The following is a 137,101-nucleotide window of genomic DNA, read 5'->3' as shown; positions in this document are numbered from 1 at the left end:
TTTTAATGAGGGTGTGGTGACCAAAGTCACTGAGGTTGGACTGAGCATCTTTGTGGATTTGATCTGGAGAGGTTGCCTGGAGCTACTCTCTTCTTCCCCCTCAAGAGATGGTGCCTCTGACTCATGTCTTGGTTGCAGGAGCTGTCTCAGATGCAGACGATCAGCCGGGACCTGTCCGTGGTGGTGTCCATGGACAACAACCGGCACCTGGACCTGGACAGCATCATCGAGGAGGTCCGGCGCCAGTACGAGCAGATTGCCCAGAGCAGCCGGGCTGAGGCTGAGGCCTGGTACCAGAGCCGGGTGAGTTGGGAAGGGCTCAAGGCTCCTGGGACAGTCCCCGCTCTTTGAACCACCTGAGCTTTTGGTCAGCTTTGTTCCTCATGGGTGTCCTTGTCCCCACTTTTCCAGTATGAAGAGCTCCAGAACACTGCTGGAAAACATGGGGACAGCCTCCGCAACACCAAGATGGAGATCCAGGAGCTGACCAGGAATGTCCAGAGGCTGCGGGCTGAGATTGAGAATGTGAAGAAGCAGGTAGGGGACCATCAGCTCCTCCTTGGGTAACAGCTTTGTGCTGGGTCAGGATGGGGCTGAGTGGTGAGAGGGAAAGCAATAATGAAAATTCAAACCCTTTGGAGAAGATAGATTATGTCTGTCTGTTTTCCCCCTTGTTTGTGCCATGAAGATGCTCCAGTAGACGGTGGGCAAAAGGGATCTCACACACTGGTTTTCTCTTCCTCAGAACCAGCAGCTTCAGGCAGCCATTGCTGAGGCTGAGGAGAGGGGCGAGATGGCCATCAAGGATGCCAGGAGGAAGCTGGAAGAGCTGGAATGTGCCCTGAACAAGGACAAGGAGGAGCTGGCTCGCCTGCTGAAGGAGTACCAGGAGCTGTTGAACACCAAAATTGCACTGGATGTTGAGATTGCCATGTACAGGAAGCTCCTGGAGGGAGAGGAGAACAGGTACCTAATTGGGTAAAACCTTTGAACCCACACTAAAGATTGATTTTGTGCCATTCACACTCTAATTCCCAAGTATATATTAATTATGTTAGGCTTAAACATACTTGAGTGGGTTTTCCATCTTAAAAGAATGTTGCTTGTTTCTCTAAAGAATAATTGGAAAATTCTGAAAAAAATTTGAATAGTTTGCTCATTTTTTTAAAGAATAATTGAGAAACATAAACTTGTACAAGAAAAGGAAATTCTCAGCTGAAGAGCTGTGCACTTCCCAGTGGAATAACTGGTCCCATTTTCCCTCACAGGCTGTGCAACGACAGCATGTCCAACGTCAATGTCTGTAAGTATCTGCCCTGGGGTCCTTCAGAAGTGGTAGAACTTGTTCTTTTGGGCAACAGGTGAGTAACCTGTGCTTCTCTTCCAGCTGTGGTAGGCAAGACAACTGTCTCTGGAGGCAGAGGAGGCATGGGAGGAGGATTCGGAGGCAGCGGCATGGGAGGAGGATTCGGAGGCAGCGGCATGGGAGGAGGATTCGGAGGCGGCAGCTGCGGAATGGGAGGAGGATTCGGAGGCGGCAGCGGCATGGGAGGAGGAATGGGAGGAGGCGGCATCTGCGGAGGAGGCAGCAGCTTTGGAGGAGGCAGCATGGGCGGCAGCTGTGGGATGGGGGGAGGAATGTACTCCGGTGGCTTCTCCTCTGGAAGCGGAAGGATGTGCGGCTCTGGCGGGGGATCCTCCTCCGTGCGGAGATGCGTCACCACCACCTCGGTCAAATCTTCGGGAGTGAGATTCTGAGCCCCGAAGGTTGACAAGGAAAGAAGCACCTCCTCTCTCCCCCTGGCAGCAGCCCAGCCTCCTGAAGCCCAGCTCTGGTGTCGTGCAATGGGATGAACTGTGTCCCTCCCACCCAGCTTCTCCCAGACCCTGGTCCCACCCGGCAGTTTGGTGGTGATGCCGTGGGTGTGCTGGCACCAGGAGCTGCCCGGCAGGAGGGGCTGCTCTGCCTTCCTTGCTGTGTTGTACATTTCTTTTGGCAAACGTGTATAAAACTCCTCTTTCCTCCTTTCTCCTCCTGTTCTGCATCCCCAGCTCCCTTCCTCTGTGTGTGTGTCCTGCCCTCCTTCCCTGGGATGTTGCCATTCCCAATAAATTGCAGAGAACATTCATGATGTTGTTGTGTCTATGCTTTGGGAGCCACTCTGGGCAGGGCGCTTCATGCTTTGGGAAGCAGCTCGTTGTGAAGCTGGGAGGGTCATTCTTTGCTCAATATGTCGTACCTGTGCTTTGATGGAGGTGAACAGGTGGGGTGGACCAGGGCAGCCATCACAGCTCAAGTGACGACTGACTCTCACCTGAGGGCACAAGTCCAGATGCTGGGTGCTGGATGCTCAGTTCACACAACACTCAGTAACTGAGGCAGCAGAAGACCAAACTGAGGAATACAAGAGCCTGCTCAATTCTTAGGCATCTCCTGACACAGTGAATCATACAGTTCATCCCTGGAATCCTGTAGAGTTACTTCCACAGCAAATTTCTGCAATTGATGGGTCTGGAAAGCTCGAGCACAAAGAGTTCCAGTATCTTCCCAGTCATTGAGCTAATACAAGCTGCCCTGCCCCAGTTTTTTGGGCTCAGCTTTAGGCACACAGAGGCACTCAGTGCCTCAGTGCCCGCGTCACATCTCTCCAGATGTGGCAACATTCCGATTCCTGAAGCTCTAGGAAAGGGACTTTCTCAATCCCTCTTGGATTTTGGAAGCTCTGCAAAGGGTTTGCCAAAACCTGTGTCCTGGGATTTGATCAGGAACATTCCCAGTGCCCTGTTTCCAGACCAGTAGAGACCCACAGGGGCTGATGGATAATGAGAATCAGCAGCAGCAGGTGGGAGCCAACACTGGATAAGAGTCATCTGAGTTTTCTGCCTCTGAGTGGTCTTCGAGTTGTGATGAGGGAGTGGCAGGGTAGGAGCCCCTTGGGTGGGGGAGCTGGTGAACATGGAGCACAATGAATCAGGATGTTGGTCAAGCACCTGCCTCTGGTGCACACCTGGGCTGTGGGATGGCCAGGTGGGATGCCCAGCTTGGCACCCAGAGAGCAGGGGGAGCACCGGAGAGCCACGTAGCATCCCTGACCAGCCATGGGAACACGAAGGGCTGGGAAGGTGTGATTCATCCCCATCCATGAGCTCAGGTACCATCCTATCCCTGAGAAGCCAATTAATTCCCCAGCGGCCCATCCTTGCTCCAAGAGCAGCACAGATCTGGAGGAGCTCAGGGCGGGGGTGTTGCTATAGAGCACAACACGGCGCAAGCACCAAGACTCAGATCAGGAGGCTGTATAGGGCTATTTATTAAAGCAAGAGGTTGCCTTTATAGTTTTACAGGATATTTATATTTGCTTAACAAACACATACATTGTCCATTGGCCATGAAAAAGAAACAAAACCTTCAATAGGTGAAAAGGAGCCATGTGCGCCAACTAAAGTCCATATCTTTTGATTTTCTCTCTTTCTTCATGTTGTCATGGTGATATCCTTGGTACCTTCCTCGAGAGAGATACAAGGCTTTCCTTATCTTCGGGAAGGCTTTGCTGGCTCACAAGAACAGCACAAAAATGTCTTTCCTACATGGGGGCTTGGGAGGGGAGTCCAGAGTGTTTGATCTGTGGTTTCTCCACCACCTGGAGAGATCAAAGAGACAGAAAATGCTGTCAGTGGTGGTTCAGGAGTCCCACAACAGCCTCTGGGAGTTGCTGATGTTGCCAGAGTGGGATAGGAAGCTGCAGACTGAGGAAGAGGTCCAGGAAAGGCAGTGAGCTTGTGGAAAAGGGGGTTCTCCCCACGTTGAAGGGTGCTGGAGCTGGAATTGTGGCTGGGTTTGGCCCAAATAAAGATGCTGAGTAGGCAATGCCTGTGCAAAACTGGTGTTGTGCCAGGAGCACTTTGAGGTTTGGCTTGAGGCAAGAGTCACCTGTTTTGGTGTTTAATCACCTGTTTCGGTGTATAATTTTAAGGGCCTGTTTCTTCTAAACTTTACAACAAACTTTACATGGCGTTGTAGCGCTGCTGTGAAGAGTCATTGCGACACCTCCTCCGTGCTCCTGGCCGGGTTAGATGCGAAGCCGGAGCGTGGCTTTGGTCTCCATCCGTGTTTTCTGCCGAGTTTACATTTTCCCTGGTGTTGATGATTCTGCTGTGCACAGCTCCTTGCGCAAGAGATCTGAGGGCATGGCTGGAGCCCAGCTGCCTGTCGAGTTTTACCTGGAGGAGAGTACAGTGACTCCAGGTTTGGAATAATCTGCACATCTTGTCTGAAGACGTCAGAGTGACTCAGTCTGGGCGTCTTATCTGCAGGAGCTGTGTGGTCAGCACCCAGGCATCTGGCTGACTTTGCAGATCTTCCTCCTTGCTGTGGAACCTCCTCGTAGGATATTCCAGTGAAGTGCTGGTGCCTTCATACCATGGGTTTGGCAGCTGGGAGGGAGGCCAGGAGAAGGGACAACCTGCTTTCTCCACCTAAACCCGCACCACTCTGCAGCTGTCCCCGGCTGCTCATCATGAGCAAGTGAGCTGGGCTGCAGGATGGTCTGGAGAGCTTAAATGTCCATCTGGGAGATGACCATGGAGAAACCAGCCCATCTTGATTGCAGCTGCTCTTGGAAAGGAGGGTGTCCCCTCCGTGCTGTGGGGACGCTGTCCATTCTCCAGCTGCAGGAACACACACCTGGGCAACCTTTGGCCAACCATGACTTGTGTCCCTCAAGGGTGGGATAGCCCTTTGTCAACTGTTTAGTTCATTAATGGTGGGATAATCCTTGGCGACCTGTTGTGTCCTTCAGTTGCTGAATAACTGCTGGCAACTGTTGAGTCCCTAAGAGTGGGATAATCTTGGCCAACATTTGAATGCACGTCAAGGGTAATGTCCTCTCCTTCCTCCCATTCCACACAGCCTGTGGTTCCAGAAGCATCATCCCAGTGACAATCAATAAAATTCATGTTTCTGATTCCTCCTGTGGCTTTTGGAAGTGTTTTCCTGGGCTGGTTCTCCAAAGTGTTTGCTATGTCCATGGCCACCAGCTGATTTCTAGGGATGCTTTCAAACCACATTTACCTGCCCAAATCTCTCCGGTATGATGATGAAAACTCAACACAGGCAGCTGAGAAGCTTAAAACCAGGATATTTTTTGAGTGCTGAAGTGCTTCAAGATATGTACTTCCCTTGACTTTTATTCATGATTTTAAGGAAATAGGAATGAAGGAAATGTTAGTGTTTTTTACCAATAAAATCAATAAATGTAACAAAAATATTTATTTGATTAGTGAGGCTCAGAAGGTACATTACAAGATGTCCTTCACGTGAGTGTCTGAACCCATTGCTGGGGAGCTGGTGCATGAAATGAAACATTATTGTCGGTCATCATTACAACATCTACTGCCTGGAGCGTCCTTTCCATCCTCTGTGGCTTGACAACCCCTGTGGCCATTGGAAAAGCACAAGCAAAGAGTTGGACATCCTTGTTCTCTTGCTCTGGTGCTCAGAATCCCAGGACCTGATTGTCTCAGACTTTGTGGGACACATTTTGGAGGGAAAAATTCCACCTGATGCTCTTAGGAAGGAACTAAGCAGTTCCTTTCTGGTTAAAACAGAAATGCTGACCTGTTAAATGCTAATGATACAGCATTTTTCCACTTGTAAAGCCATTGGGAATTTTCTGCTTAACAAGGCGATGAGGTGTGTGCTTGGGGGAATTGTGAAAGACTCATTCTATCTGGGTTTCACCAAAATCCTTGCCTGGTGTGGAGTGTCAGGCAAAAAAATCTCGAGTCAAACAACCTTAGGAGCAGGCAGGGAAGTGGGAGGAGGGAAGAACATGACAACATCACTGTAAAATATATTTTTCCTGATGACATAAAGATATGGGAGTCCACTTACTCACAGAGACCTACCTTGGTGCTCCTGCTTTTCCCTCTGCATGGTGAAGCGGATTTCTGGGTGGAGTCACCAATTTGGCAAAAAATCTGTTAACCGCACCAAGCTGATGAAGACAGTAAATTTGTTTCCTCTTCACGCCCAAGTTGTCCCAGCCCACCTCCAGGAGCAGATAAAAGGGAATGCCTGGAGCTGTGGAGCCAGAGAAGACTCTGAGCACTTCTCTCTGCCCAGCTCAGCTCTGTGGATCTCCTCACCTTCTCCAGTTTGGGCTCTTTTGAGGAGAAGCAGTCATGTCTCGTCAGTCTGTCTGCAGAAGCTTCGGAGTTGGGAGCAAAAGGGGATTCAGCTCCTGCTCTGCTGTCGGTGGTGGCTTTGGAGGCGGCGGCCGGAGCAGGATCAGCTACAGCTCATTCTCCACATCCAGGGGGATTGGAGGTGGCGGACACTGTGCAGGATTCAGCAGCCGGAGCCTCCACAACCTGGGTGGCAGCACAAGGATTTCCATGGGCAGCTCATACGGCAGTGGCTACGGTTGTAGAATTGGTGGCTTTGGTGGAGGATTTCCAGGAGGATTCGGTGGCATTGGAGGAGGTGTCATTGGTGGAGGAATGGGTGGCTTTTGTGGCCCCATCAGAGGTGGCCCCGGGTTCCCTGGAGGCATCCAGCCGGTGCAGGTGGACCCAACCCTCCTGCGGCCAGTCCATGTTGACATTGACCCTCAGATCCAGCAAGTGAAGTGCCAGGAGAAGGAGCAGATCAAGACTCTGAACAACCAGTTTGCCTCCTTCATCGACAAGGTGAGAGGTTGGAGCTGGATTTGCTTGGGAATGGGAAAACTGCAGAAATTCCTTGTGCTCTGGAGAAGGAAATATCGTCCTTCTCAGCTCAGTGTTGGGCTGTAATTGTTTCCATTCCATTCCACCTGGTTTCCTCCTGAGGAAGTGTCAAAATTTAGCATCCACAGAGAAACTGAACAACTTTCTCCAGGTTTGGTGGATGTGCACTGGTTTTCACTTCAGTGTGGACAGGCCAAAGGGATGGGGATATGCTCAGTGATCAAAGTGCTTATTTAAGTCTGTTCTTTCTCTGGGATAATTTTTTTCTCAAGGAACTTAAAATCTAGGAATGAAATTTAAAAAAATTCCCAATCATTTCTTCTTTCAGTTTAAGTGCAGATGAGCTCCCTTTAATAATCTGAACTGGGAGAATTTTGGTTATAAGCGTGCTCTATGTCTTTTAAATATATGATGTGTATGTGGAATAATTTCTGAGGCTGATAAGAGGAATGTTCTTGAATATGGAGACCAATGGGATTTCATTCACTGGTAGGTCAAAAAGGATCTGATGCTCCTGAAAATTAATGTCAAAAAATCCTGACTGATATTGGAAATAATTTGTAAGACTGGAATGGAAACATTTCAATAGCTACCCCCAGGAAAAAAATAAAAAAAATAAAAAAACAGAGCAGAGATACAGGAGGAGGAAAGAGCAATTTAACAATAATGGGGAAAAAAAAGGAGAAAAAAGGGAGGAATTTTCCCCTCGGAAGCAGTGGGAAGGGTTTTGGGGATTGATTCCCATGGCCTTCCAAAGCTCCCCGGAGCTTTGAGCAGTGGGATGTCTCTCGGGTGAATGTCTCACACACGCTTTGTTGGCTGTAGGTCCGATTCCTGGAGCAGCAGAACAAGGTGCTCTCCACCAAGTGGGAGCTGCTCCAGCAGCAAGGGCCGTCGGGGCCCAGGAAGAACCTGGATGTCATCTTTGAGAACTACATCCAGAACCTGCGGAGGAGGCTGGAGTCTCTGCTGGGGCAGCGGGGCCAGCTGGAATCGGAGCTGCAGAACATGAGGCAGTACGTGGAGGAGTTCAAAACCAAGTGAGTGCGGGGACAGACAGGGAGGGACGAGGGGGAGAGCGGGGCTGATGCGGAGACCCCGCGGGTGGAGTGACCACTGCAGGTGAGCACCCCCAGGGGTCTCACAGGGGGTCTCGGAGTCTCACCTCGTCCTGTCTCACCACAGGTATGAGGAGGAGATCAACCGTCGCACGGCTGCTGAGAACGAGTTTGTGGTGCTGAAGAAGGTGAGTCTGGAAGACACCAGCAGGGATAGGGTGAGGGGGGACAGGAGGTAAAGACATGGGAAGGACTCAGCTCCAAGATGGGCAGAAGCCAACAGGAAGAGCCAACAGTTCTTGTGCGATGAAAGGAAGCCATGGTCTAATTCTGAGATCTTTCCTTTAGGATGTGGACTGTGCCTACATGACCAAAGTTGAGCTGGAAGCCAAGGTGGGAGCTCTGACAGACGAAATCAACTTCCTGAGGTGCATCTACGAGGAGGTAGGAGCTCTCTCTTCTCCTGGGGCACTGCTGTTGCAATGAGGAGGCCAAACATTGAGGTTGGATGGGGTTTCTGGGTGGATTTATGCCTCTGGATGTTGGATGGTGCCTCTGACTCATGTCTTGGTTGCAGGAGCTGTCTCAGATGCAGACGATCAGCCGGGACCTGTCCGTGGTGGTGTCCATGGACAACAACCGGCACCTGGACCTGGACAGCATCATCGAGGAGGTCCGGCGCCAGTACGAGCAGATCGCTCAGAACAGCCGGGCTGAGGCTGAGGCCTGGTACCAGAGCCGGGTGAGTTGGGAAGGGCTCAAGGCTCCTGGGACAGTCCCCGCTGTTTGAACCACCTGAGCTTTTGGTTGGTTGTGTCCCTGATGGGTGTCTTTGTCCCCACTCCTCCAGTATGAAGAGCTCCAGAGCACAGCTGGCCGGCATGGGGACAGCCTCCGCAACACCAAGATTGAGATCCAGGAGCTGTCCAGGAATGTCCAGAGGCTGCGGACAGAGATTGAGAACGTGAAGAAGCAGGTAGGGGTTGGCCAGTGTCTCTCGGGTTCTGTTTTCCCTCTTGTTTGTGCCATGAGGATGCTCCAGTAGAGGGCGGGCAGAGGGAATTAGGAAATTTACTTTCTTCTCCCCAGAACCATCATCTGCAGTCAGCCATTGCTGAGGCTGAAGAGAGGGGGGAGATGGCCACCAAGGATGCCAGGAGGAAGCTGGAAGAGCTGGAATGTGCTCTGAGCAAGGACAAGGAGGAGCTGGCTCGCCTGCTGAAGGAGTACCAGGAGCTGCTGAACATCAAGATCGCACTGGATGTTGAGATTGCCATGTACAGGAAGCTGCTGGAGGGAGAGGAGAACAGGTGAGACCACCTACCATTGTCTAGGCCAGGGTTCTGTCTCTCCTTGGGTCAGATTCATCTTTAACCATCCCTCACAACACTGTTAACATTAAAATTTGATTACTTTCCTTTTTTCCTCCAAATTTTGAAGCCAAAACAGAAACATGGTTCCCATGAGTGTACTTTTCACGGGTCTTGATTGATCTTATATGAAACATGATATAAATGGAATATCTGGGGAATACTTTTGCTTCTGACTGTATACAGATTTACAACTGATGTTCCTCTCCCTACACAGGCTCTGCTTAGAGAACCCCTCCAATGTGAATGTCTGTAAGTATTCGCACATTGCTTTCTCTGCTGAATTACCTTCATCCTTGGTTTTGTAAAGATTCCCAGGATGTTGCCTGGTGTTCAGCGAGCCTCTCCCTCTCTTTCAGCTGTGGTGGGCAGAAGCACCGTGTGCGGAGGCAGATCTGCCAGCTTTGGAGCCAGCAATGGCCTGAGTGCAGGAGGCGTGTGCACGGTTGGTGGCCCGAACATCATTGGCGGCAGCTGCGGGATGGGAGCAGGGATCCTCGGCGGAGGCTTCTCCTCCGGCAGCGGGAGGATGTGCAGCACTGCAGGTGGCAGCTTCATGGCCGGGGGAGGCTCCTCCTCTGTGCGGAGATGCGTCACCACCACAACGGTCAAATCCTCCGGGGTCAAATACTGAGCCCTCATGTCCGTCCTCCCAGGGAAAGCAGCACCTTCCTCTTCCTCCCGCCAGCAGCACAGCCTCTTCCATCCCCATCGGTATTCAGGAGGAAAGAAACTGTTTCTGGGGGAAATCTCCCCAAAGTGAGATTGAAATCAAGACACATCCCTCTGGCCCAGCCTGGCTCTCACTGAGCCCCACTGGGGTGAAACATCTCCCTTGTGGGTCCCCAGCCCTGCAGAGCTCCCTGGCGCTGCTGCACCAGCTGAGGAGTAGCAGTGGAAAACTGCTCTTTCCTGTCACTTTTTAAGGCCTGTGTTTCCCTTGCATCCCTCATGGGTCCCCTCATCATGCTCCAGCTGTGTCAGGAGCCCACATAAACAGAAGGAAGGAGACGATGCCCCATAGTCAGATTTAGGAGTGAGAAACAGGTGTCTGGAGTTGTCCACCTCCCCCAGGTGGAGTAATTTGGCAGCTTTAATGTGTTTTACGGATCCTTTTCCCTCCTCTCCTTCCTGCCTGGAGTGTGTGGCCCTGTTGCCCCCCTCTGTCGTTTGAATCAGCTGCTTCCTACCAGTGCCCTGGCCCCAGGGTCATTCAGTACCAATAAATTGCAGAGATATGAAGATATTTTTGTGTTGTCTCATTACTTTATGCTCCCCAGCAGAGGAGAAACACAGGTTTGCCCTGGGCCAGGGTGATTGCAGGGCAAACACAAACTGAACTGAGAAAGAATTGAGAGCAGGCCTGAGAGAAGGACTTGGGTTGCTGGTGGGTGAGAGCTGGACCTGTCCCAGCCCAGAGACCCACGAGCCTGGGCTGAGACCCCAACGTGAGCAGCAGGGGAGGGGTTGTTCTGCTCTGCTCAGGTGAGACCCCACCTGCAGAGCTGCTCCAGCCCTGGGGAAGGATGTGGAGCTACTGGAGAGAGTCCAGAGGAGGCCACAGAGCTGCTCTGAGGGCTGGAGCTCCTCTGGGGCCAGGCTGGGAGATCTGGGGGTGCTCACCTGCAGAGAAGAGAAAGGAAACCTTTGAGACCCTTCCAAGGGGCTCCAGGAGAGCTGGAGAGGGACTTGGAAAGGCAGTGATGGGACAAGAGGTGATGGCTTCAAAATGGAAAAGAGGAGAGTCAAATGAGATGTTGGGAAGGAATTCCTCCCTGTGAGAGGGGTGAGGCACTGGAATGGGCTTCCATGAGATTGCCCCAACCCTGGAAGTGTCCAAGGCCAGGCTGGATGGGACTTGGAGAAATCTGGGACAGTGGAAAGTGTTCCTGCCCATAGCAGAGGGTGGAAGAGCATGAGCTTTAAGATCCTGTCCAACCCAAACCCTTCCATGATCCTATTTCGAGCTGATTTAGATGATCTTGTGGGAACATCAAGGTGTTTCCATGGGCATCACCCTGAGAACTAGGATCCATTATTCCCATTTAGGGCTTGGGGTGGCTGAAGGTGGGTGGGAGCTTGGAGCAACCTGGTCTAATGGAAGGTGTCCTTGCCCATTGTGGAATCCTCTGAATCCTCCCACTCAGGGAAATCCCCAGGGCCTTGCCTTGGAAGAATATACCACAGAGTTTTCTCCACTTAGGCCGAAAGAGAGGACTCAGCCCATGGTGCTCTGCAGCACTACTGCCAATCTACATCAGATTGCCTCCCCCATTGGCCAGTTGACACTGCCCACCCCAATTATTCATTCCTCATTGCCCCTACAGGTTGCTGCCCTTGGCCCTGCCCTTTGCCCACCCCTGTGCCCTCAGGTCACTGGTCACTGACCCCGTATTGGTCACTGACCCCACGCTATTTTGTCTCTGATCCCTTTGGTGTGGTGGATGTAATAAATCTTCTCTGGAATACATCATGCAAAGGCCTTTCCTGTCTTTCCTCTCCTGAGCTATCTGTGGGGTGTGTGTGTGTGCATGGACTGGAAATGGCTGTTCGTGTGGCTGTTCATGCTGCTGCTTTCTCAGAGCAGCTTCTGAAGGAGATGTCTCAAAGAAGGTTGCAGCATTTCCACCACCCTGCCACTCTGCACCAGCCCATGGCAGGGGTGGAACTGCATGGGCTTCCCACATTGTGTGATCATCTCACTGCAGCTCCTGCCGTGGAGGAGTCTCCAGTGGGGGGCTGGAGCCAGGGTGAGGAGGATCAATCCTCCCCAGGGCTGGCACAAGGATGAGCAGCACCCTCTACCTGTCTGGCTGGGCTCTTACACCAGCTCCTGTGAGCGCTGGGAAGGTCTGACAACTCTGAGTGGACGCAAATTACTCACAAAGAAGAAAAAAAAAACAAAAAACAACAGCATGAAAGAATAAGCCAGAGCGCAGAACCTGCCGTCAGAGCTCCAGGTTGCCCAGCCAGCTTAGTCATTAGCCCTCTCCAAATTACATCCCACTGCAACCAAATTAATTTGATTAATGCTTCACTGGATTCTTCTGTAGCTCTGGGAGGAGCAAGAGATGAATCAGCCCTGACTTCTCAGCAATGTGTGTGATGGGGGGTGGGACCAAATGGGATTTAAGGTCCTTTCCTACTTCAGCCGTTCCATGATTCTATGATTGATCTGGTGCAGAAAAAATATGGAAATGAAGACCAATGTTGTCAAGTCCTTATCATCTAAATGAGCAAAATAAGGATGAAATTATTGCTTTCATTTGAACCAGTGTTACTTTCCTGCTGTTTTTCTTATTTACCCCCAAATTTTCTTCCAGTTCACCCTCCTGACTTCTGAAGGATGTTTACACCAGGCTGCAATGTGTCTTATCCTGCTGTTTGAGTCAAAAATAACATTTCTGATTCTAAAATTCGCAAGTTGGGATGGGAAAGACGAAAAAGTCATAGCCCTCTTCTTTATCCCAGGGAAGAGTCTGAAATAATCTCCTTCCTCCTCATCCCGGGGAAGAGTCCAGGGACAGAAATGGACCCAGGTGGTTCAAAGCCCAGGAGTGTCCTGGGGACACCCTTGGGAAGGTGGCAGAGAGGACAGCGATCTCCAGCCTGTTGAAGCCCTGGAAGCCAAAGGTGCTGACGCCATCCTGCCAAAAACCACGGGGTTTTTCTGAGTTCTCTGAGTTTTTCCTGGAGAGGAGCCAAGAGGTGCCGGGGTTTATCATTCCCATCTGCTGCACTCATGAAAAAGGGAGTTGAAGGAAATTGCTCTGGTGCATCGTGCTGGGATGAAAGGGTTGGGATCCCCTTTCTTTGCCTGCTCGGTGGGGCACTGTGAGAGCTGCTGGATCTCATCCAGGGATGCCACGAAAGACACTGAGGGGCTGGAGCATGTCCAGAGACAGGAACAGAGCTGGGGAAGGGCTGGAGCACAAGGAGAAGGGTCTGGAGAGCTCCCGAGGAGCAGCTGAGGGAGCTGGGGAGGCTCAGCCTGGAGAAGATGAGGCTTTGAGGAGACCTTCTCCCTCTCCAGAACTCCCTGAAAAGAGGGAGCCAGGTTGGGGTTGGAGGGCTGGGAAAAGTTACTGCTCCTCTGTGGTCAGGGCTATGCAGGATCTTTTGCATCAGAACATGGGAAGAAACTGAATTGGTGACGTGTTTTATGAGCTCCTTAGGAAGTTAACCCAAGTGGGATTTTATTGGCTGTAATTAGGGCTGGAATGAGTTTTTAATTGTTACTAATCACGTTTATGGTGGGAGGGCCTCATAAGCCACCATGTTTTTTCCCCTGGGTGGGTCATTGTGCAAACATGTAGGAGACTCCCCCAGTTTGGGCTTGCTGGAGAGCAGGAAATATTTGCTTTTGTGAAAAGCACTGGTTTGTCACCTGGGAGAAGCCCACCCTCTGCATCCTCTAGACTGGGGTTTACCTGGCACACTTCCCCTGAGCAGCTGGAGTCCTTTGGGATCTTGAGGATGGGACATTCAGGGGAAGGAATTAAGGAGCAGAGAGGTTAAAGGAGGTTAAAATTGGGGATCAGCATCCCTTGGTCCCCTCTCTGCACTTCAAACAGCAACAGCCCCAGTTGTGTCACCTCCAACTCAACTGGCCTAAAAACCAGCTCAGATGCGCACTAGGAAACCCTCTGACCTCCTCAAGAGAGACCAAAATCAGCAGCTTATGGAAACAGTGACAGCTACAGAGAATCTGGGCTTGGGAGGAAGTTTAAAACTCCTGTGGGCAAATATATTGACAAAGGTACCTAGAGCTGTGCAACTTCGGAAGAAATTTAGCTAAGGGAAGCTCTTCCCTTTGCTTTCCACACTAGGCTCCTGATGTTTAGTCCTGAATACTCCATCACTTCCTTTCCTGCTCTTTGGACCCTGCCTTGGATTCCTTGTGAGTGAATCCACTGCCAGGCTCCAGGAGTGACTTGTGCTGGGATCCAGAGGAATCTGTGTCCCAGAACATCATCTATGGCTGTGCAGAAAAATTTGGGCCTTTCATCTAATTAATATTCACCTCAGCTTTGCTTGGACAGGTTGAGCTGACATCTGAGCACTTTTCCTGCTGGACTTGGCCCCTATTGGGTGCTGACCCTGCTCCTCTGAATGAAACAGCTGCTGCCACCCAGCCCCATGACCTGGATGAGCAGCCTGGGAATGCGGTGCCTCCCGCTCCCTCCCTGTTCCATCCAGGGCTGCCTCAGCTCCAGCTGGGACAGGTGGAGCCAGATTTGCACAACTTATGGCAACTGCATCATCCACACCTGCTGCTGACAGAGACCATTCCTCCCCTTCCTCCTCCCACCCATTGGGATGGTGGTGCTTCCTGAGCTTCATCTTCCTTCCACACTCCCTAGTTTTGTCCTTGGAGTGGGATGATATTCCACAAGGTCTACAGATGGGACTCCAAAACTCACATTATATGACCAATTCTCTTGGAGCATGGGTTGAATCAATTCTACCCCTCCTGTGGCCTGGGGACTCAGCTGGTCTGGTGGGGGTGGACACAGCCACAAAATGTCACAAAATGTCACTGGAAGGCTTGGAGCCTGTGCAAGGGAAAGTTCTCTGACACAGCTGAATCTGATGGTGGCCTCCAGGTGTGACCCCTGAACCTGTCAGTGACCTCCAGACCCCACTCACACACCTGAACCTGTCGTTGTCCTCCAGATCTTCTGACATCCCTGAATCTGTTACTGTCCTCCATTCTGCTCTGACAACTAAACCTCACAGTGACCTCCAGGTGCTGCTCTGACACCAGAACCTGTCCCTGTCCTCCAGGTTGATGACAAATTGACTTTCCCATAAGTTATGGGTCAGGCTGAGACAGGAATTTCAGGTTGGGCACAAACCCACCACCGTTCCAGGTCATGACCCCAGCTGACAAGGTGACAGGAGAAGAGGTGGGTTGTCCCCATTTTTGTGATGGGTGTCTCTGGGCTGGGGTCTCTGCTGAGTCTGATCCATTCAGGATTTGATTTGGGGCCAGAATCAGCTGAAATGGGAAGTGCTCTGTTTGTCAGCCTCCTGCTGGCCCTGGGGGGCCTTGGAGCTGCCTCCCTCCCTCCACCCCCACAAAACTTCTTACTGAATAAATTCTTCCATTTGCAGATGTTTGTGACCCCCTGGAGTAAAGGTTGGGCTGGCAGCCAAGGAGTTGAGCCCTTCACCTGGATTGCTTTCCATGGGGCATCCTCTGGGAAATCCATTCCAGGGCCTTACTGCCCTCACAGGGAGGAATTTCTTCCCAATATCCCACCTAACCCTGCTCTCTGGCAGTGGGAAGCCATTCCCCCTTGTTCTGGTACTCCAGGCCTTGTCCCCAGCCCCTCTCCAGCTCTCCTGGAGCCCCTTTAGCTCTCTCTTTTAGGTCTCCTTCCCCTTCTCCTCTCCAGGTGAGCACCCCCAGCTCTCCCAGCCTGGCTCCAGCCTTTGGAGCATCTCCATGGCCTCCTCTGGACTCACTCCAGCATCTCTGCATCCTCCCTATGTTGAGCAGCAGTCTCGGGCTCATTATGGAATTGTTAGGATTCTCCTGATCAAGGCCAGGAGTTGGACTGGATGATCTCTGTCTGTCCCTTCCAGAACTCTAGATATTCTGGGATTCTATACCTGTTGAAGCTCTTAAACTGGCCTTCCCCAGCCCACCCTCAGGCCTTTCCCTCCCCAGGCAGGAGATTTCCTCTGGAACCATCATGGTTTTGGTGCTTTATGTGCAGCTTTACCTTTTCTGCACCTGTCTCGTGTTCCTGTGGCCGCTCCTTCTGCTGCTGCAGAGGCAATCACAGCCATTTGGACCCATCAATAGAGGGATTTACTCAATTGATCACAAAGCCTGACCTTGATTGGGCTAATTATGAGCTTGGAGTCCAGCCCAGGTGGAGCTGGGTGTAGTCACCCTCCTGTCCTGCTGCTGATGGCAGAGCAGCACCGGGCCCACTTGGCTGGGAGGTCGGTAATCACCTTGTTTACCGGATTTGGAACATCTGCCAGAATTAACTCCAGCTGCTTCAACTTCCTGTGGGACAGGATGTGATTAAAATCATCCTCAACTCATCCTTCAGCTTCTGAAGCTGCTGAACACTCTCAGACTCTTCTTTACCTTGGGGACCAAGTGAAGAGGTTCCCGAGGTGTCAAATGCCTGGAGAGGCCATTCCTGAGACCTCTGATTGTTGGGTCACCTGGAGATCCTCATCAAAATCCTGCCCTAATAAAAATGAAAATAAATTTATATCATGACTGCCATGCCCATTGACTATTTTTCTGCTGAGAAACATGTGCACATGGAAAAAAAAATCTCATGTCTCCCTGTGTTTTTAACCTGGAGTTCAACCCAGTTTCCTCCTCCTCTTTCTTTTTCCTTATTTTAATATTTTTTTTCTCTGCAGGTTGTACTTTCCTCCTCCACCTCCTCCTTCTGAAACCCTTTGGAGATTTTATCTCTGCCTTGTTCCAGCACCTCCCGCCCAAGCCCGAGGGCATCAGCTGTGTGTGGAGGCACTCGACACGCTCAGCCTGCTGGAGATTCAGGGATCAGAGGCTGATACTTGGCATTTGCCAATTAAGCAAAAAAATTAATGAGCTTGTCCTTCGTCCACTTGCCACTATTGTTAATAATAACAGCAATAGAAAAATGACTTCAGTGTATTCACAAATCATATTAAATTTAATTAATAAACTTTCACGTTATTGTCAGGGAAAGAGGAGATTAACTGATATAATAAAAATGGTATCATAATTATGTTGTTATTTTCTGAATTGGTGATTTAATATCAAGGGTGTTATTGAGGACATTATTGTCTTACCTTCTTGTCAACCGCAAGTCACAAACCATTTATTAAAAGAGATTAAAAGAGCCATCAGACCCTTGTTAAGAGGATCGCAAATTAAAGTCAGGTTTTGGGTCGTTGGTCCCTAAATGAGCCTCACCAGTGACCCCCTCCCTCAGGGACAACACCAGGACAGTCCGAGCCTGGAGGTGATGACCTCCCTTCCCTCTCTTGGTGGAATCCACTCTGGAAGCTCCCTCTAGCCTTCTCAAAGTCAAAATTCCTGTTCAAAGTTCTCACCAGGGCCTTTCACCTTTTTTTTTCCTGCAAAAATTACCATGTTTTTGGCATTTCCCTTCCTGCCTTTGCTGAGCACAGGGAGAGGTTGTGGCCAGTCCCTGCACAGATGTTTCTGGCTCTGGGGAAGCTCTTCCTGCTCCTTGAGGGCTTTCCAGCCCTTCCCACACCGATCTCCTCTGCTTCCCTCGCTCTCATTGGGTCTCAGACTTGATTCCAACCTCTATCAGATTATTCTGTGCTGCCCCAGAATCCTGATCTCCACTCTTCATCTTCTCATGCCCTCCTTCCCCTCCAAATAAAATTCTTCTGTGGTAGCAGAGTCATTCCTCCTGCTCTGGAATTCTGTGATCCCCCAGCTGCTTCCTTCCATTCATGTTTGGGAGCAGCTTCTGATGGAGTAGCCCAGTGATGGGTCCTGTTCCTCCTTACCTGCCCTGTCTGGAGCACCCAGCACTGCTCCTTTCCCTCCCTGCACTCCCTGCCCCGGATCCCACAATTCCAACAGCGTTTCCATAAAACACTGCTGTTCAACAAAGGCAAAGGAAGATATCCCCCACCAAAGTCATTCCCAACCACCTGAGCTCTGCCTGTCTGCACAGGACAAATCCCTCCCATTTAGAGCCTTCCCAGACCCCCTCCAGTTAGTTTTCTCACCAGAAAACTTCACTATTTATCACAAAGTGTTGAGAATTCATAGAATTCTAAAAGTTCCCTGATAGTGTTTTTTTTTTTTTTTTCCAGTGGTTTAATAACAACTTCCAGTGTCACCCAGCTGTAGGTCTGTGTGAGGGAAACTCCATCTGGTCTCCCTGTCCCCTAAAGGAAGAATGTGGGATCCTCTTTGGACTATCTCTATCATTAGGACAATATATATATTTTTGCATCTGGGAAACCTCAGGCTTAGAATAGGATAAACTTTGGGACAGTATCAACCTTTCACTTCTTGTTCTGCAAAAAACACAAGGTTTTTTGACATTTCTCTCCTTTTTTTTCCTTCTCCAAGTCCTTCGCTGACCACAGGGAGAGTTTGTGGCTATTCCAGGGAGGGAGAGGGGGAGAAAAGGAAAGTCTGCAGGCTACAGGCATTTTTATGAGTGTGTCTGTGTCATCCCAGCCCCAGTTCCAAGTGACTGAGGGCCCTAATTATGCAGGAACTATGGCAGCTGGAGATCAAGATCTCTCTTGTGCTCATTTATCTCCTTCTTTGGGGCAGTTATTAAATTTAAATACTGTATTTCTTCATGTGCTACTGTATGGCTCTGGCATACTTCTTGAATAGTCAGAAGTGCATTGATATCCTTATTTGTTCACTCTGTTCTGCCAGTGGGGCTTGCAAAGATCCTTCATTTGTATTTAGCATCTGGTTTTCCAAGACACCCTCAGGATTTTAGTAATTTTAGGTTTTGTGTTTTCTGTAGTTCTTTTTTCCCCCCTTTTCTTTTAGTTCTTTCTATTTTCTGAAGAGTTTATGGCTGCCTCATCTAGAGGTGCTCAGCAACAGGTTGGATGGGGCTTGGAGCAATCTGGTCTGGTGGAAGGGAGACCCTGGAGTCCCTTCCAGTGCCTAAAGGGGCTCCAGGAGAGCTGGAGAGAGACTGGGGACAAGAGCCTGGAGAAAAAAGACAAGGGGGAATGGCTTCCCACTGCCAGAGGGCAGGGATAGATGCAATATTGGGAAGAAATTCCTCCCAGAGAGGGTGGTGAGGCCCTGGAGTGGATTTCCCAGAGGATGCTCCATTCCTGGAAGTGTCCAAGGCCAGGTTGGACAGGGCTTGGAGCTCCCTGGGATGATGGAAGGTGTCCCTGTCCATGGCAGAACTGGATGAGCTTTAAGGTCCCTCCCAACCCAGACCTTTCCATGACCTTATTTTGAGCTGATTTAGATGATCCTGTGGGAATGTTGAGGCGTTTCCTTGAGCATCAGCCTGAGAACTGGGATTTACTGGTCCATTTTAGGGTTTGAGTTGAAGGTGGACAGAAGTGGATGAGGGTGATGGAGTTTGGCAGGTTGTGCTCAAGAATCTCCAGTTTGGGTCTGTCTTTAAATTTCTGGATGTTTCCGACATGCCCATCTTGGTGCTCTTCTGGTTCCCTCATCGTCCACAAAAAGTCACACCCGTGTCACCATCTCAGAGGTTTTTCCAGGTGGGAGGAACTTCCCTACCTTCCCCACCTGCCCCAGATACTGCTTTGGATGGGCAGGACAACACAGGGGCCCTCAGCAGTCCCTGCTCCAACAGCTGCACAAGGTGCCCAGGCAGGCAATTTTAATGGATCAAGTTTTGGGATGCAATTTAAACTTATACTTAAAATCCCAAGACAAAGAGCCAGGTTGACCCTGTGGTTGTACCACCCTGGTCCCAGGAAAATCCATCTCCCTGGGATGGATGATGGATGAACCTGTGATCTCTTTGTCCCAGCTGTGTCAGAAAGAGGAGGGAATGACAGGAAGCTCCCCTTTCATCCACAGGATGCGTGGACACCTCTTGGGATGCATCCCTGTTTCTGGAGCCAGCTTGACAGGTCCAGGTGTGGTTGGGATGTGCTGCCAAGGCTGATCCGGTGTCAGCTGCGATCACAACAGCTGCCCACACTCTGGGTTACGGCACGTGGGGTGGGATGGCTGCTCTCTTTGCTCGGGCCCTGGGCTCCAGCTGCCACAGAAAGCTCAGAATTCACACCTGGTTCACCTCAGCTGCTGCACAGGGCAGGATTTTGGGATGGGCAGTCTCTCACAGGCGTTCCACTCTCTGGGGTCACAACGCTTCCTTCCATGATCCATGGGGATTACCTGGAGTGCTGCCAGTCAGCTCTGGAATGAGGCACTTACAGAGTGGGAAGAGGAGGGGTGGAGAGGGGAATCGCACTGGAGCCAGCACCAGCCCTTCTGAATCACAGCATCATTTAGGTTGGGATCATCAGGTCCAATGATTTCCTTGGCACTGCCAAGGCCACCACGGACTGTGTCCCCAAGTGCCACATCCGCACATTTCTTGGACACTTCCAGGGATGAGGACTCCACCCCTGTCCTGGGTAGCTGTGCTGGGGCTGGACAGCCTTTTCCAGGAAGGAATTGCCCCCAATTTCCAACCTAAACCTGGCACCATTTGAGGCCATTTCCTCTCATTCTGTCCCTCATAACCCGGGAGAAGAGTCAGACCCACCTGGCTCCAACCTTTCCAGTCTCCTTCAGGCATTCCCTCCCCTCTCCCCTGCTTTTAAAATACTGCTAATTGCACCATTTTTTAATGTTCATCGTTATTAATTCCTGCAGGAGACGGAATTCTCAACCCAAGTCAGATTTTTTATACAAGTTTATAACAAGGGGGAAATCAGCTGGAAATATGGTTGAATTTCTTCAGGAAATGTTGATAATGAGTAAAATTTAATTACAAAATTAGCACAGAAGGAAGATCTGAGATACCAGTTTGGTTTTTCCTGGTGTAAGGTGAGGTAGGGGATTTTGGTAGGGAAAAGTGGATTTCTCAGCTGTTTTCCTGGAAAACACTGTGTTTCTGGGTGAGAAAAGTCTCTGAGCATCCAAAGTTTTGTCCACCTTGAGATATTCCAGCTGTTTTAATAACCTCCAGCTACAACCCCCTAATTTAGGGAGTTTATGAGGCACTTTCCAAATGGAGCCAGGATTGCACAGCCCTGACCACAGAACCTCTATGTGTAGTGGATTCTCAGCCTGGTTTCATCCACTTCCTTTGGGAGGAAGAGAATCCTGCCAGGTGAAGTCCAGCTCCTCCTTAAGTCATGTAAGGGTCAGAGAGGAGGTTCTTCCCGTGGGGATGTGGTTCCAGAGGTAGTTTTGTAGGAACCACATCTTGTTGACTTTTCAAGAAATGAACCCAGGCTGGAGCCTCCAAGTGGTGCTGCCAGCAGTGGGGTTTGGCTCCCAAATGCTTTTCCATATGTCCATAGCCACTGAGTGCTGGAGAGGTGGAGTCTGGCACAGAGATGGGGAGAGGGATGGATCCTCCCGGTGAGAAGCAAAAGTTGCTCCTGGGATATTCTGAGAAAGACAGAAGGACAGGAATGGGAAACAAAGGGTGCAGCAGGTGCTCCTGGTGATGCAGTGAAGGGTCAGACGCCCCCAAGGACAATGAAGGTCTTGTGCCCCTCGAAATACCAAAAGAGGTGGGGAAATATGGGAGAGAATGAGCTGTGGGGATGAGCAGGGGTAACTGTAATTACGGATGGAGGTTAACGAGATAAGGAGATCTGTCAGCAAAGCTCATGAGTCAGGCAGGATTTGGGGAATTTCACAACTGCCCCACTGGTGCTGGTGTTTATCTGACCTTTCTGGGCAGCCATTAATTGCTGCCTGATGAACCAAACCTAATAACAACATTAGAGACCTGCTAATTACTACGGAATGGAGATGAGCTCCTCCAGAACGTATAAAGGAGAACTTCCATACTCCTCTGGAGTAGCTGAGGATCCTTCATTCTCATTTCTCCTCCTGTTTTACCACCTTCTACATCAGCTCTCCCACCTGGAAGTGCTGCCATGAGACGATATTTCTCTGGATATGGGGACAGGAGTTTCAGTTCTTCTTCTGCTCACTGTGGGACCTTGGGTGGTGGAGATGGGAGATTCGGAGGGTTTGGGCATGGGTATGGCAGCAGGAGCCTCCACAACCTTGGAGGGTTCAGGAATGTCTATACTCATGGAGGCTACGGAGGAGAAGGAGTAAGATATGGGAGATGCCTTGGGTTTGGTGGCTGGAGACAGCCTGAGAGGGGCTTTGGCGGAAGAGGATATTTTGTGGGAGGTTTTCAAAGTGGTGGAACAGGGCTTGGTGGCACCTACAGAGGAGGTTCAGGCAGGGAGGTACTCGGAGGAGGCCTTGGCATAGGGGTACAAGGGGCTGGGCAGGGACTGGGGCAGGCTGGAGTTCTCCGAGGCATTGAGGAGGTCCATGTGGACACCAACTTGCTGAGGCCAATACGGCTCCAGGTGGACCCCGAGTTCCAGCGAGTGTGCTCGGATGAGAGGGAGCAGATCAAAGCTCTCAACAACAAATTTGCTTCATTCATCGAGAAGGTGAGTCCTGGTCTCTGTGCTGTTATCTGGAAAGGGGGAAGTATAAAGTAGGAGTGAGTCATGGGGACACCTTCCTGTTCCATCTTCTTCCCCCAAAAAATCCCAGCACTGGCTGAATTCCCAATGCTGCTGTGAAGCTCACAATGGGTCCCTGCTCTGTGAATCACTTTTTGCCTTGGGCTAAAGATCTTGGAGTTGTCTTTTGTGGCAGGACAGTAAACTGCTGAGATGTCACCGGCACATAGACTCACTCCTCTTTTGAGGAAAGGCGTTTCTGGGAATATATATTCCTGTATTCCGGTGCCTGGAGGTTGTTGATGCCAGCAGAAAAAAAATGGGTGAGGGACTTGGACATCTTGATGAGTTATAATTTTTTTTCTCAAGCAAAGCCAAACCTTGCAAGAACAGGCAGTTTTAGTGCCTTTCTTGCAGGGGCTTGTACTTACCAGAAATTGCAAGTGAATTCAATTTCTCTGAATTATTAAACAAATCACTTCTTGGTTTGGAAGCCCTGCCCTCTACTAGGTGGTCCATCTTCAGCTTTTTCATTACTTTCCATCTCTCCAGTTTTGTCTTCTCTTCTGCATCTACTCAAACCCACCACAAAAGCTCTTCCATCCTGGTGGTATCTGGGAGGTGTCTCTCTTTCTGCTTCTCTCTTTTACATGTGGAGACTTCAGGTTTCCTATTTCACTGGACAGGACGTGTTGGTTACACTGAGGAGGTTTAAGATTCCATAGTCCTGAAAAATTAGCATGTCTGTGACTCTTCTTTCCCTCCTAAACTTTTGGGTGTCCAGGTTATCACCTGGTCAATATTATAGAAACTGTGGAGTGATTTGTGTTGAGATAGACCTTAAAGCTCATCCAATTCCTGCAATGAGCAGGAACACATTCTAGTAGACCCCTCTGTTCCATGCCCCATCCAACCTGGCCTTGGACACTTCCAGGAATGGAGCATCCTCTGGGAAATCCATTCCAGGGCCTCACCACCCTCTCTGGGAGGAATTTCTTCCCAACATTGCATCTATCCCTGCCCTCTGGCAGTGGGAAGCCGTTCCCCTTTGTCTTTTCTCCCCAGGCTCTTGTCCCCAGTCCCTCTCCAGCTCTCCTGGAGCCCCTTTAGGCACTGGAAGGGGCTCCAGGGTCTCTCTCCCTTCTCCTCTCGAGGTGAGCACCCCCAGCTCTCCCAGCCTGTCTCCATGGCAGAGATGCCCTCTGGAGACATGCAGCCCCTCTGGATCTGCTTCACCTCTCAGGTTCAGTGTCTGGAGCGGCAGAATCAAGCACTCTTGGCCAAGTGGGAACTTCTGCAGCAGCAAAGCTCTGGCCCTGAGGAGAGCAGGAACATCAACAGCTTCTTCCAGGCCTACATCTCCAACCTGCAGCGGCAGCTCGAGACGCTCCAGAGCCAGAAGGAGCAGCTGGATCCTGAGGCCTACAACATGCTCCAGCTTGTTGAGGATTATAAAAACAGGTGAATAGTCACGAATCTGGGAAAACAGGTGCTAGGATTTTCCTAGGTGATGCTCATTGTGCCCTTGGATGGCAAAGCTCAGCTTTGCGTCTGCAGGATTTTGGAGTTTCTTAGCCCTGCTCTTCTTCAGGTGCATTATGGGGCTTGACTTTGATGCTGGAAGAGTTTGCTAAGGGTTGAACTCCCAAAAATGAGAGGAAAACCAAAGTTTGTGATGATCTCTCCCATCCTTTTTCCTTCCCAGACTCTTCCTTTTCTTTCTCCCCTCTAGCAGTGAGTGACCCAAGATTCCACTCGTGGGGCTCTGGTGGGAAGGGACAGAGCTGAGCTTGGAGTCAAGTTGGGAAGAGTTGTCACCTTTTCTGGCTTAGATAATTTATGTCCACCCACAGCTCTGAAAAATGGAAAGTTTAGTTCAGAATTACTAAATTTAGAAGTGATCTGTACTGACCCCATTTTTTGGGCTGTTTTAGTGCCTCTTTTTGCAGAGGAGAAAATTTCTGGCACTTGACAGAAATTGCAATTAAAGTAAAATGAAAACTCAACACATTCAGTGTTTGGTTGATTCTGTTGTTTACTGGTTCACCTGACTTAACAATTAATATCAATAATTAAAGGTAATGGATAGATTAATTAAATACATTCATTAATAATAGATAATAGATAATAGATAATAGATAATAGATAATAGATAATAGATAATAGATAATAGATAATAATCTACTTCCTTCTGTCCCCCAGATTCGAGGATGAGATCAACAAACGCACATCCAAGGAGGAGGAGTTTGTGGAGCTTAAAAAGGTGAATTAACCTGAGATCCTGAGCAAATCAAAGCCATGGAAATAAAAGCATATTTGGATGGTTGCCAAGGTTCTCAAAAGCTGAAGTTTTTATTGAGCTTTGTCTAATTTTAACCAAAGTAAATGAAAACCAGAACAAGACTGAGGATGGATTATTTCCTCTGTAGAATGAATCAGTCCTTTGTAGGACAAATATCTAAAAAGTGCTGTTTTTTCCCTATTCACTCAATCCCAATCCAGGTGGAATATTGTCGTTAATTTAAATAATATCTGTAGATGGCTTAGAAAAATAAAACTATCTGTGAAGAGAAAATTTAGGCAACCTTTTACTAGAAGTATGAATAAAAATTGTGTTTTCCCATTTCTCATGTTCCCCAGGAACGGATTTATTGCTGCAGCTGTAGTACTCATTTCCCAGCCAATTTTTTAATCTTAAATGCTTTCCCTTTGTTCCTCTTGCTTTTCAAATGAAATCTGAGATCTCTAGGCCACTATTTGATCCTAGGAATGAAGGTTTTATGGAAATATCCCAAGAATTGTGCTTCAGTGGAGCATTTGGGTCAACAACATACAAATATATTACAATATTTTTGGGGTTTTTTACAGGAACTGGATAGTGCCTACATGGGAAAAATGGAGTTTGACATCCGAGCGGATATCCTGAGGCAGGAGCTGGAGTTCCTCCGGTGTTTATATGAAGCTGTGAGTGATTCAAATCTTACCCTCAGGTCTTGAAGGACACACCCTCTGGAGATTCCCAGAAATTTTGCTTGGGTGGGATTTTTTGGCTTGGAGAATTAATTGTCCTTGACCTTTTGTGTGTCCCAAAGGCTAGAAGACCTTGCAAATTACAAGTGGTGGGGGTACAGTGGTACCTGGGGGCTGCAGGTGGAGAAATTCCAGTGGGAAATTGGCCACAAGGTCTCATTTTTTCCCTCATAAAGACCTGGACTGACCACAAGGACTGGTAAAATCCCTAATCTGGTTTTCCCTGCAGGAGCTGTCCCAGCTGCAAACGGTTGCTGGGAACGTTGATGTTGTTCTGTCCATGGACAACCACAGGGACTTGAACATGGATGGGATCATCGAGGAGGTCAGGCGGGAATACGAGGGGATAGCCCACAGGAGCACGGCTGAAGTGGATGCCATGTACCGGGGCAGGGTGAGTGCACACCAGGGGAACAGGAACACAAATCTCCTCATTGGAAAAGAAGCCAAAAATGTCTTGTGTCCTCTCCCCATCAGTACCAGGACCTGCAGAACATGTGGGTGAGTCAACAAGAGCAGCTGAGGAACAGTCACCAGGAAATCCAGGAACTTGCCAGGCGCATCCAAAGACTCCAACCAGAGATTGAAATCGCAAGGAAAAGGGTAAAGCTGATACTTTCCAGCAGGACTAAATGGCTTAAGCCCCTTTTCCATGGGATCTCAGTGCAGTATGTAGCAGCCAGTTGTTTGGAGGCAAACTTAGGGATGGAGTCTTCTCTTCCAATTGAAGCAGATTTAGATTTTTGGGACCTATATGGGGTTTAATTGTGTTTATTTACCCAGTCCAATGTATTTTTGCTGTTCTGTCACTGAGAAAAGCCTTTTGATTTCCAAGGAATGCCAGGAGGGTGTGAAAATTGTGGGATTTGGGGGTTTTCCTGTGCTGGGATAGGAGTTGGACTTGATGATTCCTGTGGTTCCCTCCTGACAATGGATATTCCATGATTCTATTATAAAATCCTCCCCACAGATGGGACATGGTCATGTTCCCTTTGTTCCTTCTGCAGAATTCCAGCCTCCAGGACTCCATTAAAGATGCTGAGCACCGTGGGAGCTCGGCCGTCAGGGATGGCCAGGAAAAGCTAGAGGAGCTGGAAAATGCCCTCCAACAGGCCAAGGATGACCTTTCTCAGCTTGTCCGTGATTACCAGGAGCTCCTGAATGTGAAGCTGGGCCTGGACATTGAGATCGCCATGTATCGCTCACTCCTTGAGGAGGAGGAGAACAGGTGGGGGCAAAATCCAACCTGGGTGAAACACCCAGACAAAGGAGCATGTCCATGATGGATCTGTCACTGGGATCTCTGGGATGCACTGGGCCTGGGAGGAATTGCCTTTCTGCAGATCACTGATAAAGCCTAACCTGAATTTTAATTCTGATTTTATTGGCTGCCTTACCTCAATGTCGCTTTTCCTCCACAGGATCCAGGAAGGATCACCGGCCACGATATGTGAGTATCCAAAGGATTTTCTCGGGGCTTTTCATAGGAAACTGTTCCTACTTTGTGGTCTTGACACCATTGGAACAAACTATCCCGGTTCCCATCTTAATTCAGGAAAGGATTCAAAGGGGAGTTGGTGAACACACATTAATGTAACAAGTGGCTTTAGAATTATTGGCTAATTCCTAATAAATTTGGAGAAAATGTGAATCACTGCATTTAACCTGTAGGTCTGTTTGATGCAGGGCAGAAGGGAAGGAAATAAAAACTAGTACTAAAATTTGTGGGAAAATTGAGAAAGCTGAAGGAGAGAGAAACACAGTCTTGGCCTTTGTTAAGACTAGGCTGCACTGAGTGTTCATGGGTGAAATAAGACATAAATGATGTTTAAAAAAAAGCTAAAAATCCCAGAAAAATGAGAAAATATTCCATAGGTTGATGTCTACTAAGGGAGATTCTTGTTGGCCCCTTCAAAGACAAGTCCATGACCACCTGGGTAGGAAGGATGATGCTTAAATCAGCCCCGCTCAGAATTTTTTGGGGTAAAAAGAATAAATTGAATGTAATTTTCCATTTCTTGCAGGTGTCATTGACCACAATGCCAGAGCTTCTGGAGTCTTTGGAGGCATAAAAAGTGGGAAGGGGATAATGAGTTCTGGTGGTAGCAGTGGGAGCAGAACGAAAGGGCCAGTCACTGGAGGAGGAAAAGGTGGAAGCTCTGGAGGAGGTGGATCCAGCTTAGGTGGAGGTGGTTCCATCTCTGGTGGTGGAAAAGGCTCAGGATCTGGAGGAGGGAGAAGCTCAGGCAGTGGAGGCTCCATGTCCAAGGGAGGCTCCAGCTCCGGAGGGTGGGGATCCAGCTCTGGTGGTGGTGGGTCCATGTCCAAGGGTGGCAGCAGCTCCGGAGGGTGGGGATCCAGCTCTGGTGGTGGTGGTTCCATGTCAGGAGGAGGAAAAGGCTCAGGATCTGGAGGAGGAAGTTCTGGCAGTGGAGGCTCCATCTGTGGAGGTGGAGGAAGTTCTGGCAGTGGAGGCTCCATGTCCAAGGGAGGCAGCAGCTCTGGAGGGTGGGGGTCCAGCTCTGGTGGTGGTGGCTCCATGTCCAAGGGTGGCAGCAGCTCCGGAGGGTGGGGGTCCAGCTCTGGTGGGGGTGGTGGTTCCATGTCCGGAGGAGGAAAAGGCTCAGGATGTGGAGGAGGAAGCTCAGGCAGTGGAGGTTCCATGTCCAAGGGAGGCAGCAGCTCTGGAGGGTGGGGATCCAGCTCTGGTGGTGGTGGCTCCATGTCCAAGGGTGGCAGCAGCTCTGGAGGGTGGGGATCCAGCTCTGGTGGGGGTGGTTCCATGTCCGGAGGAGGAAAAGGCTCAGGATCTGGAGGAGGAGGAAGTTCTGGCAGTGGAGGCTCCATCTGTGGAGGTGGAGGAAGCTCAGGCAGTGGAGGTTCCATGTCCAAGGGAGGGAGCAGCTCCGGAGGGTGGGGATCCAGCTCTGGTGGTGGTGGGTCCATGTCTGGAGGTGGAAAAGGCTCAGGATCTGGAGGAGGAGGAAGCTCAGGCAGTGGAGGCTCCATCTGTGGTGGAGGAGGAAGTTCAGGTGGTGGAGGTTCCATGTCCAAGGGTGGCAGTAGCTCTGGAGGGTGGGGATCCAGCTCTGGTGGTGGTGGTTCCATGTCTGGAGGTGGAAAAGGCTCAGGATCTGGAGGAGGAGGAAGTTCTGGCAGTGGAGGCTCCATCTGTGGAGGTGGAGGAAGCTCAGGCAGTGGAGGTTCCCTGTCCAAGGGAGGCAGCAGCTCCGGAGGGTGGGGATCCAGCTCTGGTGGTGGTGGTTCCATGTCTGGAGGTGGAAAAGGCTCAGGATCTGGAGGAGGAAGTTCAGGCAGTGGAGGTTCCATGTCCAAGGGAGGCAGCAGCTCCGGAGGGTGGGGATCCAGCTCTGGTGGTGGTGGTTCCATGTCTGGAGGTGGAAAAGGCTCAGGATCTGGAGGAGGAAGTTCAGGCAGTGGAGGCTCCATCTGTGGAGGTGGAGGAAGCTCAGGCAGTGGAGGCTCCATCTGTGGTGGAGGAGGAAGTTCAGGTGGTGGAGGTTCCATGTCCAAGGGAGGCAGCAGCTCCGGAGGGTGGGGATCCAGCTCTGGTGGTGGTGGTTCCATGTCCGGAGGAGGAAAAGGCTCAGGATCTGGAGGAGGAGGAAGTTCTGGCAGTTGTGGTTCCATGTCCGGAGGTGGGCAGAGCTCCGGTGGTCAGGGATCTGGCTCCAGTAGCAGCAGATGCAGCTCCCAAAGTGGAGGCATGAGCTCTGGAGGTGGTAGCAGTTCTGGCAGGAGAGGTTCCATGTCTGGAGGTGGCCAGAGCTCTGGTGGTCACATATCTGGCTCTGGCAGTGGCAGATGCAGCCCCCAAAGTGGGGGGATGAGCTCTGGAGGAGGGAGCAGCTCTGGTAGGGGAGGCTCCATGTCTGGAGGTGGAGGGCAAGGAAGCTCTAGCAGTGGAGGTTCCATGTCTGGAGGTGGCCAGACTGCTGGAGGATGGGGGTCCAGCTCTGGGAGGTGCAGCCCCCAAAGTGGGGGGATGAGCTCAGGAGGTGGGAGCAGCTGTGGCAGGAGAGGCTCCATGTCTGGAGGTGGAGGACAAGGAAGCTCTAGCAGTGGAGGCTCCATGTCTGGAGGTGGCCAGAGCTCTGGTGGTCACGGATCTGGCTCCAGTAGCAGCAGATGCAGCTCCCAAAGTGGGGGGATGAGCTCAGGGGGTGGGAGCAGCTGTGGCAGGAGAGGCTCCATGTCTGGAGGTGGCCAGAGCTCTGGTGGTCACGGATCTGGCTCTGGCAGTGGCAGATGCAGCCCCCACAGTGGGGGGATGAGCTCTGGAGGTGGGAGCAGCTGTGGCAGGAGAGGCTCCATGTCTGGAGGTGGAGGACAAGGAAGCTCTAGCAGTGGAGGTTCCATGTCTGGAGGTGGCCAGAGCTCTGGTGGTCACAGATCTGGGTCTGGCAGTGGCAGCTGCAGTGCCCACAGTGGAGGGATGAGCTCCGGAAGCTGGAGTGGCTCTGGCAGGAGAGGCTCCATGTCTGGAGGTGGGGAAGGAGGAGGAAGCTCAGGCTATGGTGGATCCAGCTATGGCAGTGGTGGCTGCATTGGTGGAGGAGAAGGGGGCTCAGGGTATGGAGGGAGCTCAGGCAGGAGAGGCTCCATCTCTGGAGGTGGTCACAGCTCTGGTGGATATGGATCAGGCTCTGGAAGCTGCAGCCCCCACAGTGGGGGAATGAGCTCCGGAACATGGAGTGGCTCTGGTAGGAGAGGCTCCATGTCTGGAGGTGGAGGAAGCTCGGGAGGGTTGGGATCGGGCTCTGGCAGCAGTGGGAACAGTTCAGGAGGAGGAATCAGCTCTGGGTATGGAGGAAGCTCAGGCAGCGGCGGATCAAGCTCAGGGTGCATTGGTGGAGGAGAAGGGGGCTCTGGGTATGGAGGAAGCTCAGGCAGGAGAGGCTCCATGTCTGGAGGTGGTCACAGCTCTGGTGGGTACGGATCAGGCTCTGGCAGCTGCAGCCCCCACAGTGGGGGAATGAGCTCTGGAGGCTGGAGCAGTTCTGGCAGGAGAGGCTCCATGTCTGGAGAAGGAGGAAGTTCAGGTCATGGAGGATCCAGTTATGGCAGTGGTGGGTCCATCTGTGGGGGAGAAGGAGGCTCAGGGTATGGAGGAGGAAGCTCTGGCAGGAGAGGCTCCATCTCTGGTGGTGGGGAAGGAGGAGGAAGCTCAGGCTATGGTGGATCCAGTTATGGCACTGGTGGCTGCATTGGTGGAGGAGAAGGAGGCTCAGGGTATGGAGGAAGCTCAGGCAGGAGAGGCTCCATCTCCGGAGGTGGTCACAGCTCTGGTGGGTACGGATCAGGCTCTGGCAGTGGCAGCTGCAGCCCCCACAGTGGGGGAATGACCTCTGGAACATGGAGTGGTTCTGGCAGGAGAGGCTCCATGTCTGGAGAAGGAGGAAGCTCCGGTCATGGAGGATCCAGTTATGGAAGTGGTGGGTGCATTGGTGGAGGAGAAGGAGGTTCAGGGTATGGAGGGAGCTCAGGGTATGGAGGAGGAAGCTCTGGCAGGAGAGGCTCCATGTCTGGTGGTGGGGAAGGAGGAAGCTCAGGCTATGGTGGATCCAGCTATGGCAGTGGTGGCTGCATTGGTGGAGGAGAAGGAGGCTCAGGGTATGGAGGAGTAGGAAGCTCAGGCAGGAGAGGCTCCATCTCCGGAGGTGGTCACAGCTCTGGAGGGTTGGGATTGGGTTCTGGCAGCGGTGGGAGCAGTTCGGGAGGAGGAATCAGCTCTGGGTATGGAGGAAGCTCAGGAAGCGGCGGATCAAGCTCAGGGTGCATTGGTGGAGGAGAAGGGGGCTCTGGGTATGGAGGAAGCTCAGGCAGGAGAGGCTCCATGTCTGGAGGTGGTCACAGCTCTGGTGGATATGGATCAGGCTCTGGCAGCTGCAGCCCCCACAGTGGAGGAATGAGCTCTGGAGGCTGGAGCAGCTCTGGCAGGAGAGGCTCCATGTCAGGAGAAGGAGGGAGCTCCGGTCATGGAGGATCCAGTTATGGAAGTGGTGGGTGCATTGGTGGAGGAGAAGGAGGTTCAGGGTATGGAGGGAGCTCAGGATATGGAGGTGGCTCTGGTAGGAGAGGCTCCATGTCTGGAGGTGGTCACAGCTCTGGTGGATATGGATCAGGCTCTGGCAGGGGCAGCTGCAGCCCCCACAGTGGGGGAATGAGCTCTGGAGGTTGGAGCAGTTCTGGTAGGAGAGGCTCCATGTCTGGAGGTGGAGGAAGTTCAGGTCATGGAGGATCCAGCTATGGTAGTGGTGGGTCCATCTGTGGGGGAGAAGGAGGCTCAGGATATGGAGGAGGAAGCTCAGGCAGGAGAGGCTCCATCTCCGGAGGTGGTCACAGCTCTGGTGGGTACGGATCAGGCTCTGGCAGTGACAGCTGCAGTCCCCACAGTGGGGGAATGAGCTCTGGAACATGGAGTGGCTCTGGCAGGAGAGGCTCCATATCTGGAGAAGGAGTAAGCTCCGGTCATGGAGGATCCAGTTATGGAAGTGGTGGGTGCATTGGTGGAGGAGAAGGAGGTTCAGGGTATGGAGGGAGCTCAGGATATGGAGGTGGATCTGGCAGGAGAGGCTCCATGTCTGGAGGTGGTCACAGCTCTGGTGGATATGGATCAGGCTCTGGCAGCTGCAGCCCCCACAGTGGGGGAATGAGCTCTGGAGGCTGGAGCAGTTCTGGCAGGAGAGGCTCCATATCTGGAGAAGGAGGAAGCTCCAGTCATGGAGGATCCAGTTATGGCAGTGGTGGGTGCATTGGTGGAGGAGAAGGAGGCTCAGGGTATGGAGGGAGCTCAGGATATGGAGGTGGCTCTGGCAGGAGAGGCTCCGTGTCTGGTGGTGGGGAAGGAGGAAGCTCAGGCTATGGTGGATCCAGCTATGGCAGTGGTGGCTGCATTGGTGGAGGAGAAGGGGGCTCAGGGTATGGAGGAGTAGGAAGCTCAGGCAGGAGAGGCTCCATGTCTGGAGGTGGTCACAGCTCTGGAGGGTTGGGATCGGGCTCTGGCAGCGGTGGGAGCAGTTCAGGAGGAGGAATCAGCTCTGGGCATGGAGGGAGCTCAGGCAGGAGAGGCTCCATCTCCGGAGGTGGTCACAGCTCTGGTGGATATGGATCAGGCTCTGGCAGCTGCAGCCCCCACAGTGGGGGAATGAGCTCCGGAAGCTGGAGTGGCTCTGGTAGGAGAGGCTCCATGTCTGGAGGTGGAGGAAGTTCAGGTCATGGAGGATCCAGCTATGGTAGTGGTGGGTGCATTGGTGGAGGAGAAGGAGGCTCAGGGTATGGAGGAGGTGGCTCTGGCAGGAGAGGCTCCATCTCTGGTGGTGGGGAAGGAGGAGGAAGCTCAGGCTATGGTGGATCCAGTTATGGTACTGGTGGCTGCATTGGTGGAGGAGAAGGAGGCTCAGGGTACGGAGGAGGGTCAGGATATGGAGGAGTCTCTGGGTATGGTGGAGGTTCAGGGTATGGAGGAGGAAGCTCAGGCAGGAGAGGATCAATCTCTGGAGGAGAAGGAGGAAGCTCCTCTGGAGTTTGGGGATCGAGCTCTGCTGGCACTTGCAGCCCTGGCAGTGGGGGGGAAGGAGGTTGGGTTTGTTCCAGAGGGGACAGTTGTTATGGAGGAGGGACCTGTGAATACGGGACACCCAGCTGCAGAGATGAGACTGAGGAATCCCAGCCAGGAGGAGAGTGGTCTTCTACAAGCCCAGCTTACTGGTCTGGCTATGGAAGCAGCTCAGGTTCTGCTGGAGATGCTGCCCACAAGTAAAACTTGGATTCAAAATCTCACCAGTGGAACAGGATGAAGTTGTTCCCCCTCATTGTCGGGGGCAATGGGACTTTCCTGCTGTCACCACTGGTCTGGACACGCTGTGCATCATCCTGAGCTCTCCCTGCACAACCATCCCTGGACCTTCTAGGGATCCCACTCCTCTGCTGGATGCTGATACTGTGATGGTGTCCCTTCCTTGGGCTTTCTCAGAGCTTTTAATCTCAGGCTGTGTGGAACTTTTATCTTTGGCAACTAAAAGCTTGAAACCCTGTCTGATGTGTTTGTTTTGGTCTTGGGTAGGGCAGGACTCTGATGTCTCTGATGAGACATTTGATAGAACTTTCTATATAAATGAATTAATGGAAATCTGATCCAACCACAGAAAAAAGCTTCTGGAAAAAGTTAAAAAGTGGAAGAAAGTGGCTGGAAAAGAATTACAAATGCAGTTTGTCTACTGTAAAAATAGGGTTTAGGGCCAAGTCCTTTATGTCTGGCCTGGCCGGTCAGGCAGGACTCATGGCTACACCTCAGATCCATCATTCCCTCCAGGAGTCACTCATTAAATAACTTGGGGGCAGATCCTCTGTATAGCGTTTTTTTTTTTTTTTTGTCACTGCAGCTGCAGATGAAGAAAGGAGCAGAAAGTCTGGGAATAACAAAGTCTCATCTCACTTTTGGTTCCATTTCCCTCTGGAGTCCCGGGTTAAGGTGAGATGGGGTGTACCTGAGGAAACATTTCTTGGCCAGTATCTGATTTTGGGGCTGTCCTGTGCAGGGTCTTGAGTTGGACTTGATGATTGTTGTGTACCACTTGCAACTCTGGATATGTGATCTTATTCAGTGGTGGTTTTTATAACAGGAAGCAAGATATTCCCTAAATTTCTCGCAGAACCTCCTTAAAGTCCAATCAAAAGTTCTAACAAAGCACAGAGCAGCTGATTTTATGTCAGAAGTTTGTTCAAGAAGTTCAATTTAATAATGTCACCCTTGTTTAGCAACACTCCACTAAGACTACTGGAGCATACCAATCCCATTGGGAATACTTCAAGTCCTTTCCCCAACTGGAGGGAAGGAAGATTCTCTCTTTTGGAGAGAATTCCAACTGTGAAGAGTCCTGGGAGGGGCAGGAGGGTGACGGGGAGAGACCCAAGTTTCTGGGAAATACACTGTGGAGACCCTTTTGCAAAGGGCTGTAGAGCCACAAAAACAACCACAGCATGCAATGGAATTATGGAACTATTTTGATAGGAAGTGATCTTTAATGGTCATTTTCCTTCATTGGGGGTGCCAAGAGAGCTGGAGAGGGACTTGGAAAGAAGTGATGGTACAAGGGGTGGGTCAGAGGACAGAAGAGGAAAAGGTTAGGCAGGACATTGGGAAGAAGTTCTTCCCTGTGAGGGTGGTGACGCCCTGGAATGGATTTCCCCAAGAATCCCCCATCCTTGGAAGTGTCCAGAGCCAGGTTGGATGGGGCTTGGAGCAGTCTGGGATAGTGGAAGATATCCTTGCCCATGGCAGGGAGTGGAACAGGATGAGCTTTAAGGTCACTCCCATCTCAATTGTCTTGATTTACAAGACAGGTGTCTTCTAGGGAAGCCAGGAAAGCCTCCCTTGGAATGGAGAATGTAAACCCCCTTGTCATGGTTTGACCCTGGCACAATGCCAGTGCCCCCATGAGAATACCCTCTCCCTGGTGTCTGCTGTGAGATGTGACCAGGAATAAGCAAAGCAGGCTCCTGCTTAGAAATAAAGAAAACTTGATTAACTAAACTACAAGAAAAGAAGAAAAAAACCACAAGGAAAATGAAAACCTTACAAAGGCATTTTCCTCCTCCCCCCACCACCAAATTTCCCAATGCAATACATTCCCTCAAATCACCAACTCTCAGTCTGGCACCACCCTTTAGAATACTCAATCTTCAGTTCATGAAGAGGAGAGGAGTCCTTCTTGCACCATAGGCTTCCCCTGGAAACACGTTGAAACCTCGTGTGCTTCTAGGTCACTCAGCACCGCCCGGAAAGTCCTTTGCCATTGTGACATCTTCCTTCCATGCCCAGTGCTCTCACCACTGTGCATGGACCAGAGCTGCTTTTAGGGTTGTGTTTTAAGGATGCCTTGTCTCACTCCATAAAAAGGCACAGTCTCTCCTTCGGGACATCTGTCCCGCCCATTTTTCACCCCCTGGGGCTGAGGGGTACCCACACTGAACCCTCCTGGTTCTGAGGCACTGCCTCCCCCTAAATGCAGTCTCTGTGTCACAGGAGAAAAAAAATGGTTCAGTCTATGGCCACACAAGAAAAGTCCAGCCAAAAGGCCACTCCGTCATCTCTCCCCCACTCAAGAGTCTTCTGCACTTCCCTCGGGCCTATCCCTTGCTATCTCATCTCTTATCTCTCTTCTTATTCAGCTCCAGGAGGATCAGCATTTGCAAGGTTTCAATAATGCAAGAAAAGGGTTAAAAATTTCAGTCTCTGCCTGCCCCAGAGCTCCGGCACTCCCACGCTGCTCTTGCCGGGCACCTTCTTGCCGCACTCCCCCCTTCTCCTCCTTGGCTGGCTGCTATCATATTCCGTCGCTGGCTCTCCCTCTCTCTCTCCTGGGGAGTGGGGGGGGGTGGCTGCCCGATGTCTCTTGGTGCTCTTCCACCCTTCCATCCTCAAGGGCCTCCTCACCCCCCCATCTCTGTCCAGCCCCAGGCCTACCACATGACTGCCCCCCCCCGCCCAGCAGCAGCAGCTGGACGGGGGAGGGAGATCCGACCTCTTTGCCTCGAAGTCCCAAGAGAAACTCCCAGGGCCGAAGCTCTGCTTTTAACCCCTGTGTGTTCTCAGAGGTGTGTCCAAACCCCACTGGCCACATCAGGTGCCAATATCAAAATCTGAGCACCCATTGGTTTGACTACAGCATCCCAGAATTCCCATTTTCTGGTCAAACCAGCACACCTCTTCCTCTGAATTATTATAATTTTGAAATTAGAGGGCTCTCAGGCAAAGATAAGAGAGAGGAATAACAATTCTTTAAAAATGCGGGTGTTAGAACCGTAGGTGCTGCTGCCTATCCCCTGTCCCCAGCAAGACTTTCCTGTGAAAAAGCAAGCTGAATGAACATTCAGGCAACACAGTCAAACCTCCATTCAAAACTCACTGCAGCTGGCTCAGCGATAGAGGCAAGAAAGGCTCTTTTGCAAGGTTTTATTCCAGCAGGGTAACACAGTCGTTGAAGGACAAACCTGGGGAAAGAGGATGAACCATGTGGAGCAGTCAGCTTATAAAAGGGAAGGGGTAGGGGGCAGAGCTAAGGGCTGGGCAGAGGGGACTGGCCTCCAGGGGAAGGGGGGTGGCCACCAGGGATGCCAGGCCAGTGACAGAGGAGGGAGAAACCAGAGGAAGTTGCCACACCAGCTCCATGGGGGAGTCTGTTTTTCCCTTTGGGAGGGCTATGGTAAGCAGTTAATGTTTCCAGGGCTGAGTGCTTGGGGATTGACCAAAAGGAGACAGTTCATGGGATGCTACAGTTCTTTACTGGTGTGTATAATAAAGCAAACAAACAACAACCACTCCGGCACCAACACCAAACAGAACCCGAACCCAGTCCCAGCCTTTGGGCTGTGGCACTGTCCTAGGGTGACCTTATGATGCTTGTATCCCCATTCCTGTGTTCTATTTATGCTGGATATCATGTTCTGTGCCTTCAACACTGGCTCTGAAGAGCGAATGGTTTGTTTTGGTTTTGCTCTCAGCCACTCCCCCACGGCTGGCAGGACACAGAGACAGGGCAGTACATGAGTGCTGCTTTTGCTTTTTGCTTTGCTTTTCGCTTTGCTTTTCGCTTTGCTCTTGCTTCTGCTTTGCTCCTGCTTTGCTCTTGCTTTTTGCTTCTGCTCATTAGTTAGCTTAGCTAAGCAGTCCAAATTCTTCCTGGACTGTTTTTCCTTTCCCTTTTTTGGACCTACTCAAACCTGCTCTGGACTGGGACCTGGGAAACACTGAGAGTTTGCACCTTGCGGCTGCTGCAGCTACCCCAGCACAGGAGGGACTGATAACAGAGCAACTACCCTCAAGAGAGACTTTCTGAATTTGTCATCTTTTTCAGAGCGGTGACAGAGTGGTGTCATCTGGTATTGTTAATTTTGAGTGTTGGGGGGTCTTTTACTTGTTAAATAAAAAGGTTCTTTCCACTTCTCTCCGGGGAATCTTTCCTGAACCGGTTGCGGGAGAGGCTGTGTAGGTTTGCTTGCTAGAGGGGCCCCTTTGAAGGTTTTCTCCCAAATGTGCCCTAAACCAGGACAGGCACTTTCCGTTTGGTGCAGTTCCCAGAACGGCCAGTAGGGGCGCTGCTGGCTCCCGGCGGGCAGGGCAGGTGCAGTGATCCCCGCGGGGCTGCAGGGGGCGCTGTGGGGCGGCGCGGGGAGCGCGCGGCAATGGCGGCTGGGCCCAGACGGGGAGGATGGAGGAGAGGCTTTGCTCCACAAACCCCGCGGCGGCCGAGCCCCGTGCCCCAACAGGACTCTCGGGAGCAGCAGGATGCAATGGCAGGGATGAGCAGAAATCCCAGGGCGGTGGACGAGATGTATCAAAACTCCATGATAATAGCTGGAACCTGCGGGATACCCTGGCAGGGCAGGGGCATGCAGGGCCTATTGTAAATGTAGGGCCACTGATGTTATGATTAGAAAAGCTGTCAATTTTTTAAGGGTTGCAGAGTTCACAAGTTAAACCAATTGCTGCCAAGTTGGAGTTCTAACTATTTGTTGTTAATAATTTCATGTTGTAATCCCCTTTTGTTAATAGTTTTCCTTTAATTACTGTTCTTGATGGTTAGAAATCCCCCTTTGTCGAGTATCACCCTGCTGCTTCCTGGAAGATGGCACCCGGGACTGTGAGGAGGAGGTGACATCGGAGTTGGCATGCAAATGAGGAAACCCCTCACCAAATCTAGCAGGAAAAACCCCTAAAAACAACAAGCCACCACGGAATTAAGAGATCGAAGTGGTGTCTAGACATGAAGAACAGAATCCAGTGTCTGCTAAGACCATTTTACCCCTCAACCTAACCTAAAAATATGTCGGCTAGAAAGAGGCTCTCGAATGTCAAACTGAAAAACCGGGAATCTCCTGGTGCTCTCGTGAGGACGGAAGCCCCAGCTCTGCCTGCAGACCAGCGGACACAGCTGCACTGTTCTTCCTCCTCCTCCATGCCATTCCTGGGAGCAGCGGTGGTGTGAGCGCAACCCATTGGTTCTCCCTGCCTGAGCTGATTTATCTTCTGCCCTGTTTATTTCAACTGACAAAGGAAGGAATGATGAGGAGGACTCCATCTTATCAGCAGGCTAATTTATTACTTTATTATACTATATTATATTAAAGAATACTATACTATACTAAAGAATACAGAAAAAATACTTACTGAATGCTAAAAAGATAATAATGAAAACTTGTGTCTCTTTTCAGAGTCTCGACACAGCTTGGCTCTGATTGGCCAATGAATCCAAACAACTCACACTGGCATCCAATCAAGCAATCACCTCGGGTAAACAATCTCCAAACACATTCCACATGAGCACAACACAGGAGAAGCAGATGAGTTAAGAATTGGTTTTCTTTCTCTTCTCTGAGGCCTCTCGCTGCCTTTCAGCTTCCCAGGAGAAAAACCCCTGGGCGAAGGAATCATGTTCAGAGAATGCGAATGCCACAGGGGCCCAGCAGCAGAAGAAAGGATCCCCGCTGGGTTATGGTGGCGGCAGTGAACTCCCTTCCCCAAGCTGCAGATCCAACCATGCTCCCACAAAGCCCAGCAGCGAGAGAGTGGCTGCCCCAACCCCATCTCTTTTTAACTGCCCCCATTCTCATGGTATCTCTGCTCCCTTCCCTCCAGACAAACTCCCAAAAACCAGAGGAGTTCCTTCTCCCTATCTCAAGAGCCCAGCCATCGGTGCTTCTTAGCAGCTTAGTGGGAAGAAATTCCACAGGTAGTAAGGAAAAACCCAACCCCCAACACCAATGCATTCCATGATTCCATGTGGAGCCACAAAGAGCTAAACCAAACTCGCAGCAAAGTCTGGAGGCACTTTGGAATGTGCATGAGGGAGCCCCAGATGTTGTAGTTCAAAACTCGGTCTCACCTGGCTCCCACCTGGCCTCACCTTCATGGCTCTCAAGAGCCTTCATGATCCAGGTGAAACCTCAGCATCTAAATGAAAGACACTCTGCATCATCACAATTCTGGTTTTAATCCAAGGGATTAGGCCTTAATTCAGGGAAAACTTCATATTTTAAGATAAAAAGTGGAGTAATTCTGCACAGTCTGGATGGTCACAGGGCTTTGGTTTTATGGATAAATTAATTATGCAGCCAGGATGTTTCTCATCTCTAATCAGAAGAAATAATATTTAATAAATAATGAAAATATTGGATTATTAATAAAAAGGATTGATGATACAAGTATATAATTAATTTAAAATACTCTTATTAATGCCACAATATTATATTGACAATGAAAATGAGTATTTAAAAAATTATTGATAATAAAGATGTATGATAATAAAATATTGAATATAATATAATATAATATAATATAATATAATATAATATAATATAATATAATATAATATAATATAATATAATATAATATAATATAATATAATATAATATAATATAATAATATTGAATGTAAAAAGATTGGAATAATATAATTCTCCTATCAATAACATAATTATCTGATTAATAATGTAAGTATTAGATTATGGATTAAATATTTGATTAATATTAGACTAATAATAAATGTATCAGATTAATAATTAGAATATTGGATTGCCAACAAAAAAATCTGCTTAGTAAAAGAAAATTGGAATTGTGATAGAAATATCTGATTAATAGTAAAAATATTTTATTTATAGTTAAAATACGAGCGCTGTCGTCAGGCCTGCGTGTTTTTTACTGATCCTTTTTTAGTGTGAAAAGACAAAAAGGAAGAAAATGGGTAAAAAATGAGCACCTCTGGAGGAATTGCAGCATCCCATTCATGCCTTTCCCTTGGAGGGGATGAGTCACCTGCTGGGGATCAGACACAGCCTCTGCTCCAGGTGCCGCCAGACTTTTGAGGTTCCGAGGAGAGCTGAGAGCAGCAGCTGGGAACCCCCGAGGGGTTCAGTGCTGTTTACACACTGGGAGTGTCCCAGGTACCGCAGGGGAGGCTTGGGAGGGAATATCCAAGCCTGTTCTGCTCATCAGCGGAGCCATCAAGGGCTGCCTAGTTTCTGGAGACGTGTTCCAGCACCTCCTTCCATATCCAATTATACCTGTTGGAGTAGGAGGGCAAAATCTCATCTGGCATTTGAGTTGCCTAAAAATACCATATTTTTTAATATTTATGGTGGTTCCTTTCCTCTGTGAGCTTTTGATCCGCCTCCTGCTGGTTCTGCAAGGAGAGAATCTGACCCACTTTAGGACTTTGGACCACACAGATTTAAGACCAACACCAAGGTTTAGGTCATTGGACCACATGCATTTAAGACCAAATTTCTGGGATTTAGACACAAGTTTAAATTCAAGTTTTAGGTCTTGGGACCACAAAAGCTTAAGACCAACACCAATATTCAGGTCTTTGGACCACACAAGTTTGAGATCAAGGTCAAATTTAAGGTGTTTGGACCATAAAAATTTAAGACCAAGGCTAAATTCAGGGGATTGGACCACAGAGATTTAAGGCCAAGTGCAAATTCCACGTTTTCAGACCACACAAATTTAAGACTAACACTAACATTTAGGTCTATGGACCACAGAAATTTAAGACGAAGGCTGAGATTCAGTTCTTTGGACCATTCAGATTTGAGCAGCGGTGATCAAGCAGATTATTTTCTTTCCAGTGCCAAAGCATATTGAAAAATGTGTTGAAAGCATCAAAAAAAGATGCAACGTTGATGTTTTCAACTTTTGGCTCCTCATTGGCTCATCCCAAAGTTCACAGAACAACAGAATATATCCTGAGCTGGGTGGGACCCACAAGGATCATCCAAGTCCAGCCTCTGTTTCAAATGCCAATTTGAGATCACCCGTGAAAATGTCATGAGATTTACCCCATAAGGCTGCAGACATGTCGAGTTTTGGCATTCAGGGGCTGAGCTGAAGCCATGAGAATAATAGGGGCCCCGGCTGATGTCTTGATGTGTGTTTTTCATCACCACAGAGCTATCAATGCCGAGAGAAGGAGTTTGCTGACACCCTGTGCCCAGGCAGAGCAGGAGCCTCTGGGAGTGCTGGCGGATGAGCAGGATCTCAGCAATGGGGGGAGGACAGGGAGAAGGGAGGAGCTGGAGGAAGGTCAGTTCTCTTTGGAGCTGGTGGCAACTCTGTCTCGTTGCTGGTTTTATGCCAGAGGCTCACATGTGTTGTGCAGGACATCCTAGGCTGAGTCAGCCTCGGAGCATGAGTCCATGGGCAACGTCAGCTTCCATGGATTGAGGGCCTCGTTGTCCAAGTGCTGTCCTAAATATTATCCCCCACTGCTGTAACAACCTCTTGCTTGTGGTGCCCTGGGAGGTTCCTGAGTGTTTCCAGGGAACTGGCTCATCCCACGGAAGCACAGAACTATGGAATATCCTGAGCTGGGAGGGACCCACAAGGACCTTTCAGTCCAACTCCTGGCCCTGCACTGACATTCCAAAAGTCCCACTAACTACAAAATCCCATGTCCTGAGAGCATTGTCCAAATGTTCCTGGAGCTCTGGTAGCCTCCAGGCCATGTCCATTCCCTGGGGAGTTTGGGCAGTGTTCGACCATTCCCTGGGGCTTGTCCTTTTCCTGATATCCAACCTAAAGCTCCCCTGGCACAGCTCCAGCCATTCCCTGAGTCCTGTCCCTGGTCCCCAGAGCAGAGATTGGAGCTGTCCCTCGGGATGAAGCTGCAGCACCCAAGGAGTCTCCCCCCAGACTCCTCCAGCCAGACAAACCAACCCTCAGAGCTGCCTCTTGTGTGGCCTCTCCAGACCCTTCCCCATCCTCACAGCACTCCTTTGGGTGCTCCAGGACTCTCCAGGATGCTCCTGGCGCCCTCAGGGAGCCAAGCAGGGTCCCAAATGCATGAGATGTCACCATCTAGTGGGAGGAAAAGGTTGTGCTGTGCTAGGATGGAGCTGGTCTTTGCCCCAGTTCTCCCAGTCTGACTGGTGGAGTTTTTTACATCTTTGCTGTGCAGATGTGACCAGAACAAGACGTTCCCTCCTGATTTACTTTGGCAAAAAGCCATGAAATTAGTCACGGCTGTATTGTAGCACCATCAAAATTGTGGGGCTCATTGCTGAGCCTCTTTCCAAAATTCCTGATGATTAGAAGAGCACTGGTGAGCTGTGATTACCCTGGTACACAGGCCACATCCAACCCTCCCTGTCCTGGGAGGGAGCTGCAGAAAGGTGACTGCTCTGGCACAGATACACCGAGTTCCACCAGCTGGGTGGGAGAAGTGGATAAGGCCTGGTGTGCTTCAAATTTGGGGACGTTCGGCTGTCCAATGAGGCATAAATATTTTGTCTCCTACAGCAATTTGTGTGGGATGGGGTAGAACTGGGAGAGGGAGGCAGAGCTGATGTTGTGGCCCTGTAAGCTACAGCCCAAGGGTGGCATCAGGTGGCCCAGGTACCTTTTGGGGACTCAGGGTCATTAGGGGTCAAGTGGGCTGGGAGCCAGACGAGAGGGGGATCCAATGGGTGAATCTTTTGTGACGTCCACGGCTGTGAAAACCCAAATTCAAAAGTTTGGCTTAAAAAAGTAGAAGAAAACTCAATTAAACCATCCACGACCTTTTGCAATTTATTCTGGGACGACAGCCTGGACCCAGCCATGAATCTGTTGGCTCTGGCCACAGGAAGGAAATAAAGACTCTATGTGAACTCTTTCTTTGTTTAAATAGCTCCAAGTTTTCAAGGCAGGTGCTGTGAGAACCCTGCTCAGGGCCCTTGGGGTACCTCAGGAGTACCAGGAGGGGGATTCAGCAGAGCCCAAGGAGACACAAGCTGGAGGCACAAAATGAAGCTGAATCAGAGCAGCTCCAGGCCAAAAGTCCTCCCTGGGCTCCAATCCTGCTCTTCCAGCTGGGAATGCCATGGACGCTGCCTCTGTTTAAATGAAACCTCCAGACTTCAATTGCTGCCCTGTGTGGGTGTAATTGATAGCGCTGTCAAGAACCCCTAATTAAGCTGCTTGTCTTTCCAGCTGCCTCATCCTATCAATTATCTCCCTTGCTGGGCTGAGGGCAAAGTGTTCCAGAACAGAACATTTGCAAATAGGGAGGGACAGGAAACCTTCGGCATCAGCTGCTCTTGGAAACAGAATTCCAGCAAGGCTCCTGGTGACCAGATTGGTTTTTCATCAGCTTTCTTGTGAAAACCTCTTTGACAAGCCCAGGAACTGAAAAAATAATTTAAAAATTTAAAAATTCCAGAAAAACCAAGGAGGCAAATTAGCAGGGGAAATATGATCCCATTTCTTGGTGATTTGAAATGCTTAAATGTTTAATGGCCACAAAAACATTGACCGAGGTTTGTGCCTATTGAAAAAGCTCAGGATTAATCTCGTGGAGTAGCAGAGGAAAGTGATTTCTTCTGGGTGATCTGAAATGAAACCTTCACCACTTTTTGTTTTGAAAGGGACTTTGGCAGGAAGCCACGAGCAGAGAGATAGAATCTTGGCTCCACCTCTTGGGCTCTCAGCGACTGTGAAACTTCTCAGCCTTTTCTTCTCCACTTGTCAAGACACTCCAATAAATCCCTTTTTATTTGCCTTGAGCTATCCTGAGGGTTTTAATTACAAGCTCCCATATAAAGGATAGTGACAAGGAGTAGCAGATGGATTAATAAGGAATTTTGCAGTATACAGGTTGCTTTATGCTCTGCTCACCACAACCAGCTTAACACTGCTCTCAATTGAATAATTAACCAGCGTCCAATTAACAGACTTGGGGTAGAACCTCCTAGTTTCAAAGCTTTTTATTGTCTTGTCCATGTCAGTCTTGTTCTCCAGGTGTTCTACACAATCAAAACCAAAGACTTAACAAGAATCACAGAATCATGGATTTGGTTGGAAGGGAACTTAAAACTTGTCCAGTTCCACCTCTGCCATGGGCAGGGACACCTTTTACTTCCAGGGTGCTCCAAGCCCCATTCAATTTGGCCTGGGACACTTCCAGGAATGGGGCAGCCACAGCTGCTCTGGGAAATCCATTCCAGGGCCTCCCCACCCTCACAGGGAGAAATTCCTTTCCAATATCCCACCTATCCCTGCCCCCTGGCAGTGAGATGCCATTCCCTGTGTCCTGTCCCTCCATCCCTTGTCTCCAGTCTCTCTCCAGCTCTCCTGGAGCCCCTTTAGGCACTGGAAGGGGCTCCAGGCCCTCCCTGGGGCCTTCTGTTCTCCAGGCTAACACCCTCAGCTCTCCCACCTTGTCTTCATGGCAGAGGAAACTGTCCTTGGAAGAAAGAAACCCTCTCCAGGTGACGTGGTTTGATAGGAAACAGGTTTTCTGGGATGTGCTGTGGTTACCAATAGGTGTTCAGATTTTAATACTGGCACCTGGTTTGACCACTGGGATTTGGATACGCCTCTGAGAACACACAGGGGTTAAAAGCAGAGTTTCATGTGCTGCTGGCACAGCTCGGCCTGCGGCGGGAAGAGGAATCCAGCTGTTTGTAGGAGCTTGTAACCCTTTGTGGACAATGAAAACTTTGCAGAGCATTGACCTTTCCTGGAGGGGAGATGGAGTGAAGGGTGAAGAGGGAACTGAGCGAGTGTTGAAGGTCTGAGCAAGGGAGAGATGTGAAAAGAACCTTGGGTGGAAGAGATGGTGGAATGGCTCTTCTGCTGGACTCTTTTGGTAGCCATGGACAGAACCATGTTTCCTTGTGATGTGGAGACTGCATTCCAGGGGGAGGCAGTGCCTCAGAACCAGGAGGGTTCAGTGTGGGTACCCCTCGGCCCCAGGGGGTGAAAAAACATGAGGGGGACAGGTGTCCCAAAGGAGAGACTGTGCCTTTATTGGAGTGAGACAAGGCATCCTTAAAAGACGACCCTAGAAGCAGCCCTGGTCCATGTTCAGTGGTGAGAGCACTGGGCATGGAAGGAACAGGCCACCATAGTACAAGGAAGGACTCCCCTCCTCTTGATGAACTGAAGATTGAGTATTCTAAAGGGTGGTGCCGGACTGAGAGTTGGTGATTTGGGGAATGTATTGTATTGGAGATTTGGTGAGAGGAGGAGGTTATGTATTTGTAAAGTTTTCATTTTCCTTGTGTGTTTCTTTTTTTCTTTCCCTTGTAGTTTAGTTAATAAATTCTTCTTTATTTCTAAGTGGGAGCCCGCTTTGCTTGTTCCTGGTCACATCTCACAGCAGAAACCAGGGAGAGGGTATTTTCATGGGGGCACTGGCATTGTGCCAGTGTCAAACCATGACACCAGGCCATTTCCTAACCTGTGTTCACTTGTTCTCCTTCATGTAAGGAAGGAGAACAAACTAACCCAATAAAAGAATCTGAGCTGACTGCATTTACACCTAGAGAAATTCCACTGGATTTCACAAATGTTCACTTGTATTGTATATTGAAACTTCCTAATTTCTACCAGGTACTGCAAACCCCAAGAAAAGCCCAAATCATTCCTCTTTGTCAAGCAAGCTCCACTCCTGATATGAGTGTAAAGGAGGAGCACAGATGTATCAGGGTAAAGGGATCCTTCTGGGTTGTGTCGTCTCCTCCATGGTGAGCACATCCTTCCAGCATGAGCCAGCAGCTGTCAGCTGGGTGAGCTTCCCATGGGAGAAGATTCTTCTCACCATCCTCTGCTTCTAGTGGGTTGACCCTTGGTTGAAGCAGCACTTCTGCCTCCTGGCATTGTTTGGGAGAGGCTATGGAACCTGGAGCCATGGCCAGAGACTCCGAAACAAAAAGGGATGGAAATGGGTTTGTTCTGAGCTCTGGGGAGGTCAGGGGTGCTGGGGCACCAGTGGGTTGGTCAGCAAATGTGGAGGTGCTCACTTTGTGCAGGTCAACAGGGACCTCCTGCAGCCCCTGGATGTGAAGGCCAACCCTGAAATCCAGTGGATCTGAAAGCAGGGAGAGGGAGCAGCTGAAGGGCCTCCACAGCCAATTTGCCTCTGAATGACAAAGTAAGAGTTGAGAGAAGACTTTGGCATTCCAAACTTTGGTATCTTTTCCTCTCCACTGCAGTTCATGAGCCTTGAGCTGGTTTTGGTATGTGTGACTCCGGTGCCATGACCAGAGGTAGAGCACATTATCTTTTTTAAATCTGATTTATACTTTTAAATACTCTGATGAACTACATCTGGTTTTATTATTAATAGTGGGAGGGGGCTGTTCCTCCAAGGTGTCCAGAGGGGCTTTGGCACTGTTGGCTTCTTTCTTCCATGGTCTCCTATCCATGAATGAGGGTTTCCACTTTCAGCCCATTAATGCAGATTTATTTAAAAGTTTGGTGTTTTCTTAGCAGCCACAAAGGCTGTGCTGTCCAGGGCTTCCTTGGAGAGGGGATGAGCAGCAGGGTCCCCTTGCTCTAGGACTCATGGAATCATGGAACTACAGAATATGCTAAGTTGGAAGGCTCAACCCATGAGGATCATTGAGTCCAGCTCCCGGCCCCATGCAGCACACCCCAACAATCCCACCATATATGGCTTGGCTTGGGCTGAGATGGACCCCCAAGGATCATCTAGTTCCAATCCCTTTCCATGGCAGGGACACCTCCCACTAGATTGTAGGATTAGGAAGCTCCCATTGAGCCCCTTTTTCCTCTCATCCTGCTCAATGAGCCTGGGGACTCTGACCCAGAAGAGCAGATTTCTTGAATCCCCCCCACTCCTGTGGTCCCAGTAGGAGTCATCCCAACAGGCCTACCTGAACTTTGCTCTCTGAGTACAGAGGAAACTTGCAGAGCAGCAGAACAGGGCGTTGGCTGCCTGATGGGATGTCCTGTGACAGCAGGTGCTGCCAGCCCAGAGGGACATCAAGGATGTCTTGGGCAGCATTGCCTGCTGCTGGTGGCAGAGGCTGGACTCACTGCAATGGGAACAGGACCAGGTGGAGCCCAAGCTGAGCCACTCTGAGGAGTTTGTGCAGGAGTTCAGGTGCCAGTGAGTGAGCAGAAACTACCCTTGGGGCAGGAGACCCAACAGCTGCACTAAGGGGACTGTTGGCTTGGGCTGTACCAATAGACTTCCAAAAAACCGAGATAACAAAGTCTGCGATTCAAAGGGCTAAGACTCAAACAGCTGAAATCCAAAAGGGTGACGTGCAAAAATCTGGGATACAAAAGGCAGAGATCCAAAAGATGACACCCAAAAACCTGAGATCCAAAAATTTGACACCTGAAATGTTGAGATCCAAGAGCCTGAGATGCAAAAGTTTGAGATCAAAATGTTGAGATCCAAAAGGATGAGATCCAAAGCACTCTGTCCCCTCAATATCCACTCAAACAAGGTCTCCATTCTTGGAATGACCCCTTCACTGGTCTTCTCTCTTCCCCACCAGATATGAGCAGGAAGTGCACAGATGCACTACTGCTGAGAGCAACTGGGTGTTGCTGAAGAAGGTAAGGAATTGGGATCAATGGAAGGTTTGGGTGCAGAGAACCAAGGAGCTTCCTCTGATCCACTCCTTGCAAGGCAAAGGGCAGAATGTAGAGATTCTTAGAAGTCCTTGGACAGGTGTGGGGTGTGGAAAAAGCATGCCACCGAGAGAATACTTCATTCTAAAGTGCTGGTTTTTTGCTCCTCATGCTTGAATGATGATGGTTTTTCAGCAAGAACTCTTCAATGCTAGATATATTCTTGGGAACCCCTTAGCTGTTGCTGGTCAGGAGATAACTGAGTTTCTCAAACAAAATTTCTTACTCCAAAAATATAATGGAATTGCCTTGGATCCTTGTGTAGGCATAATTTTTACTCCTAAAAGTCTGGAAACTTTTTCAGGATGTGGAGTGTGTCCATCTGACCAAGGCAGAGCTGGAAGCAAAGGTGGAAACCCTAAAACAGGAGATGGAGCTCCTGAAATGTATTTCTGCTCAGGTAGGGACGCTCCTTTCCCAACTGTTCCTCATGGCAGCTCTTCCTCCCATCCACTCATTGTCTATATGAATTTAGGCCAGATTAACCAATCAAGCTCTTTTTGGGAATCCCAATCAGGAAGATTTTGAGATTTGAAAAAAATAAACCAAACCCAGTTTCAACTCCTGGGCTGTGGCTCAGGTCAGATTCTACATGGTGGCGTTACTTCCACTGAGGTGTGAGATAAGAAATCCTGGGACAGGGATGCTCTGGTGACTTCAGGCTGCCTAGCACAGCTTCTAGGAAAAGTGAGCTGGAGAGAAGTGCCTGTGATGCCTTTGTTACTGTGAAAATGGGCAACAGCTGAGCCCTGGACAGGGGGGCGTCCTCAGGGGCATGGAGCACTGGTGTGAGGGTATAGCTTGGAAAAGCAAATCCCAGTTGGAAGCATTGTACTGAACCAGGGTAGGTCTGGTGACAGCTTCTTAAGCCTCTCACTGTCAGAAATAACAGTGCAAAAGTGGTGGGATTTGGTTCCTGTCTTCAATAAGTGATTTCTGGATCTAATTTCCCCTTCTGATAAACTCTGTGAGTCTCAGAGCTGGGAGAACACCCCTGGAACAGAGGTGATGGCATGTGTGAATGGGGAGTTGTAGGAGAATCAACCATTTTCTGCTAGCACTCTCAGGATCCCCACATCTTCTTCTCTAAACTGAGTTTAATTCACTCTGGAAAGAGACTCAAGGCTCCTATGTAAGCCACAAGTATCAACTCCCAGCTGTCTCCTTCCTTACTAACAGTTCCAAGAGCTTGAGGAGGAGAAGCAGAGGCACTTCAAGAAGCTGAAGTCCCACCAGCAAGAGATGAAAGAGCTGAGCTTTGTGATCTAGAGGAGGCAGTGTGACCTGGAAAACATGAAGGATCAGGTGGGAAGGATGGGATTTAATGTCTGGATCCTATGTGTCACATCGCAAGATGTGTTTTCTACACCTTTGTGGCATCTAAAAAAAAATTGGGGACAAATTTCTTGGCAGGGCCTGTGGCAATAGGACAAGGGGCGATATTTTTAAACTGGAGAGGGGTGGATTTAGATTAGACTTGAGGAAGAAATTCTTTCCTGTGAGGGTGACGACGTCTTGGAATGGATATGCCAGAGCAGCTGTGGCTGCCCCACCCCTGGAAGTGTCCAAGGCCAGGTAGGATGGGACTTGGAGCACCCTGGGATAGTGGGAGGTGTCCCTACCCATGGCAGGGGTGGGACTGGATGAGCTTTACTGCCCTTTCCCACCCAAACAATTCCATGATCCCACAAGTTCTTTCATCTTTATCAAAGTGAGTTGCCTCACACTGGCTCCATTGGTCTAAGGAAGTTCTTCCCAGAGCTAAGCAGGGAAGAAGGATTATCTCCCAGCCTGTTTTCTGCTGGATCCCTTTGATTATTGCAAAGAGCTAATTGCACCAAATTAGATCATGGGATTAGCTACAGCTCTCAGAAAATTGCTGAAATTGCTTCAGCAGGAATTCTGGCTTCTGACATGGATTCAAAGCATTCAACGAATGGGTAGAATTATGACTCACCAGTAATTCAGCACCTGTAGAAACTGGTATAATTTCCAGACCATCTAATTCATTATATAGTTTATAACGGGAAGCAATGGGAAACCTTAATTATTAGTTCCAGTTAGGGCAGAGTATTGGTATCCTCCAAACAAAACTCAAACCTGTCTGGCAGTGCAGGGACATGTTCAGACTTCCTGGAGTATTTTATAATTGATTATTGATTTTGGAAATGTTTTGCTTTTCTAAAAAAAAAAAAAGCCCCAATACCCCCTCAGTTTGAGACTCAAAAAATAAGCAGGATTTTTTCTTTTAAAAGTAAGAATGATGAGAAAGAAGACACAAAAATGCAGGATGTCTCGTCCCCCCAGAAGGTGTCATTTTTGCAAACATCACCTGGTGACACTGAGCAGCACGGGGGTCATGTTCTCAGAGGTGCCTGGGGGAGGCTCAGTGAGCTGCAAGATGAGCTCCAGAAGGCCAAGGATGAGCTGGCATGGATGCTGCAGGATTCCCAGGAGCTGCGGAATGCCAAGATGGCCCTGGATATTGAGATTACAACCTACAAGACCCTTCTGGAGGGTAAGGAGAGCAGGTGGGCTCCATCACAGCTGTGTGTGGGCAATGCTCAGTCCTGGGGCTCCTCCTCCAGAGCCCCAGGAGGGTGAAAAGTGCTAGAAATGCTCATTGCATCATGGATAACCTTGTGACCTCCTTCTCCTCCAGGATCTGCCTTGGGAACCCTGCAGGAGTACGTAAGTAAGATAAAGGTTTTCAAATTTCCTTACAAAATTGAATCATCTCACTGTGGCTTGGAGGGGGAGGAGAAGAAGGAGGAGGAGGAGGAGAACGAAGTCTATGTCCTCCCCATGAGTGACTCCCATTATGTTTTCCCACAACAGTGATTTCCATCAGCTCTGGGACTGACCTGGGATGTGGGCCTGGACAGCTCAGAAGATTCAAGTCCTCCTGCAGTGCTGCATCCCCACCCCACGACATTTGTGCCCCTCATGGAGGATTTACCTCCAGAAGTGTGGCTGGCTCCAAAGTGAGGAAATTTATCCCTGGTGCTCCTGCCTGCATCCCCAGGAGAGAGGAATTTAGGGCTAGAGCTGGGGGCTCAGCCTTTCCAGACACTGGGGCACTTGGGAGGTGTGGGAAGAGCTGCAGGGCTGCCAAGAGCATGGGTAGCTCTGCTCAGCCATGAGGGATGTGTGGACCAGGGCTGAGGATTTCAGCTGGACCTCCTTGTCCCAGGAACAGCCAGATCTGAACTTCAGCTGTGAGGGTGGTGACAAGCAGGATTTAGGGGCTAAACAGAAAAATGAAAGTACTGCTCCACTTTTAGTGCTAAAAGTAACCTCAACTCCACCTCAACATGAGGGAGAGGCAGACTGGGTGTGAGAACAGTGGAGCATCAGGAAACCACATCAGAAAATCTCCTCCCCTGGGATCACATCAAAAAGGGACACTTGGAACATTGAAATCTCCCATATCATTTTGATTTCCCTTCTTTCTTTAAAGAGTTGTTGGTTGTGTGATTTTGAGTGATAGGGGCACTTATCACTCAATTTCTCTTTCCCTTTTATTTTTCCTCATTAAACCTTTGCTATCTCTGCGCCAAACAGTGTGGTTTAATCCAGAATCTTTTCCCTAAAGTGTTCTGGGAAGTGTTTCTGGAAAAGGAGCTCATAAAGTCTCTCTGATGTAGCTTTAGGAGACTTAGTGGAGTTTTGTGGTGGGACACAATAAGTCATGGAGAGGAAGGAAGGATTTTAGTGATGTCCTGGGAATGATTGGTCATGCATGTGCAAACAGGGAAGCCATAAAAAAAAAATCTTAATTCAGAATTCCACCTGCTGAAGTCAACAAAGATTAATTACTCCACTGGTGCTCCTTGGACACACGTAAATTACACCACCCTCACTTCTCCTGGGTGGCTTTAAACCTTTTGCTCCTTTTCCAGCAAAATTAACGGAGAGCCAACATGTTACCGTTTGCTTTTAGGTGCTCACCAAAAGTACAGAAATGGCCATTCCTTAATTGCACAAGACATAGCTAATGATTAGAAGTCTTAATTAAACAGAGGAGGCAGAGCAGTCTGGAGAGAGTCATGGAATCAGGGAATGGTTTGGGATGGGAGGAACCTTAAAGCCCATGCAGTTCCACACCCTGCCATGGGAAGGGACAACTTCACTGGACCAGGTGGCTCCAAGCCCCTTCCAGCCTTGGAGACTTCCACGGCTGCGGCAATGGGGATCCATTAATGTAGATCCAGTCTTTGCTTGGTGTAAATTTAAGGTCTTTTAAGATGATTTGCACCAAATTTGACTCCTACGTGGATTCAAATGGGTGTTCTAAAATTCAGAATGAAATCATGTCAGCCTTTGTGTTTTTATGTTGTGTCTGTTGCAGACATGTGATGACAAAACACACATTTTTATAGCTCTTCAAAATCTGCTGGAAGAGGTTATGGGGGGAAAAGCCTTGTAATGTTCTTGGTTGGTTTTTCAACATTGTTTTTGAGATCCTATGAATATGATTCAGGTTTTCAAAAAGATCAAATGGGGATCTTTTTGTTTCATTGTACAGTTGAGCAGATTAAAAAAGAAACCAGAAATGAGTAACATAAATCAACATAAAGTCAATGATAAAAAAAGTATTAAAGTGTTTTGTGATTAGACTGATGAAAGAACACAACAAAGAAATGAACCTGAGGTTGGGCAGATACATTTTACCGAAGGCAAAATTGAGAATAAAGGTCTTTCCTCACCAAAATGATCAGGATTCAGAACTGCAAGTGCTTCCTCTCCCCCCACACTCTCATGTGATAAGAAGTTATTTCCCAATCAAATATGAGAAGCACAAGATACCTCAGGCTCAATCATTAATGAAGGAAACCACAAGAAAGATTTGACAAGAAAAGAGCAATCAAACAGGTATAAATATTCATTAGGAGGGCTCTGATTGCCAAAGGTTTCCCACTAGAAACAGACCATCCTCTCACTTTTTATACAAGAGGAGAATAAATCAGTGCAATGACATGGAATTAGGGTTATTTCTTTGCCTCCAAACTCCCCTATCACAATTTCAAGATGTGATAAGCTAACTTGGCAAGTGTTGAACTTAAACCTGGCCTCTCTGAACATCAGATATTCTGCAGCACCTCCCAAAGCTGCACCAATCCAATCCAATCCAATCCAATCCAATCCAATCCAATCCAATCCAATCCAATCCAATCCAATCCAATCCAATCCAATCCAATCCAATCCTTTATCTGGGCACTGGACTTTTGGCACAGGAAGAGCTTTTCTCCTGGCTGAATATGTTTCCCACTTTCCACAAGCAGTTCCTTCCTAGGATGGCTCAGGGAATCTCTTCAACTGGAAAACCACTTCAGCTGGAAGGGATCAGCAATCTTGTGGATTTACAGGTACATTTCTGTAACCTTTTAAAAACTGAGGTATTTTTCTCACCTTTTCTAACACTTTTGCTGTGCCAGGCAGTGGGACACCATCCTCACCCAGGATGCCCATACATCCGACATTCATTTCCACTGCAGGAGGAAGAAAACAACAGCAGGAGGAACACAATAGGAGGAAGATCAAACCAAGCCTTTGCTTTGTTGGGAGCCTGAGCTCTGATGCCTCCAATCGCAGGATCGGGCGACGTGGCACCGCGAGACGAGTGGATCCAGGAGCGTGGGATGTTGGGGCTCTCATTAGGACTTCAAAGGTGCTGAAGAAATTTAGTGCCTAAAGGGTGGGACTCATTTCACCTCCCTCAACCTCCCCAAGCAGGCGCCGGGGCCGGTGTCTGGTTGTCTAGACGGCCTCTGGTCTCCAGGAAGAACAGAGGGAAGGAGATGCAGAGGTGGATTCCTCCCACCTGCTTCCACTGCCTATTTTGGGAGGTGATGAATCACTGTCTGGAGATGCCAGGTCTCTTTCCATGTGCCAGAGATGGAGCCTCAAAGAGGAAATTAGAATGCGTGGCCAGGTTGATGGCTGAAGGAAGGAGGAAAGTGCACCCAGGCCCAGTGTTTGATGAGTTTTATGAGGAATATCCCTTGAAAAATCCCAGCTTTGACTCCGCACGTGGATTGTTAATGAGAGGCAAAAACATATGACCAGACTGAGTTGCCTTGGATAACTTTGGCTTTAGGATACAAGACACTGCACTAATCAAATCAATCCTCCAACATGTCATTAATAACTTGGACAAGAATCTCCCCAGTCCAAGACACTGTGAAAGTCCATGTTCCGACCCAGTCGTACATGGATCAAATGGCTGTGGCACAGGCAGATTCCTGCCATTGTCCAACCTGACTGTGAGGAGCTCTCAATGGCTAAGGATAATAACAGAGCCCTTTGAGACTATCGCATAAAACACCTTCTGAGAGCTCATCCGGATTCATTTCCAGAGGCAACAAACAAATTAGTGAACACCACTGTTCCTCTAATGAATTCCCTTTTTGGCGGCGCATTCAAGGGAGTGAAATGCTGACAAAGGAAGCGATTGCAAGTTGTCAAAATGAATCATCCAATCCCTCATCAAAATATTTTCCTTTTTGATTTCCTCACTTATTCCCCTCTGTTGTTTTTTTTTTTTGTTTGGTTTATTTTTTGTCTTTTTTTCTTTTGACCCAAAAAGCTGCAGGTTTTTCTTCAGAGTGCTCTCCCCTTTCCCACATCCATATTCACAAAAACAAATAGGTTATTCTTGAGGTCTTATGCACCATTTACTATTCCTTGGAAAGACCTAAAAGACATTAAATGAAGCTGCCTTCCCACTGGGATCCAGAAGAAACAACAGAAATTTGGCCAACACACACATTCTCCCAATGTTGAGCAACTTTACCCAAAATCTTTTCCCTCTCAGGAACCCAGTGGCTCTCATGAGTTTGGGAACTGGGGCTGCTGCAGCACAGCTGTTTCACAGATGTTTAATTGCAGTCTATGCTGCATTCCAAGTGTCTCCCACACATCTGACTGGGATAATGGAGTGCAGAGTGGGAATGGGGCACATCTTCAGTCTGATGATGAGGCTGGTTTCCTCCACAGGATTCCGAACATTGGCTCTTCTTTGGAGTCAAATCTGCATTTTGCTTCTGATAATCTGTTTAGAACTTCAAGGACTGTGGAAGTTCCAAACTGCAGCATTTGAAGCCTCTCATATTTGCTTAATCTGATATTTCCAACTGTGCTGGCAGCCAAGTTTACACTGTAAGCCTGAACTACTATAAACAAAGGTGTCATCTGAATGTTGTAAATATCTGGAATTATCCCTTTTGGATGCAGCAAAAGTAGCAGTTTACACAACTAATTTATACCACCAGCCCCTCAAACTCACTGAAGTTGCAATTACAGGTTGAATTAATGGCTTTGGGGATCCTGGAGCTGCTATCACATCCCACAGTTTCCATATGCATCTTCTTTTCAAACACTTGATACTAGAAAGTTGTGTGTTTGGAGGAGGTTTGGCATAATTTTTGTCATCCTGACTCTTGGAAAATGTTTTTGGAGGAGCTTAATGAGGATGAGGGAACATAGAACCTGGGTCTCCAGCTGCCACCCCATTATATAATATGGAGATTCCTCCAAGCATTGCTCCCTTCGAGAGGAAGGACTGAGGGTGCTCAGTTGTTTGAACTATAGTGTCCTTTTTTTCTCCCAAACACTTCTTCTGCAATGAGCTGAAAGAGCCCTTTTGTTTTGACTTTCCAACTGCCAGTTTGGAGAAGGCCTGGAGAGGTTTCCTGCCTCACCTCCTTGGGCTGGTGATTAGGAGAGAGAGGGATTCATCTCCGCAGTGTGAGTCACAGCCTTCCTTGTTGTCCAGCCTAATCTACTCATTAAGACTTCCTCTGTTGGTGCAGAAAGCCCAGCCCCTGCGGAGAGCAAATTGCCCCCATTCCCCCGAGCATGGCCCCAGGGACTCCTTGCCTTGGAGCTGTCTCCCCAAGTCTCAAGGACATGTCTGGCAAAGTCACCCAAATTCAGCCGTCACTTGGTGAATGGGGCGGATCTTGCCAAGCTGGAACTGACTATTGTTCCTTTTTTGTTCCCCGTAGAGACTTCCAGGAGGTGAGTCTAAAAGGGCTCTGACACCCAGCCTTGGAAGAAGCTCCAGAATAGTGAAAGCCAAAGAATTAACTGTCACAAATAAGAACTTCCATCATAATTCTAGAAAAAATGGTCACTGCTGGCACAGAATATACATCGGTGAGCAAACAGAAATATGTCACAGATCCTGGGTGAAACCTGATCTGCTTCACTGGTGTTTCAGGGAAGGTCATTGTGAAACGCTGCACATTCCCAGGCTTCTGCACATTCTCAGAATTCCCATAATTCTGTGATTCTGTGCATGTAACTGGGAGATATTTTGAGTCCTTGCATACAAATCCAGACCTTAAGCTCAGTGAATTTACTGGCGTTTCAGATACAGAAATGATCCATTATGACACAACTTCCACAGTGTTTGTTCTTCTACAGTTGACTTTCTTCTTTTATTTTTCCTTTGAGTTACTTTTCCGCACCCAAAATTGTGAAATTACCCCCACAAAGTGCAAGTCCGCAAAACATCCCATCACACACAGCCCTATGAGACACAAAACCCCAAACGACACACTGCAAACAAATCACAAAGAGTTCTTAAAAAATGTTCCTAAACTATAATTAGCACTAAGTTAGGGGAGCACTTCAAACCATAATGTATTCAAAGGCAACTTGCAAACAGAGCACTTTTAGATTCCTTTTTATTTCCTCAGTAGTTACTATTTGCTGGGCTGGTTTGCATTTTGAGGAGCATTTATTGCTGCCAGGCAAACCAAACCCTTAAGTACTTAAATTACCGTCCTGATCCTATCAAGGCCAGCTTCCCCAAATATATATAAGGGACAGCATCCCTGCATCTCTCCAGTGGGATCCCCGTTCGTATCCTGCACCAGAGCAGCCCCGTAACTTTGCTATTCTACCTTCAAACAAGCCACAATGAGCAGGCAGGCACCAACGGTGAGATCTGTCCTGGGACGAAGAGGCTTCAGCTCAGCCTCGGAGATCTGCGGCCGCAGCTACGCGGCGTCGGCCAGCCAGCCGGTGCGCTGCGGCGCCTACAGCAGCAGGAGCGTCTGCAACCTGGGCGGCAGCAGGAGGATCTCCTATGTCAACGGGGGCTGCGGCACCGCCTGCTTTGGGGAGATGGGCTTCGGAGGCATGGGCTACGGGAACGCCGCAGGAGGCAGGGTGGGCCTGTGCGGCCCCCGCGGATACAGCATCGTGCGGGGGTACCCCGAGCGCAAGGCCGACGGCATCCAGGGCATCTGCATCGACGAGCGGCTGCTGAAGCCCCTCTGCGTCGGGGTGGACCCGCTGGAACACGAGATACGCTGCCAGGAGAAGGAGCAGATCAAGACCCTCAACACGCAGTTTGCCTGTTTCATCGACAAGGTGAGTGCAGTCCTGCTCCAGAATTGCTCTCCCTCGAGGAAAACAAAACCTGACCGAACCCCTCCCAAACCCATCGTGTGCCACGAGTCCATCAACCTCCTCCAAAGCCCCAGTCCAGCTCTGCCATGAATCCCTGAGCTGGATCCACGCAGGGGTCCAGGTTTCCACAGAAAGTTTTAAGAAAATTCTAACAATAACTAATAATAATTTTAAGAGCATGTTGATCCAGATTGAGATCTTTTTAATGGGGTTCATTTCAGCCCTGTCCCTGCTCTGGCATTCCATGGCCTTTGAATCCTGGCCGTGGTTGCAGTGGACTTTCTTGCAGGTGTTTCCTCTTGCAGCATTTCTTGCTGCAGCTTAGGTGGAAGTTACAGCCTTGGCTGGTTCACCTTTCTGTCCTGTGTTAAATAATTCAAATAATTCCCTCCTCTCTTTGACTTTAAATATAGTGACAGTTCCAAAAACTTTCCCAAGGGCAAAGGTGGTTAATCTTGATCCAGACATGTGAAGGTTAGAGATGAAATCTGATCTGTCACCCAAGGATCCCTTTGTATAAAAAAAAGAGACAAAGCAGTTTCACTATCTGGGGACTCGATTTTATCCTAAAATACATCAGAGGCACCACCTGGAGTTTTGTTCCTAATACTTGTTAAGAAATGCAGATTTAGACACCAGGCTCCTGGATTTCTAAATAACGTAGACATGGGAGTCTTTGATTTCTAAATAATGTAGACATGACATTTAGATTTCTAAATAATTTACATGTCTGAATTCTAGATTTTGAAATAATTTAGACTTGTGGCATAAAGATCTCTTAATAAGGGCATATAACTTTCAGATCATGGTGCCGTATCATCTCTCACTTCCTGAAAATCCCATTCCTGCACCTGTGGTTAAGAGTAGAGAGTTAAACAGGTGTTGTGTCCCTGCCTTCACCTCTTTACTTGAAAAATTGCTATCTTTTGCCTTCAGGTTCGATTCCTGGAACAGCAGAACAAAGTGCTGGAGACCAAGTGGGGCCTCCTGCAGCAATATGTGCTGCCAAAAAAAGGGAAAAACCTGGAACTGTACTTCGAGAATTACATCTGTGACCTGCGAAAGCGCCTTGACTGTTTGCTGTGTGAAAAGCAGAAGTTGGGCAGTGAAGAATGTGCCACAAGCCAGCTGGTGGAGGAGTTCAAGTGCAAGTAAGGATCTTCTGAGCTCCTCTAGCTGATGGCGTTTTGCTTTTCTGGTTCATCTTGGGCAATTTCTCCTAGACTTGTGGCATGTCCCCTCTGGGAGTGCCACATTCTTCTGTCTCACTGGCAAGCTCTTTGCATTGGTAATGGTGTTGTTGCTCATGAAGAAGCTTCTGATCTTGAGATGGTTTAATGTTGGTCTCCAGACACTGATCTGGCAGTGCCTGGTGGCAGTCCCAGCGAGAGAGAGTTGTGATTTTTTTACCTGGTGGTTATTGTCATTTGTACCTGAAGTCATTATAATTTATACCTGATGGTTGGTGTCTGAGTGTCTGAGCAATTTTGTTCCTCAGCCCTTTTTTCCTCCTTTTCCAACAGGTATGAAGAGGAAATCAACAGGCGCACAACTGTGGAGAATGAATTTGTGGCACTCAAAAAGGTGAGAAGCTCAAACGACATGAATAGTTTTACCTGTAGTAGGTTTTTTGGGGGCAAAATTGGCTGAAATAGTTAATTATTAACAAAAAATCACAAAAGTAGTATGATGAGTTGGAGGGAGACTTAGAAAGAGGTACAGGGTTGGGAAAAGAGGCAAGTAGAAAGCAAAAATAATGTCTCCCCAAAGTTTACATCAACAGCACTACAGCACCAGTTTTGTTGCCTTAAAAACCTTCCTGAAGTGTGGGAGGGGGACAGAGAAGGACAGGTCACACCAGAACACCAGGTTATTTCTGTCTGTCTCTCCACATCCTTTATTCTTGGACATCAGAAAAGCAGGAATCATTTGAAGAATATTAAAAATTGTGTTTAAATACTCATTAGACAGTTGTGGGTTTGTAGCTGCGTCCTAAGTGATAAATCAACTAATTCCTGTAAGTCATGTTGGAATGGTTTCGTTTTCCTTCAGGAGGCACCAGGTTATCCTGACTCACCCTCTCACACCTTTTTTCTCTTGAAATCTTGTTGAGGCACATTTCTGTCTTGTTGGTGTTGCCTCTGTGTGTTTCTCCAACATTTACAGCTAGGTTTGGGCTGGAATGTGTGTGTCTCTCCTCTTGCAGGATGCAGATTGCATCTTCTTAAACAAGGAAGAGCTGGAGGTGAAGGTGGATCTGTTAAGGAGGCAGCTGGAGCTGCTGAAATGTGTGTTTGAGGAGGTGAGTTCCTCTGGTACATCCTGGGACTTTGGTGGTCCTGTCTTATCCTTCAGATGCTCCAAATTTCTACTGCTTGAAACTCCTCTGGGATGTGTCTCATACAAAGCCCTGAATAACTAAAAGCATGGAAGTACAAGGTTGATATAAAATTAACATGATTATGCTGGAGATAGGGTGGTTCCCCCTTCCTTCATGCAGCTCCAGGTAGGAATTGGCTGTGTCCTAACTCTACCCTGGAGAAAAGATGAGTCCGTCTCGTTCCTCCGGATTGCAGCTGCCTGATTAGAGCTGAAGCAACTCCCAGCTCAGTCCTGTCATTAAATCACTCAGGCAGAAGGAGATGAGAGGATACCAAGGGTTAAGTCACTCCAATTTCTCGCCCTTGATGTGGACAGAATTGCTGCAGGTCAGCACGTAGGTCAGCAGTCACAGGTGGCAACTCATCCTGCCGCAGGATTTTCTGCTGAGCCATCCCGAGGGACATTTCTTGACTTGTTCTATCCCTCAGCCACTCCATGTGCCAGCCCTTCCCTCCCTGCAAAGCCTGAGAGGTGAGAAGAGCTGACAAAGCCCTTCCTACCCCGCAGGAAAGGGCCCAGGTCGATCGCCAGCTCTGCGACACCTCAGTCATCGTCAAGATGGACAACAACCGAGACCTGGACATGGAAAGCATCATCAAGAACGTCGAGTGCTGGTACCAGGAGATTGCCCAGAAGAGCAAAGAAGAAGTCGACGCTTTCTACCAGAACAGGGTGAGTAAGGGGCCAGCTGGGTCTGTGCCTGGCAATGTCACAGGCCAAAAGTGACGATTGTCCTATTTCTTTGTTCCAGTTTCAGGAGCTGCAGGATAAGAGAGGGAAATTCTGCCATGACCTGCAGAGCAACAAGTGTGAGATTTCAGAGCTGACACGGATGATCCAGAAGCTGCAGTGTGAGCTGGAGAGCGTCAAGAAGCAGGTAGGAGACGTTTCCAGAGAAGTAGGACAGCTCAGACACAGGGCAGGGTGATGCATTGATGTTTAGAAGACTTGACATCTGCTCTAGGCCCTAGCTGGAAAGTGCAAAGTGGGTGGAGAGGGATGGGATGCTGGTGGGTTTTCCCTGTTTGCAATTGGAAGAGCAGATTTATCCAAACCCAGAGTGTCCAAAAACCAGGATAAGAAGTTTTGCAGACACCTACACTGCTGTCCTCCCCTGACAGGTCTCCTGCCTGCAAACCTCCATTTGTGACGTTGAGCAGCGTGGGGATTGTGCCCTCAAAGATGCTCGAGAAAAGCACGTTGAGCTGCAGAATGCTCTACAGAAGGCCAAGGATGAGCTGGCCTGCATGCTGCGGGACTATCAGGAGCTGCTCAATGTCAAGCTGGCCCTGGACATCGAGATTGCCACCTACAAGACTCTGCTGGAGGGTGAAGAGAGCAGGTTGGTGACACTTTTCCCTCCTGTGTATCTGAGGCTATGGCAGCTCCCAAGTGAATTCTACCTCCAAGGTCTCCCCAGGCTCACAGAAACTGGACCTGGAGAGGTGCCTGGAGGCCATGAAGGCCACATGGGTGCCAGCAAAAACAGTTCCTGTGCCAGGGATAGTGAGGCATGTTGCAGCAAGGGACTAAGTGGTCTGGATTGTGGCTGGAAGTTGTGAGTAATGTGTGTTTCTCTTTTCTCCCCACAGGATATGTGTGGGGAACCCTGTGAGCGTGTGTAAGTAACTGTGCATTTTCAGCCATGAAGGTTTCTTGTTTTAGGACAGATACCTTTGGGAGCAACATTATCTGTCTGCCCCAGGTCCCTCTGCCTTCCTTTTCCAGTTCTGGAAAGTTTAGCCCCAGAGATCTCAAATACCTTTGAATTTAAAAAAACCCAGCTTTTGGAGTGAGGGGAGGAGGTCAAACTCAAGACCCTTTTCTACCCTTGGAGGCAACAGGGAGATGTCCTGGGAACCATGGGATATGTACTGAACCCGGGAAGCACCAGCAACATGGGGAGGGGGAGGATGCATGAGGGGATGTGTTGGGACACGGGGGAGGAGTAGGACGGAGCAGGGGCTCAAACACATTGGACAAATGCGGAGGAAATCAGGTTTGGTTGGTTCTGTCACTCAAGAAACAACGTGCCTTGTGGAAGCCGTCCAGTTTTCCTCCCTAACTGACTCCCATGGGCTCTGTTGCAGCTGTGGTCAGCAGCGGCTACAACATCCCTGACGACTGCGGGATGATGGCCAACGGGGCCGTGTGTGGCTACGGCTCCCTGGGCAGGCGGGCCGGGCGCCACAGCTCCCAGACCGGAGGGTTCAGCTCCCGTAGCGCCGGCATCCACCCCAAGAGAGTCCTCAGCTCTGTGGCCAAGCAGTGCATGCCAGAGGTGTTCTGCCAGGCTGGAGGGGTCAGCTGCAAAGCCGGCGGGTTCAGCTCCCGCAGCGGAGGGTACCCAGCCCGCACCGTGGTCAGTGCTGGCAGCGCGGGCGTGAACGCCAGGATGGGGCCCTGCCAGGCTGGACAAGTGCTCAGCTTTGGGAACCAGGGCTGCGTCATCCGGCAGCTGGCGGGGCCCCCCGTCGTTGTGTCCAGCAGCACTGAGGTCGTGGGGTGCAACAACGGCGTGGTGGGGAATTTTGGGGTCGTCAGAGACCCCTGTGTGGTCCCATAGGACAGCGGCGCTCAGATGCGCCAGCCCCATGCCAACACGATGCAGGGTGATTCCTCTGCCCCTTGGCAGCAACATTTGTCACCAAACCCACTCCCACATTTATTAGCCTCAGATTTATCCCCCCCGAGCTGTGTTTTCAGAATCTCCAAGCCTAAAGATCCCTCTAGAAACTTCTCCTGCAGGTGCTCAACACAGTGTGATTTCTGAATCCTTACTTTAGGTTATCACAGCTTTAAGGATTTTTTTGTTGCACTGCTTCCCCCTCTGTCTTTTCCCATAACAAGCAGATTAATTAACAATATTCCCCCCTCCAAGAGCCCTCTTTTTTTCTTCCAGCTCCTCCCAAAGCATTTCAGAAAAGAGCGCGAGGATTTAACTGCTTAAACCTTCCCAAGAGATGCTGCAAAGAGCAGACTCCCTCTATTTTTATCCTGTCTTTTTTTGGTCCAAGACAACCCTGCACTGCAAATTTATGCTTAAATCTGAAACAAAGCAATTTTCAAAGCACCTGCTGATTCTTCGCAGCCATCAGCTTTTTTTGTGTGTGTGTGAAATTTGCTCATGGATGAACATATATGCTTCTGCATGTTGGGGTGGCTGGCTCAAGGAGTGCTAATTTTTAGAACAGATCACCCCCTTTCCTTTTCCATCCCCCCAGAATGCCAAGGGAAGTTAATGGTGCATAAATTGTCCATGTTGACAAATGGAGCTGTTCCCACTGACTGCTCAAACTTCCCAGCTTCTCACTGAGTCCTCAATAAACTGCTTTGAAAGGACATCTTTTGTCTCTCAATTTTTCCATAGATGGTATTTAAAGAAACCACAAAATAGGTGAAAAAAATACTCTGGGGAGCATAAGAACCAAAGATACCTTTGGATTCTCTGTGGGCAGTTTGGGACATCGTGGGGCTCAGGTGTCACTGGAGTAACTGTGGTTTATTTATCTCCTCATAGCATATCACGTAAGATATTTTATAGACCAGTTAACAATTGATGTCAAAGATTTTTAGAAAACTCCAAAATAATCCTGAGCACCACAGGGTAGTGTTTTCCAACCTATTGCAACCTCTAAACAATGTATTTGTTGGATCCTTTTAAGTCAGAGCAGTTGAATGAAGATGAATTCAGCAGTGCCCTTCTGGGCTCATAGGTCTGGTGATCAAGGCTGTGAGATCAGAGACGTGTTTCAGACACAAAAACTTGGCTTTAGTGGCTTTGGTGATGACAAAGTGTTATTTGAACTGTGTGACATAAAAAGCACTGAGATGTCTTGGCCATAGTGAGGTGGGATTGACTTTGCCCAGGTTTTGGAATCTCCCACGTTGAGCTCAGTAGGGTTGCTGGGGATTCATTTCTTGGAAAAAATGACATTTCCGCGGGGTGATTCATCCAGCCAAACACAGGTGTATAATTTAGCATGAAATGCATTGAGCTTGAGGCTGTCTGCACCAATGGGATCCGTCCAGGCTCTGGAGGCAGCCCCGGGCAGGGGGATTAACCCAAACATGGGTGTCCCATGCCAGGCGCCTGCAAATTCCCAGGAATCCTCCCTGCCTCTCCCGCCGGACTTGCAGACGTTATTATCACAGGGAATTTCTTCCTGTCTCCAGCCCAGGAAGAATTACAGGCCACACAGCCCCAGTAATCTCTCCACTCTCACAGGACAACATTCTAATAGCAACCTGAAAAAAGGGGACAATTAAAGGGTGAGGCGGGGAACAAGATTAGCACCTTTGGCGAATGGCAGGGGATGTCATTTCTGTGCTGAGAGTGGAAAATTCTTCATCCAGCTCTGACCAGCTGCGTGTCAGACCCTGGTAGGGTGAGGTGGACGCTTGTCCTCCACCTGTGCCCTCTCTCCAACGAGGAATCCCAGTTCAGCAGTTTCAATTTTAATTGGCTCCAAGCAGATGGGATGGAGCTCACCTCAGTGGGGAATTCTGCACTCGAGCTTGCTTCATTTACCACTTGCAAATGGAATTTGGAAATAGGAGTCCCTCCCATCAGGCAGCTTCCATTAATTGTGTGAACATCACGGATTCATGATGTGGTGTCCAGATGTCACTCAGCCTCGGCCAAGTGTTCAGGAACCTCTGGAGCTCCAAACCTGGGTCCTGTGTCTGTGAGGAGGCCTGGCCATCCCTCCACAATCCATACCCAGCATGGTTCATCTTGGCTTTCTGTTGGGTTTGCTAAAAAGATGGCTTCTCGAGGAAGAGGAGGGGAAGGAAGCCCTGCTTTGGAGCTGGGCTTTGGTCCTCACCTGGCTGACCTGACCCATTGCTCTTCCCCTACCTGGAGCCGGGCTTTGGTCCTCACCGGGTTGAGCTGACCCATTGCTCTTCCCCTGCCTTTTCTGCCTTTATGGCCTGGACAAACAGGAACTGGCTTTGCAAGGCATTCCCAGCTCAGAGGGGCGGGGGCCTGGCACGCCCCAGCATTTCCAGAGCTTCCCCCCTGACCATTAAAGTCAGACACAGAGGCAGCCCCAGGTGAGAGAGGACTCGAGCCTGGGCTGTCCCTGTGGGGCCTGGGGCTGAGCTCGGACAGAAGCCTGAAATATTCGGAGCATTACCAAGGGTGACTCTTCCCATTCCTGACTGAGGAAGCAGGAGGTGACTGCCTAATTTCAGAGGGATAATTAACTTTTACTAGCCTGAATAATAGAGAGAAGAAAGGGAGGTGATCCTGCCTCATCCAAAACAAGGGCAGCTCCTTTCCTCCTCCTCCTCCTGGAGCCAACACCCAAATATTCTGAGGTATATTAGCAAACCAAAGAGGGAAATGAAGGCTGCATTTATTTTTCTCTCTCTGGCTACAGCTCTTAAAAAATTTATATCGGGAGCAAAGGGAAAGCGTTAATCTCAAATGATTTTCAAACCATTCATTAAAGCTGTAAAACAAGCTCAAAATTCTCTCCTGGCAAGGCATTGCTACCTGTCTTCCCAATATTTATTTTGTGTTTTAATCTTGGGGATTGTTTTGACTTTATTATTTTTATTTCCTTTTTAGTCTTAAGGAATGTTTTGCCTATTTTTCCCTTCCTTTTCAATAGCAACAAGTTCAAACACTCGTTATAACTTGGGGAACTGGAATTTCAATTAAAAATAATCAAAGAAAACATGTTGATACTGGAGCAATGTCTTCATGAAGTTCTTCTAGCAAGAAAAAAATATTTAGAAATACCATTCCAGGAATTTTATTCTATTAAATGTCTTGGGTTTGGTTGACTAATTTAATAAAATTAATGTCATCCCAACCAAACCCAGGACATCAAACCAAAGCCTACCATGGCTGAGGAGATGAAGAAGAGAAAGGGGAGAAGCAAATCTATGCAGGCTGAGTGCACGGTCCAGGTCTCTTCCATCATCCAGGGTACACATGGACAAGTCAGAGGGTTCCCCCTCCAAAAAACAAACGTGTGCTGCCAGAAGGCCAGCGTGAGGAGAAGGGAGACTCTCCTCCTGCATCAGACCCCTCCCCATCCTTCCTAACAAGCATCTTCCAGTTCAACCATCCTGAGCAGGGTGGGAAAATTCTGCCATAAATTCATTTTTAAAACAAGAGAGATTCATGACACCAACCCACCCAACCTGAGCCTAATTTATAGACTAGAAAGGTGAGGGTTGGGCCTGGCACAGATTGCTGAGAGAAGCTGTGGCTCCCCCATCCCTGGAAGTTCCAAGACCAGGGTGGACAAGGCTTGGAAAAACCTGCAGTGGGATGGGCTTTAAGATCCTTCAGTGGGATTCTTCTTCTCCCACATCATCTCTCTGCACTGGAATGCAGAAAGAGGAGGAAGAGGGACTCTGACAGGAACAGAGAGAAAGTAATCTCCCAGAAAATCATCTCTCAGAAAATCATCTGCCAGAAAATCATCTCTCAGAAAATCATCTCTCAGAAAATCATCTCCCAGAAAATCATCTCTCAGAAAATCATCTCCCAGAAAATCATCTCTCAAAAAATAATCTCTCAGAAGTCCTGGCCACAGCGTGTCCCTACAGCACAAGGCAGGAACAGCAGCACAACTGCAGCCACAGCAGGAAGAACACCCATCCCAGTAAATAGCTGAGCTGGTAATTAACCCCAGCAGAATGAATGGAACAAGGAAATATTCTCCAAGCCAAGGCTGTCATTTAAGCTTTTCCACTTGCTCATTATTTCCCGTGTGTAAGAGTTACCAAAATGTTTTTTTTACGTCAAAAGCTGACACCAACCATCACAAGCCAAACAAAACCAGGCAGGCTCAAGAGACATTTCTTCCATGCAGCCTGGATAAGGAACCCAAGATAAAGAACATTTTCTTAAGTCTGTCACTAGACACTCTTTCCCTGGCCTCTCTGTCCCCTCCTTCTCGCCTGACCTGGAATAAGATAAAGATGCTGAACCTCTGCACTTTAGCATTGAATGAGGAGGAGTTTTTCAAGCCTTTTAGCTCAGGAGCAGCAGAAATGGGAAAACCAAACTCATCCAGCCTTTGAATCAACAGCAACAGCAAAAACTAGATCAGATTTACAGGAACAAGAACCCTCTTTGGCCTCTGTGGAGATGGTGGTGATGGAGCACATCAGGAGGAGGCAAGAGGGACACGAGGAGAGGATGTTTGTGCCTTAGGCTTGGCTTTAACAATCTCAGAATCTGGGGAGTGCCGAGATTTGGTGTTCTGGCAGCAGAGAAGTTGGAGGATGAATCCTGATCACAGTGATCCCAGTTGCTCCCACTCTGCAAAAAAATTAAATAGTTGGAGCACAAGCAGAGGTCCTGGGATGAACCAGCTGGGACTGTGAGAGAGATACAGAAATCTCATGAGCAAATCTGCCTCCTTTGCTGACAGTTTAGGAGTGGGATTTTTGCTTTACTCCACTTTATGGTGGATTCCTTACAAAGTCAATCTGGGAAGTTCCCAGTCACACCACAATGATTTGGTTTGCAATAATCTCACTTTAAACCAAATCAACTTGTACCATTTCAGCTTTTGATTTTAGGTGTTAACAAAAAGGTTTAAATGTCTCAGAAGCTGTTCCTGGAGGACAGAAGGTGACTGGTGAGTTCCCATTCCTGGAGGCGTCCAAGGAATGACTGGACATGGCTCTGGTGTGGATGACAAGGTGGGATTAATCACAGGTTGGACTCAGTGATCCTGGAAGGCTTTTCCAGCCTCCGTGATTCTGGATTCTGTGGAGTGGATGCAGATTTATGGCATCTTTTACCCAGGGAATGATGATCAGGAATAATCCGCGCTTCTTTGTTTTCACTAGCCAATTATCAGTCCGTTTCCAGCTCCTGGGAAGTCCAGTGGTTTTGTTTCCCCTTTCTGACCCCAAATGAGATGTCTATTCTCCTGATCCATTGCTTTCTATTAATTACCAAACACACCATTTACTACACCCGTTACTCTACTTTTGCTAGAGCCAAATGGGGGACTCGTAGCTGCACTGATGGCAAATCCAAGGTTGGATTTTCAGCCTTGCAGCCCCAGGGAGGTGGGAACAAACAAGACCCAGAGAACCTGAAACAGAGCAGATTGGATAGATAGGTAAGAAATTAGTCCCTAATTAGTTCCTCCTGCCAACACTCATCCCTTGCAGTCAGATGGCTCCACAATCCATGCTTTATTCCAAAGCAAGCTGTTCCCTGTGATGTGGTCAGTGTTACTAACGGGAGGGAGGGGGAAGGTTTGGTCAGAGATCTGAGTTGTGAAGGTGTGGATCAGGGCAGGACAAAGATATTCCAGGCCTGTGGTTCGGGCTTAGCATGTGGGGAGGATTCTCCACCTCCCTGGATAAAGCAAAGTGGGATCATGCAGGGCTTTTTTCTCCTCTGCTTAACATGGCTTCCCTTTAAGGTGGTTTCAGTGGAAATCCCCAAATTTTTTTGATTCTTCAGCCCTGGAACACGGGGAATATCGGACCTATTTCTTTGGTGGGCAAACGAAACATCAGGGTAAATTCTGACCTAATTTTAAGGGATTCAGGGTTTTTTTTCTACAACTGTGAAACTTTCTCAGGAAATCTGCTCTTCCCAGAGCACAGACAAGCAGATTTATCTCTGTAAAAGCTGGACTTGGTGATCCTTTTGAGTCCCTTCCAACTGAGAATATTCTGTGATTCCTCCTCTCTGCTTTTTCCAGGTCTGTGTCACTGAGGTGGCTCGAGGAAGCTCCTGACCACAGACAACACCCTCCACAAATCTGCTCAGAAGAAAGGAGAGGAAGCCATGCCCCAGCCAGCCATGCAAAGCAGCCCGGCGTGAACCAGTGTCACCGGTCCTGCCCTGGCTCTGGGAGCTGGAGGCTGCCCTGGGGCAGGCAGGAGCTGGGGTTGCTGAAATTGGTTTGAGGAGCAGAAATCCCTCCCTTTCTGTCCATGGGGAAATGCAGGTTGGATTTGCCTTTTTTTTTTTTTTTTTTCCTTGAAACATCCTTGTGTTCAGCACAGCCTGGTTTGGTGGTGACAGAGCTGGGCTGTGTTACCCACCAAAGTTTATGGGCTGGCTCTGTACGGGAGCAAAAATACCACCAATGTTCTTCAGGGCTCAGGTGAGGAATCCTCTGTCTCCACCCGGCGCTCACTGGGCATGGCCCAGCACAGTAGGGAGATTTATTAATTTCTGGGATTAAAGGAAGCTTTGGTGGTTTCTTCTGCACTGAACCACCCCAATCTGGGCTGTAGCTGCAGGAGGGAGACTCCCATTAGATAATTAGTTCTGCATTTCCCCAAAAGTGATGCAAATGAGGGGGATTCACTCCGGACAGCAGCTTTTGTACAACCTTTAGGCACAAGGTTTGTGATGCCTCCATTGCAGTGAAAATGGACAATTTCTGGGATTCAGGCCCTGTCAGAAATCACAGGGCACAGCCCAGAGCAGGCTTTGAGACTTGGAACCGTGAAGGAAGGAGGAATCAGCTACTGAATATTATTGCACAAGAGCACTTCCAGTTCTGGAGGAGCCCAGATGTTGATCTGGGATAAGGAATTAAACAGGACCTCTGCCAGCTGCCTTGAATGGGTGGTTTTGTATGAAAAAAATTAAATTGGCAATTGCTATGTGAATAAAGTAAGGGGAAAGAAGAGAAAGGATAAAAACCTTTCAGATTTCAAGGTTCTTGTTCAGTTTTGGGGTCAAAGAATGAGGATTCAGGGTAAAGGAGTGAACTGTGCATCCAAGACCTCTGGATTCAGAGTGGTGGCCAACAGGCTGCCCTGCAGAGCTCTGTGTGTGGCAGTGACAGGGGTTTGGGTGGGAGGGAGGTGCTAAACACCGCAGGGTGGGACAGGCACTTATGCGAAACCCAGCAGCAATCTCAGAAGTAACGAGTCCCCTTTATCATGAGCTCTTGGAGTGACTTGAAAGGAGCTGCTCAAAGTGGCAGTGATGTTTTGGGGACAGCCCAAGGTGTTTGTCAGCCCTTAATGAAATGAGGATGAGAAAGCCACAGCTGTCCTGCTCAGTAATTAAAGGGAAAGTAAAGCCTCCTGTCTGTGCTTCAGGAGCAGCCTGGCTGCAGACAGGATCAGGGAGGCCGAGCTGAGCAGTGACAGCATTGCAAAAACTCCCGGGAGGAAAAAAAACATGGAATGATTTCCAGGTGAAGCCAAGGAGGAGCTTGGAATACCAGGGGTGCAATTATTGGGATGCCTTGAACACCAAGCTGGCATTGGATCGTTGGGATTTCCACATGCAAACCACTCTGCATGGGGAACAAGAGACGCAGGTGCTTCACCCTCCCTGGGATCACACGCAGTGCCTAGCAGGTGGATTTCCCCATGGGATATTAAGGGAGAAAAATCAACCACATAATAACAAGAACAAAGGGAATAACAAGGCCAAACACTGGTGTGTGTTTGCTGCTCTGAGAAATTGCCCTGGAGTTCCCCCAGTGAATGCCCACAGTGTGTCTATCCTGCCAAGCCGAGGGGGAAGAGGGAGCTTGGGATCACCCAGGTGCTGAGCTGGAAATGAAAATGTGAATTTCTAAGATCCCACTCAGCACAGTTTGCCCACAAAAGTGTAGGTTTACCTAAAGTGCTTTCTTTGATCCTCCAACAGAGCATGGCCAGAGAGTCTTGTTGGCAGAAATAGAGATTCATGGAATGGTTTGGGTTGGAAGGAACCTGAAAGATCATCTAATGCTACCCCTGCCATAGGCAGGGGCACCTTCCACTCTGCCAGGCTGCTCCATACTCTGTCCAACCTGGCCTTGGACAAGGAGAAATTTCTTCCCAAACCTTGCCCTCTGCCAGTGGGAAGGCACTGCCCCCTGTCCTGGCATTCCAGGCCCTTGTCCAAAGTCCATCTCCTGCTCTCTCGGAGCCCATTTGGGTACTGGAAGGAGCTCCAAGGTCTCCCTGGATCCTTTTCTTCTCCAGTCTGACCCACACATGCATCCAGTGCCACCCCTGCCATGGCAGGGACACCTCCCACTGTCCCAGGGTGCTCCCAGCCCTGCCCAGCCTGGCCTTGGGCACTGCCAGGGATCCAGGGGCAGCCACAGCTGCTCTGGGCACCCTGTGCCAGGGCCTGCCCACCCTCACAAGGAAGACTTTTTTCCTGATACCTAATCTCCACTTTCTTTCAGTGGGAAGCCATTCCCCCTTGACCTGGCACTCCACATATTCTCTCTGTATGTTCATTGTTGACTCCTTCAGGCACTGGAAGGCCACAATTAGGTCACCCCAGAGCCTTCTCTTCTCCAGGCTGAACAATCCCAATTCTCTCAGCCTTTCCTCACAGCAGCTGCTCCATCCCTTTAATCGTCTCCGTGGCCTCTCTCCAGCAGCTCCATGTCCTGCCCGTGAGGCTCTGCAGGTGGGGTCTCACCTGAGCAGGGCGCAGTGGCAGAACCGCCCCCCTTTGCCTGCTGCCCACCATGAGGTCTCAGCCCAGGGCAGGATTCACAGGAGGATTTTCCATTCCCATTTCTCTCTGCAGTTTCTTGGCTTTCTTTTCCAGTCACTCAGCGCTGGGTTTTCCTGCAGCCCAGGTTCCCAAGCCTGGTGCCAACAGATGGGGCCCAGCTGGATTTCAAAGCTAGCATGGGGATGAATGGAAGAGTTTCCCAAAACAGGAGACTGGGTCAAGCAGTAAAGGAATCTCCACCAGAAGCAATGAAATCAAAGTGTGCCTTGGCACCTCCAAAGGAAGCTGTGGCTGTCCCTTCCCTGGAGGTGTCCCAGGCCAGGCTGGGTGAGGCTTGGAGGAATCTGGGATGGTGGAAGGTGTCCCTGCCTATGGCAGGGGGCAGAACGAAATGAGCTTTGAGGGCTCCTCCAGCCAAACCATCCCGTGGTTCTGTGATTCCATGACCTTGCTCAGTGAGGGGAGGGATCATCACTCCACCATCACTCCAGAGGTGCCGGGACTGCTGCTTTGCTGCATCTCCAGGAACGTGTGGTTTTGTGGCAATTCAGGGTGTTAATCTCTGGGAATGAAGGTTCGAACCCTGCAGGCTTTGCTGAGCCAGGGAAATAAAGAGTGCAGAGCCCAAAGCTCCATCTGGCTGCTCCAGGGCACTGGGGCTCTAGGGAACATTGGAGCAGGTGTTCCTGAGTATTAGGGCTGCGATGGAGGTGGTTGCCAACTCCTCCAGGACAAATCCTGCCTTTATCTCCACTTATTTCATTGGAGAAACCATCACACACAGCACACACGCTGAGCTGGGGTGACACACTGAGGGTTTCTGCGTGTTGGTGACAAAATGAATCACAAAAGTGACTCCAACCATTCATTAAGGTAATAGGTACATCCTCCAGAAGCTCAGCTTTCTGTCATCTCCTTAATCTGAGTGTCCATCTGGGAAGTTTAATGAATGGGTGCTCACCACACCATTGTTAGTTCTCCTGCTTCGAATTTGCTCCTTTATTTTGCTGAGGCAGCTGTGGAAGATAAGAATTTCTGCTCTGGGATCACCCTACATGGGCCCTGCTGTCTCCAGGTTCTCCTGCAATGGTGGCTTTAGAAAACAATATTTTCCTTGATGATCCCAAGCTCTCTCATTGGCGATTCAGTGTCTCTCTTCAACTTGGTGCCTGTTTTTTAGTCATATGAATTTAGGTAAAGGACTCCCACGCTGGGATTGTTTTTATTTATTGGTGATCTCACCTGTGGAGTTGTTTTTGTATGGCCTGTGAGAAGCTTTGTTCTCTTAACCAATACCTCTCCTTGTCCTTCTTCACTTTTAAATTCAGCACAGAGATCATTTTGCTGATAAATTCTCAGCCTTCTCTGCTCTGCTGCCAGCAAACAGCATGAAATGTTTGTTCATTGTCTCCACTTCACTTTTGCTTTAAAGAAAACTCTACAACAAAAGTTTGCAAAATTAACTCTGTTACCTCAAGCACTGAGCAGCTCCTCCCTGTGGTGCTGCAGATACTGACGTGACACACAGACAGATTTCCACACATATCGATGGGAACTAGTTGAAATTCTGGGGCTGAATTTCCCTCCTCCCACACTCTCTTTCACTCAGCTGCTGGAAGGCACCTCCAGAATCCCCAGTTGGCGCTGTGCATGAAGGAACACCTTTTCTGAATAAAACCACCTGTACCACAGAAGAGACAAGACAGCTATCCTGTGAAACAGCACAGCCCTTTTTCCCACTTCCACATCTGATGCGCTCCCCATAGGAGATTTTTTGCCAACCTCTCCGCAAAAAAACTCTTCCAGTGGGCACCCTCTGCCTTTGGGGGGCTCCTTCTCTCCAGGGCTCCTTTCTGGCTGTTTTTCTTTCATCCTGACACCACCACTCTGGTCCCACCCCATTACTTAGAGCCCTTGTGTTCCCTCAGCCCTGGGCACTGGCACAAAGCTGTCTGAATGATGTCAAAATGCCTCATAAGTTCCTGTGCAAAGGAGGAATGTTACAAAGAAAGGTGTGGACACTTGTGGTGGTTGGTATGAAACCTCTTTGTCTCTTCCAAAAGGTGGCTCCATGTGGTCCTCCCGTGAGACACCACCTTGGTGGGGACATTTTACAGAACCATGGAATATCCTGAGCTGGAAAGGACACACCCAAATCATCAGTCCAGCCCCTGACCCTGTACAAGACATGCCAAAAATCTCAAAAATCGTGTGCCTGAGAGCACTGTCCAAAGGCTCCTGGAGCTCTGGCAGACTTGTGCCCATGACCATTCCCTAGGGAACTTGTTCAGTGCCTGACCACCCTCTGCAGGCAGAACCTTTTCCCAGTATCCAGCCTGACCCTCCTGACGCAGCTCCAGCTGTTCCCTGGGTCCTGTCCCTGCTCACAGAGAGCAGAGATTAGAGTTGCCCCTTGAGATGAAGATGCAGCCCCTGACGAGTCTTTCCTCAGCCTCCTCCAGGCTGACTTCATGTGGCCCCTCCAGACCCTTCCCCATCCCCATGTCCCTCCTTTTGACCCTCTCCAACATCTTTAGGTCTTCCTTATATTGTGGCACCCAAATCTTCCCCCCAAATGGAGGTGAGGCTGCCTCAGCCCAGAGCAAAGCAGGACAATCCTCCTCCCTGGCCAGGCTAGGCTGGGCCTGGTGCCACCAGGAGCTGGTGTCCCTCCTGGCTGCCAGGAGGGCAGGTGCATCCTATTCCCTCAGTTTGCTCTCTGAGCAGACTGTCACAACACCCCAACACTGGTGATGGCACCACAGGGGTCACCCACAGTCCAGCAGAGGGAAGGGTGAAGTTCTGGTGAGGCTGTGCCTGGAAACACCTCAAATGCAAGCGGTACATATGGGCAGGAGTCACGGAACGGCCTGGAAGGAACCTCAGGAATTCTTTTCCATCTCTTTGCCCAAAGCAGCATAAATGGACGGGGATGACCCAGGCTGAGGGTGAGGAGCGGCTGTGGAGCAAGGTTACTGGTTCCCAGTTTCAGACCATCATCTCTACCCCTGTCCCCACTAATCCCTGTCTGCTTTGATGTGGGAACCGAATCAAGGTGCATTTACGAGATGGAACAGCCAGCTTTGGAGAGCAGGACCAGCAAAACCAGTGGGAGGTGTCCTGGGAGCCTCATTAACCCTTTTAATGGTGACTTTGTGTCCCTTCTGCAGGGAGCCACAAAAACTGCTGAGCCTGCAGGGCGGGAGGGAGCACACCACCAGCACCAGCCCTGACAGCCCTGTTTTTCAAGGAGAGGGTCTTAAAAAGAGCTTTTCTCACTGGGACAAAGCAGACTTGGGAGGCTGTTGGATGTTTTTTTCATCCAGAATCCCAACAAGAGGTTGGAAATGTCCCCAGGCTCTCCCTGTCTGCAGGGGTAGCTTAGCAGGTCCCAGTTTAGTAGGTGCTTAAGCAGAATGAATTTATCTGGGCACATGTAAATCTCAAAGGTTCTAAAGTCTCATGAAAGCCACCACAGCTCAAGGAATGTTTAGGGCCAAGCAGCTCAGGGGTTTCCCCTGTAAACCTGGGTGGAAGCTGTAGGTTTAAATCCAAGATGAATCCCTGAGAGAAGCAGTTTCATGTCCTCCTTGGAAGGTTGGGTCCAACACCATCTCACCCACAACCAGCCAGGACAAAGTGAGGACACATGAAAAGGTCTCAAGGAAGATGACCTGTGCATGAAAACCATTGCAAACCTTCTCTTGGGAAGCCCAAATCCCATCGGAGTCCTTCCTGCTTTGAAGTTGGTGGAACCTCCACCATGTGACTGAACCGGCTTTGTGAAAGCTCAGCAGCTGCAAACCACAGGTGCTGCCCTGGACTGACTTCCTCTGATGTGCAAGGCTGGGCACCTGGAAAAGCCACTTCTCAGGGACAGGAGCAGGAGCCAGAGGTTGAAGATCAGGTTTTTTGTGGAGGAACAGCCCAACAACTCTTCATACACAAGAAGGGATCTCAGGGCTTGCAGCTGGTGGAGGGTGATTGTCCCATGAGCAGCGTTTTCCCTGTTTTCCAACAAAACCAGGGGTTTGGAGGGTCTAGAGTCCTGAAATGTGTGTCACTCATGTGGAACAAGGCACTCCACGGTGGCTGAGCAGAGACATGGGGGATAACTGGGACCTGACCCCCGCCAGATGCAGATTTCTCACAGCTGGAAAAACTGAAAAGTTGTTGTCCTCAAGGGGAAAGGGCCACGTCTTTCTGGCCATGAGGAGGAGATGCAGTCTCTCTGCGGTTCTGCTGGGCAGCAGAGCTCGGAGCAGCAGCTGCTCCAGATCCTGCAGCTGTGCAGGGCTGAGCCACATGGAAAGCAGGACTGGAGCCTGGCTTCTCCCTCTTTTCAGCTTGCCCATGGTTGTGGCAGCCTAAAAAAGTTCATGAAGGTCATGTCTGGACTCCCTAAGGGCTTGGTGATGCTTTGTCCTACCCGTGAACGCCCTGTCCCCAGGCAGTGCTCCCTGTTTGGCTTCACACACCCAGAGTCTTCTCCAGGTATTGCACCAATGCTTTGGCTCAAAATAAAACTCATCTCCAAAATATTTTTTCTCTTTTCACTGGCATGCAAGAGGTCCCAGTGCCTGGGTTACCTTGAAGGGACATGAAGGATGTGGTGCCCAAAAGCTCATTTGATTTCTCCAGCTCTCTGTGAATGAGAGTAGTCTGGGATAGTGAAAGGTGTTTCTGGCCACAACAGGGAGTTGGAATGAGATCAGTTTTATGGTCCCTTCCAACCCAAACCATTCCATGATTCCACGACTCTATGAAAGTACATCTCATTGCAAGATGTGCATCTGTGTATACTCAGACCAACATAGCTATAACAGAACCACTACATGACTATAATTAAATACAGTAATTTTTTCATTTCAATCCATTATGAGATCTGTTAAAAAAAAAAAAAAAAAAAAGGGAAGATCCTTCCAGGAAATACTCCAAAAATATTCTAAATATCCTGATTCTTCTTCCTGACTTCCTGTGCATTTCATATTGACAATAGCACCGAATCCTCTCAGAACCAGTTAATTTTGCCCCAGCAAAGATGCCAAGATTTCTCAGGGCAAGCTCTGCAATTCCTCTTGTTTCTGTTATTACACCCCCTTTTTAAGGCAAAAAAGGAACTTTGTTTCCAAGCAAATTCAAAAATCTTTTTAAGAATTTTAATTAAGATGGGACGATGCCTTCTCATTACCAGATACTACTGGATGGATTTAAAGTCAAAAAGGTGTGTCAAAGGATGACCAGGCAAAACCTTCACTCCACCTGACATTTCTCAACCCGCTTGTAACACTTCCCTTCTTTGTTATTTCTCCTGTTCCAGAGAATCTGCTGCGTGCCCCAGTCCCATGGTTGAAATTCAGCACTTTCCCTGGGCACATAACTCAGTAATAAATCACTCTCATTTCCCAGAAATGCCTTATCTTCAATTTCAGGTACGCTAAGGGGCAGTGGAAGCCCCATTGGGCTGCGGCAAAGGTTGTCCAGAGAAGCTGTGGCTGCCCCTTCCCTGGAAGCGACCAAGGCCAAGCTGGATGAGGCTTGGAACAAGCTGGGGCAGTGGAAGGCGCCCCTGCTCAGGGCAGAGGGTGGAATGAGATGAGGTTTAAGGTCCCTCCCGAGCCAAATCATTCCATAACTCCACGATTCTGTGAACCCCCAGTCTCCCGGAGCATCCTCCCCATGACCAAACTCATCCTCGGCACCACCTCACGCGGCTCCTGCTCCATCCGTGTGGAAGCCACCAGCCCCATCCTGACGGTCAGCACCCGGATTCCCTCCCAGAGCCACAGCCATCCCCACAAGAGGAAGGAATAAATGCTTACGAGAGCGCTCCCAACAACGTCAGTGCCGAGCCGGGCTGGATCCGCCTTCCCTGTCCCTGTCAGCGGCGGTCATTGCTCAAGAGCCCGCCCGGAGCTGGCCGTGGACCCTGAAAGGGGCGGCATCCCCACGACATTCTGCAGGAGGTCCTGAAATGTAATTAAACGCTGTGGTGAAACCAAACCGTAAACAAGCCATGAATAAAAACCCCTTGAATTATTTTGCTAAACTATAATTACACAATAAGGAAGCAGATTAATTAAGTAAAATATAAGTCCTGAAACAGAAGCTTGCAAGCAAAGCAGTTTATTTTAATTTCCACATTATTTCATATGAGATAGAAGTGTTTGCTGTGGGTTTAAAATGTTGGAAGCCATTCCTTGCTGCCAGGCAGACCAAACCCAGTGGATAAATTAAATTTTTGCATCTGAGGCACCTCCTGAAATGTATATAAGGAGAAGGGCTCTGCCTCAGAGGAGCTAAAGGAGATCTCCTTCTTCCAGGCCCTGCTCCTCTCTTGCGTCGCCGTCACTGCCCACCCACCCCAGCCACCATGAGCCGACAGTGCTACACCTCCGGCTCCATCCTGGGAAGACGAGGCTTTTCCTCGGCCTCCGCCGTCTGCGGCCTGGGCAGGGCCAACAGCAGCTCGGCCTCCGTCTGCCAGCCCGTGGGACGGAGGTGTGGGATCGGTGGCTTCAGCAGCCGCAGCGTCTGTGACCTGGGCCGAGGCCAGAGGATTTCCTTCGGTGGCAGCTGCCGCAGCGGCGTCTACGGCGGGGCCGGCGTCGGGCGCTGCGGGGTCGCGTACGGCGGGGGCCGCTTCGGCACCGTCGTGGGCTTTGGGAACTGTGCGAGCTTCGGGGGCCTGGGCAGCTACAGAGGCCTGGGGGATGGCGTGGCCATGGGGAGCTACGGCGGCGGCATCGGCATCGGCCTCGGCGGAGGGAGGTCCGAGGGCATTCGCGGCGTCAGCATCCACCCGGAGCTCCTCAAGCCCCTGTGCGTGGGCGTGGACCCCGAGGAGTGCCAAGTGCGGACCCACGAGAAGGAGCAGATCAAGAACCTCAACAACCAGTTTGCCTGTTTCATTGACAAGGTGAGACCCCGCTTTCCCCACCCCGTGTCCCCAGAGACAACATGGGGAGCTATTTCTCCTGGTGCCCTGGTATTTAACCTTTCTAATGAGCCATGGTGGTCCTGGCCTGGGCACCCTCTGGATTTTAGCCTTTCACCAAGACAACACCGCTAGTGTTGTACCTTTGGATGGTCGCTAACCTGCTAAAGGGGTCAGGACCAGCTCCAGGGATATAGTAAATCCAAACCTGTGAGTGATGAGATGAAGCTCTGAAGGATAGGAAATTTTATGTGTAGAGAAGGCCATAGCTCCCAATTCCTTTCTCCTTTTACCCCTGGATATATCATCAGGACCCTCCAGATGCTCAGAACTACCTGTCCATTGTCCTATGTGTTGTTCTCACAAGTCTATAAACTCGAAAGGACTTCTGCATTCTTAAAATAATTTGTGTTTCATGAAGGTGATGTGGAAGGATGAATTTAATTAAAATGGGAGGAACTATTTTAATTTCTTTGTCCCTCCACTCTATGAACAAAATTATTTGGTGATTTCCTAAAAAGATGTAATTTATCATTGTTTTCTTGACTACATGTAAGAGTTTTCATGGCTGTTTAGAGAGCTGTTATGGGAAAGAATTTTTCAAACAGCAAAGAAAATCTGCTCTGTCTGATCTGATCTTGATTTTCCTGGAGAGTTGTTCTGCAACCGGAAAAACTGAACCCACCCAGGAGCAGCAACTCCTGCTTCTTCCCATTTGTAAAATGACTTATTCATGACCCATCAAACTCCTAGAGAGCCCTTTAATCTAGAAGTGTAAAGGCATGATAAGTATCCACGATTGGAGTTTAAATCAGATACATCCAAATGAGGTCCTGGATGGAGCTTTTAGTGCTGAGAAAGACTTGTTACTGCCCTGGGCCGAGGATCCAGTTCTGGGGCAGGAGTGGAGGTGTCTGGCTGAGCAAGCGTTGGCTGAACCCAGGCTTGGCCCCCACACAGAATGAAGGCACTGATGTTGCTCAGCCTGAGATTCGAGTCCTGGGTGGGACCAGTTTAACTCAGAGAAGATGCTGGTGCCACTCAACAGCAGCACCTGACCATTTGCAATTCTGATCCGATTTTCACTTTTCCCCTTGGGAAGTACAGAAACCCTGGGACAGGAGAGCCTGACCCTCCCATCTCTTCCCTGCCCAGGTGCGGCTGCTGGAGCAGCAGAACAAGGTGCTGACCACCAAGTGGGAGCTGCTGCAGCAGTATGTGCTCCCAGCATCCCGGAGAAACTTGGAGCCTGTGTTTGAAAACTTCATCTGCAACCTGAGGAAGCAGCTGGAGTGTGTGATGGGGGAGCGAGAGCGGTTGGAGAATGAGGAGCGGTGCCTGCGGGACCTGGTGCAGGAGTTCAAGTGCAAGTAAGTCACACACAGGGAAGCTGCAGAGGAGGATGTTGCTGGCCTGGGTGGTGTCCCTGAGTGTGAATCTAAGGAAATTGCACTGGATGGATCAACAAACTGGGGCACAGGGCAAGGCACTGCAGTAGTGGGTGAATTTCCTGCACTGGAGATGGACTGGGAGACGTTTTGAAGCCCAGTTTCCTTAGGGAGCAGGATTGGAAACCACTCTTTCTTTGCTTCCTGCAAACCCATGTGGTTTGCCATATCAAATCTCCCCCACCACCTGTTCCTGTGTTTTCCCCAGTGCCATCCATTCCCACAAAACAAACAAAACCCTCAGCCAATTTTCTCCACCCCACTCTTTTACCCACATCATGCTGGGATTCATTCTCTCTTCCCAGAGGGAATGTGGGAATTTATTTTTTTTTTTAATCTAAGCTGTAGATGCTCCTTAATATCTCCCCATGTGCTCTGCTAAGCCACAAATGAGGTCACTGGATCAACTTTCCCCAGAGTTCACCATCTGAGGTGTTTTTTCTTGCTGAGCCACTACTGAGCAGGTCCAACTCACAGAATCAGCATCTTGTGAAAGTTCTTGCAGGTCCCAATTACTGACTCATTATGCCCTGACTTTGCTCCCCACTGCACCCTGGAGTTTCACAGTTTGCTCAAGCTCCTGAACTTCCCCTGGAGCATTTTGGCCAGTCTCTCCATAAACACTCTGAGCACAGTCCTGGATGCTCTGGAAAAACATCTCACAAAGCAGAAGGGCTGGAAGCAGCAACCCAAGCCTCCAGCTTTGCATTTCTGCTGGTTTGGCTGGATTTTCTGTCCTCTGACTCCAGCCCCCAAAGCACTGGCATGGCTAAAACTGCTGAGTAAAACCCAGTGAGGGGGTAAAAAACAGCAAAGAAGCAAAAAAAAAAAAAAAAAAAAAAAAAAAGATAAAAAATGAGGTGGAAAGTGAAATCTCATTTCCCACAGTCTGCAGTGGATGGTTGGGTGATGGAGATGGGACCCCCAGGGCTCAGCACCCCCCTGCTCTGCTTTCCTGCAGGTATGAAGATGAGATCAACAAGCGCACGGCAGCAGAGAACGAGTTCGTGGTGCTCAAGAAGGTGAGCCAGGGCCAGATAAGGGTGGGCAAACCCTGGGTTCGGGTCAGTGGGAGAAGTGGGGAGTCCTGACACCATGGCACAGCGTGATGCCCCAAAATTGAGGCTACCCAAGGAATCTGGAGGGCCTCCCTGAGTTACTCAGCACGTGAAGCCCAAACCCACATAGTGCTAAGGGCTAGGAATGGTGGAGTTTTCTCCTAATCTAAAGAAAACCTGGGATTTGCCACAGTCTTTCCTTCACCTCTTTTCACCAAATTCTGGTATCTCTCCAGGATGTGGATTGTCTCTACCTGACCAAGGAGGAGCTGGAGGTGAGGGTGGGCCTCCTGAGACAGCAGCTGGAGTTCCTGAAGTGCATCTATGCCGAGGTAAGAGCTCCTGGCCCGATCTGCTCCCTGGGCTGAGGCATCATCTCCTGCCCTCCCCGCCTGAGTCTTACACCAAGAGTGCAAGGAAAAGTGTCTTTTCTGAAAATCCCAGAATTGCAGCCCGAAACTCGTTGTCTTTTTGATGTATTTGACAACAACGCTGTCACGCCTACTTTGGGAAGGCATTATTTAGTCTTGGTTGCTACATTGCTGCTCACAAGGGGAGGGATCCTTTGCCTGAAAACCTCTCAAATTCTAATCCAAACCATCCCTGGGCTGGCCAAATGTTTCTAGCCCTTTTTTTTTTTTTTTCTTTTTTTACAGTGGTCAAAATGTCAAAATATTTTTATGAAAATAACACTTCTGTTTAAAATTCCACAATTTTTAACAAAACACACAGGGAACACTTTGCGTGGACACCTTTTTGAGCTAAACCCCCTCAGCAGGGGTCAGTGGGGCTCAAAGAACATGAGGATTCCCAATCCAGGAAAGCACTGGCACAGCCAGGAATGCAGAAGTGGCTTGTTTCACCAGAACTCCCCACCCTCCCTTAGGGAACTGCATGCAGCCATCCCTTGTTGTGCCACCAAAACAGGTCCCAGCTGCCAGGTGTTGCTGGACACAAGTTGCCCAAGTGGAAAACCCCATGCTGGGAGTTCAGAGGAGAACCTCCTCCAACCAGACCCCCCTTGCTGGGGTTGCTGCTGGCCTGGCTGGGGCTGGGTGAGGGAATGGAACTGATGCTCTGGTCCTGCAGGAGAGGGCTCAGCTGGACTGTCAGCTGTGTGACACCTCTGTCATCGTGCAAATGGACAACAGCCGGGACCTGGACATGGAGGGCATCATCAAAAGCGTGGAGTGCTGCTATGAGGAGATTGCCCAGAAGAGCAAGGCCGAGGTGGAGGCTTTCTACCAAACCAGGGTGAGTATTCCACAAATTTCTTTGACAGACCATTCCTGAGACCATTCCCATCCTCCATGATGCAGCTTTAACCCGCCTCACGCTGTGTATTGGCTTCAGTTTTGCTTAAGAAAGTTGTACCAAAAAAAACCCCAAACACAAACCAACCTTAAAAGTGTGGTTTGAGACATTTTGGTACACACAGAGCAGATCAGAGTGTTTAGAGATGCCCCCTTCATGCGCTCTGAGGAGCATCATTACTTCCCAAAGGGAAAACCATAGAACCCTAAGGCTGGAAAAGGGCTCCAAGATCAGCAAGTCCAGGACCCCCTGAGACTCTCACCTTACCCGGGCTGAGGCCATGTCTGGGTGGTGCCCAGGGAACACTGACCCTGGTGCAGCTTCAGAGATTTCCAACTTTCCGGGGAGGTGGGGGGCCTGGGAAGAGGGATTTGGGTGCATTGACATCATCCCCTTCCCATGCAACAGCTGGAGGAACTCCACAGCAGCCGGGGCAAGTTCTGTGATGACCTGAAGAACAACCAGAGTGAGATTGCCGAGCTCAACAGGATGATCCAGAAGCTGCAGTGTGAGTCGGACAATGTGAAGAAACAGGTAGGACCAAGGGATGGATCCACCTGGGAGTGCAGCTCCTCCATCAAAGGGCATTGTCCTACCAGCTCCCACCCTGTGGGGCTGCAAAGAACCCCCTGCCCCAGATTAGGTCTATTGTAACTTCTCATCTGCTGCTCATGCACACAGAAAAGCAGATTTATTTCTCACTTTGCAAATAAGAAGTTCATGGGTTTGGCGGTACCAGAATAAGTGAGCTCCCACCAGGCTGTAGCAAACAGATCCCATTCCCTTCATCCCAAATGGCTTGGCCACCCCAAATCCAGCCTAAATCTTGTCTCTCTGGCATTTCTTGGCTGAGGAATGTATGAGCAACACTGTGGAGATACCCCTTAATATCATCCTTGGCTGCCCTCTTGCCCAGAGGAATTGTGCCTGGAAGTGTCCAAGGCCAGGCTAGATGTGGTTTGGAGCAGCCCAGGCTAGTGGAGGATGTCCCTGCCCATGGCAGGAGATGGGACTGGATAGGCTTTACCTTACTTGACTGAAGCTTTGTGGGGATGTCGTCCTGTGGCTGTCCCCAGATCTCAGCCCTGCAGACAGCAATCTGTGATGCCGAGCAACGAGGAGACTGCGCCCTCAAGGATGCCCGGCAGAAGCTGGTTGACCTGCAGACAGCCCTGCAGCAGGCCAAGGACAAGATGGCCTGTCTGCTCAGGGACTACCAGGAGCTGCTCAATGTCAAGCTGGCCCTGGACATTGAGATTGCCACATACAGGACGCTGCTGGAGGGAGAAGAGAGCAGGTAGGAGCAGCCCTGGATGCACCTTGTAAGGATGATCAGCAAAAGACGGGGGGAGGAGAAACAAATGCTGCACCCGGGGCTGCAGAGGGGAGCAGGGCCCCTTTTCCCTCCCACTCGGTGCAGAGGGGATCACACTCCCATCCAAAAAGAGGATGGGATATTAGTAAGACCATGGCATTAGGGACTCAACCCTGCAGTGCTTTGGTGGGCAAGCATCTCTCAGCAGGCTGCCCCTAACGAGCTGAAGGACGTCAGGTTTCTAAGGAGGCAGTAGCTGGGCTCTGTTTGCTCGTGAATTTGAGGAATATGTCCCTAAATACATGTCTGACGCGTTTCTTTCCTTGACAGGATATGCACCGGCAACCCTGTGAGCGTAGGTGAGTTAATGAGCCCCGTCTTGATTTCCTTACAAGCTCTTTAAGTTCGCAACGCTCCTTTTGAGCCGGGTTTTGGCTGCTCCGGGCGTGACCGAGCGTGTTTCTCTCCCGCAGCCGTGGTCAGCGGCGGGGGCACGGTCGGGGAGTGCCGGTCCCTGTCTGGAATCGGAGGCAAATGCACCGTGAAGAGCGGAGGGGCCGGCGCGGGGCTGGGCATGGTCTCGTCCTTCGGCAACGCCGCGTTCAGCACCCGCAGCGTGGATTGTGTGCCCAAGGTCGGGGCGGGATTCGGGGCCCGCAGCGCGGTCAGCTGCGTGGGCAGGGAGGTGCTCACCGGCGTGGACGGGGGGCAGTGCGCCGCCGGGATGGGCAACCTGGGCAACCTGGGCAGCCTGGGCAGCCTGGGCAGCGTGGTGTGCGCGGGCGTGGAGCAGTGCGGGCCCGGCGCCGTGCTGATCCCCGGGGCACCGGGGGTCTGCGGGAACAGGTTCAGCACAGCCGTGCGCGTCGTCAGGACGAGCCGGTAGAGAGCGGCCGGCCCGAGACGGCAGGTTTTGTAATAATCAGCATTTCTGCAATAAAACAGTATTCCCCCTCCCTCTGACAGCCACAGGGATCACACAACCATGCGCTAGCACGTCGCTCTGCCTGAACCCTTAGCCTGATAAAACCCACCCTCTCCCTGATGTCTTTCTTGGGGGAAACTCCCCCCTGCCCCCCCTGTCCCCCCCAGCCAGGTGAGATTTTAATTTCAGAGACCACCCCTGTCTCCACTCATCATCTTGGCTTTTCAGTCACCCTGCCCTGCTTGACCCCTTTCCAGCAGAGACTTTTAATGCAGCTATTGCAAAAGGTTGAAAAATCTGGTCATCCCAACTTCAGAGAAAGAAGCCACAATTTAATTGTCCAAGACAAAGCTGAAGCTGTAATTTACTTCTTTAATGACAGCAGAAAATCCAATTTTTCCTGTTTACAAGAGGGTTGGGAATGCTTATGCAAATTGGTCCAGGTTGCTACACTGTGTTTGGTAGAGCAGATTTTAATTACACCCCACCGAGCACCTTATATTTCTGTAGTTAAATGCATGTGTTGTTTTTCCTGTGTGCAATAGACGGAGTTAAAGCTTTTCATGTGTAAGTGAACAGAGTTATTACCCTTCGCTTACTCCAGACTTTCAGCTGTACCTTCAATAAACTCCATGCATAATTCATGCTGCACTGCCTGGGCTTTGTTTCCCTCCCTCATATTGCAAATCATAGAAATTTCCTCAAACCTGAGTCTCCAAATGGGTGGAGTTTGGAGCTTCAAGAAGGTTTTGTCTGCTCTCTTTCCTGAAGCACCTTTGCATACCTTTATTCCATCCACTGATTAGTGTGGCCACACGGATGTCTGGAAAGGAGGCTATTTACCATCTGTGGGTATGCAATTTGCTTGGGATCTCTCACAGTGTCTGGGATCTCTGGAGATGGAACAAAAAGGCAGCCAGGCCCTTCTTGAAGGAAATCAGTGAGAAGCAGCTCAGGGAGGAGCAGGAAAATAATCCCATACCACACCTGTGAAACCCTCTCACAAGAGTGGGTTGATTTTAGAAGAAGGTAAGAGCAAAGTGCAGTTTCCCAAAATGCAGCATCAGTCCTTCCTCAACTGCCACCTTCCTTAAAATATGTGAACTCACACAAAGAGCAGGGTGTGGAGATGTGGCTAGACATGCTCCTCCATCATCCCTTCCAGGGACGGAAAACCCTCTCTCACAATTTTAGGAAACTGGGATTTAGGAGAAATCACATCATCCTCTCCTTTTTCTCTGTGAGGTTCATAGAATCGTGGAATATCCTGGCTGGGAAGGGACCCACAAGGATCATCAAATCCCAGTCCTGGCCCTGCACAGGAACACCCCAAAAGTCCCACCAGATGCTTGAGTGTTGTCCCAATGCTCCTGGACTTCTGCAGGGCTCCCAGTTCCCCTGGACCCCTGATGGGTCTCTATAACTTGGCTGGGAGGACCTTGCCATGGTGGCAACTCAGCCCAGCTGGATGGACATCTGGAATCACAGGAAAACAAACCAGCCCTGCAGCTCCTCCCTTCCCACAGCTCCCCATGGCAGAGCCAATAGCCCGTGAGCCAGCTCTGCATCGCCCTTGGAGAAATCCCTGTGTCCAGCCCGGGGCAGCACAGGGTGTGGGCAGGTTCATGTGCCCATGAAAGGCTCACCAAGAAACAGGGGCTGGAATTTATCCCCCCATGTCCCACCCTGCTTCCAAGACCTCCCTGCTGACTCGCAGCTTCTTCCCCTTGACCTCTGCAGGGCTGGAGGATGAGCTCAGCCCCCATGCCAGACTCTGCCCTCGTGCGTGGGACGGGGATGAACCCAGTGTGGGATGAGCTCTGGCCTCTGCTGCTCTCCCACCATGGGGCATTCTGGCTCCCCTCGTGGTATATTGGATGTGATCAACAGGGAGCAGAGCACTAATGCTGTTTTAATAAATGCCACAGTGGTGAAAGCCAAGTGGGTCAGCCCTTGGTGAGAAAGCAAAACTTACCCTGCTGAAGATGTTTTTGGAAATGTTGTCTTCAGCTTTTCTGCTCCGTGAACACAACTCAGGCTCCATCTCATTTCTATGTAAATACCAAGCAGAAACACCCAAAACAAGAAGCTTCCAGTGCCCCAGCAGCTCATAATTTATGTTGATCATCTCCCTGCAAAGCAATACCTGAACACCAAACACCAGCCAGCTCCCCAGGGGGCAAAAGCAGTCTGGCAGCTCTTGCATTTCTGGGAAAAAACCTTTAATCATCCCTGTCCTCAACTCCCAGCTATTGCAAAAGCCATGTTTGCTGCTGCCTGCTTGAAGATGTTCACGTAGATCAGGGTATTTTGGAGAGAAAAAAGCCAGGAATGTGGATTTGGGGTGGGTGGAGGTCAAATCCTGCACAGTGTAAATCTGGACGGACTCTTTTGTAAATTGATAGAGTCCAAAACTATAGATTCATGGAATGGTTGGGTTAGAAGGATCTTATAAAACATCTTCTTCCACCCCCTGCCGTGTCCAGGGACAACTTCCACTATCCCAGGTTGCTCCAAGCCCCATTCAGCCTGGCCTTGGACCCTTTGAGGGATGGGGCAACCACAGCTTCTCTGGGGAATCCACTGCAGGGTCTCCCCACCCTCACAGGGAGAAATTTCTTCCCTATATTTAGCTTTGACTTCCCCTCTTTCAGCTTGAGCCCAGTGCCTGGCAGAGTTGATGCAAACAGACATGAAAATGCCACATCTGCCTCTGGGTTTGGAGCACCAGCCCTCGGCTCCTGCACACCACCAAGCAGCCCAGGAGGGAAAGGAGCATTTTTCACGTGGCCTTTGCATCTCTCACATACCCTGTGGATAACGAGCCGCGGGGAGAAGAGTGTGGGAGCCTGAAGTGACAATTCCTTCTTTCTTCTTGGCAGCCCCACCTTTAATCCCATTACATTCATTCAGCTCCAACATCTGATCTGAACCCGTTCTTCAGCTTCAGGACAAGCTGCCTTTACTGGGGTCAAGGAACCATGAAGACAAAATCTCATTTTCCCATCGCACCCTGGCTTTGAGTTTTATGCAAATCACGGAGGCAATGGATGCTCATGAATTTCAAGTGACATTCCAGGTTCAGACCCACATTTTCCAAAAAGAAACAAGCTGACCTGCACCATCTTGAAATAATTTCTCACTGCAAAGGGAAATTCTCTTTCAGTGCCCCAGCTCTCCATTTGAGCCTGCCCAGCAGCGTTTCTCCAGGGATAATCAGATATTTGGTCTTCTGTATTCAGTAGCACCTGTTTAACTGTTCTTCCAGAGATGCCAGTGGGATTTTAGCTCCTTAATGGTTTTATAGCTCTGGGGCACGGGGATGTGTTTTGAAAGGCAAGTAGAGTCCTGTCCTGTAAATATATTTAAGCTCCAGTTCTGCAGAATTCAGGTAAAGCCACCAGGGCAGCCTCATGCCAAAGAACAGCTGAGCTCTGACATGCAAGGGATAAAATACTCTCAACACTGCAGTTCCACAAAGTCTGAGATACCAGAAAATGTCACCACACCCTGTTGAATGTATCTTTTTTCCCAAGGACTCCGGGAAGCAAAATAAGGAGGATTTGTGGGAGTATTTTTCATGCTGGTTAAATCTGCTTCTGGCAGCATTTTGGATGGAATGTTCAAAGGTCCTTAAAAGAAATCAGAGCTAGAGAGAGCCAGAAACTCAGGACTCACTACATCCTAAAGTGGGAAAATGACATCATTCCACAGAGATGGGCAGAGAGATTTTCAGAAAATCTGCCTCTTTTTTTTGAAATGGTTTTTAGTCAAGATGAAAATGCATCAATCACATCATCAGCTAGCTGGAGAAATCACAACACAGCCTCTGCATGGAATGGAGTTGTCCTCTGGAAATGCAAATGTCCAGAGGAATTGCCTAGAAAGCCTGCCATAGGCTAAATAATGAATATAAATGGGCCAAATTCGAGGTGGTATTTACATCTGGAAAGGAGAAAGAGGAAAACTTGATCAGGACCTCTTTGTCAATTCATCCCAAAGAGATGGTCCCTGCCCAGGGAGTAGGAACAGCAAACTGGATAAATTAGAGCCCCAAAAGGGGTGTCAGGTTTCATGAACATCAAGCCGCCTTCTGCCTTCAGGTGAAGAAACCCCATGAATTATTTTTGTTCAGATTTAACAATTTTGTTCTCACTGTCTTTCACTTGAGTTAGTCCAGAGGACTCTGCACTGATCTCTGTGTTGATGTGCTGCATCCTTTAAGCAGAATTGTGAATCAAAGACATTATTTCTGGCTTTATAACATTTTATTTTTTTTTCACAGTAAGGAAATTTTAGAATCATGGAATCCCAGAATGGTTTGGGTTGGAAGGAATCTCAAAGACCATCTCATTCCATCCCCCCCACAGGCAGGGACACCTTGCATTAACCCAGGTTGCTCCAAGCCCTCACAACCTGGCCTTGGTCACCTCCAGGGTTAAGCAAAATAATACAAAATGCAATAACCCATCTCTGTGAGGAGATAGAAATCTGGGTGTTAGATAACTCTTCCAGCTGAGCAGATCCAGCCCCAGGAGGCGTGTTTGGGTGCAATCAGGGTTTAACAAGTCTCAGGGAGACAGCTGCCTCCTGGCACGTCAAAACCATGAAGGCACTAAATTGATCACCGGACTTCCATGCAGCCAAGCCCAGATCCCCGGGGGATAAAAGGGGCACCCTGATTCCCTCTCCTCAGAGAGCTGCAGAGTCTCTCTGGCTGTGTGGGGCCCTTCTGTGCCGCCGCGATGAACCGGGCGCTCAGCATGAGGGCAGGAGGGGGAGGCCGATCCTACAGCGCTGCCTCGGCCATAATTCCAAGCAGCAACAGGGCTGGCTTTAGCTCTGTGTCTGTGGCACGGGGAGGAGGAGGAGGAGGAGGAGGCTTTGGGAAGCTCGTTGGAGGAGGTGGTGGCGGCGGTTTTGGCGGTGGTGGAGGTTTTGGCAGCAGGAGCCTCTACAACCTTGGTGGTAGCAAGAGGATTTCCATCGGGGTTGGAAGCAGCTTCCGAGCTGCTTTTGGAAGTGGAGCTGCTGGTGGCTCTGGCCTGGGAGGTGGGGGTGGGTTTGGCCTGGGGCTTGGTGGTGGAGGAGGTGGGTTTGGTGGTGGTGGGGCTGGTAGTGGCCTTGGGTTGGGGCTTGGTGGTGGAGGTGGTGGACTTGGCTTTGGTGGAGGTGCTGGTGGGCTTGGCTATGGTGGTGGTCATGGAGGTGGTGGAGGGTTTGGCTTTGGTGGGCTGGGGGGGCTGGGAGGATTCCCTGCAGGGCTGGGAGGTGGCAGGAACCCCCCGGGGTTTTCTGGGGGCCCACCTGGAGTGGGTACAATCCAAGAAGTGACTGTAAACCAGAGCCTCCTGGCACCGCTGAACCTGGAGATAGATCCAAACATCCAACAGGTGCGGAAAGATGAGAAGGAGCAGATCAAGACCCTCAACAACAAATTTGCTTCTTTCATTGACAAGGTGAGACTTGTTGGGTGCTGTGGATCTGTGGTAGAGGGGGAGTGAGGATCTAGTAGGCACCAAAATAGGACTTTAGAAATCTACAGTCTTTCACACATTTTCTCCCTGCATGTCTTGGTTAAGTCTCTCAAACAATAATGTCCTTCTGAACATTGACAGGGCAGAAAATAAGACAAGAAAATTGTAGTAATGGGATTAGATCCAGGTTTTGTGCCTGAGAAACAACACAAATTAGTTGAAATGGCATAAGTCACTTTTGGGTCCAGGTCTAGTGGCTCAACACCACTCACTCTCTGGGCAATCGCAGCAGATGTCTCACTCTTTGTTGTTTATTGCCTGCAAGATAAAATCCTTTTTGTATTGACTCAATTGACTCAACCACTCAAGTCCTTCCTCAGCTTTTAATTGGATAAATATGTTGTAAGTGTGAGCGAAAAGAAGGGCAATTAAGCAATTTTAGCATTAGTACTCAGACCTTGGCTTTAAGAAAGATATGTATCTTACAAAGAAAGAAACCCCAGAGGGTGTGAAAGAAGAACTTCACTGGATGAAGAAAGACCTGAACCCAAATTTTCTTACCATTGCTTGTTGGCTTCCTAAACCAAATTGCCTCTGAAGAGAACTGTCCACTAAGGGTGGATTTGCTCAGCTACAGGTTGGGCTAACACAGCCCTGAATAATCTAGAGGATATTCTCAGTTTGGAAACTCTTAGTTCGGGACTCCCTTGGCTCCTGCCATGCATCACTGCCAGTGTTGAATATTGGCTATCAGCTCACAGGTATCTTCTGCCTAAGCCTCTTCTGCCTCCCAACGCTCAGGTTCGCTTCCTGGAGCAGCAGAACAAGGTGCTGGAGACCAAATGGACCCTTCTGCAGGAGCAGGGCCAAAAAAACAATTCTGGCAAGAGCAACCTGGACCCGCTGTTCGAGGCCTACATCAACAACCTGCGGCGGCAGCTGGCCAACCTGCTCAATGAGCGGGGACGCATGGACGGGGAGCTGAAGAACATGCAGGACCTCGTGGAGGACTTCAAAAACAAGTGAGTGTGAAATGGGCTGTAAATGGTTCAGCTGAGCATTGAGCAGCAGGAGTTTTCACCCAGAGGGCAGCCAGGCACTGAACAGGCTCCCCAGGGGATGGTCACAGTCCCATGGCTACCAGAGCTCCAGAAGGGTTTGGACAATGCTCTCAGGCATGGGGTGGGGTTGGTGAGGTGTCCTGTGCAGGGCCAGGAGTTGGACTCAAGGATCCTCAGGGGTCCCTTCCAGCTCAGCTGATTCTATGGTTCTATGATTCTGTAATTCCATGATTTTATGACTCATGTCAAAAATTTCAATTTCTGAAAGTTAAGCATCCAGACTGAAGTATTAATGGAAATTTCTCTAGGAAAGGGGAAAAAGTGTCTCCAGTTTGTGCTCTAACCCATAACATAAAACATCTCTAATCACCTCCAATACTCCCTATCTCTCCCAGCAGGACCCATTTTCCTCAACAGCACCAAAAAGGATCCATCGACATTTTTCCCATCAAAAAATGGAGATTCAGCCAGGACACAGCACCTTGGGATGGCTCTTGCAAAGAAAAATCCTCTAAACCAGCTTTACCTTCCTTGTTACATCTGCATTAAGTAAAAAATACCCTTTCAGCCTTCTGAGAAAGGGGAATCTCACACATTGGAGCTGGACAGTTCCCAGGAGGCTGATTTGGAGATGCCACCCTCAGTCCAGATCACTTTGCAGTCCTACCTGGACACCTGTTCTGCTTCTCAAGGTCTGATCCAGCACCTCTTTCCCCTTATCTCTGTAGATATGAAGAGGAAATCAACCGGCGCACGGCAGCAGAGAACGAATTTGTGGTGCTCAAGAAGGTGGGTGAGACAGGAGGTGCTGCAGATGCTGAGCCAGCCCCAACCGTTGCACAAACTGGGAATATCCTGAGGGATGGGACATCTCATGGAGCTGCATCCTAATCCTTTAGAAGGGTTTTAATTCACCATTTGTTCATGGTATTGCGGGAAAGGAATGGAGTGGAAGGAAGCAAAAATGTAGGAAGGAAGCAAAATCTCCTCCCACTCTGGTCCCACAACACACAGAGGTGCAAAACAGACCATGTAGGGACAAAGGGGGTTGGTCATGCCTGGGAATACCAGGTACCAAGGCCAAAGAGCCAGCACCTCCCTCCTTATCCACTTCCAAATTACACACAGCACTTTTTTGGGGCAAGAGATGCCGTCTTGGTGCTCTTCCAGTGGGATGTGCCAAGCACAGCTTCTCTACCAGGCAGCAGGGAAAGGGGCAGCCTTGTCTCCAGGCTTGGCTGTTTCTTGACTGTGGCTAGGAATTTCTTCCTGGCTGAGAAGAGGATCCAGGTGCCACAGGTGTCCCCACAGCTGCTCTTTTCCAGGACGTGGATGCTGCTTACATGAACAAGGTGGAGCTGGAGGCCAAGGTGGACGCCCTGAGTGATGAACTCAACTTCCTTCGAGCCCTCTACGAGGCGGTACAGACAAATCCCCGATTCCTGCCATGCTGTTGTCCTTGGCTGCGGAATGCCACCACTCTGAGGGTTGGGAGAGGTAAGTGCAGCTCCCACGTGCTTCCCACAGGAGCTGGCCCAGCTCAGCGCCCAAGTGTCCGACACTGCTGTCATCCTGTCCATGGACAACAACCGGGACCTGGACCTGAGCAGCATCATTGCCGAAGTCAAAGCTCAGTACGAGGACATCGCCAACCGCAGCCGCGCCGAGGCCGAGGCTTGGTACCAAACCAAGGTGAGCTGACCCATCATTGCCACACGAAATCCCTGCTGACCCTAAGAGGGGCTGTTTGAGCCTTGTCTCCTCCAGCCAGACTCCTCAGATGGTTCAGGTTACATCTTCCTTCTCACCTCAGTTTGAGGAGCTGCAGGCCACGGCTGGGAAACATGGTGATGACCTGCGCAACACGAAGGGTGAAATCTCAGAGCTCAACCGGCTCATCCAGAGGATCCGCTCTGAGATAGAGAACACGAGGAACCAGGTAGGAATGGCAAAAGGAGCCAACAGAGCCCCATTCTGTTGTCCTTCAACACCACAACTCAGGTTTGCTGATCAGGGACTTTTCCAGGCTCGTTAAAGGTGTTGAATTCCCGCCTGAAAAGGGCTTCACTCTGTAAAATTTAACTATTGAGTTGCTCTTGCCAGCCTGGCATTTCAACTCCAGCCGTGTTAGCTCAGCTGGAACATTTTCCAAGAACATCACAGCCAGAATGGGTTTCTTCCTTGGGTGACTCTCACCCAAAGCCAAGAGCAGCTTTCCAAGGCCCCCCCATCCCTTGCAGTGTGCCACCCTGCAGACGGCCATTGGAGACTCAGAGGAGCGCGGGGAGATGGCCCTCAAGGACGCCAAGGCAAAGATGATTGACCTGGAAGACGCCCTGCAGAAAGCCAAGGCTGACATGGCCCGGCAGCTCCGGGAGTACCAGGAGCTCATGAACGTCAAGCTGGCCCTGGACATTGAGATAGCGACCTACAGGAAGCTGCTGGAGGGCGAGGAGAGCAGGTGGGAGAAAAATCCTTGCGGGGATAATAGTGACCGTCACTTTTCCCATCAGAGATTGGTTTCTCTGCCTCTATCCATAATTTTGCTCTAATCTTCTCTAATCCCCCAACAGGCTCAGTGGGGAGGGACTGAACCCCATCAGCTACTGTAAGTATCACAGTTCTGGATCCCAAAGTCTGGCTTTGGGAGCAAGGCCTGGGAGAAACCATGGGGAAAGGGAAATTTTGCCCCACATAAGACTTTTGGAGCCCTCCCCTGTCATTATGGGCTTGTGCAGGGGATGGAAGTTGGGTTCAAGTCTTGTGGGTCAAGGTCCTGATGGTGGTGCTTCCTGGAACTGGGTGACTTCCCAGAGAAGCTGTAGCTGCCCCTTCCCTGGAAGTGTACAAGGCCAAGTTGGAGGGGTGTGGGGGAGCAACCTGGGATAATGGAAGGAGTCCCTGCACATGGCAGGGGCAGGGATGGGATGACTTTTATGGCCCCTTCTGGCCCAGCCCATCCCATGATTCCACGGCTGCCAAGCAGATGTCCAACCCTCTGATTGCTTTTCCTTGCAGCGGTCATCAGCTCCACCTCCGGCATTTCTGGTGGAGCTGGCTTAGGAGGAGGATTTGGTGGACTGAGCCTGAGTGGAGGAGGCGGTGGAAGTGGTTTTGGCCTTGGAGGAGGTGGTGGAAGCAGCTTTGGTCTCGGAGGAGGTGTTGGAAATGGTTTTGGCCTTGGAGGAGGCGGCGGGAGCAGTTTCGGTCTTGGAGCTGGCGGTGGAGGAGGAGGAGGAGGAGGAAGCTACAGTTTTGGAAGTGGAGGAGGACTCGGACTTGGGGCTGGAGGTGGTCTTGGAGGTGGATTTGGAGGAGGGAGTGGTCTGGGCACTGCTGGCAGCTACAGCCATGCCGGGGGTGGCAGCAGCGCCCTGAGCACCAGCGGAGGGAATTTCAGCTCTGGAAGTGCAAAAGGCACCAACCCAGGTGTGAAAATCGTCTCCAAAACCTCCTCCAGCAAAAAGAGCATAAAAAGCCAGAGCCTGAAGAATGCCACAGAGCCTGAGTAAAGCCAAGCCCAGACCCTCCTCTGTTCCTCCTGACCACCGTTCTCCCCCACCTCCACCCTTCCAGCTGCCCCTGCCCTGCTCCTGCTCTGTAGCTCTCACGCATTTGGATCTTGGGTCAAGAAAAGCAGTGGAACACACAGAAATCAGAGCTCTCCAAGTCCCTGGAACAGGAGTTAAAGGAAAACATGGTCCTAAGTGATTGTTCTGAATGGGGAATTGGTTTGGTTTTCCATTTGTGTTTAATAAGGCCAAACAACTTGTGATTGTGGCCACCCACAGCCATCAGCTGAAACAGAGCAAACAGCAGGGAAAGTTTTAGCTCAGTTCTGGCTTCTTCCTCCCAGAAGCCCAGGGATGGGCTGGGAATGTGTGTTTAGCTCACCCTGCTTTGCCTTCACTGCTGGAATGAGCCCAACTCACTCCTTCACAAGACAAGCTCGTCTGCATCAGAGGTCTGGGTTATTTTTCTGCTGTCTAGAAATACCCCTGGAGGCTACTCAAAGATCCCAGGCAGTGGCTTGTAATGTCCCTCTTAAAATTTTCTTCAATCTGAGTCACTCTGGTGAGATGGAAAATCCCTCTTTCCTCCATTCACAGGCAAGTTTTGAAAGATATGATTCTTCCAGATATTGTGAAGTTTTGCTGCTGAGTCAGCTCAGGCATTTGAGCCCGACCAGGGATTTGGAGCACTAATGTTGGAGTAGCAACCTGAGATCCCTCCACTCACAAATGAGAATTCAGTGTGCCACAACCTTATCAAAAAGCTTTTCCCAAATCACTCTCCCCTTCCTGCCCTTTCTCTTCTTAAATGAGTTTGCCCACAGTGGCCCTTACATGTAACTTCGGGGGTGGTTTTTGTCAGAGGATTGACCAGTGATTGATCCAGAACCTATGAAAAAGGGCTTGTTTTCTAAATTATAGGATTTAAAAATTCTAAATAATGTCTGACACAATGAGTTCTTCTAAAGCAAGAGCAGTGCTTGCTGTTAAATGGGGTTTCTGTCCTGTCCCATGCATGGTGTTGCTGGAATGTCTTCAAAAATTCCCAAATCCTCCAGCATCCAAGTCTTGTTGTCTTTCCCTGTGGTCTTGGTCACAGCAGGTGGGGAAAGTCTGAGATTGTAAAAATCACACAGGAAAAGCTGCCTGAAGGGCCGCGTTCACAGCTCCTGGGGGAATTCCAGCATCTCTTCTCTGTGTGGGCTCCTCTGCCACAAGAAAGACCTTTGGGAAACTGGGAAGTGCAGCTGGTTCCAGCCCAGTGTGTGGGAAACAAGGATCCCAAAGGAACTCCAACATCCCAAATCTATTTTCCCCTTTTCTGGTGGAATTTACCCCTCTAGCCTTCCACTGTGTCTTTTTATTTTTGGAAAGCACCATTAAAAAAGAAAATTGCAGCTTTTAATACTTCCATAATAGTGATGCGATTCCGTGTTTCCCTTCCTCTCTCTGTTTGGAATGTGTCCAATAAAACCAGATTGTAATTTATTTGTTCTTTTTATTTATCTTTTCATTCTAAACCAGAACCAGCAATAGAAAGTATTTCCAAACTTCATCAGAATGAGCTGAAGGCATATTTTCTTACTTCCAGGGAAAAGCTTTGAAATTCTGATTAAATTATAATGAAAATCTTGAAATTGGTTGTCCCAAAATAAATTCAAGAATTGGAGAAAACTGGGGGAGGAAGAGGAGGAAGAGAAAGAGGGTGGAGTTTTATCCATAAGTGACAAGATAATTAATCACCATTCATTCATTAACTTCCTTGGGTTAATCCAAAATATTTTCTTCCATGGAAGGGAGGGTTTGGGGCATCCAGGCAAAACCTCAGGATTCAATTTTTCCTTTCTTAAAAAGCCAGGGCAAGCCCAAGTGTCTGCAGGGCTCTTGGGGAGGCCTTATCTGGAAGATCTGGGTTGGGGATGGGTGCTGGAGCACAACACCACCACGGATGCAGATATTTAGATATTTCAGTCAGTCATTGCAAAAGGAGAATAAAACAAAGTGGAGAAAAAACCCTCAGCCAAACATTATTGCAGAGCCCTTATTGAATTACAAAGGTTCAGATGCTTTGCTCTGCCCTGACCTTGCAACATCCTGGCCCTGCATAACTCCAGGCAGAACTTGGGAAGGAGCAGGAGCAGGGGAAGGAGCAGGAGCAGACATGCCAGCGTGTCCTGGCAAGTTCAAAGGAGATGCTTCAGCAAAACCTTGCTCAAACCCAGGTGCACCAAAACGCAGCAACATCTCATCCCCTTTGCCCAGGAAATCAAAGGAGCCTCAGTGAAAGATTAAATCCAGGGACAAAACCAGACTCAGAGTCCCAGAACCCCAGAACAGTTGGGGTTGGAAGGGCCCTCTGGAGCTCACACAGTCCAACCCCCTGCCAAGGCACAGATACCTGGAACATGCGACACTGGAGGGCGTCCAGGTGGGCTTGGAATGTCTCCAGAGAGGGACAATCCATGCCCTCCCAGGGCAGCCCTTCCAGGACTCTGCCACCTCCATGGAAATAAGTTCTTCTTCACGTTGGGGTGGAATTTCTTGTGTTCTGGTTTATGGCCATGATTCCTCGCTGCCCAGGGAGGTGGTAGAATTGCCATTCCCAAAGGTGTCCAGGGGATGACGGGATGTGGCACGCGGTGCTCTGGGCTGGTGATGAGGTGGGCATTGGGCACAGATGGGATTTGATGACCCTAGAGGTCTTTTCCCACCTCGGGGATTCTGGGATCCTTGTCCTGTCGCTGGGCACCACTGAACAGTCTGACACCATCCTCTTTCCAGCCCTTGGAGATGTTCACATGGATTGATGAGAAACCCTCTCAAATGAGATATTTTAATGGATATTTGGGTATTCTTATGATTGTTGGCATCCCCTCTCAGCCTCCTCTTCTCCAGACTGACCACGCCCAGCTCCTGCCATTTTGCCTCATCAAAGAGATGCTCCAGACCTCTCATCACCTTTGTGGCTTCCACTGGACCCTCTCCAGGAGTTCCTTGTCCTTCTGGAGCTGCAGAGTCCAGAGCAGAACACAGAGCTCCAGACGTGGCCCCACCAGGGCCAAGCAGAGGGGCAGGATCCCCTCCCTGACCCACTGGCCATGCCTGTCCTGAGGCATCCCAGGATTTCGTTGGGAATTCCATTCCTTCTGATCATGAGCACAGCTGGCTCATGTCATCCTTGCCTGTCATCCACCAAGACTCCTCAGTCTCTGCTGTCCAGAGGATGTTGCAGACAGGCCAAAAAACCAGTGAAGGTTAAAAATAAACTCTGAGTCACCTCGATTTCTGACCTCGCCAAATTGCACAGGTTGGGTGCGAGGATTTAACACAGTTCTTGACAACCCAACCTTAACCAAGGAGAGTTTTTAACATCTTTTTTCTAGTTCCTTCTGAAAAAAAGAGCAAATCAGAGCTCAGAGGCAGACAGGAGCCCTGTTCCTCCTCCCCTTTCTCTGCAGTGCCCTCACCCCCCAGACAACCCCCCATGACATGTCCTGCCTCTCCCCAGGGAACTGTCCCACCTGAGAGGACAGCACAGCCCCCCTGCAGCCCTGAGCACCTTCAGTGAGACACCACTGCATGTGAGTGACACCAACCGAGAAAGGAAAGTGTGAGGGACCGAGAGGTTCCATAAGAATTTTCCTTGTTTTGGTGCCTAAGCCATCCTTTGCTTTGCTCTTCCAAATCCTTTGTAATAGTCAACTTAATTGCCACTGTCTGCAGCAACAGGCTTTCCTAGAAGAGCTAGGGAAGTAATGATTCCCTTCCACATGAATCCTTTCCCTCTGCTTTAATTAAAACCTGTGCTCCTGTTCCCAGGTGTGACTTTGCATAAGCAATTTGGGAGTCAAAGGCAAGTTCCGTGCCTGGCCCCCATCCGCAGGCTCCTGGCACAGTTGTGCCAGTTCACATGGGCAGGCATAGGAAAGCAAATCTCCATGGATCTGCCATGCTTGGAGCAGAGTTTATCTATTTTCAGTAACACTGCGTTATTTTCAGCACCCAGAGGTCTCATGGTTGAAGTTGTTGCCTCTGTGAAATCGGGAGCCGCTGGGTTTTGGTGGAGTGAGGAGTGAAGTTTTGCCAGCAAAACGCTGCGTTTCCAGCAGGATATTCCCACATCTCCACTCCCGGGGTGAGAGCACCCCCTTGCTACAGCCCAGCCGCCTCCCAGTCGCGGGAGGGATTTTGGATCAGCCCATTGGGGCTCGGCTCCCATCGCGTCCGCGGTGACTCACTATCGGGATCGGGAGCGCTCCAAGGAGATGGGAGCTGGTAGCGCTGCTGCTTTCTGATTGCGAGGAGACAAAACCCAACCAAAGCAAGCCCAACCCAACCCAACCAAACCAAACCAAACCAAACTCCTCCTGCTCAGACTCTTTCAAGTTCCCAGACAGAAAAAAAGCAGTGGTTGGAAGCACATCAACACAAACAAGCTCTGAGACGCAGCCGATCCGCTTAAACTCCTCCTTTTGGATTGAGCTCCTGCACTTTTTGCTCACGTAGATGAATCTGGGAATTTTTTTTGGTTGAGCTGCTCAGGATCTCATCTCTCTGTCTTTCACTATTACTTCACCTGGCCAAGGTGTGCAGCCTTGGCCAGTGGGCAGAATCCAGTACACGAAAGTATTTGGGGATGTATTTTGAGTGGGAATGAGGGGATTTCCTCTCCTGTATCTCATGTCCAGCTCTCCATGGGCACAAGAGAAGGATCCCTGGCTCTCAAGCCTTTACACAACCCAGACTCATTTGCGGGGGTTGAAACTCCTGCACAAGGATTCACCCAGTAGCAACATCAAGAGGCAAAAGCTATTTTAGAAAGCTTTTCTAAGTGTGTGATCTCAGTGGAGTGAAGGAGGGGCTGGGGAGGAAAGTGGGTGAATTCCCCTCCACAGAACATCTTTTAGAGCCAGCAATGACGTGGAGACTGTTGGATAAATATAAGGAGGGAGCGGAGGGAGGCAGAAAAAGTGATAAAAACACCACTTCAGACGGAGCTTTTGAACCCTGAGCCTGAGAAGGAGGTACTGTAGAACCACAATAATTTTGAGCAGATTTTTAGTAGTATTTTATAAGTCTATATTAAGGAAAGTACTATTTAATCTATTTTGACACGATTTTGGAAAAAGCATTTACTAGCTGTCTTTCAAAATTGTGTTAACTAATTCCTCAGTTCTCCCCCGGAGTGAGGGGAGATGATTTTTGGAAAGATCCCAGGAAATACTGCCATGACACAACTTCCATTCAGCTCCTCTCCTCAAGCCCATGACCATTTAGATCCAGAAAACAAAATAAATCAAACCTGAATGTTAAAAAATCACAAGGTCAGCAGTGATCATTAAAACCACCTTCAGACCCAACTTTCCCAAGCCGACAACAGGACACGCATGGCCAGTTGCAGAGCTGGAAATCTTGGAAAAACCCCTATTTTTCTTGCGTATGCAACGTGCTAAACCTGAAAATGCGACTTGCAAAATCTTGGCTTTGCTCAAGCGAGCGAGTCCATGTCTCGCCTGAGGGAAAGCGGCTCCCAGGGTCTCGGGAATCATGTTGCATCCTGCCCTGAGCGCAGACCTCGTCCCATTCAATGCTAATTCCATGACTCAGAGCGGCGGCTTTGGTGGAGGGGGGAGCTCCCTCTCGCCGTTACTTTCCTGCCTGCAAACAATGCATTTTTCAGCGCCTCGCCATAGCCGAGGTGTGTTTGACAAGGCAAGTTGCTGCAAGGCACGTCAAGTTCTGAATTCCCGTGCCAAGTTTTCCAAGCAGATAAAAGAGGAGGCTCCCAAGCTCTCCCATTACAGGGGTTTCTGTCTCCATTGCCCTCTGCTCTTTTCCTGCTGCGCAGCCTTTTTTTGTTTTCCTCTCTCCTACTCTTTGTCTTCCCAACTGAACCAGCCATGAGCCGTATTTCTTTCAGATCATCTACTGGAGGGGGCATGAGGGGCTTTAGCTCAGGCTCTGCTATCATAGGAGGTGGTGGGACCAGAAGCAGTTTTAGCTCTGTCTCTGTCTCCAGAGTTGGAGGAGGAAGAGCTGGAGGTGGAGGAGGCTTTGGAGCTGGCGGTGGCTTCGGCAGCAGAAGTCTCTATAACTTGGGTGGAAGCAAAAGAATTTCCTACAGCTCGGTCGGTGGAGGTCTACGGAGCGGAGCCGGGGGCGGATACGGCTTCGGTCTTGGCTATGGTGGCGGAGCAGGCGCTGGCTTTGGCTTAGGAGGAGCCGGTGGTGGTGGTAGCTATGGGCTGGGAAGTGGATTTGGGCTGGGAGGGCCCGGATTTGGTGGCCGAGGTGGCCCCGGGTTCCCCGTTTGCCCACCTGGTGGCATCCATGAAGTGACTGTCAACCAGAGCCTCCTGGCACCCCTCAAGCTGGATATCGATCCGGAAATCCAGAAAGTGCGAACACATGAGAGGGAGCAGATCAAGACCCTCAACAACAAATTTGCCTCCTTCATTGACAAGGTGAGAGTTTGGTCTGAATCATCAAGCCACGCATGCTATCAGTTGCCTCGGGAAAAACCTTCAGGAAGAAACTTCATTTGGATTTAGGGACTTGCCTGAACTGATCCCAGCCGACAAACAGCACGGGCTTGGCTGAAAACTAAGAACTGTTTAATGTTTCCTCTTAGCAAGGATGAGTTTTTCAGCGCCTTTATATTATTGACAAAGTAATTCTTTCTCTTCCCTGTAAAAACAATCCTGGGGTGGATGAGTCTTCTCCTCTACAATGGGATACAACCAGTTTAAACCAGTAAGGTGGGCTGAACATCTACTGGGGGGAGAAACATTAAACTTGCAAGTACAGGTGTTTGGCCTGATTAAAACTCCTGAAAAAAATCTTGCTAAACATCTCCAGAAGCTTCTAATACTTTTAAGAATCCAATGCCCTAAACTCCTAATAATTCTCTTCTGATTGTCCCAACATCTCTGGACCTTTTCTGTTGGTGATCCCACCTTTTCCTGGCAGTTGTGAGGTTTTTCCACACGTGTCCCTGGTTTTGTTTCTCCCCAGGTGCGCTTTTTGGAGCAGCAGAACAAGGTGCTGGAGACTAAGTGGACCCTCCTCCAAGAGCAGGGTCACACTGTCACCAGGAAGTCCCTGGAGCCCATTTTCGAAGCCTACATCAACAACCTCCGGCGGCAGCTCGACAGCCTGGTGGGAGAGAGGGGCCGGCTGGACTCCGAGCTCCGCAGCATGCAGGACATGGTGGAAGACTTCAAGAACAAGTAAGGGATTCTGCTCAGCAGAGCGAGTCGTCCCAGCCAGGAAAGTCTGGGCCGTTTGCCCATTCCCGCTGGTGTTTGATCCGGGTTCCTCTTCCCAGCATGAAACAGGTTCCCAGAATTATCCCGTGTTACTTTACATTTATCACAGGCAAGGTCAGTGTTTAGTGCAGAGTTCCTGGGGAACTGTGCTCCAGTATAGCAGAGGTCATAGTCTGATCCCTGGAGTCTCCTGACACAATATACCAGGAGACAGAAAAATTAGTAAATTGTGAGGATAACAGACAGGCAAAACCAGAATGAAATGTAGCCAATAAACTTCCATCTCCAAAATCCCCCATTTCCCATTCTGTGAAGGAAATTCCAGCCTTTCTAGAGGTTCCAGGTGACCTGGGAGTGCTCAGGCTCACTCAGCTCCCATCACCTGGAAGATGATCAGCCCTTTGCCAAAAATTTCCCTAGGGAGAGCATTAACCCCGTGCTGGGATCCAGTGCAGGGGGATGGATCATTCTCAGGACACAGCAGTCAGCACCTGCTGCCTGGAAGGGATTTTTTGGGGGGGATTTTTAGGTGAGGCCATTGACTTTTATTTGGCTGAGAACAATATGTCCCTTCTTCAACCAGTCCTGGCTGCAAATTTGAGAATCGCCCTGCAGGGCTGGAATATGTTAATATTAGGTAGTTAAGCATGGGAAGAGACAGATTTTTTTGGGAGGGGAGCTGGGAAGACAATACTTAGATCCAACAGGAGGGACTGGCAGAGCTGCTGGTGTGGTTTTGGGTGCTTTTGAGGTCTTGAAATGTGTTCTAAGATTTTTGGAAATACTGGTTAGGCCCCAAATGATCAATTCTACAGTCTGGATTTTAGAGCTACCTCTTGAAAAGAGAACACAGTTTAAGTCTAGAGTTTGTTCCCAGTCCACTGGCTTGTTCCCACCTTTTCCCTTGTCCACTAACAGATCTGGCTGCAGGGAAAACTCTGCCAATATTGGTGAGAGGACTGGCACAAATCTGCCTTTGAAAGCCAGGTTTTGCCTCAATAGCCTGCATGTTTTGTCTACTTTCTAGCCAAGCCCTGCCCTGATTATCTGATGAGAGAATGTTGCTCAGAGCCATAGAAAGTTCCACAGAACCACTGTCAGAGCTGTAATGATCCCCTCTTGCACAACCATGGAGTTTTTTGTTTTAATTAAATGCTGCAGTGGGTTCTTCAGAGCCATTAGCATTATTAGAATATCAAATACCAAATGATTGCTTTATTATACATTTGTAGGCATTCCAGTGCAGCTTTGTTGAAAGTCTTTTGCATAACTTTGCTTGGAGCGAAGGTCACCAGGAATGGCTGCTCCTGCTTCCTGCCAAAACGGGCTCTGAATCTGCACATTTATGTATGAGCTTGACTTTATGGGCAGTGATTAAAATATATTAATTTAACTGGGACTACTCACACCATGGAGTCCCACAGTTCAAAGACAGTAATATTTGCTCTGCGTCTGCTCTGGGTAAACATGTGGGAGTAGGGAATATACCCATGAGCCACAACAGATGATTTGGGAATGAGGTGCTCCCACCTCTTCATTCCATCCAACCCACCTCGCTCTTTTATCCCGGCAGATATGAAGATGAGATCAACCGGCGCACAGGTGCTGAGAACGAGTTCGTGGTCCTCAAGAAGGTGACTGAGTTAGGAATTATGGGCCAGAAAAGGGAATTAACTCACCTTGCAGAGTTCAAGCAAGACTTGGTGGGAGTTGGGGTCCTGCACCCTCATGGCTGGGTCAAGCTGGGAGATCATGACATCCTGGGTTGGGTTCTCCTGAGGCCAGGAATGGGCACAACCTTCTCTGTGCCAACAGAGCTGCCCTGTTTTCTGGTCTCTTGTGGCTCAGCTCAACTCAGTCTCTGGTCACATCCTTGTGAGTCAGAGCTTTGCCTTCTGCCTAAGAGCCTTGTTCTGGCTTACAGTCAATGTCCAACATTACATTTAAAAAATACCTTGATCACAGGGACATAAAAATGAGCCGAAGGAACTGCTGGCAGTGGCACAGGTTGCCCAGGGAAGCTGTGGCTGCCCCATGCTTGGAAGAGTCCAAGGCAGTATGGTCTGTGGAAGGTGTCTCTGCCCATGGCAGGGGTGTGAATTGGATGAGCTTTCAGGTCCCTTCCAACCCAAATCATTCCATGATCCCACAATTCTGTGAATAATAGACCTTGAAGCAGACACAGTCCCATTGGTGTCCTGAAGCCCCTGTGTGTTCTGGTTTCATCAGAAACCATTGGTATCTTCTCTTTAGGATGTGGATGGTGCCTACATGAACAAGGTTGAGCTCCAGGGCAAGGCTGATGCGCTGGCAGAGGAAATCAACTTCCTGAGAGCTCTGTATGAGGCGGTGAGTGGCTCCTGGAGAGCATCCCCCAGCTCCTGCCCTGTGGGTCCCACACCCAGGGCTGTACGGGACCCAGCCTTTTGGAAATGATAATGCAGAAATAAATTACAAAATGGAGACAGAGCAAGGGAAATGCAAGAAAATATCTTAGCAGGGAGGACTCCCAAATCACCTCATCCCTGTGGTTTCCACCGCGGACACCAGACCATTAAATTAATATTTTGCATCTCCTGCAGGAGCTGTCCCAGATGCAGCAGCAAGTGTCCGACACCTCCGTGGTTCTCTCCATGGACAACAACCGGAACCTAGACCTCAACAGCATCATCGCCGAGGTCAAGGCGCAGTACGAGGACATTGCCAACCGCAGCCGCGCCGAGGCCGAGGCTTGGTACCAGAACAAGGTGGGTCACCGGGCTGACAGACTGATTTCTGTGGTCAGAAATGATCAGAAATTATTTCCCATCAGCTGAGGGGAGACAGAGATGAGATGTTCAAAAGTTTTGACTTTGGGCTCACAGAGTCACTGGCAGAACTGGCCTTAAACACTTCCCCTTCCAGGTTCTTGTAGGTGACAACACCTAGGTCCCCTGTGCCGTGAGGCACTGCCTTCCGAGCAGATATTGAGAGTTAAGGGCAAGTGACATTATTCCATGAGCAGATTTCAGAGGAATCTTGTCCCCTTAAGCCTCATCCAGACTTGTGCTTTGTCCCCTGAAGTCCCCTCACCCTTCCTTGATCTCCGAGTGCTCACCAGTGGTCTCCTCCTTTCCCCGCACCAGTACGAGGAACTCCAGGTCTCTGCTGGGAGACATGGGGATGACCTGAGGAACACCAAGATTGAGATTTCAGAGATCAACCGGATGGTCCAGAGGCTGCGGAACGAGATCGACAGTGTGAAGAAACAGGTGGGAGAGGGATGGTCCTGCAGAGCAGGAGGAGGTGGGTGGGAGGTGATGGTGGCCAGGCTCAGCAGGAAGAGCCAGGTCCCATCAGGAGCCCTCAGTGCCATCCTGGGAGCCACCAGCCACTGCCCACAACCCCCCAGCAACAGAGAGAGTGGTTTGGGGAGCCCAAATGAAACAACTGTCTGTTCTCCTCACTCCCAGTGTGCCAATCTCCAAGCAGCCATTGCTGAGGCTGAGGAGCGCGGGGAGATGGCCCTCAAGGATGCCAAGGCCAAGCTGACCGAGCTGGAGGATGCCCTGCAGAAAGCCAAGGCTGACCTGGCCCGGCAGCTCCGGGAGTACCAGGAGCTCATGAACGTTAAGCTGGCCCTGGACATCGAGATTGCGACCTACAGGAAGCTGCTGGAGGGCGAGGAGAGCAGGTGAGGACACGTGGACCTGCTGTGGGCTGACCAGGGACCATCTCCTTGGCGTCAAACAGCTCTTCCCAAGGGGCTGGAGCATCAGGGCAGACAGACAGGTGGTTGAAATTGTGAACTTTGTAGGCAGAGTTTTGTTTCGCCAGCTATTGGTGCCTGATAACGATAAAAATGAGCACTGTCACCTTTCACCTGTGACACAGACATACCCCACCCCGCTGAAGGACATGCACTCCTAATTAGATGGTCCCATGGACGAGGTTTTGTCATTATTGCTTACTTCTCCCTTTCCCAACAGGCTGGCTGGAGAAGGAGTCGGAGCTGTCAGTGTCTGTGAGTATCACCTCCCTTCCACCTCTTCCTATCCCCCTCCTCCCACCTCTTCCCACCCACCCCTCCCCGCGGGGGTGACACCGCACATCTCCCCACCTCGGGGACCCAGCTGTGCCCTCACACGGCTGTTCCTGCCTCCTTCCAGCCGTGGTCAGCAGCTCCAGCGGGATGGGCTACGGCGGCGGCAGCTGCCTGGGCATGGGCGGGGGGCTCGGCATGGGCGGCGGCGGCGGCGGCAGCTACACCATGAGCAGCGGCGGCTTCGGCGGCAGCGGCGGCTTCGGCGGGGGGCTCAGCTACGGCGGGGGCAGCTCCTTCAGCTCCGGGAGCAGCCGGGGCGTCAGCTCCAGCACGGGAGGCAGCGTCAGGATCGTTTCCAAGACCACCACCAGCAAAAAGACCATCAGATAAGGCTGGCAAGCACACGCGGCCGTCAGCGATTCCGGCCTCCTGCCCTGCAGATCATGGTGTAAATAGCTGCGCTAGAGCCTCTCCTTCCTCCGTCCTTCACCTCTGGGGCAGCGGGGGGACCAGGAGCCCTCTGTGAGAATCTGGAGCGCCTTTGGCTGAAGCTCAGGTTGTAACAGGTCACTGGCTGGCACGGACCCCGTGGTGCCCCTCTGTCAGCAAGCCCTTGGTCTCTGCTCAAGGTCAGGCGTTCAAAGGGAAATGGAAGCGCTATGGAACAGGGACAACCATTTCGTTCATCCCGTTCCAAGGGTGAATCACAGCCTTGTGGAACCACAGTCCCAGGTCCTCAGCAGTGAAAACATCTCCAAAAGGCTCTAAAAGCCTCTGCCCCCTAAAACATGTTACAACCTCCAAAGGCTTTGTCTGCAATTCAAGGTTTCTTCCAGCCCCTTCTGTTTTCTCCGGCACTTGTGGGAAAGGTTTTTGCTTTGTGTGTATAAGATTTCTAACTACTCGTCCTTGTGGCTGCAGCCTCCTCACTTCCCTGCCTAACCTACTGTAAGGTCAAATAAAAGAGCATTTGTCATTTTTAAACTCGGCTGGGTTTTGGCTTTTCTTCCCTCCTCCTGCTGTGGGTGTTGGTCTGTGCCCTGTCCCTGCTGCACTGGGGACACCCTGAGGGCAGCTCCTGAGACAGGATTGGCTCCTTGAGGAAACAAAACTCAGTTTTAGGACTTGCCCGTCGGGGCAAATAGAAAGGAGGGTGAGATGAGCAACCTGGTCTATGGAAGGGGCCCCTGCCCATGGCATGTGGGTGGAACTGGATGGGTTTTAAGGTCTCTTCCAACCCAAGCTATTCCATGATTCTATGGATGGAGAACTGAGGCACAGGAAGGAAAAGCTGCCTCAGAACAGAGCCAAAAGCTGGATGAAGCCCCCTGCAGTGGTTACCTGCAAAGTTGCCCTTTCTGCTTGTCACTGCAGGAGGAAGGAAGTGCAGGGAATTGGGGAAAAGGAAGGTGATTCCCAGGGGTTTATTTGGGATTCATGGGCTGGTTCATGCAGGGCATGGCTCAGCCATTAGTTTGTACAAGCGGGAGTAAATTGTACATCAGAGGAGCCCACCTCTGGCATCAGCACTATGGCAAGGACGCAGCGAGACTGGCACACAGCAGGAAGGGCTTGGAGCAGGTGGGCATTGCCCTGGCTGGGAAGAGCAGCTGCAGGGGCAGGCACAGGGCAAGGTACCCAAAATCTGCTCACGCACACGCACACGCACACACACACACACACTGTTTGCACACTGAGGTTTCTCTGGGATGTGCAAATATCCCATGAAACATCCTGGCTGCTCCTCTGCAAGGGCAGTTTCAGGGCCCCAGGTTCATTTGGAGTGAACCCAAGGTCTGCCAAGGTGCCCACAGCACTTCCCAGCTGCCCAGGAGGTTTCCATGACCTGCCTGGTTGGGGGGTTTCAGCTGAGATCTCATACCAGCCCCAGGCTCCTTCCTGTGGCTTCACAGGCATATCCTGATCCCGCTCCCTGCCAGTGCCAGGTGTGGATCCTGGCAGGAATGGGGCAGCACCAGGCAAGGTGGGAATCCAGCCCCAACAGCAGGACAAGAACCTTGGGCAAGGAAAGAGCCAGGGCAGAAGGGGGGCAGGTGGGGAAGGACCCAGAGCCCTTTGGGAATGCCGGTCCCAAAAGGAGATGGTCAGTGCCCATCCAGCCATCCCTCAATCCCTGCAACCTCCAGCCAGGGCTGAAGAGGAGAGGGGCCGTAAGCTGGGTCTGCCAGAAAAATCCCCTCGTTCAACATTCCAGAGCAGCTTTCCAGGGAAAAGCCTCCAAGCTCCCGCACCAGTGGGACCCCCTCATCCATCACCTGGTGCAGGTGTGAGAGTCCTGGCCAAGCCAGCCCAGCATCTCCAGCAGGTGGGGACCCAGAGCAGGGAAAGGGATGGTCCCGCCCCATGGTCCCATGGTGGGATGAACATCCCGGGGCTCCACTCCAGCAGCTGGGAAGGGTCATGGAATGATGTCTTGGGAAAGCTGGGACAGCCCATTTACACCAGAGGAGGTTTTATGGTGGGTGAATGGTTGGGCTCCATGAACTGAAGAGTTTTACACACTTTTCAATCATCTGGCCTTGTTCCTTAGACTGATTTGAGGGAATGGGGACAAGCTCCCAGAGCTGAGGCAGTGGTTGGAGGCAGAGCAGCCCAATTTGTTGGGTTTTATTATTGAAAATGTCAAATCTGATGGTTTCTGTTTTTTAACCCAAGTTGCACAACACGTTGGACCGTTGGCCATGTCAACACATGGGTCCACCACCAATGAACCCTCCATGAAACATCTTTGCCAAATCCTTACCCATGCCCATGGCACCAGGACAGCTCCTGAGCCTCCGTGAGCCAGTGCTGGGTCTCTCTCCTGCATGCTGAGGGTGAGGATGCAGCCAAAAAAGCCCTGAGCAGCTCTGTGTGTTTTCTGTTTCCAGTGAAGTGTTCTAAGAGCCCATCCCGGCACATCTTCCTAGTGAATTTGCAGAGAAGATGCAAAAAGCTGTATTCATCTTCCATCCTCCTGATTTGCAGAGACCTGAAAAATTTGACACGCTCAAGTCAAATGTGACACGTGATTTAAACTGCCACCAAAACACCAGGTGAAACATTTTCTTAAACCCAGCATTTAATTTCAACGTTTCCTATGGGAATGATTCTGTCCCAAAACACTGAACCAACTCCCCCTAACAATTCCAAAATGAAACTTTGCAGCTTTTTGACTCAAAAGCAGAATTTCCATCAAAGAAAATTATTTTAATTTGCAAATTGTTTATTTGCACAGGCTGTAAATGAAACAAGACACGAAATGCCTGCAGGGAAGGCAACACAGGGTGCAGCAAATCCAGAGTGGAACAATATTCCCAGCTGCCATCTGCTCAGTCGGAGCAATATCCCACTGCCCAAAGGAGTTGGAGGCCAGGAATGGAACAAATCCCTTGGGACAACTGAGTGGTAAATAAACACAAGGCCCCTGGGATCGTTGCCCTGTGATTGGATCCACTTTACAGGACACATGGACAATCCTTGTTTGTCTTCCCAGCTCCTTGTGCTGATCCAAGTTGGTTTTAGCAGGGAGAAATTAAACTCCACGCCAGCACTGTGGATCTTCAGAAGGAAAACCAAGCCAGGAGCAGGATGGAACTGAGGGACGTGGAATGTGCACAGAGCTTGCCAAAACTGTGGGACTCCCCAGTAACACCATTTCCAGGGCTCTGTGTTCTTTACTGAGAGAAAAGATGTGCCCCAGGGCCAGGAGAAAGGATGGGATAGGACAAATACCCTGGGACCACCATCAGCCTTTGGAGTTCATGTTTTCATGTGGGGTCACAGCCCCAGCAGCCCAGCCCAGGGCAGGGAACTCTCCAAAGGCATTACAAGGAGATGTGGAGGATCCAGGTTCCTTCAGGGGCCACTAGCCAGGCACCAGAACAGGATAAAGGAGGTTCCAGACCCCTCCAAAAGTCTGAGGGTCCTTCAAGATGCAGCAGACCCATGGAGAACAAGCCCTCCCAGGCGTGTGCCAGGCAGCAGTGGTGGAGCTGAAGTTCTCTGCAAAGCCTGGAGTGCACCCAGAGTCTCCGTGCTGGCACAGAAAACAATTATCTGGGGAAAGCAGGTCACACCTACACTTCAAAGTCACCCCGGAGTTGGAGCTGACTGGCCTCCAGATACTGCTGGGAACAGGCTCAAAGGACCCAGCACGGGGAAACACCTATGGGAAAACTTCTGAGGAGCTAGTCCTAATTCATCCCTTCGGGAAACGGGATTCATGGACACCTCCCACCCAGGAGGTCTCAGAGGGCCCAGCCCACAGCACAGAGATGCTGTGAGTTCAGTGGTCTCCTGTGGAAAAACCTCAGTCTTGCTGGTCTTCATTAACGTGGGATGAAATAGTAAATTACGCCCGAAATGAGTCGGGTTTGAATTTAGCTTGGAAGCCCAAGTTTAACCCAAAGGCTTTAATTTAAGAAATTAACCTAAATTACAGCCTTGACTTTGCTGATAATTAAACTGAGATTAGGTAGCACAGGTGAACCAATGCAAGGTACTTTGACACACTGTTGTTTTACAAATATAGTTTTTTTTGCAAACAAAACACAGAGAGGAACATCCAAAAATTTCAGCCTGAGAAGATGAAGGATTCTGAGGTGGATTCTGGACAGGAGCAGCAGAGTAGAGGGATGGAGAGGAGGTGATGAAAAGCTGTTGGAGACATCCCTCCTCACTAAACCACAGGCAAATGGCTCAGATTTCTCACTAAAGGGGCTGGAGTTGCATTTATTGCCCTGACACAGGCAGAACTCCCTAATCTCAAAGGAGAAGTTTTTACCTTGACAGCAGCATGGTGCCAGATGCAAATTCAGCCATGACTTTACTCCCAGGTTTACAGCGTTTGTAAAGTGTTCTCCTGCCTCTTGCTCTGGGCCTGCAGCGACTGCTCATCCTGGAGGAAGGAAATGAGGGAAGGGAGCTCCAGAGCCTGCCCAGCCTCTCTCACACCAGAGGGACCCTGGGCCAGAGGGACCTGCCCAGACACAGCTCCTGAGGTGGGATCAGGAGGAAAAGCTCCCGAGCAGTGCGCGAGCTCCAGCACCATCCCCTGGAACCTCTGTATCGGGAGGTCCCTGCACCAGAGCAGCAAATCCATTCCATGTCTGGAGCTGCAGAAGCATGGCAGACACACCCCCAGGAGCTACCTGGAAACTCTGTGTTTCATCAACAGAGCAGGGTGGGGACCCCCCTTTCCATCAGCCCATACCCCAAACCTGTAGCTACAGCTCCTTGTGCTCCCAGTTCTGCCTTTTGTAATTACCTCTGAAATTCCTTCCGGATGAGTGACGACCACATCACCTCCACCCTGGCAGAACATGGAATGGAAAGAAATTAATTCCTTCTCAGTTGCTTGGAGGAGCTGCATTATTACTGCTGTTATTAACCATGGGCTCCAATGCACTCGGTGGATTCCTTAGCCAAAAAAAGACAAGTTTCAGATGCAAAGGGAGCCTGAGGGGAAAAAGGAAAGCACTGACACATCCCACTGGGAGAACTGGGGGAGCTCTGCCCTGCACACCCGGACTCCCCACGTTGTGTCTCTCCCTGGGGAGGGAGGATCTGCCCTTTGGTGCTGATCTCCACTGGCAAAATTGGAATAAAACTCTTTTCAGGTACTCAGAGCTAGGGGAGATGGAGAGAGCTGAGACAGTATTCCCAAAGGAACCATGGGCTGGCAACTTCCAGCTGCTTTTGAATGTCTTATGGCCATGGAGTGGTTTGGGTGCGAAGGGACTTTAAACCCCATCCCACCCCTGCCATGGGCAGGGACACCTTCCACTATCCCAGCCTGCTCCAGCCTGGCCTTGGACACTTCCAGGAGTGGGGCAGCCACAGCTTTTCTGGGCACCCTGTGCCCGGGCCTCGGCACCCTCACGAGGATGAATTTCTTCCCAATATCCAACCTAATTTTCCCCTCTTTTAGTTGGAGATCTTTCTGCCTGGGACTGGAATCCAGCATGTGGGAATGAATCGCATGACCTCAAGTCCTGATATCTGTCTGCTGGTGGGCAAAGCCCCCAGACTGATCAATAATCCTTTCAAAAATGCCCTTTGGACACAGACTTTGCTTCTAATGTGCTTGCCTCCAGCTCCCAGGGCTGCAGAGTCACACACAGTGATGCGGCCTCACTGTGCAAAACCTGCAGGATTCAGCCCTTCCTTGCAATAAAATCTCAGTCTGACAATAAACAAAAAACCAACCTGACAAACCCTGGCTAAGAATAACATTGAATTTAAAACTTCCATTGCAAACATCACCTCTCAGACAGTTGGGAAACAATGGGGACACAAAAAAATTCTGGGAGTTTCCTGCACTTGGATATGTGACCAAGCAGGGGGAGATGGAAGCACATCTGTCCCCACCATGGTGATTCCTCATTATTCCATTGATTTCTCATTATTCCATTCTTCCTGTGCTGCAGCAGCTGCTACTCTGGCCTGCAGCCAGCACAAGGGGAAGCTGCTCAGGGGTATCCATTTACCATTTCAGCCTTTTGTTTAAATAAATTGTATACAAATCCTATTTTCCTGAACGACACAAAACACCACAAGCACATTTTTGTCCCTCAAAAATAATTATTTTTTACATTTTTACCTTTTATTTTTACTCAAACCACCTGTTAAATGCAAAGGGCTGTGCTGGTACCTGTGGTGGGAAAGACCCAGGATGTCCTAGAGTGGTCCTGGGCAGAGGGAATCTTGCGCTTTCTAGTGGATTTCAGCAGGCAGGATCACACTTCCAGATGTGCTGAAAGAGCTGATTAAATCCTTGGGAAATGACATTGTGTTTATTAAGTGTGCATTGGGAACAGCCCTGGAGCGCTCCATTTCCACAGAGCCAGCGGAGTCAAGGCAGTTCCCATTCCCACAATCTTTCCTCCTATGTATATATTTCTGAGTTGTTTGCTTGTTTGTTTTCATCCTGCTAAAATAAAGTCCAAACCCACAAACCTGAGGTGGCAGCACATGTTTGTGACAGAGCTCAGTGGCAGCTGTCAAAATCCACACAGGAACAAATAGATCTTGTCAAAATATTCCATTTTAAATCACGTAATTATCTTTTTTAAGACAAGTGGAATAAGCCTGGAGAAGCAGGATTTCCAGCAGGATTTCCACAGGGACCTGAGCTTTTTAGGGATGGGAGCAAAATTCTGCTGATTTCTGTGGTGGCTGCCTGTGGTCCATGGAATCACAGGATGGTTTGGATGGGATGACCTTAAAGATCATCTAGCCATCATCTAGTCCTGTGGACAGAGACATCTTCCATAGCCCAGGTTGTTCCAAATACTATCTAACCCAGCCTTGGACACTTCCCAGGATGGGGAGTCCACAACCTCTCTGGGTTTCACAAGAATCTTATCACAAAGATATCCCAAAAACTCCAGGATAAAACAGCTGACTGCAGGGCTGGCTGTGGAACTGGCACCAGTCCCACTCCTAAAGCACAAGGATTGAAACTTTCCCAAGCCCTGCTTGTGAACAAAAGGGGCGAAAGCAATCCCGAGGGATGAAGTTTTCCAATGACAGAGGTGTTGAGTGACAGGCACTTGAGCGGTGTTTTGCTGCCAGTGCCCAGTGTGACTCATCGCCACTTTCCAGCTTTGAAATGGGGACGAGTCTGGCTGTCTACAAAGACCGGCGACAGTTATTCCCAAACAATTCCCTGTTGCTGAGAACCTGGGCTGTATTATTTCAGCAGGGCGTGTGTGCAGAGTGAGTTCACTCTCCAGAATGCTGTTGGACATGCCAAGCCTAATTCATCAGAAAGATGATCCACCTCATCCAACCCATCCCAGGCTCATACATGCATAAAAGGGCTCTCCCCAGCCCTTGCAGAGCACAGGTTCACCTCTCTCCTTTCCCTCCTACTCCTTGCTCCAGGCCAGCACCTTTGCTCCTTTATTCTAGCTGCAGCATCCACCCCAATCCAAAAAGCCCCAGCAATGTCTCGCCAGTCCACCGTGAGGATTCAGAGGGGGAGAAGCGGCTTCAGCGCTGCTTCGGCCATGGTCCCCAACACGTGCCGGACCAGCTTCAGCTCCTGCTCCGTCACCCGCCTGGGCAGCTGCAATGCTGGCAGTGGCTTTGCCAGGGTCGGGGGGGGCTTTGGAAGCAAAAGCCTCTACAATGTTGGTGGCTGCAAGAAGATCTCCGTGGCTGGAAGGGGTGGCAGCTTCTATGGCTCGGCAGGGTTTGGTGGTGGAGCCGGGAGCGTGTACGGGGGTGGCTTTGGCGTTCCAGCCAACCTTGGCTACGGATACGGGGCCTTTGGGGGTGGCCCTGGATTCCCTGCTGGGGGCATCCACGAAGTCTCCATCAATCAGAGCCTTCTGAAACCGCTCAACTTGGAGATTGACCCTAACATCCAAAGGATCCGAAAAGAGGAGAAGGAACAAATCAAAACCCTCAACAACAAATTCGCCTCCTTCATTGACAAGGTGAGATCTGAGCTTTCCTAAATATCTGATTTTTTTGACAGGGACACTTTCCTGCTTGATGAGGAGAAAAGCTGATCAAGGAGGAATAAAAGTGAGAAATAAGACTGGAAGATGCCCTGGAAGCTCCAGGGAATGGCACCTGTTCCATAGCGGTTGCTATGAATTAATCATCCAGTGTTTGAGTTCCTCCTCATTTGCTGCTCCCACATCTCACAGGCAGTGGGGAAAGAAATCTCCAGAGGAGAATTCCACCCTTCTGGAGACTTTAGGCTGAGCATTTCAGGAGCCTTGGGAACAGCTTTGTAGATGATCAAATGAATTCCAGAAACCCACCTAAAATGACCAAGTAATTGGCACAAGGGAGAAGCAGCTTCTCAATGCTTGAATTCTCTCAAATGTTTGGATTTTTAGTTCAAAATATCAAAATCTCATCCAAATCTCTCTGTCCACCACATTTCACTAATGCACAAGAATATCTGCTCAGCTCCTACTCTGGTCAAGCTGCTCCTCTGTGGTTGCAAGGAAAACACTGCAATATTTTGGACGTTTAGTGGGGTAGGGGAGCTCTACAGAAGGGAAGGAGAAGCAGCACCTTAACAATGTTATTTTAATTAAAGAGCAAGCTCTGCTTTGCTCCTTATTTGATTTTGCTCACATTTTTCACACAAAATCCCTTTACCTGGTCTCAATTTAAACAATGAATGAGAAGCCAGAAAATCAAGGGTTGTTCCAGAGTTTCTAGCACTTAACAGGGTCCCTGTAGCCAAATCTCCCAAGAGATGAGAATTTGGCTCTGAAAACCAGCTGGAAGGAGTATTTTACCCTCTCAGCCAATTCTGAGACCCTCTCATTTGCAGGGGAATTCTCCCCAGTCTCTGTTCTTTCAAAGCCCCTTCAGGATATTTTTCCTTCCAGGTCCGATTCCTTGAGCAACAAAACAAAGTGCTGGAAACGAAATGGAGTTTGCTGCAGGAGCAGGGAATGAAAACAGTGAGGAACAACCTGGAGCCGCTTTTCGAGACCTACATTAACAATCTGCGGGTGCAGCTGAACTCCTTGCTGAGCGACAAGGGGAGGCTGGAGGGAGAACTCGTCAACACCCAGTACCTGGTTGAGGACTTCAAGAAGAAGTAAGTCTTGAGCTAATGCTCTACTCACCTGGGCAGGTGCAGCCTTTCTCCTCTCAACATCCTTAAACCAGCTGGGGGATCCAGGAGAGTTTGGGGTCCTGGAATTCTGGGCAATGACATTTTCTCAAAGAGAAATTTTGTCAGTAACGGAGTAACAGATTTGAGTATGCCAACATTTGGGGAATAATTTGGAGCATGATCAAAGACCTATTAACTAAATTACCTACTGAGAGGGAAAAATTACACAGTAGGTCTGAAAGTTTGAGAGCAGCACATTTCATTTGCTTAAAACAGCAGAAGGAGGATGACTAATGGCCAGAAATAAATAAAAAAATAATGGATTTGTTAGAATTGTTTTGATGTACTTGTTTTAACTGGTTCAGCTTCTGGTGTCTCATTGAGGGAAAAGAGCATTGTATGCAAAATGCTCTGAAGGAAATTCATTTCAGCAAACTCAAATGTTTCAGTTACCTGCCCAAACAAAAACTCCCTCCTTTAGGTACGAAGATGAGATCAACAGAAGGACCATTGCAGAGAATGAATTTGTGACGCTCAAGAAGGTGAGAGCAAATTCCAGGGCACTGTGGGATGGCTCACTGTAGAGCTCTGATCACCCACTCAGTCACAAATCCACCCATTACAATTCCAACCTCTTCAGTTTTATTATGGTTTCTTCCCTGGACTGTTATCACAATGCATGTTCCTGATCTACTGATAGGGGTGTGAACCACCCAAGAATCTCTCATCCCCCAGGATGTAGATGCTTCCTACATGAACAAGGTGGAACTCCAAGCCAGGGCAGATGCGCTGAGTGAAGAAATTAATTTCCTGAGAGCACTTTATGAAGCAGTGAGTACAACCAGCTCCAAAATATCCCAGCCCTCGGTGAAGACTTCTCTCCCTCCGGGAGATGCTAAATCCTTCCCCTCTGTTGAGTTGCACCAACACCTGAGCTGTTCAGATAACGATCTGTAGCAGCCTCTCCCAGGTCTGCAGCTCACCTGGAAGGGTGAAAAGGCATCTCCCAAGGGGATTACCTCATTCCCTGTGCTCTTTGCAGGAGCTGTCCCAGATGCAGACCCAGATCTCTGATACCTCTGTGGTTCTCACCATGGACAACAACCGGAACCTGGACCTGGACAGCATCATCTCTGAGGTCAAGGCTCAGTACGAGGACATCGCCAACCGGAGCCGCGCCGAGGCCGAGTCCTGGTACCAGACCAAGGTGAAGGATCTGGGGTTTCCATGCTCTTATCTTCATATCTTGTCTGGAACAGATTAAGACCGACTCTTCCAAGAAAACCTTCCCAGCTGTTGATCTGGGCTGGAGGAGGGACTCTCCAGGCTCCTGGTAACTCCAAAAATGGGGGATTTTCCTTTGATTGGTTGTTCTTCTCTATGACAGTACGAGGAGCTGCAGGCCACGGCTGGCAGGCATGGGGACGACCTCCGGAACACCAAGCAGGAGATCTCAGAGCTCAACCGCCACGTCCAGAGGCTCCGATCCGAGATTGACAGCGTGAAAAAGCAGGTAAAGGGGAGCAAACCCCACCTTTAACCAATTTACCTCTGGACTTTCAAGGCAGAGGAAAGAAAAGGTTGGAGCAACCTGAGCAGTTCTGCTCAGTTTGATTCTTTTTCATTCAAAAAGAAAACTGTCACTAAAACTGGTGGAGCTGATGGTGCTGGGATAAAACCTTGTGATTTCAGGGGAGGGAAAGAAAAACCTGGGTCTGGGGTGGGGACTTTGAGCAGAACTTTGTGTTCCATAGTGTGCAAACCTGAAAGCTGCCATCGCCGATGCTGAGGAGCGCGGGGAGCTGACCCTCAAGGACGCCAGGGCCAAACTGGCCGAGCTGGAGGATGCTCTGCAACAGGCCAAGGCTGACCTGGCCCGGCAGCTCCGGGAGTACCAGGAGCTCATGAACGTCAAGCTGGCCCTGGACATTGAGATTGCGACCTACAGGAAGCTGCTGGAGGGCGAGGAGTGCAGGTGGGTGGGAAACATCCAGCCCTGAGGCTGGCACAGGAGAAGCTCAGCATTTCTGGAATGCTAAACAGGGGGCACAGAGTGGGGGGATTTTCCCAGATAATGGAAATAACAAAAATCTGTGAATTATGCTGTGATTTTATTTTTCACCCCAAAGGCCTCTGGGAAATATATCTTATTGTTCCCCCTCCAATATCAACAGACTTCTAATCCTCTTCCTTATGTTCCATCCCTGAACAGGCTGGCTGGAGATGGGGTCCCGGTGAATATCTGTAAGTCTCTAAAATATAAGAATTACCTTATTTAAACACTCCTGTGTCTCTACACCAAGAAGCCAATGCCTGGAGATACTGAAACATTTCCTTCTCCTCTTTGCAGCCGTCACCAGAACAACAGTGGGATCGGGATACGGAGCAGGCAGCAACCTCAGCATGGGAGGGGGGATCTGCAATTTGGGGAACAGCTTCAACTGTGGGGGCGTTCCCGGGGTGAGCAGCACCACCCTCGGAGCTGGCAGCAGCTCCAGCATGAAGTTTGTCTCCAGCTCCTCCACCAGAAGAAGTTACAGGAGCTAAAATCCTCCCTCCAGTCACCGCCACGCACCATAAAACACCAGAACTGGTCCTTTACTGGAGCGTGGCGGGGTGAGCACAACCAGGGCCACCTGCACCCCAAGTCCTGTCCCACAGGAGCCCTACTTTAGGAACTCTCTCTCAGCTGTGTTGTCTTGCACACATCCTGTTGGGCTCAGCCCTGAACCTGAGTCTCACTGGGTTAAATTTGCAGCTCGCTTGCTCCAGCTCAGCAATTTTTTGGCCGGATTTTGTATATAAAATGTGTCCCATGACTGTTCGTCTCTCTTCACTTTCTGGAGTTTGTCTAATAAAAATGCACATGTAATTTATTCTATTTTGTAGTCCTTTTAATTAAAGAGGTGCAAGAGCACATGCAAACACAGGTACCAAGAACTTTCCCTCAGGCCCTGACCAGTTAAAGGCTCAGATTTTTGCTCCTCACTCAGATTTACTGAATTTCACTGTCAGCAGCCAGAACACCCCAGCCCAGCAGAACCTCAGAGGGAGGTTTGGTGCTGATTTCGACATTCCCTCCCCACTGTGCAAGGAAAACACCTGGAAGCCAAACACCAGGACACGCCAAGGCAGGAGTCAGGCACAGGGGAAAAGGTCTGAGCTTCATTTACTTCCAGCTCCCAGGCCATCGAGCACCCAAGAGCCTGGATCCTGGGGGTGAGATCCCAGTGCCAGGTGTGTGATGTACTTGCACAAACCTCAAACAAGAGGGAATTAACTCCCAGGGGAGCCAGAGAAACCCCTGGCCTGTTCAGGTGAATCATCCATCCCAAACCCCTGGCGTCACCCACGCCTTGGAGCCAGCAGTGCCAACATCTGCCGGAGCAGGCTGAGAGCCCTCCCTGGCTCAGGGTCCTGGTGCTGATGTTCCTTCCCCTCTAACCACACAGAGGGGCAGGGTCAGGTCCACACTCTGGTCAGTAAGAATTATGAACCAGATGTGGCCCTACACTGAATTAAATATCACTAATCCAGTAGCTATTAAAAAAAAACAAACAAGAAAGGGATTTGTTTCACTGTTGAAAAGTGAAAGTCTTCAAGATCCAGTGTTTCTTCACGTTCATAGGATATGTTGGTCTGGTTTTGAGAAGGTGGAAGAAAAAACAGAGGAGGTGTAGGGCTTTCAGATGTGGTTCTGACTAATTGGGAGAAATTAATGGAGAAGTAAAAGCAGAGAAACATCTTCAGTGACAGATCTCACTGCTGGAAGGTCACTTGAATTAACAGTTGTGACTGGAAAAAACATGCCAGCCCTCACTCCCTGGATTTTAATAGGTTCAAGCAATGAGTAGAGGGGCCCTCTTAAGAAAATGCTCATGGATTTGGGGAAACAGAAGGGAACTGGCAGTGCTGGAATGACAGACTGATTCAAGGTTTCCTTCACGACCAGTAGTTTCCCATAATTTTCTAGGATGCCCTGTACTCTGTGTGCGTATCCCTGAGGAAATCTCCTTCCTGAAATCTTGCAGGCTTGGTTGTGGGTCCCCACTCCTGCCCCACCACCTCCCTCAGCAGCCTCCAGGGAAGGAGCAATATCCTCCCTCCATCAGAACAGCAGCCTGGGCCAGCTCAGCCAATGGCTTTCCTTCTGCTGCCCAAACACACCCTCTCTAACCACGAGGATGTGGGACTGTATAATCCCAGAATCCCTGAGGCTGGAAAAGCCCTCCCAGGCCATGGAATCCAACCTGTGCAACCCCCACCTTGTAACCCAGCCCAGAGCACCACGTGCCACATCCAGTCCTTCCTCGGACACTTCCAGGATGGGGACTCCAAACCTCCCTGGGCAGCCCCTGACAATGCCCATGAAGAAATTCCCCTTATGTCCAACCCAGACCTCCCCTGGCACAGTCTGAGGCTGCTTGCTCTTGTCCTGTTGTTCCCCTGGAGCACAGCCTAACTCTGTCCTGGCTGTCCCCTCCTCAGGGAGTTGTGCAGAGCCAGAAGGTCCCCCCTGAGCCTCCCTTTCTCCAGGCTGAGCCCCCTCAGCTCCCTCAGGAGCTCTCCAGACCGTTCCCTGGTGCTCCAGCCCCAGCTCCATTCCCATCTCTGCCTCATGTTGTGAGGGGTCACTACATGGGGCATTAGCAGGAGTCTTGGAGAGCCCACCACCACAAAACAGCTGGGGATTGGGAAGGATGTGGAGGGAATTTCCCAGACCTTGTATTTCTGTGAAAACTGTCCACGTTCCACAGCATCATCAAGGTTGGAAGAGGTTGAAGGTCCTTCAGGAGGACCCAGTCCAGCTGTCAGCCCAGCACTACCACGACCACCCTAAACCCAAATGTGCCAAATCACCCTGACCAGGAAATATCAGAATCTGGCCCAGGAGGGAGTTTCCATCACCTGTGACACCAACACTTGGTCTCACGTCCAACAGGGACATCAGAAGGTGCTGCCCACTGCATCCACACCTGGGTCACAGCACAGAGAGTACAAAGCCTGTCCTCCAGCCCAGGAAATGCCAGGGCCAGAATATTTGTTTGGATACTCAACCAACCTCCAGCTGTCCTTGCTGGAGAGCAGGGCCCTGGTCTCCAGGCTGTCACCTCCTGCATCCCATCAGACTGCAGCCATGACCTGGGGCTGGTATTCCAGCAGGAGAAGATGATCCCCAGTAATTCCAGCCCAGCCCAGATTAAAGCCTTAGTCATAATGACATGGATGGTGCTGGCACTCAGGGGCCTGGATTTGCAGTGTGTGGAGGGAGCTGATTGCAGGTTGGTGCCCATTAGGATTTTACAGAGTTCTTTAGGACGGCCTGAGGCTCAGTCACAGGAGCTCCTCTCTCTTAAAAACGGCTGCTTGTTGTAACACACAAGAGCTGAAACACTCCCAAGACAGTTATTGTCATTCCAGGGTGTGTAATGCAAATGTTACAAGAACAGAGAGAAAAATAGAAATAAAAATAAAAAAGCTTGGCTGAAAGGCAAAAAGAGATGGTGGAAAAGTTCCCATTTCCCTCCTGAGACCTTCTGGTCACATTGACTCTTTTGTTCAGTTGCCACATGTGCCAGGACAAGCTCCTGAAAGATGCACCTGCAAACACCTGTGGCGCATCCCTGTGCCTGGACATGGCTGGGCAAAGCTGTGGATTGTCACTGTTGAGTAAGAAATGACACAGGCTCACCAGAAGGCTGATTGGTATAACGTGCGGGTTATTTTGGACTGCTTTTTTTAATAAGTTTTGATTTAGGTGGACTTGATTGGTTATTTAATTAATATATTTAACTTGGCTGGTTAATTAACAAGATGCCCTTCTTATAAATAATCTTTGAGAAAAACAAGAAAACAGAGAGTAGGAAAATAACCTGCAGGTTATTTATATTAATGAGTTATCATGTGTTTATTTTCAGCTTTCTGAAATCTTTCTGGCTGATTCTGGGAAACTTTATTTAGTTTTCTCGCTCTCTGACCAGGCTGTCACACCCACAATAGATTCTCAGAAATGCTCTGTGGGAGCACTGCCACCTCCTCCAAGGAGTGGGTGCTCAGCTGAGCCCCTGACAAACCCCGGGGGCTGCAGGGGCTGGGAAAAGCATGCCCACCCCTGGGCACCCAGACAAGGCACCAGGGAAGGAGCAATGTCCTCCAGACAAGGCTGCAGATTCTTGGGAGCATCTCGCCTGCTCTAGGACAATCCCCTGTGTGCCAGAGCTGAGATGCCGTGTCCTTCACCAGGGAAATGTCCTGTTTGGCTTTTCCTGGAAGCCACAGGGGGTAGGAGTGAAGAGAGGCCTCTGTGAGCAATGTGCTAAACACTGAATTTCCTGGTGAGTAAGAGAGGAAAACAACAGGCATGGGGAGGGCAGCCTGGTGGCTCCATGTAGAGACAAGGTCGTCCTATGAGTCAGGAAACAGATCAAAAATCTGCACAGGTGAAGCCCTGAGAAATTGCTGAGTAAGGGTTTGTGGCATCACAGATGATGGAAACTCCCTTCTGGAGCAGGTTCTGATATGTCACCATCTATTGTCAGTCCAGATCAGGGTGGTTTGGCACATTTGGGCACATGGCTTAGGGTGATCATGGTAGTGCTGGGCTGGCAGCTGGACTGGGTCCTTCTGAAGGTCTCTTCCAACCCTGATGATTCTGTGGAACATGGACAGTTTTCACAGAAAGAAAAGGTCTGAGAACACCGTTCATAAAATTTCCTCCACATCCTTCCCAATCCCCAGCTGTTTTTTGGTGGTGGGTTCTCCAAGACTCCCCCATCACCCTCCTGGCCCTCCATCCATCACCTCTTTCCCTCTCCTGTACCAGGTGTGCTTTAAAGAATTCTTGTTTAGGCACGAGAACAAGAGAACAGCTCCCATCAGGTTGGGAACTGGAGTTTGCTCAGAACCACAACCCATGATCAGACACTTCTCAGAGCTCAGACCCTCCACCAGGAACCAGTGTTCCAAAACCAAACAAATTAACCTTACACAACCTGAGTTGATTCATCCATGGACTGGAGATGAGCAAGCATTTGCCCTATAAGGAACCATCTCCTGCAGCTGTGGAAGGAGGGAGTGGGAAAGGGGTGGCTGCAAACAGGAGCTGAGAAGCCACTATTGAGATTTTCTCAGATATTTCAACACAAAAAAAAATGCAACCTCTGCCCTTTTTTGAAAGCTCCATAGATGCTCATGGTGAACTCACTGTGGGTGTGCCGGGCCCTGTTAATCAGTGGGATAAGCACCACACTGGAGCCATCCCCACCTCAGGAGGGTATAAAGGGCCAGTCCTAGTCTGGGGGAGCACAGCTTCACCTCCAGCCACTTCCTCTCATTCCTTTATTCCTTGGATCACTCCTGGCAGCCATGTCCCGCCAGTGCACTGTGAGGAGCCAGGCCAGAAGGAACTTCAGCGCCGCTTCTGCCTTCATGCCAAACGCCAGCAGCTCCAGCCTCTGCCTGCGCCCTGCACTCCAAGCTGGGAGCTGTGGGGCCACCACTGCCTATGGAAGGCTCACTGGAGGCTTTGGAAGCAGGAGCCTCTACAACCTCGGTGAATGCCAGAGGATCTCCATAGCTGGAAGAGGTGGTGTCCCCTATGGACCCGCAGGTTTTGGTGCTGGCACTGGGATCTCCTGTGGGTTTGGTGGGGCAGCTGCTGGTCCTTTTGGGTTTGGTGGGGCAGCTGCTGGTCCCTTTGGGTTTGGTGGTGGCCCTGGATTCCCCGCTTTCCCAGTTGGGGGCATCCATGAAGTGTCAATCAACCAGAGCCTTCTGAAGCCACTCAACCTGCAGATTGACCCCCACATCCAGAATATCCGCAAGAATGAGAAGGATCAGATTCAAACCCTCAACAATAAATTTGCCTCCTTCATTGACAAGGTGAGACCTGAGATTCCTGGTTATGCTGTGGTGATTCTTTGGTGGGGAAGCACAAACAAGGGTGAATTATATCTTTAGCCACAATTTTGCTGCTCCTGAACTGCCAGCATTCTAAAATCCCAGCAGCCTGGGAACAAATCCTGAGGGTTTCCAGCTTTGAGACCATTTACATGTTTCAGGAATGCAGCAGTGACACCAGAAAACAGGGACAAAGTGGTGGTACTGGATGTAAGGAAGCAGAGTTGGGAGAGAGAGCAGGAGTGTTTAATTTGTCAACTGAAGGGCTGAGACCTCCCACCTTCTAGCAAGTAAATCCTTGCAGGATGTGCCTCACATCTCCAAGGAAAACCATTCTAAAACATCCTTCTCTCTCCAGGTCCGATTCCTTGAGCAACAAAACAAGGTCCTGGAGACCAAGTGGGCCCTTCTGCAAGAACAGGGGAACAAAACAGTGAAAAGAAACATTGAGCCCCTCTTTGAGACCTACGTGAACAACCTCAGGAGGCACCTGAGCAGCCTAACGACAGACAAGGAGAACCTGAGAGGGGAGCTGAGCAAGATGCAGACCATTGCTGAGGACTTCAGGAACAAGTGAGTCTGTTCATGGTCTGCCTGGGCCTGGGTGGGCTGCAACAGATGCAGAAAATGAGGGGAAAAAAGCCTTTTTGCTGACTCAATCCTCTGAGAAAAGCCTGAGTTTAATACAAGATATGGCTGAAAAGTAACAGGCAGAAAATTACAGAGCAAAAAGACCAAGGTGCAGAGCTGTACATAAAAAAAAAATTAGAGACTGGTTCTGAAAACATGAAATAATTTTAAAACAAGCCTAGACCACCCCTCCACCTCCATTCCACAGATATGAAGATGAGCTCAACAAGCACGCGGATGTCGAGAACGAGTTTGTGACCCTGAAGAAGGTGAGTGCCTGCCCACATGGCCTCCCAGCCCTGCAAGAAACCCCTTCTCCAGCTTTTCCTCTGCTTCTCTGAAACTCACCTCATTCTGATGATGTGCTTCCTCTCCTAGAAAGTGGACACTGCCTACCTGGGCAAGGCAGAGCTGCAGGCCACGCTGGATTCACTCACAGAGGAGATCGACTTCCTCAGAGCCCTCTATGAAACTGTGAGCACCAGAGCTTATACCTTTCTCCTTGCCTTCCTCTTCCATTCCAGAGCCTCAGGGCTGATTATTTCCCCCTCTGTTGCACTAAATAATTCAATGGTTTTTCCATTTCACATTTTTGCATGCAGCTGTGTTGGAAAAATCCTTTTGTTCACCCAGCTCTCCCCTCTAACCCTGGGGCTTTCCATCCTCCAAGCAACATTTGTGTTGTGACTCTCAGGAGTATTTGCTGCTTTTGCAGGAGCTGTCCCAGATACAGAGCCAGATCTCTGACACCTCTGTTATCCTGACCATGGACAACAACCGGAGCCTTGACATGGACAGCATCATTGCCGAGGTGAAGGCGCAGTACGAGGAGATCGCCAACCGGAGCCGCGCCGAGGCCGAGTCCTGGTACCAGTCCAGGGTAAGTGTCTCGGGAGGCTTCTGCAAAGGGAAAACCATCCTCCCATCCCCAAATTCCCCAAGGGAGGTGGTTCCCACTGTGATTTTGAAACACAGAATGTCTTCAGATTTAATAACCCTATGAAATTCAGAAGTGTTAATTTGGGATTGAGAACACGCACACATTTTTGAACACGCAAACAGCCCCAAACCTGCACTGTTGGGCTCTAAATCCAGCTTATTTTCCTTTGACTGGTTGTCCCTCTTTGTGACAGTACGAGGAGCTGCAGGCCACGGCTGGCAGGCATGGGGACGACCTCCGGAACACCAAGCAGGAGATCTCAGAGCTCAACCGCCACATCCAGCGGGTTCGATCCGAAATCGACAGCGTGAAAAAACAGGTAAAGGGGAGCAAACATAACCCTTGCTGTGACCCCACCTCTGAGTTGCCCAGGGAATAAAAATAAAATCAACCAAGGGAGTTCTGCTGGATCAGGAATGAACGTGACTGGATTTATATGAGAGCAGTGACATCACCAAGAGTTACTCAGTGTAGTATCAATCACCGCAAGGAGATTCTGAGAGTTGTGGAGGTAAATCCAGACTGGGACCTGACTCAGAACATGGATCAGTTCAATGAACTGAATTAAATTCATGGATCAGTGACGGTTAAGATCACACCCTATTGATGTTAACCCAAACATCAGACGTGGGATTGGGACCTCAGGATACAAAGAGCTGGATTATGCTCTTGATAAGGAAAGAAAATCTGGATTTTCTCCTGCAGGTCAATGGATTGCAGAATTCCATCAATGATGCAGAACATCGTGGGGAGATGGCCCTCAAGGACGCCAGGGACAAACTGGAGGACTTGGAGACAGCTCTGCAGAAAGCCAAGGCTGACCTGGCCCGGCAGCTCCGGGAATACCAGGAGCTCATGAATGTCAAGCTGGCCCTGGACATTGAGATTGTGACTTATAAGAAGCTGCTGGAGGGCGAGGAGTGCAGGTGAGTGAGATTTTATATCCCAGTTTTCAGAGGTGCAATGGAGTTAAAGACCCTGGTCAGGTTTAGATCCACATTCAGACCTGAAAGCTGTTTAAAGACCAGTAAGTGCCTGTGAAGAGGAGCTGTTTGGGAATAGCAGCCTTTCATACAAACTTTGCACCTTTCAAAAATATTCAAAGGAAATTTTCCTGCCTTTGTGAGGTTCCCTTTGAAGTCTCACTGGCTCTCTTTTGCTCCCTGACAGGCTCTCTGCGGAAGGTGCTGCCTCAGTGAACATCTGTAAGTAACTTTTAGAGACATTTGGCACTTTCTATATCTACCTCCCACCCCTGCTCAGAGCCTATCCCACTCATCCACTGCCTGTGGATTCCTCTCATGATGTTGTTTTTCCCTGGCAGCTGTGACCAGAAGCACTTCAGGAACAGGATATGGAGGCATGAACTACCTGAGCTCCAGTGGTGGGCCCGGAGGTGTGGTCTGTGGTGGAATGGGAATGGGCTCCATCTCTGGAAGTGGATACGGCACAGGTGGCTCTTGCATGGTCGGAGGCAGCAGCTCCAGCTTCAAGTCCATCTCCACCGGCTCTTCCATGAGGGGATGTTACTGAGGAACTGACTCCAGGCCCTAGTGCCACCAGTGCTGAGGCTTCTCTTGGGTCCAATCCTTACCCGGCTCCTTCAAAAGATTTAGAAATCAAACCCATGTGTCATTAGTTATATAAAAGATGCTGTGCTCCTGTTTGTCCTGTGACCCTCAACATTCCTCATTTCCCAGTGTTTGTCTAATAAAAGGCATGTGGAATTAACTGTGTCGCATCCTCTTTTCAATTCCAATTCTTTTCTCTTACCTTGTGGCAAAGGGTGGCTGGTGCAGCACAGTAACTTTGCTGCTTTGAAGGTAAAAAAGGCACATGGAAGTTGAGACACCTCCTTCCTCTCCAAGTCCATGGACCTCATATCCAACAGGAATAAAACACTTGGATGTTCTATTTCCATGAGGATGGGAAGATATGTGCCCTTCCTACATGGCACAAAACAAAGTTCTTCTGCCTTAATTCCTACATTATGACATCTCAGCCTTTTATGCCACAGTAGTTGTGCCCAAACCTCTGTAATTGAATAGGATGACTCATGGAGGGATATAAATCTGGTTTTCCCAAGAAGATGAGTGCTGCAGCTCATCTGATCTGCACACACATCTGCAGGGACTGATAAAACACCTCCACTGCCATTACCATAATTAGAAATGAAAAACACCCATTAAACCCCCAAAGCAACCCTTTTTGGGAGGAATAATATCCCCAGAGGAGGTTGTGAGACAGTGAAAGACTCTCAGGGCACTGGACAGGAAGTGGCTTGTCCTCTTCAGTACCTGCCCATCTTTCTCCAGGCTCTCCAGTCCACATCCCACTGGCAGCAGCAGAGCTGGAGTTTGGTTTGTTATTTAAGCACTGTCCAGCATCAAAGCTCCATCCAGAGTTACATGAATGGGGAAGGGTCTGCAGGGGCAAGAAGCAGCTGAGGGTTGGCTTGTCTGCCTTGGAAAAGAGGAGACTGAGGTGAGACTCCTCGGGGGCTGCAGCTTCATGTCCAGGGACAGCTCCGGCCTCTGCTCTGGGGACTAGAGACAGGACCCAGGGAATGGCTGGAGCTGCCCCAGTGGAGGTTTAGGTTGGATATCAGGAAAGGTTCATCCCCAGAGGTTGGTGGGGCACTGAACAGGCTCCCCAGAGAATGGTGCGCTGGTTTTACCATTGGAACTACTACAGAAGTGGGGTTTTTTAAGAGCTGTTGAGAGCTTCCTCTGTGCCTGACAAAACCAATCAGCGAGTCGTTTTGGATATTGACACTTTGTTAAACCACTAGAAAGCTGACCACGCCTCTGTAAACACACAAGTTGAAAACGAAAAATCCTGACAAGTCTCTTTTCTCTTCCAGCCTGAGAACAGGTAACACGGCCAGCCCTGATCCTTGTCCCGACTGGGCCAGGCTGAGCGGGCTCTGCCGTGGGGCTGGACCCCTTTCTGGGGAGGGGCTGGGCAGGGGGGGGAGGCCGCAGGGCCAAGGCTGGGCCATGGCTGTGGTTGTAAACATCTTGCCACTACTAATCCCTGCCCTGCCACCAGCCCAGGCTGAGCTGGGGTCCCTGAGCCCCAGGAGCAGCCCTGGGCCGGGCCGCTCGGCCAAGACTCTGCTGCCATTGAGGTTCACCTGCAAGCACCGGGCAGGGGAGGGGAGGCCCCGGGGCTGAGGCCAGGCCATGGCTGCGATTGCTGACATCTGGCCACTACTAATCCCTGCCCTGTCACCAGCCCAGGCTGAGCTGGGTCTGCCAGGCCCCAGGAGCAGCCCCGGGCTGGGTGGCTTGGCCAAGATTCCACCACTGTTGCGGTTCACCTGCAAGCACCAGGCAGCGGAGGGGAAGCCGCAGGGCTGAGGCCAGGCCGTGGCTGCAGTTGCTGACATCTGGCCGCTACTAATCCCTGCCCTGCCACCAGCCCAGGCTGAGCTGGGGTCCCTGGGCCCCAGGAGCAGCCCCGGGCCGGGCCGGCTCAACCAGGATTCTACCATCACTGGGGTTCATCTGCAACCCCTGGGCACGTGGAGGAGAAGCCCTTGGCCCCCGGTCATGCTGCTGCAGGGTTCTGACCTGGCTGCTGAGATCCTGGCCCTCCCTCCAGCATGGCCACCAAAGAAATCCTCTACCAAAACCAGCTCTACCACTATCCATCAGAAATCATACAGCCATCTGCAGGTCTGGGTGAGATATTAACTCTTTTAGTACACAGATGAGACCTACAGACATCAGTCCTCCCTTGGGTGAGAGAAAAGAACGGAGTGAGAACACATAGAACAACATGAAGACACTAAGGTCAGTGAAGAAAGAGTCAAGTCCCAGATGGGAGGGATGAGGAGATGCCTTGATCTTGGGGCTGAAATCCTTTTGTAAACCTATGGAGAAAGATGTAATTGATACATCAGACTCCTTTTCCCCTGTAACTCATTGAAAAAGTATGATGAGATAAAGTGTTCAAATTGTAGACATGAGCAAAGGCCTCCATGCTAAAGTAAGCAGATGTTGAAGTAGCTGTGACTCCATGAGAAATCTGAACAGAGAGAGGGAAGAGTGATGAAGACCCTCTACCCCGTGGAAAGAAGAAGACCTCTGTTCTCAGTGATGAGGATGATCTCAGAGATAGATAATCTTTGCTGTTGAACAGCTCATCCTTAAAATAGCACCCCATAAGTTGACATGACCAATAAACACAGAGTGGGAAAGCTGCAAAAGATGGGAGGGACTTGACCATCGCAGATTCCCAGAGGGCTGCTCTTTGTGGAAATTAAAAGCCATGAGGGAACTGTTTCCTTGTGGAGAAGTCTCCACAGCATTAACAAGAGGAACTTCTCTCCCTAAGTGAACTGAAGAAAGACTGTTCTAGAAGTAATAAATCCTGTTCTAGAAGTGATAAACTGACTAAATTGTTTCTGTGCGTTATTAGTAGGAAAGAAAAAGTTGTAGGGGGGAGGAGAAGTGTTCTAAAGATTTTATTCTGATTCTTATTATTCTTTATTTTAATTACTGTTAATAAAGCTTTCTTTATACCCTTTTAAAGTTATGAGCTTGCTTTGCCTTCCTCCTAATCTATCTCACAGCAGGAGATGAGTGAGTATGTTCTAGTGGGTCCACTGGCCAATGCTAGACCCACCACATTAATTGGTGCATTGGCCAGGAAATCTCAAATTGGTGAACCAAAACCACTACAAATGGTCACAGCTCCAAGGCTGCTAGAGCTCCACAAGCATTTAGACAATGCCCTTCGGCACAGGGTGGGATTTTGGAGTGTCTGTGGGTGCCTTCCAGCCCAGGACATTCTGTGACTCATCTGATGAACAGGACTTTCACACCTCAGGCTGTTTTCTCTCAGGGGACCCTGGACTTTCAGAATTCTTATTTCAGAATTCTTATTTCAGAATTCTGGGCTCCCAGAAAGGCACTGCCATCTCCCAGATCCCTGCCTTTACCAGCAGCACCTCAGTGCAGGTGAAGTTCTGCCTGGAAAGCTCAGGAGTGCAGACCAAGACAGGAACTTCTTGCCTGGATCAAGGTTGTCACTACCCCACAATGGTTGGAAATCTGGGGGTAGAGTCAGGATTTTTCTTTAGCAAAGCACATCAAACTGGCATTTTCCCAATCACTGGATTCCCTCTTCCGGCAGCTTCGGTCTTATGAGCTTTAAACTAAACAGGAACCATTTTAACCAAGCTAAGAGCAAGCCCAAACGCAACTTGTGGATGGAAATGGATTTTTTTTTTTTTTTTTTTGCCCCACTAGTAATCTCCTCTTTGAAAAACAGCTTAGAAAATATGGGCTTGGATGTGGTCCTGGAGGGATCCAGAATGTCATGGTCTATAGCTGCGTTGGGAACCCTGACAAAGGAGGAATGATGAGGAGGACTCCATCTTATCAGAAGGCTAATTAATTACTTTATTATACTATATTATTCTATACATCTAAAACTGAATCTGCCAAGCACTTAACTCTGCACCCAACTGCACATATGCACTGAGTTTCGTGACTGTCATCCAACAGTCCTGACACACACACACACTTGGCCCTGAGCGGCCAAGGAAACAAAACAGCATCACTTTGGGCAAACAACCTCCATATTGCATTCTACTTTTGCACAAATACAGGCACAGCAAATTACAAGAATTTTTTTTCCTTTCTCTGAGGTTCAGAGAATGTGAAACCCAGAAGTATTCTTGGGAAGAATTGTGCCTTGCTTTTCTCTGTGAAGAGAAATGTGGCTACAGTGGTCAACCAGTGTCTCTTGGTGCCCCTTAACCAAGATTGACCCCAATGTGCAGCAGGAGGACAAGGACCAAATTAAATCCTTCAACAGCTAATTTGCCTCCTTCATCAACAAGGTGAGGCACGTTGTCCTCCTCCAGCTCTGGCATTACCTGGAGATGGAGTCAGGAAGTTCTCAACATTAGAAATTTAATTCTAAATCATTAAAGCAGAGTTAAGGATTTTGTGCAGGACTTTGTTCCATATGCAGACTGTCCATACACATCTTTTTGACAATCCAAGCACGGAGGAAATGATTTCTCCATGCAGCTGAGTATTTCTCCCGGCTCCCAGATCTTCTCACCAATGATCTTTTGGTAACAAGCCCATCTAATCATCCTTCAAATTACAGAAAACATTTACAACCCCCACCATATTAAACTTCCATTTCATGAAAAGCAAGGCAAGTTTTGAGTTAAGGATCCTGATTTATATTGTTCTGGTGGCTTTCAGGTGTGGTTCCTGGAGCAACAGAACAAAGTTCTGGAGACCAAATGGAGCCTCTTAAAAGGCCAGAAAATTGTGTAGAATAATCTGGAGTCCATGTTTGAGTTGTACATCAGCAGTTCGAGGCAGCAGCTGGAGGCTCTGGGAGAGGAGAGGCTGCAGCTCAGCTCCACGCTCAAGGCCATGGAGGATGTGGAGGAGCACTTCAAGGTCAGGTAGGCAACACCCACAGCAAGATCTTTCCAGTTTTACTTCACTCTCTTCTTCCTGTGTCAGTGAAAAGGCCCAAAACAGCCCAAAAAACATGACCTCAGAATCATGGAAAGGTTTGGATGGGAAGGGATATCTAAGATCATCTCATCCCAACCCCTGCCATGAGCAGGGACACCTCAACTATCCCAGGCTGCTCCAAGCCCCATCCAACCTTGCCTTGGACAGTAATAAGGATGGGGCAGCAACAGCTTCCAGGGAAATCCATTCCAGAGCCTCCTCACCCTCACAGGGAGGAATTCCTTCCCAATATCCTATTTATCCCTCCCTCCAGCAGTGGGAAGCCATTCCCTGTGTCCTTTCCTCCCATCCCTTGTCCCAAGTCCTTCTCCAGCTCTCCTGGAGCCCCTTTGGGCACTGGAAGGGGTTCCAAGCTCTCCCTGGAGCTCTGTGTTTTGCTTGAATTGCTTGGAGCTGCATCTCAGTGCTTGTCAGCTGAGAAGATCAGTGTGGAGCCACCCCAGCCAGCAGCATCCTTGGAATCACAGGATCCCAGAATGGTTTGGGTTGAAGGGACCCCAAAGCTCAGCCCATCCCAACCCTGCTGTGGGCAGGGACACTTTCCACTGTCCCAGGCTGCTCTAAGCCCCATCCAACTGCCCTTGGGCACTTTCAGGGATCCAGGGGCAGCCACAGCTTCCCTGGAAAACCCATTCCAGGGCCTCCCCACCCTCAGAGGGAGGAGTTTCTTCCCAATGTCCCATTTAAATCTCTCCTCTTTAGTTTAAAACTAAATCAGAATACATTTGTTCAATGTATTGCATAGTTTGAGCATTTGGGAAGTGAGGAATTACCTCCCACCCCATGGAAAGTTGTAAGGATCCAGCAATTCTTTAGGCTCTTGGGAGCAGGAGTTCCCTCTCTCCTCCACTCTTTGCACTTCAGGAAAACATCCATCCAGTATTTGTGTCTGCTTCCATGGTCATGAAGGATCTGTTGGGCATTGATATGAATAAATAAGGAGCTTAAATTGTCAGTGTGGAACCAGAAATATGAGATGTGGGAGTGAGGTGCTCATCCCAGCTCCCAACAAGGGCACATGCATGCTGCCTGCACCCTCTGATCTCCTTTCCCAGGAGATAATGTGCCTGCCACTCTGTGCCAACAGGAAAGGTTCCTTCCAGCCCCAAAGCAGCATTGAAACATCCTAGACTGCCCTGGGGAAGGAAATCAGCACGCACATGAAATCCTTGGCCAGTCAATGGTCACATCAGAGATGCAGTTTAGAATTTAGAGCTCTGCTTGTGTCTGACAAATTGGTAAATATTCCTTTGGGATCAGTGGATTCTGGGGTGAAGCTCAATGACATCACACATGTTGCTGGGCAGGGACCATCCTCTTGCATCTACACCTACAAAAGGACTTTGGGCTCCTGCCCTAATTCCTAGGAATTTGTTCTTCCCATCTTTAACTATTTTAAACTTTTTGGATCCCAAATTTTCTTCCTAATATGGAATTGGAATGACATGATCTTTAAGACCCCTTCCAACCCAAACCTCTGATTCCTCTGTGCCAAACATTAATCCAGCAACTGGAAAACAGACATTAAATTTTCTCTTCTACGTGGCCAAGAGCTTCGAGACCCACAAATGGATGCAAAGCTGGGGCTCTGCTTAATGGAAATTATTTTCAGGGATGGATATTCCTGATGGGAATAAATCTTCCCCCATGAAAGGGCCAGGAGGCCAATGGTTTATTACCTGCACGGCCTCCTTCCTTTGAACTCCTCTTTCTCTCTTTCATCTCCCCCATGTAAGCATTCCATGGGAGCCGGGCACGGGTCCAGGCTCCCGCTGGGTTTTGACCTTTCCCAAGAGCGTGGCCTGGACTCTCCCAGCCCCGGCCATCCCGCAGATCCCGCCTCTCCTGACTAACCAGGTGCGGCGATGAGCTCACACCCGGCTCCGCCCAGAGCATTTCGGGAGCACAAGGCTCCCATTCATGGCATAAAAGGTGCCTTTGATGAGGGCCTTCAGCTTTTCTAGACGGCCCCTCCCGCCCTCCAGCCCAGGGGTGCTGCCTTTTCCATCATAATCAGTGACGTAGAAGTAGAAACAATAAAGCTCCATCAAGGACTCTGTTCCAGCACTGCTCCCTCCAAAAATCTGTGGATTGTTGGTAAACGCCCGCAGAATGAGACCCTTTGGTCTCTCCTCGTGTGAAGAGAGAGTTTGCACAGGGTGGAGGCTCTGAAGGGATTCTGAGCTCTCCCTCCCCAGAGGTACCAGAAGATCAACAAGCACAGGACAGCAGAGAACAACTTTGTCGTGGTCAAGGTGAGGAGGCACCACCACCAAAGCAGGGACAGCTTTGGAAAGGCAAAGCACATTCAAATCACCCTTTGTATCCAGCACTGCCAGGCCCAGAGCACAGGTGGAGTCATGCCAGGAAGCAGAAACACCTGGTTGTGCCAATGGAGCAGTGCTGGGCTGTAATTGCTCCTTGTTTCAGGTCCCTCATCCCAAACTCAGGAGTGTCCCCCAGATCAGCTCTGGGTCATCCCGACCTTGTCCTGTGAGATGCAAAGCTGTGTTTCACGTCAGGTACAAACAGGCAACGTGTGCACTTGTGAATGCGAAATGCGTGGACCCCGACAGCGGGATAGTTGCGAATTCTAATAATAACTGAGGAAAATAAAGCATGGAAAAAGGCCTTTGAACCTATCTGTTGTTTGCAATTAACCCTGGTTGATTTAAATGCATTGGAATTAAGGTGTTAAAGATGTTGCTTTTTGCTTGCATTTAATCCATAAAAAGCTCTGCAATAATAACCTTTTGAAGTATAATTTTAGAATGTTACTTGTATCCTTGAAACTATGGCTTTAGAATATATATAAAGGAAATATGCTTATCTCATGCCTTATTGAAGCAGAGAAAAACAGCTTGAGAAAGGAAGATGAACATCACCTCAAGGATTTATGGTTTCAACCAAAGGGAAGATGAACATCACTGTTATGAGATTTAGACTCTCTGCAATTAAAAGGTGGACACACATCTGGGGAGCTGGGCCCCACCAGATGGGATTCGTCTTTCTTCTTTCAGAAACTGGACCGTCACCATCTGGGAATACTCCTTTGAGATCTATCCTGAGAAATTAAAATCACAATAGTGTATAGAATTGTGATGTAATATTTTGGAATGAAAACTGATGATGGGTGAAAGATTGGAAATAGAAACTGCTGAAAAAAACTGAGTGCCCCTGTAAATACCTGTAACCATCAATTATCAGTGTGCAGTTGGAGGGAAAACTTCCCCCACTGTACCCAGCGCTGTATTGCTCATACTTTACCATACTAAATATTAAATTGATTGCTGCTTGAATATTGGCCTAGTCAAGCTTCTTATTCATAACAGTCCCTTCATCAGATGCTCTGCCAGTCCTCAGCCTTTCTGTGTCCAATCCCAGCATCCACAGCCCCGTGGTCTCACCTGCAGGAGACACAGTAAGAAGCTGCTGCTGTTTCAAGTATTGTGCAAAATATCTGTCTGGCAGGAAAAGGGAAATTCAGTGGTGTGGCATTGTTTGAATCCGTGGACATCCTCCCTCCTCCCCTCCCAAAAAAAGGTGGAGGTGAGAAATCACTTAACTTTTGGCACTGCTTAAAGGTGCAGAGATCAAGAAATCCTCCATTTTTGGTTTAATGTGAAATTTCTGATCTTAATTTAATCTTAATTTAGTTCAATTAAATTAATTAAATTTAATCAAAGGTTTGTGTTAGATACAAAGACTTTACCCAGTGACCCAGAGCAGGTCTGGTCCAAGCTCCTTTGTCATCGTTCCAGGATGTGGATGCTGCCTGAGGGAACAAGGTGGATCAGGGAACCAAGGTGGATGCCGTGAAGATGAGATAAACTTCCTGCAAGCCCTCTACGAATCAGTAAGAGTATCCCAAATTTCCCAGTCTCCAGAGGCTCAGAGGCCAAGAGCTGGTCAGTGTGGTAGATGAGTAATGCGATGGTTGACCCTCACAATTAAAAGGCAAATATAATGTATATGTGTTCAGAAAATTACAATAGATTTATGGTTCTGTTTTACCCCCCTTGCATTGTTATCAGGGGACAGCCTGGGTTTGGGACATTTGGGATGGCTGGCTCGTTACCATGGCAAAACATGACCTCCAATCAAGATTTAAGGAAGTGAATTCCACCACTGGACAGTGAAGAAGGAGTCAAGGGACAGGACTTTGGCAGGGGCTAAAGAGTTAAAAGGTGAAGCCTCCATTGTGGGGGTGAGCACATGGTGGGATCCTCTGCACTGCTCCCGGCACTGTAATATTTTCTCTATTCAGTCTTCTGTTGTATTTTTGATAAGGTTTAATAAACCTTTCTAAAGTTTTGGAAGCGAGTAGCATCTCTCACATCTGTGATGCAGCTCCTCCCCAACTCTCTTCTACACCTCAGCTCAGGACAATCAGTGAAACATTTGGGACAGAAAATGAATTTGTTTGACTTCCAGCAGCTGTCCCAGATGCAGACCCAGATCTCTCACCCCTCGGTGGTGCCATCCATGGAGAACAGCCAGAAACTGGACCTGGACAGCATCATCAGCGAGGTCAAGGCACAGGATGAGGACATCAACAGCTGGAGCCGTGCTGAGGCTGAGTCCTGGTACCAGAGCAGGGTGAGGAGGTGCAAACAAACAGGGAGATTTTTGTTGAGCATTTCCCAAAGGCTGAGTTATACTGGAGAGAACAAGCAGCGAGGACAGGGGAGAAAGGTGTAAAATCGAGTGGATTTGGAGAGGAATTCAGATAGTTCCTTGGAGATGTTTGGCAGTTGCACTTGATGATTTGAAGGTCTTTTCCAGCCTTCCATGATTCTTCACAACTCTCTGGGAAAATGCTGCTTTGATAATGAGAGATGGAGGAGCAGAAGGACACAGAAGGAGGAAGCTGAAGGGGATGAGCGTGGCAAGTGCTGGTGAAGAGAGGATCAGAGCAGGGTCAGTCTCTGCCTGTGCCCCGTGTCACCTCCCTGCCCACCCAGCACGGGGAGCTGCAGCTCTCGGCCGGCTGGCACGGGGACGGCCTCCAGAACACCAGGCTGGGGATCTCAGAGATGAACCACCTGCTCCAGCAGCTCCACTCAGACATGGACAGTGTGAAGGTGCAGGCACAGGACCTCCACAAACGTGGGGCACTCCTGTCTCCACCCCTGGCTGTAAGGGGCCTGGAAATCAGGATCCAGACCCATCACAAGGTCGCTGGACTTGCTGCCCGCAGGTGGCTGGGCTGCAGATGGCCATTGCTGAGGCAGAGCAGCAAGGGGACATCGCTCTCAAGGATGCCAGGGCCAGGCTGGAGAAGCTGGAGGCCACTCTGCAGAAAGCCAAGGCTGACCTGGCCCGGCAGCTCCAGGAATACCAGGAGCTCATGAACATCAAACTGGCCCTGGACATTGAGATCGGGACTAACATGAAGAGTGAGGAGAGCAGGTGGGAACTCCCCCTGCAAACCAAATCCCATCCAAATGCAGAAACGCTCTCACCTTTGCCCGGCAAGGAGGTGAAAGGTCTCACAAAATTTTGCAGAGGAAATTCACCCCCATCCTACACAGTAACACTTGTCATTCCAAATCCTCTTTGATACTCCCCATCAGACCCAGCCCCCACTGGGTCTGTTTTCCAAGGTTCTTGGTGCAAAAATATTGCTTAAAATTATCCTTAAAAGGAACCCTGACTTTTCCATCCTCTCTTTCTTCCTGTCTGGAGAAGGTGTTGGTGCCATCAATATTTGTAAGTAATCCATCTCACAAACAATATATTAAGTCATTACTTGATTGTACCTGGAATTGAGGATAAGACAAGGAAGGAAGGATGCAGCTTGTAGTTATCTGCACAAAAATGAATATAATTTTTCCAGCCCTTTAGGTGGGAGGCCAAAGAGCCTGAGACACGTTTTCCTTGCCCAGATTTTAATTTGAAGGGATCTGTATATTGAGATTTTCCCTTGGGAGACTCAGATGCCTCAGGCCAGGAAGAAAAGCTGGAGAATAAGATGTGTGAAATCCAGTCAGTGATAGACTGTCCAAGAAATAACTGGAATGTGTGAAACTAAAGCTTGAAATTCCTTTGTACTCCTCAAACAAACCCTGTGCCCCTGCTTTCCCATGGCAGTCGTGGTCTTACCTGGGAGCAGCTACAGAGGTGGGAACATTCTGGGGCTGGGAGTGGGTTTCAACAGCAGGCTTGGAATGG

The 137,101-nt window shown here is 49.7% G+C and overlaps 9 protein-coding genes, 2 long non-coding RNA genes and 2 pseudogenes across 13 annotated transcripts in view; 11 read left to right on the top strand and 2 right to left on the bottom strand.

The window, feature by feature from the left end:
- LOC134413790 (keratin, type II cytoskeletal 5-like) overlaps window positions 1-2,129 on the top strand; it is a 4,199-nt gene extending 2,070 nt beyond the window's left edge. The window contains exons 5-10 of one of the 3 annotated variants that reach the window (XM_063147825.1): window positions 139-303; window positions 412-537; window positions 746-966; window positions 1,269-1,303; window positions 1,388-1,474; window positions 1,535-2,129. In XM_063147825.1, coding sequence (XP_063003895.1) covers window positions 139-303; window positions 412-537; window positions 746-966; window positions 1,269-1,303; window positions 1,388-1,474; window positions 1,535-1,758 — 858 coding nt within the window. In that variant the 3' untranslated portion in view covers window positions 1,759-2,129. Of the gene's footprint in view, window positions 1-138; window positions 304-411; window positions 538-745; window positions 967-1,268; window positions 1,304-1,387 lie in introns of all 3 variants that reach the window. The other 2 variants (XM_063147824.1, XM_063147822.1) reach the window with 2 other exon arrangements.
- A 4,054-nt stretch (window positions 2,130-6,183) lies between these two features.
- On the top strand, window positions 6,184-9,791 carry LOC134413792 (keratin, type II cytoskeletal 6B-like). Its single transcript, XM_063147827.1, has 9 exons — window positions 6,184-6,690; window positions 7,555-7,769; window positions 7,915-7,975; window positions 8,136-8,231; window positions 8,365-8,529; window positions 8,638-8,763; window positions 8,877-9,097; window positions 9,375-9,409; window positions 9,517-9,791. Exons 1-9 carry the CDS (start codon window positions 6,184-6,186, stop codon window positions 9,789-9,791), a joined length of 1,701 nt encoding a protein of 566 aa, XP_063003897.1.
- An 11,860-nt stretch (window positions 9,792-21,651) lies between these two features.
- Window positions 21,652-27,671, top strand: LOC134413772 (keratin, type II cytoskeletal 1-like; the record flags this gene model as incomplete). The annotated part of the gene is made up of 9 exons (XM_063147806.1): window positions 21,652-22,285; window positions 23,544-23,761; window positions 24,503-24,563; window positions 25,169-25,264; window positions 25,560-25,724; window positions 25,808-25,933; window positions 26,338-26,558; window positions 26,752-26,780; window positions 27,355-27,671. Coding segments are annotated over exons 1-9 (1,770 nt in total), but the record flags the coding sequence as incomplete, so codon positions are not given.
- A 231-nt stretch (window positions 27,672-27,902) lies between these two features.
- On the top strand, window positions 27,903-33,387 carry LOC134413817 (fibroin heavy chain-like). The gene is made up of 2 exons (XM_063147861.1): window positions 27,903-27,919; window positions 28,106-33,387. Exon 2 carries the CDS (start codon window positions 28,113-28,115, stop codon window positions 33,111-33,113), a length of 5,001 nt encoding a protein of 1,666 aa, XP_063003931.1. The 5' UTR covers window positions 27,903-27,919; window positions 28,106-28,112; the 3' UTR covers window positions 33,114-33,387.
- Window positions 33,388-56,707: 23,320 nt separating this feature from the next.
- Window positions 56,708-62,926, top strand: LOC134413820 (keratin, type II cytoskeletal 7-like). The gene is made up of 9 exons (XM_063147864.1): window positions 56,708-57,163; window positions 58,139-58,353; window positions 58,726-58,786; window positions 59,409-59,504; window positions 60,092-60,256; window positions 60,336-60,461; window positions 60,706-60,926; window positions 61,177-61,205; window positions 61,675-62,926. The coding sequence occupies exons 1-9, from the start codon at window positions 56,708-56,710 to the stop codon at window positions 62,148-62,150; spliced, it is 1,845 nt and encodes a 614-aa protein (XP_063003934.1). The 3' UTR covers window positions 62,151-62,926.
- LOC134413821 (uncharacterized) lies at window positions 62,917-86,110 on the bottom strand. Its single transcript, XR_010026594.1, has 3 exons — window positions 85,982-86,110; window positions 76,832-76,978; window positions 62,917-67,659 (listed from the first exon to the last, which is right to left on the bottom strand). It is a non-coding gene; the product is annotated as an uncharacterized LOC134413821 (long non-coding RNA).
- LOC134413819 (keratin, type II cytoskeletal 4-like) lies at window positions 77,383-84,189 on the top strand. The gene is made up of 9 exons (XM_063147863.1): window positions 77,383-77,928; window positions 79,102-79,316; window positions 80,356-80,416; window positions 80,689-80,784; window positions 81,542-81,706; window positions 82,175-82,300; window positions 82,843-83,063; window positions 83,412-83,440; window positions 83,555-84,189. The coding sequence occupies exons 1-9, from the start codon at window positions 77,383-77,385 to the stop codon at window positions 83,965-83,967; spliced, it is 1,872 nt and encodes a 623-aa protein (XP_063003933.1). The 3' UTR covers window positions 83,968-84,189.
- On the bottom strand, window positions 81,192-83,715 carry LOC134413822 (uncharacterized). Its single transcript, XR_010026595.1, has 2 exons — window positions 82,794-83,715; window positions 81,192-82,216 (listed from the first exon to the last, which is right to left on the bottom strand). It is a non-coding gene; the product is annotated as an uncharacterized LOC134413822 (long non-coding RNA).
- Window positions 86,111-88,643: 2,533 nt separating the features above from the next.
- On the top strand, window positions 88,644-95,544 carry LOC134413818 (keratin, type II cytoskeletal 5-like; annotated as a pseudogene).
- A 4,303-nt stretch (window positions 95,545-99,847) lies between these two features.
- LOC134413741 (keratin, type II cytoskeletal 6A-like) lies at window positions 99,848-106,332 on the top strand. The gene is made up of 9 exons (XM_063147770.1): window positions 99,848-100,520; window positions 101,071-101,285; window positions 102,898-102,958; window positions 103,578-103,673; window positions 103,907-104,071; window positions 104,450-104,575; window positions 104,777-104,997; window positions 105,293-105,327; window positions 105,473-106,332. Exons 1-9 carry the CDS (start codon window positions 99,957-99,959, stop codon window positions 105,736-105,738), a joined length of 1,749 nt encoding a protein of 582 aa, XP_063003840.1. The 5' UTR covers window positions 99,848-99,956; the 3' UTR covers window positions 105,739-106,332.
- A 6,847-nt stretch (window positions 106,333-113,179) lies between these two features.
- On the top strand, window positions 113,180-117,819 carry LOC134413744 (keratin, type II cytoskeletal 6A-like). The gene is made up of 9 exons (XM_063147773.1): window positions 113,180-113,795; window positions 114,711-114,925; window positions 115,425-115,485; window positions 115,679-115,774; window positions 115,986-116,150; window positions 116,331-116,456; window positions 116,698-116,918; window positions 117,156-117,187; window positions 117,294-117,819. Exons 1-9 carry the CDS (start codon window positions 113,301-113,303, stop codon window positions 117,488-117,490), a joined length of 1,608 nt encoding a protein of 535 aa, XP_063003843.1. The 5' UTR covers window positions 113,180-113,300; the 3' UTR covers window positions 117,491-117,819.
- A 4,489-nt stretch (window positions 117,820-122,308) lies between these two features.
- Window positions 122,309-125,945, top strand: LOC134413746 (keratin, type II cytoskeletal 75-like). The gene is made up of 9 exons (XM_063147774.1): window positions 122,309-122,824; window positions 123,201-123,415; window positions 123,681-123,741; window positions 123,851-123,946; window positions 124,188-124,352; window positions 124,606-124,731; window positions 125,118-125,338; window positions 125,583-125,617; window positions 125,737-125,945. Exons 1-9 carry the CDS (start codon window positions 122,309-122,311, stop codon window positions 125,943-125,945), a joined length of 1,644 nt encoding a protein of 547 aa, XP_063003844.1.
- A 2,021-nt stretch (window positions 125,946-127,966) lies between these two features.
- Window positions 127,967-136,647, top strand: LOC134413771 (keratin, type II cytoskeletal cochleal-like; annotated as a pseudogene).
- Window positions 136,648-137,101: the final 454 nt, after the last annotated feature.

Source organism: Melospiza melodia, unplaced genomic scaffold (assembly GCF_035770615.1).
Source record: "Melospiza melodia melodia isolate bMelMel2 unplaced genomic scaffold, bMelMel2.pri scaffold_51, whole genome shotgun sequence".
NCBI lineage: Eukaryota > Metazoa > Chordata > Aves > Passeriformes > Passerellidae > Melospiza > Melospiza melodia.
The sequence above is the reverse complement of the archived record's forward strand: the minus strand, read 5'-3'. Positions and strand labels throughout refer to the sequence as shown.

Excerpts from the sequence above, each read along its gene's own strand:
- LOC134413792 (XM_063147827.1), top strand. The coding sequence starts at position 6,184 with ATGTCTCGTCAGTCTGTCTGCAGAAGCTTCGGAGTTGGGAGCAAAAGG. Across the intron at positions 7,976-8,135 it reads AGTTTGTGGTGCTGAAGAAG|GATGTGGACTGTGCCTACAT; the intron begins GTGAGTCTGGAA and ends TCTTTCCTTTAG. Across the intron at positions 9,410-9,516 it reads CCCCTCCAATGTGAATGTCT|CTGTGGTGGGCAGAAGCACC; the intron begins GTAAGTATTCGC and ends CCTCTCTTTCAG.
- LOC134413817 (XM_063147861.1), top strand. The coding sequence starts at position 28,113 with ATGTCCGGAGGAGGAAAAGGCTCAGGATCTGGAGGAGGAGGAAGTTCT.
- LOC134413820 (XM_063147864.1), top strand. The coding sequence starts at position 56,708 with ATGAGCAGGCAGGCACCAACGGTGAGATCTGTCCTGGGACGAAGAGGC. Across the intron at positions 57,164-58,138 it reads TTGCCTGTTTCATCGACAAG|GTTCGATTCCTGGAACAGCA; the intron begins GTGAGTGCAGTC and ends TTTTGCCTTCAG. Across the intron at positions 60,927-61,176 it reads CTGGAGGGTGAAGAGAGCAG|GATATGTGTGGGGAACCCTG; the intron begins GTTGGTGACACT and ends TTCTCCCCACAG.
- LOC134413819 (XM_063147863.1), top strand. The coding sequence starts at position 77,383 with ATGAGCCGACAGTGCTACACCTCCGGCTCCATCCTGGGAAGACGAGGC. Across the intron at positions 77,929-79,101 it reads TTGCCTGTTTCATTGACAAG|GTGCGGCTGCTGGAGCAGCA; the intron begins GTGAGACCCCGC and ends TTCCCTGCCCAG. Across the intron at positions 80,417-80,688 it reads AGTTCGTGGTGCTCAAGAAG|GATGTGGATTGTCTCTACCT; the intron begins GTGAGCCAGGGC and ends GTATCTCTCCAG.
- LOC134413741 (XM_063147770.1), top strand. The coding sequence starts at position 99,957 with ATGAGCCGTATTTCTTTCAGATCATCTACTGGAGGGGGCATGAGGGGC. Across the intron at positions 103,674-103,906 it reads TGAGAGCTCTGTATGAGGCG|GAGCTGTCCCAGATGCAGCA; the intron begins GTGAGTGGCTCC and ends CATCTCCTGCAG. Across the intron at positions 104,576-104,776 it reads TCGACAGTGTGAAGAAACAG|TGTGCCAATCTCCAAGCAGC; the intron begins GTGGGAGAGGGA and ends CCTCACTCCCAG.
- LOC134413744 (XM_063147773.1), top strand. The coding sequence starts at position 113,301 with ATGTCTCGCCAGTCCACCGTGAGGATTCAGAGGGGGAGAAGCGGCTTC. Across the intron at positions 116,151-116,330 it reads AGTCCTGGTACCAGACCAAG|TACGAGGAGCTGCAGGCCAC; the intron begins GTGAAGGATCTG and ends TCTCTATGACAG. Across the intron at positions 117,188-117,293 it reads TGGGGTCCCGGTGAATATCT|CCGTCACCAGAACAACAGTG; the intron begins GTAAGTCTCTAA and ends TCCTCTTTGCAG.
- LOC134413746 (XM_063147774.1), top strand. The coding sequence starts at position 122,309 with ATGTCCCGCCAGTGCACTGTGAGGAGCCAGGCCAGAAGGAACTTCAGC. Across the intron at positions 123,947-124,187 it reads TCAGAGCCCTCTATGAAACT|GAGCTGTCCCAGATACAGAG; the intron begins GTGAGCACCAGA and ends CTGCTTTTGCAG. Across the intron at positions 125,618-125,736 it reads TGCTGCCTCAGTGAACATCT|CTGTGACCAGAAGCACTTCA; the intron begins GTAAGTAACTTT and ends TTTCCCTGGCAG.